The sequence below is a fragment of the Mus musculus genome, chromosome 19 (genome assembly GCF_000001635.26).
Source record: "Mus musculus strain C57BL/6J chromosome 19, GRCm38.p6 C57BL/6J".
Taxonomy (NCBI): domain Eukaryota; kingdom Metazoa; phylum Chordata; class Mammalia; order Rodentia; family Muridae; genus Mus; species Mus musculus.
In genome coordinates this window covers 42509980-42654158 of record NC_000085.6, presented here as the reverse complement: position 1 = coordinate 42654158, position 144179 = coordinate 42509980, and the positions used below count along the sequence as shown (strand labels likewise).

The 144179-nt window shown below is 43.7% G+C and overlaps 2 protein-coding genes and 1 long non-coding RNA gene across 5 annotated transcripts in view; 2 read left to right on the top strand and 1 right to left on the bottom strand.

The window, feature by feature from the left end:
• Nucleotides 1-41352: 41352 nt before the first annotated feature.
• Nucleotides 41353-61880, top strand: Loxl4 (lysyl oxidase-like 4). 2 transcript variants are annotated; one of them, NM_053083.3, is made up of 15 exons: nucleotides 41353-41441; nucleotides 45612-45907; nucleotides 46427-46605; nucleotides 47384-47589; nucleotides 48875-48913; nucleotides 49133-49352; nucleotides 49844-50027; nucleotides 50150-50304; nucleotides 50805-50972; nucleotides 51824-51986; nucleotides 54039-54282; nucleotides 55343-55458; nucleotides 56078-56214; nucleotides 56550-56661; nucleotides 58755-61880. In NM_053083.3, exons 2-15 carry the CDS (start codon nucleotides 45628-45630, stop codon nucleotides 58823-58825), a joined length of 2274 nt encoding a protein of 757 aa, NP_444313.3. In that variant the 5' UTR covers nucleotides 41353-41441; nucleotides 45612-45627; the 3' UTR covers nucleotides 58826-61880. The 2 variants fall into 2 exon arrangements, with proteins under 2 accessions (NP_444313.3, NP_001157783.1); NM_001164311.1 differs by having other exon boundaries at nucleotides 49841-50027.
• Nucleotides 61881-61884: 4 nt separating this feature from the next.
• R3hcc1l (R3H domain and coiled-coil containing 1 like) lies at nucleotides 61885-136179 on the bottom strand. Of its 2 annotated transcripts, NM_177464.4 has the most exons (7): nucleotides 135302-135354; nucleotides 89818-91607; nucleotides 77958-78133; nucleotides 72169-72239; nucleotides 71239-71334; nucleotides 70616-70756; nucleotides 61903-63554 (listed from the first exon to the last, which is right to left on the bottom strand). In NM_177464.4, the coding sequence occupies exons 2-7, from the start codon at nucleotides 91591-91593 to the stop codon at nucleotides 63487-63489; spliced, it is 2328 nt and encodes a 775-aa protein (NP_803415.1). In that variant the 5' UTR covers nucleotides 91594-91607; nucleotides 135302-135354; the 3' UTR covers nucleotides 61903-63486. The 2 variants fall into 2 exon arrangements, with proteins under 2 accessions (XP_006527245.1, NP_803415.1); XM_006527182.4 differs by lacking the exon at nucleotides 89818-91607 and having other exon boundaries at nucleotides 61885-63554; nucleotides 135302-136179.
• A 5782-nt stretch (nucleotides 136180-141961) lies between these two features.
• Gm41851 overlaps nucleotides 141962-144179 on the top strand; it is a 3079-nt gene continuing 861 nt past the window's right edge. Inside the window, exon 1 of the long non-coding RNA XR_877864.1 lies at nucleotides 141962-142051. This is a non-coding gene — a long non-coding RNA (predicted gene, 41851). The remainder of the gene's footprint in view (nucleotides 142052-144179) is intronic.

Below are 144179 nucleotides of genomic sequence, written 5' to 3'. Positions count from 1 at the left end.
CTGGGCTTAGTCTCCTTTCTAGACAGTGGGGTTGGGCAGCCCTACCCCAGTGGAACAAATACAAGAAAACAAGAGCAGCAACTGTCTCCTGGACCAGTTTTCCCACTCCCACAGTCTCCATCTTGAGGAATACCAGAGGCCACCCAGCCCGGAAGCTTCGACTCCTATTCTGTCTTCTGCCGCTGCATCACAAAGACCTGCTTGTTCGCTGGTGGAGATGAATCCCACACTGTCCAGCTTTCTCTGACTGCACATGCACATGGGGTCCTCCACCCTGTCTCCAGCTCCTGCCCTGAAGGCTGCAGCTGTCCGCCAGCTTCAGCTGAGGATTTAGTGAGTCCAGCTCTTCTGAGGCGTGACTGGGCAGGTCCTTCAAAATCCTATCTGTCCCATGACCCCGTGGTGGGAGGCTGCCCACCACCTTGTTATGTGTGTGTTTCTCTATCCAACTCCATCTTGAACATGGCCACTCTTCACAGGGGGGCTGGGGAGGTGGGTATTAGAACTGATTGAGACCCCAGGGACCTGCCTCCACCCCATGGAGATTTCTAGCTAAGCCTTGACAAAGATGGATGGTTAGCAAGTTGGCTAAGCTTCTGGGGGCGGGGGGCAAGAAGAGTCTGAGCCAGGTCCTTCACTTCAGCTAGATGCTACCCTGTGGGTCCATTCTCTATGACAGAGCTGGTGAGTGTATTTTCAGGACAGAGGGATTTGACTTCACAAAAGCCCTGAAGTGGGCTTCAACCCTTAGCGGAGTCTTTGATCCCTCTGAGTCAGTCTCAAAGGTCCTGCCCAGCCAGATGGATCTCAGCCTCTCTCCCTTGTTGTCACCTTGCAGATATTTATAGCCTTTTCATGTCCACTAGAGAGCGTAATGGGCTTTTTAGGCTAAACCAATTAAACTCTCTCCCGTAAGTCATGTCTCCTGCATGGCTTCGGTCGCCCTTCCCTGAACTTGTTCCATCTTCATTATCTCTGCTCCTTGTGGCAGGGAGGGCCTGGGAGTTCACATGCTGGCTAAGGGACGTCTGCCTTCCTTTCCAGCTGCCTGGTCCTTCTGACCATCAGAGCTCCCCCACCCCCTCACACCCCAACCCTGGGTTGTATAGACATAACCTAAGCCTGGGAAATGCAATTGACTAACCCAGGAAGCAGAATATACTCAAAAAGGGCTGATTGGTTTTTCCTCCTTTTGAAAATTATTTAGCTTTTTACCCCTCCAATATTATGCAAATAAGATTATGCCCTGCCAGCACACAGTCAAGTGTTTATAAAATACCCTAGGCTGGAGACAGGAAGCTGCAACCCACAAAGATAATCATATCTCAAATGTGTACCAGGCTCTGGTGGGCTACTGGGGACATTTCCCCACAGTGTGCTTGCACTCTGCAAGGGGCCCCATGCTTCAAGGCCATGACAATGGTTTCCATCTCTTTTGAAGTCAGGAGCGAAGAGGTTACCGCTTCAGACAAAAAGACATGCAGGTACAGGAGTGTGCAGCTGGCATCCCTACATACTTGCCCACGGTTGTGTGGAAGACCTGGTCAAGCTGGCAGTGAGACTCCTTGGTCTCTTGCCCACTGGCTCACGGCTCAGCTGAAGGAGAAACACCCGTGGATTTCACCAGCATGCAGTGTTAAAGTCTTCCTGCACTTAGTCATACTCAGTTTAATTTACATCTACTATGGACCATTGGCTTAAGACAAGAAACATAAGGAACACTGGCGCCGGATACAATATCAGGTTCACGAGGAACATAAAACACAGAATAATTCTAGATTTTTCCCCAGCACTCCATAACCCAGTGCTAAAAAGGGAAAATACAGAGGCAATTAGAGCCAATTTAGCTTTTTTGTTGTTGTTTATTAGGGATAAAGATGAGCTAGCCCCTAATGTTTTTAAGCCGTGCCGGCAAATGGCAGTTTCAAGCGTTTCTTTTAATCTCAACATTCAATAGAAGAAAATGCTTTACATTTTAAAAAAAGATGAGGTAATTTTTCAGAACACAAAACTTTCAATAGCTTTAAATCAGGTTTTGGAAGCAGAGTTCGTTTTTTTTTTTTAATGCTGTAACTTATAATTACAATCTGCATTTTAAAATACTTTTGTTCCTCAAATAAAACATATCAAATTAGATTTGTCAACAAATCACCTCTTTTCATAATTAACTTAGAGTAAAGTAAACAACATTTATCATACACTTAATGAGGAAAATGCCCAAATTCCTCTTCATACATTATAAATATAAGAAAGGATGAAAATAAACTTTATAATATACTTTTTAATAACACTCTGATATAAAATAAAATTATTGTATTAAAAACACTTTATATACAAAATTATTTTTAATTCATTAGCATTTCTTTAAAGCTTCCTGGCTTTAATCATTATAGGTCCCAGGGCATATTTACATTCTTTGGGGCCCCCTGCTTAGCTGAGGCTCAGTAGCCAACCTGGCCTAAAAGTTGCCAGTGAAAGTTCCTAGACTCTTGATAGTTCCTATTGTAACTCTGACAGTGCTCTGGCTAGTTGTGTGTCAATTTGCCACAAGCTAGAGTCATTTGAAAGGATGAATGCTCAATAGAGAGGATGCCTCTATAACATCTGACTGTAGGGCATGTCTTAATTAGTGATTGATGGGGGAGGACCTGGACCATTGTGAGTTGTGCCATCTCTGGGCTGGTGACCCTGGGTCCTATAAGAAAGCAGTCTGAGCAAGCCAAGATGAGCAAGTTGGTGGGCAGCACTCCTCTATAACCTCTGCATCAGCTCCTCCCTCCAGGTGCCTGTCCTGCTTGAGTTCCTATCCTGGCTTTCTTCAGTGATGGACTCTGAGGTGGAAGTGTAAGCCAAATGAGCCCTCTCCTCCCCAACTTGCTTTTGATTATGGTGTTACACCATAGCAATAGAAACCCTGACTAGGATAGACAGTGGTTGGCAACACTTGAAATGATAGCTATGCCATCCACTCATCTCTGTGAGCTGCTGCGGTGAGCACAGCTTTCTTGCTGACCTGTAATGGCCATGTTCATAGAGCAAGAAAGGAAACGATAGCTTTAAGCCACCGAGATTTGAGAGCTGTTTGTCACTGTGTCCTAACCAACGCTGTCCTGACTGATACAGTTCCAAAGCAGAATAACACATCAAGTTATCAGTTTACATCTAGGAATGGATCATCTCTTAACAGGGATAATGGGACGGGTTCTGAACCATTTGAGTTCTGAACCAGCCACTTACTGAGTGGCTGAGACAAGTCGCTTTACCTCTCTGAACTGGGTGGGCTTCCTACGTTTAAAAAAGATTTGTTTTATTTGTGTGTGTGTGTGTGTGTATACTCTTGTGCATGCATGTATATATGCATGCACCAATGTTCATGTGCATGTGCATGCACACGTGTGTGTGTGTGTGTGTGTGTGTGTGTGTGCAAACAAGGGTAGATGACCAAGGAGTCCAGAAGAGGGCATCAGAAGTCCTGGAGCTGGAGCTAAAGGCAGTTGTGATCGCCTTGATTTTGATGCTAAAAACCAAAATCTGGTCCTCTGCAAGAGCAACAAAAGCTCTTAACTGCTGTGCCATCCTTGTAGCCCTGCTTCATCTTTAAAACCACTATGCACATATACGCTCACTTTGACTCAATAATAGAATCATAAATAGTGGTGTGGTTTATGTGTAGACACTTTAAATAGAAGCAATTATAAGATCCTGGTAAACTTCTATCATTTCAAACTTCCCAGCATCTTTTTCCGTGTCTCTCTTTTAGCAACCCATTCTCTCCTTTCTACATATGTGTTACATGTGCCTCAGACAAAGGATAGTAACCAAGGGGTTGTTAGTCGGTCCCTTCCTACTCACAGGGGCTGGTCAAAGGTCTGGAGTGACCAAAACAGTGCCACCAGACAGTCTAGCTGAGGACAGTTCATGGGTAGTAGCCAGTGATGCAGGAAGCCTGGGTCTGGCAGTGCTCATAGGCCACTATGCACAGCAAAGTCTTCAGAGAAAGAGAATAGCATTTCAACAGAACAAGAAGAGCCTGAATGTGGGGTGATGGGGGAAGAAGAGGAGAAGGGGGAGACAAGAAGGGAATGATAGGGGAGAAGGGAGGAGGGGAGGAAGGTAAGATGGAAGGAGGGGAGGGCGGGAGGACGGGAGAACAGGAGGAGGGAAGGGGGAATTTCCTTGCCCAGCCCTTGAATGCTTCTCACCTCCTGAGCTGCTGGAGCCACCTTTTCATCCTCACTAGTTAAGCAGATTCAGTTGGAGTTTCTTTCATTTGCAAGGACATCTAGATGAGTCCAGACATGCTCAGAAATTCCACGGACACAGGAGCCCTGCCCTGACGTGACTGAAGCATCTCAGAAAGACAGGAGAAGCTGCAGCTTGCAGAGGGACCGACCATGCCTGGCCAGCTGAGGCAGGAGGTAGGTGGGAAGGCTCCTGGGGATGCAGCTGTTGAAGTAAAGCCATGAAGAAGGAGAACTCATCTTCAGCTGATGTCCATGTTTATTTTACCTTGTTGTCTTAGTCAGGGTTTCTATTCCTGCACAAACCTCAGGACCAAGAAACAAGTTGGGGAGGAAAGGGTTTATTCGGCTTACACTTCCATACTGCTGTTCATCACCAAGGAAGCCAGGACTGGAACTCAAGCAGGTCAGGAAGCAGGAGCTGATGCAGAGGCCATGGAGGGATGTTCTTTACTGGCTTGCCTCACCTGGCTTGCTCAGCCTGCTCTCTTATAGAACTAAGACTACCAGCCCTGAGATGGTCCCACCCACAAGGGGCCTTTCCCCCTTGATCACTAATTGAGAAAATGCCTTACAGTTGGATCTCATGGAGGCATTTCCTCAACTGAAGCTCCTTTCTCTGTGATAACTCCAGCTGTGTCAAGTTGACACAAAGCTAGCCAGTACAATTGACCCCTTGTCAACTTGACACACAAACACATCACTAGTAAGCCTCAACCCTTACAATCTTATTCATCCCCATTCTAAATAACTTTAAAAGTCCCACAGTCTTTACATATGCTTAAAATTTCAATCTCTTTAAAATATCCATCTCTTTTAAAATCCAAAGTCTTTTTACAATTAAAAGTCTCTTAACTGTGGGCTCCACTAAAACAGTTTCTTCCTTCAAGAGGGAAAATATCAGGGCACAGTCACAATCAAAAGCAAAAGTCAATCTCTAACCGTCCAATGTCTGGGATCCAACTCACGATCTTCTGGGCTCCTCCAAGGGCTTGGGTCACTTCTCCAGCCAGGCCCTTTGTAGCACATGTGTCATCCTCTAGGCTCCAGATGCCTGTACTCCACTGCTGCTGCTGCTCTTGGTGGTCATCTCATGGTACTGGCATCTCCAAAACACTGCATGACCCCTTCAGTCCTGGGCCATCAATTGCAACTGAGGCTGCACTTTCACCAATGGCCTTCCATGGCCTCTCACAGTGCCAATCCTCAGCTGTTCTGCTCAACTCCTTCATGCCTTCAAAACCAGTACCACCTGGGTGACTCTTACACATTACCAAGTCCAGCCACAGCACAAGGTACAACTTTGGCTATATCTGGAACACAGCCACTGTGCTCTCAGAAAACACCTCCCAGAAGATGTCACCTCAATGATGCTGGTCTCTTCTTAATCACCGCTAATTTCTTAGCTCCAGCTAACCAGCATCAATAGTCCCAGTAATGCAAAGTTTTTGCTTTAGTAGTTCTGGTATCTTGTTAATCACAGCTGATTCTTCAGCCCCAGCTAACCAGAACTACAGAATCTTCACAATCAAAACAGCAATGGCCCTGAAAAGAGTCTTTAATTTTCCCTCTGAAATTTCACAAACCAAACCTCCATCTTCTGCACTGTTCTCAACATTATCTTCCAAGCTCCTACACAACATCTGACAGAGCTCTTAACAACGAATGGATCTTCAAGCCCAAAGTTCCAAAGTCCTTCCACAGTCCTCCCCAGAACATGGTCAGGTTGTCACAGGAATACCCCACTCTGCTGGTACCAATTTGTCTTAGTCAGGGTTTCTATTCCTGCACAAACCTCAGGACCAAGAAACAAGTTGGGGAGGAAAGGGTTTATTCGGCTTACACTTCCATACTGCTGTTCATCACCAAGGAAGCCAGGACTGGAACTCAAGCAGGTCAGGAAGCAGGAGCTGATGCAGAGGCCATGGAGGGATGTTCTTTACTGGCTTGCCTCACCTGGCTTGCTCAGCCTGCTCTCTTATAGAACTAAGACTACCAGCCCTGAGATGGTCCCACCCACAAGGGGCCTTTCCCCCTTGATCACTAATTGAGAAAATGCCTTACAGTTGGATCTCATGGAGGCATTTCCTCAACTGAAGCTCCTTTCTCTGTGATAACTCCAGCTGTGTCAAGTTGACACAAAGCTAGCCAGTACACTTGTGAAGAATGAGCAAGAACAAACATATCCCTGGACGCTAAAGGTGGAAGGGATGTGATTCTGCCTGCTTGCCCAGGACAGAAGATTAAATTAATTTTAAGGAAGCATTTCAAAAGTTGCCAGAGAGATTTATTTTCTGCAGCCTTGCTGTTTACACACACACACACACACACCCCAGTCACATTCACACACTCACACATACACAACACACATTCACACGCACATACCATATGTGCTCTCTCTCACAGACACTCACATTCACCCTCAAAAATTCACTCACTCTCTCTCTTGCACATGCACACACACACACACACACACACACACACACACACACACACACACTTATACTCACATCACTAATAAAATGATAAAGCTGTGTTGATGTGCAGTTATGCAAGGCTGACCACAGGGTTCTTCCCAGCCTCGGAGAGCTGATGAAGCAAGGTATCCTGGGACAGTTAAGAGAAAGAAAGCACAGTTCCAGTGGGCAGTGTTTGGAGACAGAAGGTAGTGGCATCTCCTCAGAGACACATCCAAGCCTGGTATTCTTCCCTTAGGACGGTGGAGGAAAGAAACCATCCACATGGAGAACTGCTCTCAGAGCAGAAGGGGCAGTGTGTTCAGACTCTTGGAGGTAGAAGCCTGAAGGGAGAAGCATGTAGATAAAGAACCTGGTTGGGTAAGGCCAGAGAAATAGCCTAGGGCGTGGCAGCTTGGGATCATAAAGAACCTAAAAGGAGCTGGATTTAGTCTAAGGGTGTGGGAAGTCCTACAAAGGTCAGGAGATCCTTCTGGGTTCCATCTGCACCTGGAGCTGACCCTGTGCCACAGCGCTCCATTCCCATATTCCTCCCAGAGAGAACTGGTTTCCCAGGAGTACTGGCACACAGGCTTGCAGGAGGGACAAGCCACAGTCAGAGACAGCAAGACCAGCTAACACTAGAGATAACCAGATGACAAGAGGCAAGGGCAAGAACAAAAGGAACAGAAACCAAGGCTAATTGGCATCTTCAGAATCCAGTTCTCCCACCACAGCAAGCCCTGGATATCCCAACACGCCAGAAAAGCAAGACTCTGATTTAACATCACATCTCATGATGATGATAGAGGACTTTAAGTAGGACAAAAATAACCCCCTTAAGGAAATACAGGAGAACACAGATAAACAGGTACAAGCCCTTAAAGAGGAAACACAAAAATCCCTTATAGAATTACAGGAAAACACAACCAAACAGGTGAAGGAGCTGAACAAAACCATCCAGGATCTAAAGATGGAAATAGAAACAATAAAGAAATCACAAAGGGAGACAACCCTGGAGATAGAAAACTTAGGAAAGAGATCAGGAGTCATAGATGAAAACATCACCAACAGAGATACAAGAGATAGAAGAGAGAATCTCAGGGGCAGAAGATACCATAGAAAACACTGACTCAACAGTCAAAGAAAGTGCAAAATACAAAAAGCTCCTAACCCAAAACATCCAGGAAATCCAGGACACAATGAGAAGACCAAACCTACAGGTAATAGGTATAGAAGAGAGTGAAGATTCCCAACTTAAAGGGACAGTAAATATCTTCAACAAAATTATAGAAGAAAACCTTCCCTAACCAAAAGAAAGAGATGCCCATGAACATACAAGAAGCCTACAGAACTCCAAGTAGATTGGACCAGAAAAGAAATTCCTCCCAACATATTAGTCAAAACACCAAATGCAAAACACAAAGAAAGAATATTAAAAGCAGTAAAAGAAAAAGTTCAAGTAACATATAAAGGCAGACCTATCAGAATTACACCAGACTTCTCACCAAAGACTATGAAAGCCAGAAGATCCTGGGCAGATGTCATACAGACCCTAAGAGAATACAAATGCCAGCCCAGACTACTATACCCAGCAAAACTCTCAATTACAACAGATGGAGAAACCAAGATATTCCATGACAAAACCAAATTTACACAATATTTTTCCACAAATCCAGCCCTACAAAGGATAATAGATGGGAAATGCCAACACAAGGAGTGAAACTACACCCTAGAAAAAGCAAGAAAGTAATCCTCTTTCAACCAACCCAAAAGAAGATAGCCACACAAACATAAAAATAACATCAAAAATAACAAGAAGCAACAATCACTATTCCTTAATATCTCTTAACATCAATTGACTCAATTCCCCAATAAAAAGACATAGACTAACAGACTGGATATGTAAACAGGACCCAACATTTTGCTGCATACAGGAAACACACCTCAGTGTCAAAGACAGACACTACCACAGAGTAAAGGGCTGGAAAACAATTTTCCAAGCAAATGGTCCCAAAAAACAAGATGGAATAGCCATTCTAATATTGGGTAAAATCAACTTTCAACCAAAAGTTATCAAAAAGGATAAGGAAGGACACTTCATACTTATCAAAGGGAAAACCTACCAAGAATTCTGAACTTCTATGCTCTAAATGCAAGGGCACCCACATTCATAAAAGAAACTTTCCTAAAACTCAAAGCACACATTGAACCACACACAATAACAGTGGGAGACTTCAACACCCCACTCTCATCAATGGACAGATCATGAAAACACAAACTAAACAGAAATACCATAAAACTGAAAGAAGTTATGGACCAGATGGGTTTAACAGATATCTATAGAGCATTTCATCCTAAAACAAAAGAATATAACTTCTTCTCAGCACCTCATGGTACCTTCTCTAAAATGGACCATAAAATCGGTCACAAAACAGGTATTGACAGATACAAGAAGATTGAAATAATCCTATGCATACTCTCAGATCACTACAGACTAAGGCTGATCTTCAATAGCAACAAAAATAACAGAAATCCCACATACACATGAAAGCTGAGCAATGCCTTACTCAATGATAACTTGGTCAAGGAAAAAATAAAGAAATAAATTAAAGACTTTTTAGAATTTAATGAAAAGGAAGCCACAACATGCCCAAATTTATGGGACACAATGAAAGCAGTGCTAAAAGGAAAATTCGTAGTTCTGAGTGCCTCCAAAAAGAAACTGGAGGGAGCTAACACTAGCAGTTTCACAGCACACCTGAAAGTTCTAGAAAAAAAAAAGAAGCAAATACACCTAAGAGGAGTAGATGGTTAGAAAATAATCAAACTCAGGGCTGAAATCAACCAAGTAGAAACAAAAAGAACTACACAAAGAATCAACAAAACCAGGAGTTGGTTATTTAAGAAAATCAACAAGATAGATAAACCCTTAGCCAGACTAACCAGAGGTCACAGAGACAGTATCAAAACTCAAAGCAAAAGGCCACATGATCATTTCATTAGATGCCGAAAAAGCATTTGACAAAATTCAACATCCCTTCATGTTAAAAGTCTTAGAAAGATCAGGAATTCAAGGCCCATACCTAAACACAGTAAAAACAATATATAGCAGACCAGTAGCCAACATCAAACTAAATGGAAAGAAATGTGAAGCGATCCCACATAATCAGGGATTAGACAAGGCTGCCTTCTCTCTCCCTACCTACACAATATAGTACTCGAAGTTCAAGCTAGAGCAATTAGACAACAAAAGGAGGTCAAAGGGATACAAATTTGAAAGAAAGAAGTCAAACTATCACTATTGGCAGATGATATGATAGTATACTTAAGTGACCCCAAAAGTTCCACAAGAGAACTCCTAAAGCTGATAAACAACTTCAGCAAAGTGGCTAGATATATGCCTTTAATCGCAGCACTTGGGAGGCAGAGGCAGGCAAATCTCTGAGTCTACAGAGTGAGTTCCAGAACAGCCAGGGCTACACAGAGAAACCCTTTCTCAAAAACAAAAAACAAAACAAAACAAAACAAAAACTCAAAGCAGTGGCCTTCCTCTACTCAGAGGATAAAAGGGCTGAGAAAGAAGTTATGGAAACAACACCCTTCACAATAGTCACAAACAATATAAAATGTCTTGGTGTGACTCTAACCAAACAAGTGAAAGATCTGTATGACAAGAACTTCAGGTCTCTGAAGAAAGAAATTGAAGAAGCCAACAGAAAATGGAACGATCTCCCATGCTTATGGATTGGCAGGATTAATATAGTAAAAATGACCATCTTGCCGAAAGTAATTTACAAATTCAATGCAATCCCCATCAAAATTCCAACTCAATTCTTCATAGAGTTAGAAAGAGCAATTTCCAAATTCACTTGGAAAAACAAAAAACCCAGGATAGTGAAAACTATTCTCAATAATAAAAGAACCTCTGGTAGAATCACTATCCCTGACTTCAAGCTGTACTACAAAACAGTAGTGATAAAAACTGCATGGTATCAGTACAGTGACAGGCAGGTAGATCAATGGAATAGAATTGAAGACCCAGAAATGAACCCACACACCTATGGTCACTTGATCTTGGACAAAGGAGCTAAAACCATCCAGTAGAAAAAAGACATTTTCAACAAATGGTGCTGGCACAACTGGTGGTCAACATGTAGAAGAATGCAAATTGATCCATTCTTATCTCCCTGTACAAAACTCAAGTCCAAGTGGATCAAAGACCTTCACATAAAACCAGATACATTGAATCTAATAGAAGAGAAAGTGGGGAAAAGTCTAGAACACATGGGCACAGGGGGAAAGCTCCTGAACAGAACACCAGTGGCTTATGCTCTAAGATCAAGAATCGACAAATGGGACCTCATAAAATTGCAAAGCTTTTATAAGGCAAAGGACACTGTCAAAAGGACAAAACAGCAACCAACAGATTGAGAAAAGATCTTTACCAATACTACAGCTGTTAGAGGGCTATTATCCAATATATACAAAGAGCTCAAGAAGTTAAGACTCCAGAGAACCCAATAACCCTATTTAAAAATGAGGAACAGAGCTAAACAGAGAATTCTCAACTGAGGAAACTCAAATGGCCAAGAAGCACCTAAGCAAATGTTCAACATCCTTAGTCATTAGGAAAATGCAAATCAAAACAACCCTGAGATTCCACCTCACACCAGTCAGAATGGCTAAGATCAAAAACTCAGGTGACAGCAGATGCTCGTGAAGGGGAGCAGGAAGAGGAACACTCCTCCATTGCTGATGGGATTGCAAGCTGGTACAACCACTCTAGAAATCAGTTTGGTGGTTCCTCAGAAAATTGAACATAGTACTACCTGAGGACCCAGTTATACCACTCCTGGGCATATACCCAGGATACACCAACATGTAATAAGGACACATGCTCCACTATATTCATAGCAGCCATATTTATAATAGCCAGAAACTGGAAAGAACCCAGATGTCCCTCAACAGAGGAATGGATACAGAAAATGTGGTACATTTATTTACACAATGGAATACTACTCAGCTGTTAAAAACAATGACCTCATGAAATTCGCAGACAAATGGATGAAACTTGAAAATATCGTCCTAAGAGAAGTAACTCAGTCACAAAAGAACACACATTGTATGCACTCACTGATAAGTGGATATTAGCCCAAAAGTTTGGAATACCCAAGATACAATTCACAGACCATATGAAGCCCAAGAAGAAGGAAGACCAAATTGTGGATGCTTCAGTGCTTCTTAGAAGGGGGAACAAAGTTCTCACAGGAGCAAATATGAAGACAAAGTGTGGAGCAGAGACTGAAGGAAAGACCATCCATAGACTGCCTCACCTGGGGATCCATCCCATATACAGTCACCAAACCCAGATGCTATTGTGGATGCAGGGAAGTGCTTGCTGATGGAAGCCTGATATGGCTGTCTCCTGAGAGGCTCTTCCAGTGCCTGACAAATACAGAGTTAGATTCCGCTCATAGCCAACCATTGGACTGAATACAGGGTCCCAGATGCAGGAGTTGGAGAAGGGACTGAAGTAGCTGAGGGAGTTTGCAGCCCCATGGAGGGAGCAACAGTGTCAACTGGCCACCCCCAGAGCTCCTAGGGACTGGACCACCAACCAAAGAATACACATGGAAGGACCCATGGCACTGGCCGCATATGTGGCAGAGGATGGCCTTGTTGGATATCAGTGGGAGGAGAGGCCTTTGGGCCTGAGAGTGTTCGATGTTCCAGTGTAGGGGAATGCCAGGGAGGGAAGACAGGATTAGGTGGGTGGGTGGGTGGGTGGGTGGGGGAACACCTTCCTAGAAGCAGGGGGATGGGGGGGATAGGATAGGGGCTTTCCAAAGGGGAAACCTAGAAAGGAGAAAACATTTGAAATGTAAATAAAGAAAATATCCAATTAAAAAGATCAGGGGACCTCATTCTATCTGGGAGATCCTCTTAGAAACCCAGGATCTGCCCTAATGGTAGCTGGCCTTTTTCTGTGTCCTGGTGTCCAAGCTCCAGCCTACCTTTTCTATTTTCTCTGAGACAGAGCCTGTCCTGCATTCTTCATGTCTCCTGGGCTAAAGTGTCCTGTAGTGTGATTTATGGTCACCTAACTCAGAGTCATTCAAGGAGCTTGTGCAAGACTGGTCCCCAGCCCCTCCCCAGAGAGCATCATGGGCAGGCCTGGGGTTCTGACCTATAACAGACTTTGGATAGCTTTAAAATATCCTTCCGGTGTCACCGGCATCCCTCTCCGGGTCAACCACCTGCTTACTGAGCCACATATTTTGCACCTCTGGCAGACACTCAGACAAAGGCCACCTTCCCACTGCATCCCCAACTTCCCAGGCCCCTGACATTCATGGTATATGTGGTAGGCACGTAGTCCCATTTTCTCTTGTATTGCACATCTCAAGTACTGTAGATTGACCCAATGCACTGACGCCTACCACTGCTCTCTGTAGTGGGTTGGCCTGATGCTGCTTATAATCTAATGTTAAATACTAGTTCTTCAAGATGTGGTTGCCCCCGAAGAGCACACCATCCCATACTCAACTGATACCAAGTGAACCTTCTCCCCAATTTAACTGGTCAATAGAAGGCTAGAACCTGAGATTGGGCAGTGGAGGGAGAAAGGTGGGACTGGAGGCTCGAGAGGGGGTTGCATGTAGAGGGAGAGGGTGACAGTGGGGAGGGGGAGGAGGAAGGGGAGGAAGAGGAGTAGGGGGAGCAGGAGAGGGAGGAGGAGGGAAGAGGAGGGGGAGAAAGCAGTCATGAACCAGAATCACATGACCAGGAGAAACAGAAACTAACAAGGGCTTTATAGCTAGAAAGGAAGTTAGTCTAGCACTAGATCTGCCAACCTAGGCATATGACTTATAAATAAAATATCTGGATTTTGTGTCTTTTATACGGGCTTATTAGCATTATACATTCTTACAACAGTTCTCCGTACCAGTTCTCTTTGCTGGGAATCCCCCCCACCCCCACTCTGGCAGCATTGATTAAAAGCTCCCTAGAAGGTCTTCTGCCCAAACCACCTATGGCTAAGCACGTGGCTTAATGGTTGGAGCGACCCGAGCTAGGACCTGGCAAAGCTACAGACTAGCTGCCTGGCTTCAGGCAAGCTACTGTTGCAGCTCCTTCCTTCCTGGGAAGAGGAACGAAAGGTGTGTAATGCACTAAAATTCACACTGAAATCCGTACGTGATGGTCTCAGGAGCGGGGCTTTCAGAAGGTCAATGTGAAGGTCTTGTGAATGGAGGCCAATGTCACATTATAAAAGGGACCCCAGAGTGTGTGTATGTATTCTCTCTCTCTCTCTCTCTCTCTCTCTCTCTCTCTCTCTCTCTCTCTCTCTCTCTCTCTCTCTCTCCTTCCCTCTCCTTCTCCCTCTCCCTCTCCCTTCCCTCCCATATGTGAGAATGCAGTAGAGATCTATAGCTTGAGGAGTGCCTACCCCAGAACCTGACCATATAAGGCATTCTTGTCTTGAGCTTTTAGACCCCCAGACTGAGAGAAATGCCATTTCCATGTCGGCCACTCCACCCAGTCGTCAGTGTTTCGCTATGGAAGCCTGAACTAACGATAGCAGTACAGTTTGTATACTTGTGCTCTGGGAATTACGTGAATGAATAATGGTTAGTTCCTCATGTGAAGCTAGCTAGCTCTCAGCAGTGGATACCATGATCACGTGGTGATAAAGAACCCAGTTCCTGTTAGACCTGGCCAAGCGTGATTCACTTTACAACCAAGTTCCTGTTCTCCTCTAATGATGCCCTCCACCCCCATCCCACTGTGAGCCTCACATCCTTCCATGTCCCTTCTCTAGGTGGAACCTGTGGCTGAATTTTTAGGAAGTTATTAAACCCTCAGTCCTTCCTCCCATTTCTGCTGCTCCGACTCCAATCTATTTTTTATCAGCTTTGCACTGCCTGAGATGTTTGGCTTCGGGGAATGGTTTCTCCAGGGGATAGAGACAACACACACGACCTCAGAGCCTCTGTAAAATCAATTGCCTGAGTGCTTCTGCTGCTCTGGCACCTCTATGTGCTCCAGCTGGGAGAACAGCTGTCTGGAGCTGGGGCCACAGAGCTGGGCTGGGGCAGTGTTCCATTCCCAGATGGGAAAGGAATGCATTTTTTTTTCTTCCATCCAAGCTGCCTGGGGGTGGTCTGAGAGCTTTTGGCTTCAGCAACAAGGCCAAGGTGGACATAGACCCACCTGTGAGCCTTCCCCTTCCCAGGCTCCTACACTTTATGTTGGGAGGTGAACTGCCCAGACACATAGCTATCTGAGTCACTGCGGCCTTCTGTGACTTCTCTTCCAGCTTTCCCACTGATTAGCTGAGAGGAGGCAGTGTCTGGGTCCCCATAAAGCAGCCACAGATCCTGGCCTCTCAGTAACCTCCCTGGGGGACTCCTTGGCTGGCTGCGCGGTTGGGTCATCCGTTGCCCAGAGTCATGGCTGCACAGCTGGCTCGCCCAGTGCCCTCTGCAATTGCCTTGCTGACCCCAGCCCCACACTCCTACCTCCATCGATGTCTGCCTGCTTGTTTTTTTTTTTTTTTTTTAACAGGAAGAGCCAGAGGGGCAGGGCAGGGCTGCAGCTATTGAATGGCACTTCTGAAGAGCAGACTGTTAGTCCAGCGAGTCTGGAATGTCTAGAGGGATGAAATGGAACTACTGTTCCCAGGGGTGGACAGGGGGGTGGGGTAGATCTGGCCCCTGCCTGTTCAGCCCTGTGTATATTATGGGATCAGAGTTTTTAAACAACTTCAAATTCCAGATTCCAAAGCAAATGAGCTTCATTTTCATGCCTGCACTCTGACATCCATGTATGAAAAAGGTCCCCAAGCTTTATGACCATCGTGGTCCACAGAGGATCAACTGGGGGCCTACTCAGTCACATGACTATTTCAGAGAACCCAGCTACCCTGTCAACAGCTGTACTTTTACCCCAAATAAAAGACATTTTAGAAACGAGTTTAGACTCACGTTGCTAGATCCCAGCACAATAGACAGAATGTGACTCACTTAAGTGAGATGCAGAGATGTCCCTCAATCCACTCCGGCTGTTGAAACAATATTGTCAGATATTGATGTTACTAGTGTAAGACACGTGATTGCCAGAAACCTGTCCTAATTCATCTGTAAATAGGTTGTTACAGCAATGAAAGGGCCCTTTCTTCACAGCTTGTGTTGGGTGTCATTGGCCCAACCTTGTATGGTACCCTGGCCTAACAACCCTGTCACTTTCTGCCTCTCCTAAGATGAGGTCCCATTAAGAACTTTGATGTTCTTCTTCAATTCCTTCAGCTGCTGGTTCAGCCTGGAAGAGCTGGCCTCTGATGACTCATTTACTCTGCGAGCAGACTGATGGAGCTTCCACTGTCCTCCTCAGGCCCAGAAAATAGCTCTAACGTGCGGATGGGAGCCCAGACCAACCTCTGATTGGGAGAAAGGTTGCAGAGCTGCAACTGTTCCATCAGTATGGAATAGGGTGCAAGGGAGGGAGAGCATAAGGAATCAGGCCAGCGTGGGAACCATGAGGGCATCAAAGAAGCAGAGTACACAGGTAAGTACATTAAAAAACCATCAACACCCTGCCTCATGGTCTCTCCAAGCCCCAAAAGGAAAACCTCAGCTAACTTCTATTCCAGAGTGTAGACCCAGCATGTCACCATCCCACCTAGGCTAGGGACAAAACTGCCACACCCCAGGATGCTTCCTGCTGCGTGTCTCCAGATGGAGGGAGAAGAGGCAGGCTTTGGGTGTCTAAGGTTCTACCATCACCTTTCTTCTGGAGCAGAGAAGTTAATGCTGTTCACCATTTCTCTTGTCACCCCATCCTTCCCTCCATCTGGGCCCTGGCCCCATCCCTGATTCGGGACTCATTATCTGCCCACTGATATTCAGAATGATTTCATTAACGTCATCAAAACGCAGTCATGAAGAACTTATTAAGGAAGTCTGACCCAGCCAACACTACCCACAAATAAACAGCTGAGATATCAGGCAAAAGATCCATCTATATGTCAAAGAAAACCCCAAATGTACACGGTCAAGGAAATAATGTTGCTCTTGGTCGATGCAGAAGGTGCTGCCACAGACACTGCAGGAAAATTATGAATATCTATTTTGGGGAAACGTAGACTAAAAATAAACAGCTGCGGTAGAGGGCAGACTTTGACGACAGGGGAAAGGGGAAAGGCAAGAGCCGAGATGCCAGGCACACATTTCGCGGCTGAATTATCAAGGTTTATTTGTTCCCTCAACGGCTCGTAATTTTAACCTTTTATTATGCAAAGCAGTCAGTTTGGTTTTACATTGCCGAAGGAAGCTTGGCATGATTAACAGATCACATTTGCCCGTCTCTTCATCTATGAAAAGGTGGACTGGCTAGAAAGAGATTAAGTTATTTTCAACTCTCTGGCGCCCTAAGTCGTAAGAGTTGACGTAAATGAAGTGTAGAGTGGGTTAGGACGGAATGAGGGAGGTAGCCTAGGATATCCCCATAGATGAGTTATCTCTGTCCATATCAATGAATAGCCGTAAGCATCCTGAGGGTCCTGATGCAGACTGAGCCGCCAGGTAAGCTCCTGTGGATGGAACCAAGTGGGCTTGTGCTCGGTGGGAGCTCTCCAGGGTACTGGACAACCTCCTCTTGCAACTCTGACCCAGCAGACCCTCCGCCCTTGAGCTAGATTGGCTCTCCCCGTGCCAACTACATGCAATATTAACAGCCTGACAGGCTCTGCATTCTTCTCACTCTTACAGTACATGAAAAAAAATAGTGTGGCAGCATTGAAAGACAATAGATTTTTCAACTCGCGCCGATTAGAATTGGATCTCCACTCTGCTGTTTATTGTGTTGAGGGAGCTGTCTCTTTTCTTTGAACCTCAGCTCCTTTTTCTGAGATGAGATACTAACACCTGCCTCTTAGGGACGTAGAGATTTTAAAGTTGGCAAGCATAAAACACTTATCCATGTCTAGCATATATTTGATGTCCCAAACAAATGCCTAACATTAATATCCATGTTAGCATCGCTGCTATATCCAGGCAGCTCCTGTCATTGCCCAGGATAATGAGTCAGCACTCGATGGTTGCAAGTCACCAAAAATGAGTGTGGGCTTGTATGATGGTTAAATATGATTTTCCTCCTGGGGGAATAGTAAAATCAATGCCTTGATGTATCTATGAAGATGTTTCCAGAGGGGAATACCTATGCTGAACATGAGTTGTGTCACCCGATAGGCTGAGAAAGATCTATGATAAGCATGAGGATAGATCATCTTGGTGGAGGAAGCACAGTACCCAGGGCCTCCTTCATAGGGGTGCATTTTATTCACACAGAATCAGAGCCTGAACACTGCTCAGGATATTGGGGAATTCCAATGCAGACTGGCTCCAAATAGGAGTCATCATCCATGTTCTTCTGTTGAAGAAAATAGGCCCACGTGATTGACAATCCTGGTTTCTCCGGTGCTTTCTTTTAGCTGAGCACCCTACAGTTGATGTCCTCCTCCATTGCTCTCCACTTTAAGACAGGCTCTCTCACTAAGCCTGGAGTCCACAAGTTTGGCTAGATCAGCTGGCCAGCAGACCCCAGAGATCATTGTCCTCTGTCTCATCTCAGCACTGGAATTTGGGGTACACACCACCACTTCACTTGGCTTTTCACATTGGTCCTGGAAATCCAGACTTAGATAGGTCCTCACGCTTACATGGCAGAGACGCCTTCCTCGGCTCCTAGCTTCTCCTTTTCCAAATGTCACTTTCTTTTTTTATCCCACTGACACAAAATAAAAAGGTAATGATTTTCGTCAACATCGAAGTGAGGTTACAAACGCTGTTGGCTAACTCTGTGTGGGGCAGATATCATAAACATCACATTTGCCCAGAAGCCCCTGAAGGGGATGTGTGGGTCCAGAGCCACCAGCAGGGGAGGACAGCAGAGGGCCAATCTTCATTTTCCCACTCTCTTCCGGAGGCAGCCAGACCCCACAGGAGTCGCCCTTGAGCAAGAAAAGAGAATCAAAGGGCTGAACCCAGAATCTGAACCCACAAAACTCTTTCAGAACCAGATGTTCAGCTTCAAAGGGTTTGAAGGCATCTCCTCAGTCTCTGTGTGCTTCAGACCCCCGTCTGCATCCCTGCTCCCCACACCAGCATGAGGACAGCCTTGAAGCACCTCTGCTATCTGTGTAGGCACTGTGACTCCATCTGGCTGAGCATGGAAATCAATTAGAGAGTTAAACTCCTCAGTCACACACACACACACACACACACACACACACACACACACACACACACACACGGGGCTGTTGGGGAAGCTCAGTGGGGAGACAGACAGAAGTGTGGTGTTAAGAACCTTCCCAGGTGAGACTTTTAGTCTCGTTGGACTTTAAAGGCATTGAATCAAGGTAAAAAGGTCTCCTGCCGCAAACGGAAATTGTGATTCTCTAATGGTAGGGACAGAATCTAGATACGCTTTCTAAGAACAGCCTCTGCCTCTGCAGCTCAAAGGGAGGTGATGTCTCTCTTCTCCCCTGTCAAGCTTGCCAGAGAAAATGAAACACCTTAGGGAGTAACCAGGGCTGATCAATAGAACACTGTGTCTGGACGCCTATAGATGGGATGTTGCCTGATTCCCAGAAACCTTCAATAGAATGGTCCCTCCAAGCCTGTGGTTTGAGAACAAGATCTTAGTTAAAGGCTGCCAAGTCGATGTGAAGGAAGCTGGCCAGGTTGTATCCACATCAGAGATGATGATGGTGTTCAGTCATTTTCTTTTTATTCAGTCCAAGACCCCAGCCTATGGGATGGAGTTACCCACATTTAGGGTGGATTTTTTTTCCCCCATCAATTTACCCAGGCTATAAATTCTCTCACAGACAGGTGAGACAGAGATCAAAGTGGGAGAACTCAGAGGAAGCGAGGCTTAGCAGAGTTTAACTCTTTTAACTCAGTTGGCCTTCGGAGACCCAGCAACCGATTGGTTTCACTGTGCCCGTGAGAGGAGCCGGGAGTTCTCTGGAGACAGAGAACCCTGCTTTAGCCACAGCTCCTAATGACTGTGGGACTTTAGCTTCCTGTCCAACCTCTCTGTGACCATCAGTAAAAACATGGCAGCATGGGGACAATTGGTCCTTGGGCTCTTCCAGTCCTGACTTTCTGTTGCTGCTAAGAGGAGGAAGGGTCAACCTTGCTGCTGAGTGTGTTGGAAGCCCCTCGTTCCCTTTGGGGCCTGAGAAATTCCACTGTACCATAGGGGTCATCCCTAACTGGCTACAGGCAGAGAGATGGGCACAAAAGGGTAACCCTGGAGAAACTCTGAAATCGGGAATTTAGAGGGATGTCGCATGACCAAGGGGGTGTCTGTAAGCCCAAGGAGCCCTGAAGGCAGACAACTGTAACCCCTCTCTTCTAGTGATTTCTGTGTCCTACTACTTCTAAGAAGAAGAGGAATCCATAATTTTGCCCCTGATTCGGTTACAGGGCTGACCAGGATATCAGGATTCCTTGTTTTTGGGCTGGAATGGCCACAGCACAGTGTGGTGACTAGGTAAAGTGGCAGCCTCCTACTCCTTAGATGAATGAAAAACAGATGGGAAATTATAGCTTCCTTGTTCAGTCTGCTTGGCAGCCATGGGGTGTGTAGCAGCCAGTGTCTGGTCAGAAAAACAGAACCCACAGCCGTTACTTTAACAGAGAAAATTTAATCTAGTGAATTGGCTAACTAGTTATTGGATGACAAAAAGACAGATGATAGATAAATACATACATAGATACATAGATAAGTACATGGGTAGATACATAGATACTTAGGTAGCTACTTAGATGGATACATAGAGAGTACTGAGATTGGCTGAAAACAGCAGCTGCCAGCCCCAGGCAAAAGCACACAGAAAGGTGTTCTTAGAAGCTAGGAGCTAGGGCTGGGGAAAAGATGAGGCTTCTAGGGGAGGTGTGACTTTGCTTCGTACATCTGAAGGACGCAAGGAAGCTGAGTCTAGAACCATGTGTCAAACCCAGACACAGGAACTGGCTTTAACTACCGAGATAAACAACCATCCTTGGGTGAGAGATCTAGTAAAGAGCAAGGTCCAGCTCCCTCTTCTATCTTCTTGTCTCCTTCTTGCCTCCCACGGGCAGAACCTACCGAAAAGCAGCTGGCTAAGGGACATGCCTCAGAGTCTGGGCCACACCACAGCGTGGAGAACACACCTCTGGGCTTGGGCTGGGAGATGCTGCCAAGCATAACTCAATCACAGGGTCTGTGGCAGATAGGAGAGAATGAAGGAGACAGGAGCCTGCGATGTGAGAGCAGAGACTTGCTTTGATGAGGTGCTTTGAGGTCATAGAACGGCAAGGGCCCCTGGCAGCTGGGTTCAGGTGAGACTCATATGTGTTGTGGTACTGATCACTCAATGGATAACCGAATAATTCTGGGTTGAACAGTCCCAGCTAGACTGGAATCTCCAAAAAGACTGCCTCCAAGTCTTTCTCCAGGGGAAAGGTAGGCATCAAACTTGGACGAGACCCAAGATTATCCTTTCTGGGTCAAACCCTCTTGCCCTGCTGGAAGGAGGATAGACAAGTTTTTTGTCTGTCATGGAGATGACTGGAAACTGTAGAACAGGAGACATGCTTGCACGAAATGTAACCCTGGCCCACCTTCTCTGCGGAGGGTGGAGTCTTTGAAGTGCCAGGCTTCAGAAACACCACCAGGTGGGGGGATCCCTACTGGGTGATGGCTGGGTCACCTACTGGGTTTCAGGAAACTAAGATAGCCAGGCAGGAGGGATGAAGTAGAGGGTCCTCCTATTGGGACAGGAATTGGCCCCAAATATGCAGCCAGGGACACAGGATGTGCTCCAGGCTCAACCCCTACTAGTGTCCCCGGAGTCCCCACAGAACCGTGCCCGAACAGGCTAAAAGCTCTGGAGGCTGGCTGCACACAGGTTTGAGGTTTCTCTGAGTGAAATTGCAGCTGTGTTCCTGTTTTCTGTTTTCCTTGAACTCTGTCACACCCATGTCTACATGACACTCGGGCCTTTGAGCTCTGAGCATATTTTTGAAAAGGGAAAATCTGGGTCAGGCCATCACCCTCTGAGGCAGGTTTCAAAGGACTTTCCATTCCCCAAAGCCCTTCCCTTTGAACTTGGCCAAAAGCTTCCTCCTGGGCTGATATTTCTTCTTGGCATGATAGCCCAAAGGTGAAAAATGCAGGACAGCCTCCGAAGCAAGTGGGTGCGGTTGTTTTGAAGCCGGGTGAGTAATCCGGGGAAAAGTACTGGTTGCTGACACTGGTGGCCCCAGAGCCACCTGGGATGGCCCAGCTCTGCCCAACACCTAGCCCATCACTTCAAGCCATAAGAATGTATTCCAAGAATGTACACCCCGCCCCCCCAGCCCCCAGCTACAAATGGCTAGAGCCACCACCGAGTTCTTCCCCCTCTTCCTTCCTGATGCAACCTTGTGTCCCCGGAGTCATTACATAGCCTCAGACAGGCGCAGAGACTCTGCCAGCATCAGCTTCAGCTGGGAGCTTGCTACCCTGGGGTCCCTCTTCCCGGCATCCTTGCGTCATTCATGCATGCTTTCCTAAATTCCTGGCTAGTTTAGCTGACTCCAGCTAATTCCGCTTCCGGAGTCTTTCCTAGTAAAAAGGGTGGAGCGAGACTGCTCTTTGATAGATGACTGGGGTGGAAGCAGAGGGTGGTTTTCCTTTCTCTGGAATCCCAGGGAGTGGGCGGAGCTCCAAGTAACACTCAAGTGTGATTCACACCTCTGTCCCTAGAGCCAGCCAGCTGCTCCCCAGAATCCAGACCGCAGAGGGTCTTGATGCCTCCTGACCAGCTTCTGGGCACTCCAGGGAAAGCCTAGGAACTGGTGCTCCTTCAGACTGGGTGGGAGAAGGGGGTGGTCAAGAGGGAAGTCCGTTCTGAGGCCAAGGCACGGCAGAAAGTGGGGTCTGCAGCACCAGCCCCCTCCCTGGGATGCTTCCCTTCCTGGCGCTGTTAGGTCTGGTACATGCTAGCAACCACGTGTCTTTTCCTTCATGCTTTTTATCTTATTTGGAGCATACAGCTGGCTGAGGGTGTTGCTATTGCTGACCTGGGAGTGCTGGCTATCAAACCCAGGGTCTGAAGCATGTCAGGAAAGTGCTCTATTACTGAGCGACATGTCAAGCCCTGCTGTTATGTTGGTTGCCTTGGGATAACTGTATCTTTGGGTGTGTGTGTGCAGGGGGCTGGGGGGCTGACTGGGGTGGGGAGTGGCTTACTGATGGTTCATTTGTAGCAGCTTGAAGGCCTGCTATGTTAGGCAGATTCACACACAGTCCATTTCAGTCAGGTTACTAGCCAAACCTCCTGCTACCTTAGCAGTCACATCCAGAACCCCTGACCACTGCTAACGTGTTCTCTCCACTGTGGCTTTGCCTCTTCTAAAATGTTCTAGAAATGCAGCCAAGAGGTCTTTAGTGCTGAGGCTAGTTCCTGTGGCCACAAGGTGCCTCTGAGGGTCACCGGCCATCGCGTTTGATCCTTGTGTGGCTGAGCAGGGGCCACCATGTCCCACAGTTTTACTTATCTACTGAAAAACATTTGGGATGTTTTGAGGATTTTTGTTTGTTGATTTTTGAATCCAGCTGCTAAAAAAGCATTCAGGTATACATTTTTATGTAAATCTATTTTTATTCCCTTAGGGAAACACCCAGGAGTGAGTTGGACTATATGCAATATGTATATTTAACTTTGTAAAAAAATATAATTAAATTGTCTTCCCAAACTAGTTTTTGCCAGTTTGCACACTAAGAATGGGCATCTTTTCTTTTTGACCTTCACCTGAAAGTCAGGTCATCTCCCCTGCCAAGGCAGGGGCCAGAACTTAATGAACTGAGATAAAACCCAGGACTAAAGATGAGTTGAAGAAGCTAGGTGGCTTTAATCCTAGTGCTTGGGAGGCAGAGGCAGGTGGATCTCTGTGAATTTGAGGCCAGCATGGAACTCACTACAGAGTGAGTTCCAGGACAACCAAGGCTACACAGAGACCTTGTGGTGGGGGCAGGAGGGGTATTTGAAGTGATTGTGAGTCTGGTGAACCCCTGCTCATGGTGGGAGGAATTTCAACTGGTTCACAGCCGTTGTCCCAGTCAGGACTGCAGTGTGCCTGTGGGCAGGTTTCTCTGCTTCTCTGGCCCTCAAGCTTCTGCTCAGAATGAGCCCTGCAGGTTCAGCGAGGCCACAATTTGCGGTACTTCAATTGTTGCATAGCGAGCCTCTGAGCATCAGAATTAAGCTCTAAATAAAGGCTTAGGATTCAGGTGTGGTCACTTCCAGTCTATCCCAAGGACATGACATCCTCCAGAAACACAGAGGTGAAGATACGCATACTGGTTTGAAAATGCTTTGCTTTGAATGAAGTTCTCAGGCGTGTGCAGAGTATTCTCCGACCAGGAAGATCCAGTCCGGCAAGTAGCTCTCGACATCCTTCTAGCGTCTATCTGGCAAAAGAGGCTAGAAATGTGGGCATGTCCCTAAGGTCTCTCTAGTGCCTCTGATTCCTCATTCCCCCGGGTTTGGACTCACCCTCCACTGTCCCAGACTACAAAGATCTCCCAGAAAACATGAGGTTAGGGTTGGGGGGGGGTGCATGGATCCTCGCTGGGGAAAACCTTGTCACAGCAGAGCTATGACAGTGACAAGCTATTTAACTCTACCTGACCTTACTTTTCTCATCCTTAGGAAGATCTTGGAGTCCTCACAGATAAGGGCTAGCCTCAGGGCCAGTGAGACAGGGTAGCCTCAGGGCAGCCTGGCACATGCTCTGTTTTCAGGAAAAGTTGGGTTTCTTTCTGTATTGTTCCATTTTTCCCTTATCTTCAAAGAACATCAGATTCTAAACCTTCTCCCAGAGTTTATAGTATATAAAACAGTCCACTTCATCCATTCTAGAAATTTAGTTACACAAAATGAATTCACTAGCAACAAGGCCCTCTGTGTAGGGAAGGTCGGGTCTACCCACATTCTACCACCCAGCCAAAAATAACTTCAACATTAGTTTCACGGAGGGTAGAAGACCAGGGGATCTTATGCAAGAGTTGCTCTGGCCGGTCCAGGGTTCTGGCCTGGCCAAAGAGCAGGAAGAGACCTGCATGGTCCTCTCTAGCCGTATGTGTCACTCATACCTACTCTGTCCCACAAGGAATTGCTGAAGTCATGTCTTAAATCAAGAACTTTGCTTCTCAGCATTGCTTTGCTGACATCCAACCCTTTACCTGCATATCATCAATGTACCAACAGCCATAGCCAATATACCAACAGCCTTACCATCTGAAACAACAGCCACAGTCAGTGTAACAACAGCCACAGTCAATGTAACAACAGCCACAATCAGTGTAACAACAGCCATAGTTAGTGTAACAACAACCACACAATATGTAACAACTCTAGTCAATGTAACAATAGCTACAGTCAGTGTAACAACAGCTTCACATTTACCTCAGAAGATTCCTAGCCACAGCATAATAGAAATGGATTGTGCTAGAACAGCTCCTGCATCCTGCAGGCACTGAATAGTAAGTGTGTTTATGCCTAGATTAGTAGCAACCCAACAACAAATTTATCACGGTTACAACCAACAGCATCATAAAAACAAACACTGGATGTTTCTAAAATCACCGAGAACACTCAAGTTATGCTTCAAATCCTATAAAATGGGCATGAGTATACCAAACGTTTTATTAGATGAAAGGAGCCAATGGCCTATAGACAATATATGGCCAGTGATATAAAATACAACCAGGCCATAAATTTGAACTACAACCAAGATTTTAGCATTAATGAACACAAATTAAATATTTAGTTATTTCCGGTTTTCCCTGCTTGCTTGGAATTCAGAATGAATTAGGGGTGGGTGATAACGGTAGATCCGGCCTTTGGTAAAACTTCCCAGGGACACATGAAGGTCCTGGGAAGAACAGTTCTATCCCACTCACTGGACGGTTGTTAATATCTACCTCACAGGAGATTACATTCAGGGAAAGAGCTGTTCCACGCAGAGCTCCTGACCTGACACTTGGAACACTGCTGGTTCCATACAAATGGAAGGAAGGTCCCTGCCCCATGACCAACAAGACTGGCAGTGAGCAGGCTTTCTGCCAAGCCCAGGGAGGGAGGCAGTTTTGTGAAGGATTACAGAGGTGTTTCAAGGGTACTCTGGCATCCGCATCTGCACCATGTGATGCTGGCTACGGTGCCAAAGCCCAAGAGGCTTTCCTGTCGCCGCCCCTTGGTAATTCTGGTGTGCCCTGGAGTTGAGAATCCCTGAGAGTGTGTTTGAGTTTATTCTCCACTCATCCTCTCCTGTCCAGCCATCACCAGGGGCTACCATCTCCTGCAATGACAAAACCTAACGGTCTTCCTTAAACCCACTCTACAACAAAACTTAAAAAAAAAAAGACAATGTATTCATTTCAATTCTGTTACTTTTCTAAAATATCCTGACAAAAGGAAAGAGTAAAGCCCTTCAGATTGTCCTCTGACCTCTGCACACACACTGTGGTGTGTACATGCCCACACACACAAAAATGCAATAAATAAACAAATAAAAAATTCTAGGCAATTTCAGAGGATGACACAGATCTCCAGGGCCCAGGCTAGCAGGATAAGAACCCTGTTTTATTCCATAGATGATTACGTTAATATGCAGCAAGATTTCCTGGGAAACTAAACACAGTGAGCTACATCTGTAACCCCACGACTTGAGGTACAGAAGCTGGAAGCACCTGAGGTATCCAGACCAGCATAGTAAGGCCTTGGTTCAACCTAAAACAAACCAGCACCAGGAACTTGAAGAAATAAAGATGGCTGCGATTCTGATTCTACAAGTGAGGTTAGGACCGAGGCTTGTGCCTGTATGATGCACTTCCTGTTTGAAAGTCACGGCAGCTGTTTCCTTGTGCCTGGCCTCCAGCTCCTCCTCGGTTTCCCGAGTTGCCTGGCTATGCCCTTCTTGCCTCCCTCCATAGGTTCCTGGCCAGGCCTGAAGTCACTAGTACCCATCAGAATGATTGTGGGTAGATAAGGTGACTTGGTGTCCGTTTGGGGTCACCTCTCCTCAATTACCATCCTTGAAAATGTTCATAGCTGATCTCTAGACCATGTCTTCTGTCCTCTGATAGGTGTCTGGGGGCAACCAAGCCCATCCTTCCCCCATGGGAACAGCTGTATGCACCATTAACTCAACTGCTCCTTCTTGCTTAGGTTTGGGTTAGTAATGTCAGGCGTTGCCATTTGGTCCTGTCTCAAAAACAATTAGGATGAGAAAGAATCCTAAACAACCCACAGAAAGGTGTGCTTCAGCACAGAGCATTGGTATGCTGAGGAGACTCACAGTGGCAGTGGCTGCATCCCAGGAGGGTGCTTGGAGATTTTCAGAACCAGGAACTCTGTGATCAATACTAGGAGGCAGCCTGGACGGTTGTAATTGATTAAGTGAGGTGCTTAAATAGAATGATCACAGTCTAATTATCGCTCATCGCTGACTCAAGGTATCCTCTAAAGGTAAAGGGGTGGGGGTGGGGTGGCGGCGGGAGGAGCTTGATGGCTCAAGCCTGTAATGGCAGCACTGCAGGGGCTGAGGCAGGGGGATTGCTGCAAGTTTAAGGTCAGCTTAGGATACATAGTGAGTTCCAGGCCAGCCCTTCAGAATAAAGCCACCTGAGTGACCTGAGGCCACTTCGTTGGTAGATACCTGAATCAAACCCCTGTAGTTTTAGCCGAAGGGCAGGTAGGTCACCTGCACTTAGCCTGATCTCACAGTGTCCACCCTTTCCTCTGGCCTTCCAATAAATGTCTTGCTGTTAAAATTACATAAGGTTAGTGTTCATTGTTTCCAAATAACACAGGCTTCAGATCAATGTCACCCCCAAAGGTTCCCACTGGGAAGATCTGAGGAACGGTAGGTAAGGAGCCTTCACTTGTATCTTTTGGCAAAGCTAAGCCCTCTGACCTCCAGCCCTTTCTCCTCTGGGGCTGAGCAGAGACACTATGCAAGTCACAGCGATATTCGAGTGACTATTAAAATCTTAGGTTGTGGATAAGTTCCAGATGCACTGTAAGTGAGGCTCGGGAGATGAGTGACAGGCACATCATTGCTGTGATCTCCTGCAGCAGCCGCAGCCACAGCCGCAGCTGCAGCAGCAGGGTACTTGGTGATCTCTCTGCCACTTTTCATCTGAGTGTTTCAGGATTTGCCTATCGCTGCCAAGAGAATTCCCACAAAATAGGTGGGCAGTTTAAAGCAACAGACATTTATTCTTGCTCCCTTCCTTCTTATGCCAACCAGGACTATGGGGAAAAAAAGCTTCAATTAGCACAACCAAGGTAATCCCAGCCTAGGAATCTAATCTAGTCTAAAAATTCCCTTGGAGAGGCTGCAAAGCTGGTCTCCTAGGTGACTCCAGAACCCAACAAGTCCACCGAGCCATGGAATTTCCCCTGCCTCTTCAGATTGTGAAGACTGTAGGAGTTCCCTGGCTTGTGGCAGCACGTCTCCACTGTCTGGTTCTGTTTTCTCTTTGTGCCTGTAATCTCGGCTTCCCCCCTCCCCATCCCCTGTATTCTTTTTATAAAGACAGTAATCATGAAATGTAGGACCGACCCACTCTAAAAAGAGGAAGAGACTCTTCTCAAGAGCCTTAATAGAATCTTCAGAAGCCATTTTCCCAAATAAGGTCATTGTATTTGTGACTTTTCCATCTCTGTGATAAAATACCATGATGAAAGCAACTTAGAGAAGAAAGGGTTTGCTTTGGCTTGGGGTTACAGCATGCTGGATGTCCACCATGTCGGAGAAGGCAGGGATGGCTGTGAAAGACTCCAAAAGGAACCCCTCGCTCAGGCCTCAGGACAATAGCGGACACCCAAGAACTCACGACAGACCGAGCTTGTTGCAAACCACATGAGGCTTTATTTGGGGAAAGCCAGAGCTCTAGGGACGACTCATATCCCACGCAGGGGTAGAGGAGTCGACCTCGAGGGGAAAGAGGTCCCAGTTTTTATAGGCCCTCAGAGGGGAAAGGAGAAGGGGGAGAGTAGGGGATTTCCAGATCTAAACAATGTCTATTCTCAAGAAATGGGTATGGGAGGGGTACAAGGAAAGAGTCTAATGAAGGTGCAGCAATGGGCACACACCTGGTCAGAACATTGGCAGACACACAGGTTCAAGGAGTGGCCAGAGCATTGTGCACCTCTATTTTTCTAAATCAGTGAAGCTAGTTCTGCTAACACTGACATCTATCTTGCCAATTTCAGGGCTTCTGTGTCCTTTTACATTCTGCCAGGATCTTTCAGCTGCAGAAGCAGGGAGCTGCAAGAGCACACACATCCCCAGTTACACAAAAGAGAGAGTGTGAGCCCTACACATGCACACATGCATGGGCACACATATATATGTGCATACACACACAAACACATGCACATACACACACACACACACACACACACACGCATGCATGCATGTACAAACACACACATACACATGCACACACACAAACATACACACACACACACACACACACGCATGCACGTGCAAACACACACATACACATGCACACACACAAACATACACACACACACATGAGAACCAGGTGCAGGGTGGGGTTCTCATATAAAACCCTCACAGCTGGCTTCCAGTGACCCACGCCCCCAACCAGGCTCTCAGACCTAAGGGTTCCACCAAGTAGAAACCAGCTTTTTCAGATACATGAGCCCGTTTGGGGGGGGGTGCATTTTTTCATTCAATCCACAGTAATTAGTCTCCTTGACAAATTCTAGAAGATGGGGCTTGGGACCATCTTGGAATCCAACCCCCAACTCAAGGAGAACTAGATAACCCAAATAGACCCTAGATATGCTAAATCCAGTTAAAACTCTTCCAACAAAGTCAACCTCCAGCTCAGTGTGGGGAAAAAAAAATCAAACTTCCCTGGAAAACCTAACAGATATTTAAGGTAGCTAAGAACCCTTCACACAGTCTTCAGAACTGACAGGAGGAAGCATAAACTTCAGCTTCCAGGAAGACAACACGGAAACTTTTCTGTCACCCCACTGTAGTCCTGGAGGCAGGACTAAGAGAAGGCATGACTGAAAAAGTACCTGAAAAAAAAAAGTAGCGGAAATTTCCCAGATTTCCCAGTGTATAAACCTACAAAGACAAGAAAATGAATAAACCCAAACCAATCTGTATCAAGACAACCGCAGCCAAACTTACAAAAAAACAAGTGGCTATGAAACAGCAGGAAGAAGACTCCTTCAGTATGGGGACAACTAGACCCCGTTGTCAGGCTCCAGACACACAGGTCAGAAAGAATCGGCACACCTCAAGGAAGGAACTCTCGACCCGGAACTCTATACCCAGGAAGTCGTTTATTCTTATTTATCTACGTGTACCTGTCTATGAGAATATCAGCCATGTATGTACAGGTGCCCTTGGAGGCCAGAAAAAGACAGTGAACCTCACAGAGTTATTGGCTGTCATGGTCACCTGACAGGGGTGCTGGGAGCTCAACTCTGCAAGAGCATCAAATGCCCCTATTGGCTGAGGTTAACATGTCTCTGCAGCTCCCTACCAAGAAAGTCTCTTAAGACAAAGAGGACAATTGTCCAGTGAAAGGGGAAAAGTGAATCTGTGGTTGGGAGATTTTCCCTAAAAGATCAGCCAACAGAAGCTCTGCATACAGAATGGAAAAGATGAGAAGGAACGTCGCACGCTGAGGAAGAGCAAAGACCAACAGGAGAATGACAAGATGGCAAACCTCCATTGCCCTTTTGTTCTTGAGTTTTCTAAACTGTTTGGGGGTAAGACACAAATAGTATTATATACAGGCTGGTTTAAAACTATGTTATACGGCTAGAGAGATGGCTTCTTCCAGAGGTCCTGAGTTCAATCCCCAGCAACCACATGGTGGCTCACAACCACCTGTAATGTGCTCTGATGCCCTCTTCTGACCTGCAGGAGTGCTCATACACATACAATAAATACAAAAATCCATAAAATAATTTTAAAAAACCAAACTATGTTATAGTTGAGGAGGGGCAAAAGATGTAAAAGATTTCTAGTGATATTACCAGTTGACTATGATAAATATGAATATATAGTACTTAAAGAAATCCGTTTTACAGGGTATACAAAACAAAAATCATAGGTTAATCATGATAGAATTCTAAACAATGTTGAAGTAATTTACGAAGAGGCAAAAAATAGAGACAAGAACATATATCTGTCTCATTCATGTGCATACATGTGTGTGCGCACACACACACAGAGAGAGAGAGAGAACAAAATGAAATGGCAGACTTGAGTACTGATATGCCAGTAATTTCAGCAAATATAAATGTAAATACCAATTTAGGTGCGAAGTATATTATAAACATGACTCAACTATAACTGACTACAAGAAACTCACTTCAGATACAATGGCATAATCAGTTTAGCAGGCAGGGATAATGAAGGGTACATTATATAAACACTGGTCAGAAGAAAATCAGGCTAATGTGGCGGTACACACCTGTAATCCCAGGACTCTGAGGACAGAGGCAGGGGACGCATGTTCAAATTTCTTGAGCTATATAGTGAGATACAGTTTTAGGTGAATAGAGAGAGAAAGGAGAGGAGAAAAGGTGGAGGGAAGGAGACAGGTTTACTTATATTCATACCAGATAGTTTATTTTGGAGCAAAGATTATTAGCAGACATAACAAAGTCAGTTCTCCCAAAGGCATAGCCCTCCTAAACTTGTGTGCACAGAAGACATAGCCCTCCTAAACTTGTGTGCACAGAAGACATAGCTATCCTAAACTTGTGTGCACAGAAGGCATAGCCATCCTAAACTTGTGTGCACAGAAGATATAGCCATCCTAAACTTGTGTGCACAGAAGGCATAGCCCTCCTAAACTTGTGTGCACAGAAGACATAGCCCTCCTGAACTTGTGTGCATATAAATAGGAATACAAACTATGTGATGGCAAACTCCATGAACCTAAAAGAAGAAGATAGGACAGTCCAAGTACAGACAGAGACATCAACATCATATTTAACAAGCAATAGAATAACCAGACCAGGTGTTAGGAGATACAGAAGAATTCAAAACACTACCAGGCCTCAACTGATATTGAAAATGCCACCTGCCAATGACAGAATATACATTCTTTTTGGGTGTTCCTAGAAAATATGCCATTTACTATGCTCTGACCATAAAACAAGCCTCAATAAATTTGTAAATCAGAGGGTATATTATCTGACCATAATAGAATCAAACAGAGGTTAAATACAAAAAAGCATAAGTGAATTAGGCAAACACAGAAATGAAGGAACACATTTCTAAATAATCCAACACACACACACTGAACTAAATGACAATGAAAGTACAATTCATCAAAACTTGTGGGATGGGGTGGAAGAGGGCGGTTCAGTGGTTAACTTCCTACAGAGACCTGGGTTCAGTTCCCAGCCAGCTCAGAACCATGTAACTCAGTCCTGGGAAATCCAAGTCCACCCACAGGTACTGCATGCACACAATGCACAGACATACACACAGGCAAAATACCCATGCTCATAAATAAAAAAAAAATAGTTAAAAGAGAAAGAAACTCAACGATTCACAGACAACAGCTGACACAGAAAATCTAATATTACTAGGAGCTAAGCAGTTTCACAGGACACAAGGTTGATATGTAAAAAATTGATTGTGTTTTGTATACAAGCAATGACTAATCAGAATTTAAAAAGAACATTTACATCCTACTTATAATAATACCAAAATATGTCAGTGTTTAAATATATGTCTAATGAAACTTTATGGCATGTTGATTATTTATGCTAAAAACTACAAACCACTGATTAAAGAAATCAGGAAAGACCAAAACAAATGGAGAACTCTGCATCAGAAGGCACATTTTTTTTTCTTTTCTGAAATGTTGTCTCTCCTAAAATGGATCTCTAAATTCAGTGCAATATCAATTGAATTCCTATCAGCCCCTTTCGACGGAAATTCTAAAATAGGTACAGACACCCAGAGGAGCTACAATAAGCCGGGCAGTTTGGAAAGACAACCGCTTTGAAAGGCTCACCCTATGGATGTAAGGTGTGGTGTAAGCTACAGTGACCAACTGTGTGTCTGTGAAAAGCTGGGGTCAGTGCACGTGGTGCGTGGCAGTCCCGTGGGGAGGCATCTTCCTCACTTCTGAGGAAAGGAAGCACCACCCTGTGCCTGGAGAGGGGACGATGGATGGGACACTCCCTGAGAAGAGCATCCTCACAAAGACCCTCTGGTGGCTACCAGACTAATTCCCAAGGAGCTCCTTAGGTATGGGACATCACCTGAAGCTGAAGGAGCAAGGATCACCTGATAAGGGACAGGGACAAGGGCTGGAAGTGCTACCTGAGTGACAGAGACAAGAACCTGGGAAGTATAGTCCTTATACTCGTGGCTCTACCAGCATAGAGAGAGCCTTAGGTTTGATTTTCTTTGTCAGAGTCCCCAAGTTACTACTTGGACAATACGTGCTCAATAAATACCTGTCGGATGGGCAAGTAAATAAACGATCTCCTAGGCTGCTGGGATTCATGCTTTTTGTATGACCATAGGCATGCAATTCATGACTTAGCTGGCTCACACTGAAGGGAAGGAGCTGGGCCTTTGCCTCCTTGTGTTCCTGCAGTGCCTAGAAAAGTGTTCTCTTTGCAGAGATGATGGGCCTGTGCCCAGGAGTTAGTACAGGACAACACCCTGTCTTGAATGAGACGCATTCACCCATTACCTTTGATTTACTGATGCTTGCCAAAGGCATAGGCGTTGCATCAAGTTCCCATCACTCCACCTCACCACAGTGACAGTAAAGTCAAAGAGCCCTGGTGGGCAGGAGCTATGCTCATTAATTGGTGATGAAGAGAGGAAATGACTTCCCCTCCGAAGCACATTGCTGCTGCTATGCTGGTGGAATTCCTCTCCCCACCTTGTTTACTAGCACTCAAGGCTAAAAGGAGGTTCAGGTTAGCTGCATTTCCTCTGGATGCTGCAGTCCACACGTAGAGGTCAAGCCGTCCTAAGAAAAGTGGTTTGGGGGAAGTGGCAAGGAAATGAAGCTTTTCTGCTCCTTTCTGGGCAGTTTTCTTCTGTGAAAACATCTAACAACCCTATAGGTATTTAACTCTTCTTTGGCCAGTGGGGTATCTGGGATAGGACTAAGACTCAGAGTCCACTGTAAGTTATAAAGGCCAGGACCAACCCCAAGGGGAGGGAGAATGTTACATTACACATAAGCTCTTGGTCCTTCCAAAGGCTTCTGTGATTCCTGGTGGCCAACTGGTCTCTGGGAGATCTCAGATTTTATAGAGTCCAAAGTTTACAATGCCATTGATTCTTATGGTGTTGGAGAAACGCCGAATTTCCTGTCCCAAAGGAAGACTCTTCTACAACCTATATGTTGACCTGACCTCCTCCTATTCTTGGCCCAAGAGAGGTGGGAACCTATGAGGACAGTAATGAGCAATGTTCCCACGCACAAATGTTTCACAACAGGATGGACTTGAGGGTCATGGAAGTACTTGTAAGAACTCTTAAGACTCTGTAGACCCACCCACTGATCCATCCCATCAGAAAGAGATTTAGATGCTGTCTTACTTAGGGTTTTATTGCTGTGAAGGGACACCATGGTCGTGGCAACTTTTATAAAGGGAGCCATTCAATTGGGGCTGGCTTATAGTTCAGAGGTTTAATCCATTATCATCATGGCAGGAAGCATGGCAGCATGCAGAGAGACATGGTGCTGAAGAAGGAGCTGAGAGTTCTACATCTGGATCCACAGGCAGCAGGGAGAAAATGAATCACACTAGGCCTGGCTTGATGTCCTGAGACATCAAAACCCACCCCCAGTGCAGACTTCCTCCAACAATGTACACCTACTTCAACAAAGCCACACCTCACAATAGTGGCAATTCCTATGAGCCTATGGGGTCCTTTTCTTTTTCAAACTACCACAAATGCACTTGAGAATAACCTTGGATGTAGAATCCTGAGATTTTTCAGAGACTCAGGCCACCATACATGAAGGAGTCCTACCAGAATCCAGAGAACCAGAGTGGGCTAAATTCACCAGGCAAGTCTGAGATGCCAAGGAAAACGGCATCCACAAGTTTCTAGATTCTGTAAAATCAAACAGTTCCTAAGAGTGTGGATAGAGAAGGGGTTCTCCTGTGTCAAAAGGAATCATAATTATCTGGGGGGGGGGGCTTGACCAGTACCAGGTGCTGGGTCCCATCTGGAGTTTGTGATTCAGTTGATCTAAAGTGGAGCCTGTTAATTTCTAGCATGTTCTCAAGTGATGCTGATGGTCCAGCACTACTCTCAAAAAATTGTTGGATCACGATGTGGTGTCATGTATGCCCTCTGCCCTGTCTAATCATGCCCAGTGGATTGACTCTGGCCTCTGATGGGGCCTGTCTCCCATCCTTTCTTCCTCTGAGGTCCAGATTAGTTTTGATTGCCCTTTGATGCCAATGGACCCATAACCCCCCTGGCCCTTTATCGGGTATCTTGGCTCAATTCTTGCTTGATTCAGGAGTCTTCCTTGATCTCTGCTCTATCAGAGCTTTCCTCAACCCCTTGTCAAATCGTGTCACCAAAATTCCCACCAGCGTACCTCCTATCAGAATTCCAGAAATCCTGCTGGTTTCTGGAAGCATAATATGAGCTGTTACTTAAAAATAAACCCTTCAGAATCTGTCAGTTCTAATCTCAAACAATTGCTGGGCATGGTGATTTATGCCTTTAATCCCAGCACGTGTGAGGCAGAGGCAGGTGGATCTTTGTGAGTTCAAGGCCAGCCTGGTCTATATAGTGAGTCCCAGGACAGCTAAGACTTTAGTTTCATGTGCCTCAGTCCTCAATTAATGATTCTCCCCAGAGGGGCTGTGATGAGATAAAATCCAAATGCAGGGGAGCCATCTTACAGCCACTAAAGTCCCAAGGCTATCCCACTAAGGCCTGATAATCTCACCTGCCAAAAGAGACTAGAGGAAGAATCGCTGTTACTATTCTTGTTGCTATGAAAGACCCAGGAAAACAACATGGCATAAGAAATGTCTTTTAATTTAACTTGTCTGGTGTCATGTGAGAAAAAAAGGGTCTCAATTACTGGCGGGTATAAAAGGGCAGTGCAGGCATGGTGAGGTCAGGAAGGGGCCTCAGGGGTTTCTAGGCTCTGGTCCTGTCTTCGTTCAGTCTCGTATCCCCACAGAATGTATGGCTTTAATATAACTGAGCAGAAGTATGCCCGGGCACAGTGCTGTGCCTACGCTTAGCTGCTGAGACAGAGAATCGAAGGGTTGCTGGTGGTCGTGAATCAGGGGTCAGAGTAGGCGATGTCTCTGAAGGAGCTGGAGATGTCTTGGAGAGGAGTTTCAGGAGGGTCTGTGGCTAAGAGGGAGAGGAGAGAGATGGGGTAGGGTGATCTAGAGGGGAGGGAGAGAGAGACGGAGAGGGAGAGCAGAGAAGTTGATGGTGACTTCAACCTTCCTCAGGTGAGGAGGAGTCAAGTATGAGAAGCGGGGGGGGGGGGGGGGGTAGTTGGAGTTGGGGAGGGAGAGCATGCTTCCTGGTACAGGGGCAGGGAAGGGAATCTGGGGAAGAAATGAGCATTGTTGTCGGAAACAAGTAGCAATGAGTAAAGGTCTAAACGTTTATGGGAAATCAGGGCATCCCTCTGGGAACCTGGATGCAGAGCCAGAAACGCATCTGGATCCTGCCTTTAGCAGGTCACTGCTTAGAATACTCCTCACTGTCCCTCCACCCCAACCCAGCCCAGCCCAAGGTATGAATGTGTGGAGTTTAGCTCTAGTCAGGACTTAGAAAGATCCAGGTCCCTCAAGTCTGAGCCCCCGCCCCCTCAGAATGCTGTGCCCCTCCCCCATGCTGAGGATGTTGGCTTTGGGACTGGAGACTCAATGTCTGTCCCTGTTGTGCATCCTGGGTTCCTTCTTCTTCTTCTTCTTCTTCTTCTTCTTCTTCTTCTTCTTCTTCTTCTTCTTCTTCTTCTTCTTCTAATTCTTCTTCTAATTCTTCTAATTCTTCTTCTTCTTCTTCTTCTTCTTCTTCTTCTTCTTCTTCTTCTTCTTCTTCTTCTTCTTCTTCTTCTAATTCTTCTTCTTCTTCTAATTCTTCTTCTAATTCTTCTAATTCTTCTTCTTCTTCTTCTTCTTCTTCTCCTCCTCCTCCTCCTCCTCCTCCTCCTCCTCCTCCTCCTTTCTCCTCTTCTCGGCCCTCCCTGGGTGGGGGGGTTGTCCTCTTCCCCTCTGTAACCCCGAAGCTGAAGCTGAGTGACTCTGTCCCTCCGAGGTGTGCATTGAGCATGTCACAGCTGTGTGCTGAGATCTACACTGCTTAGGGAGCCGTGACAGCCCAAGGCCCCCTGTAGTGGGGCTGGAGAAAGGATAGAAAGAGACTGGGTATACAGGGAGCGGGGGCTATAGGAGGAGGTTCTATAGTAGCGTGCTCCCCAGAACTGTAAAGAATGGAAAGTTCTGAACTCCAACCTGGTAGGTTTTCTTAAAGGTATGCGTGTGCACATCAGGGCTGGAAGATAGAGCATGTTTATTTAGCAATAAATTAGACTGATGTATATAACTTGTGAACACTTAGGCATATGTATGGAGTGAGGCCCCTCTGATTCTTACCTTAGGTCCCTGTGGATGTTGGGGTACTCCAGGCTAACTTCAAACCTTAGTAATTGAGCATCTTCCTTAGTTTTCCCAAAGGAGGGAGGTGTTGAAGCAAATGTCTTCTGTCTTGCCCATGATTTCTTTTCTTGCAGCCAGCACATCCCTTCTCGCTCCCCAGAAATTCTCTCCTGGGTTATCTATCCATCCTCCCTGCTGGGTTTTTTTTCTTCATGGCACCAACCCAACCTCCTCTGAAAAGTCCCCCAGCCTCCATAGCAAAGCTGGCTAATGTCTCTCACTAAGGGAAAAGCCCAGCTTGCTGGTTTGTGTCCCATCCATCCCACTTCTCACAACCATGGTCCACCTTCCTCACAGCTACATGCATCCTTGACCCATGGTCTGTGATTTTTTTTTTTTTTTTTACCCAGCACCTATTACTTTGGAAGCATTCATGCAAGAAGCTCTAATGGAGGAACCTGTGGCACAGATAGAACCCGAGTTTAGCCAGGGTCAGAAAAGCAAGGACGATGACATCAAGGAGCTCTGAGCACAGTTGGTAGGAAAAGCCACCATAGATCCTTATCCAGCTGCATGAAAGGAGCTATGGAAGGAAGACAAGGTTTGACAGCACTTCCGGAAGGTCAGTCTGTGTGAGGTATAAGCAAGTCGGGGACAGCCAAGAGGGGTATATTAGTCAGGGTTTCTATTCCTGCACAAACATCATGACCAAGAAGCAAGTTGGGGAGGAAAGGGTTTATTCAGCTTACACTTTCACATTGCTGTTCATCACTGAAAGAAGTCAGGACTGGAACTCAAGTAGGTCAGGGAGCAGGAGCTGATGCAGAGGCCATGGAGGGATGTTCTTTACTGGCTTGCTTCCCCTGGCTTGTTCAGCCTGCTCTCTTATAGAACAAAGACTCCCAGCCCAGAGATGGCCCCACCCACAAGGGGACCTCCCCCCTTGATCACTAATTGAGAAAATGCCTTACAGCTGGATCTCATGGAGGCATTTCCCCAACTGAAGCTCCTTTCTGTGTGATAACTCCAGCCTGTGTCAAGTTGACACAAAACTAGCCAGTACAAGGGGAAAGGGTTTCTAGGTTGTTACCATAAGCACACTGGTGAGGCACTGGTTGTCAGTGGAGCATGGATGCCAAGGAGGATCTAAGATGCAAAGGGGATGGACAGATGTTGTAGGAAGTGCCTTGGCTGGGTCAGATGACTTCCGGGAGCCACAGGGCTTGGTCAGAGCTGGAATCGAAGGTCCCAGGCATGTGCAAGACACCGCAGCCTCCAACACACTGGAAGGTTTTTTTCTCTTTTCCCTAATCATCTATGTATTAGTTACTTCTCCTTTGCTGTGACAGAAGCAGCCAAAGGAAGAGTTACTTTGTACCTTCAGCAGGGGGTGGGGGTGTGATGGGGTGGGGTGGGGGAGGGGGGAGCAGCCCATTGAGGCAGAGAAGATGAGGCTGCGGGAGCACGGTCACGTTTCCTTCACAGGCAGGAAGCAGAGCAATGGTGCCAAAGCACAGCTCACTTTCTCCTGATTGTGTCCAGGACCTCGGTCCATGGAGCAGAGCCACCCACAGCTAGTGTAGCTCTTCAAGTAACTCAATCTAGAAACTCTTTTATAGACACGCCAGAGGTTAGTGTTGGTGTCCCCAGCCTCTGTCACGTTGACCTCAGCACTCACCATCTTTTCACGTTTCCCACCTAGGCTATTTACTGGCACCATATTGCAGACATGAGGCACTGCTTAGGTGAAGTCTGGCTCTGCCTCTCCCCTCACCCTCTCCGCCCTGTGTTTCTGCTTCAGTTCACCGCTGACTGCCCTCTGTAGATGACAGCTATGTGGCTTTGACCATGTTGTATAACCCCTCTCTGCCCCATTTTATGGTCAGTTATTAAAATTGTGAAAGAGTTTTCAGTGAGGGCTGAAGGAAATGGAACCCAAAACAATAGTTTCCTGACACCCTACTCCCCCCCAGCCCCCTCACTCCCCCACCCCACCCCCACTCCACTCCCCACCCCCGTTACAGTGATCCTGGCAAGGACTTGCTTTTCCCGGCTGGTTGGTTGTATGTATCCACTACTCTATAAACTCACAGAGAGAAGGACAGGACCACAGGTGGCTTGCCTGTGTCTTCCTGGGACCAGTCTGGGGACCTGTGACTTCTAGACCATATATTCCAAATGTGAGTAGTTACTGAGTACTGCTGTAGGACTTGTAATATACTCAGGATAAACAAAGTCAAAGAGCTGCCAGGGCAAGGCAGACACTGTCTTGCCCATGAAGCGTATGGTAGAGGGTCACAGACCTTGGGCTGAGGTCCTGTGAGGCCAGGGAGTCAGGCAGGAGGAAGCTGCAGACCTAGTTAAATCCTGTCTCAGGCAGTGAAGATGAACTGAGTTCTCCCTTTGACCCTCACAAATTAGCACTTAAGAACAAGGGGAAATCCCACTGGAATTAAGCTTAGGCCTAATACCCTCACTTTTCAAGGAAGACCCTCACCTGCTGTCCACCGTTGCCTCTGGCCAGTCTTGCAAGGTAAGGACTTCCGGCCAACATCAATTCATTCATTGGGTTCCAAGGTATTTTTAGCTCTGGGCAGCCAGGCCTGGTGGGTGACTGGCAGCAGGCGGAGCCTCCCATGTTGCTCCTGGCTCTGCATTAGAGGTGGCTGGGCAGAGGGTGGAGGCCCCGTGCATACCTGGTATCCTGGTCCACAGCTGCCTCATTGTCCCTAGGGGAGGAGCCGGGTTTCTGCCTCTGCCACTGACCTGAGGCTGGGAGCATTCTTTCCTGTTGATTCATCCTAGGGAATGTTTTGGGCCCAGGTCGGGTGGGGCAGGGCCACTGGGGGGACATCTTAGACATGAGCAGCTAGGGGTGGACCCAGGTCTCTGGCAACATGGTCAAGGTGACCTGGCTGTCACATGCCATCTTGGCCCTCATTACCTCTGCCTTGAGGTCACCTTTATTTGCACATCTTCCCTCTTCAGACTTGGGTACCCCCCTGCCAGCGTCTAGCACTTTAGCCCTTTTTCTAGCACATAGGAGAAAAATCAACAGAGGGTCCTGAATGAAGAAACCGTTAGCTGTCAATCTGAGGCAAGGTGGGGGACGCGCCGCTCACTGCTCTGAGACTAGAGAGGATACTGGAAACAGTCTGCTCATTTCACACGTGAGGTTCTGAAGGAGCTGAAGACTGGAAGCCCGAGGCCTGGAGCCTGGTTGCTTCTTCAGCTGGGGGACTCCCCTCCGCAGGCCTTCCTTCATTTGTTGTGTTCCACAGCCTCTCATTCCCCTCTGTCCTCCACTGCCCTCATCCCCTGAACCTGGCAAGGACCAGGGACATCCTGGCTAAGTACCGGAAGTCTTAAGTTCTCTGCTGCGAGGTTTATGACTCTGGGAAGCAAATCCTGTCTCCTGGGACTGAACTTCATAATGAGCAGAGCTTTGCTCTCAAGCCGCCTTCAGTAAACCTTGGGGACCAGGTCACAGAGAGACTGTTACTTAAGCTGCATCACCCAACCACTGAACGGGGCCCTCACCCCAAAAGAACGCCTGCATTGCCCTGCAGAAGCAGCCCACGGGATCCAGACCTAAGACTGTGGGGCGCTCAGTTCTATAAGGTTAATGGGACACAGCTCCGATCGCCCATTAGACAGAGGAGAAAACCGTGCCTGCAGAGGCACTCGCAGACCGGATCCTTGCCACCCGACGCTGTCCCCCGCCATGCGTCTCCGGGACTCCGTCACCCCCCACGCTCCCCGCAGCGCCTGGGACTTCCCAACTTGGCCCAGTCCCGAGCTGCGCGCCTGGCTGGTGGCCGGCCGGGCGGGGCTGCCCGTGCACACAGGCGCGCCCGGGGCGGGGCCTGCGACCTCCCCCGGGGAAGGCCCGGACTTGGGGCGGGAGGCTGGCGGATAAAAAGCCCCCAGGGCGCCCCGGGAGGCCCGTTAGCGCTGCTCTGCCGTGGCGCCCAGCCCAGCCCCGACCTCCAGATCCTGCCGGTGAGCTCCTGCCTGTTGCGATCTCCTGTCTGCCTCTTGCTGTCTGTCTTGTCCTTTCTTCTGTTTCTCGCGGGTGGGCAGGCCTCTAGAAGCTCAGAGGAATGGGGGGATCCCATGGATAAGTCAGCCCAGTGGGTGGGTCACAACCTGCTTCCCCACTGGACAAGTGCCCATCATGTTAGGGGAGTTGGTTCAAGGCTACATGAGTGGAGAGAGCTCTGGCAAGCAGGAGTCTGGGTGTTAGGTTTGTGAATACACTGTGTGTGAACACACTGTGTGTAACCATTTCTCACCCTGAAAGAATGCTGGGGACGGAGTAAAATAGAACTAGATGTCTCTCCTGTGACTCGGGGCACTAAGAGCTGGAGCAGAGCTGGGCTCCCCTCTACATAGAGCTGACTGCTGGAGATGATGTGAAAGAGGGTTTGGAGGCAGAGGGCTTCAAACCCCACCTTCCCCAGCCCTATATAGGTGGGAGCCTATTTGTAGGCTCTGCTCTAACCACAGGAACGATGCCATAAGGGTACAGGGCCTAGACCAAGGCCCAGAGAGTCACAGAAAAAGGACTAGGAGTGACCCACAGCTAGCCTCTCAGGATAGCCGCCCCCCCCCCCCAAACCTCTAGGAATCCTGGGCAATCATCCTCTCGCAGCCTTCCCTCCTGGCCAGGGCAGGTGCCTGTGTCTTCAGACTTCACTCCAGTGCCCTTGCACTTCAGCCTGAGTCATATAGCCAGTGACAAGGTAGAGTTCCATTCACCCTCCCTCTCTCTCCCTCATCCAACATCGATCAATCAATGAGAGCCCAGACTGTAGCCAGGTGGCCTGTTTGAATTCTGGCCAGTCCAGCTATTTCATTTCCTGGGGCCCCGACCTTTCCATCTGTGAAATGGAGAGGCCTATTCAAACAGGGTCCTAGAGGCATTCTTATCCTGTGGCCCCCTCACCCATTCCCTTCTCCCTGGGGAAGAGAAAGGGCACCTTCTTTCTCCAAGACCCAGTTCTCAGCCCAGTCCTCCTGTACTCAGTCCAGTGGGAACAAATAGGAAGGTAGGATACTGGGAGGCCTTTCTGGAGGGAGCAGCATTTGAGCTGGGTGTTGACATGTGTGTAGGAGTTTAACAATGGGCCCTGGGAGATGAAGGCTCTGTCTTGGGAATGACAATGAGGAGACGAGCTTGGTGTGAGTAACAGTTCTGGGAACCTGGAGTGGGCAGGAAGTATGGAGGCTCTCCAGGGCCTGCATCCTGGTGGCTTGAAAGGAAGGGCACTGCCCTAGCTTACAGGCACAGGTCTTGCAGCAGAAGCCCACCCCTGCCTCTAGGCAAGGAGCCTGAAGGCCTGTGGCTTCTGAGGAGACCTCCAACAGTGGGAACTTGAGCCACAGTCACAAAGCAGAACAGCCTAGCCTATCAGAGACCCCCAACAGCATGTTAACACCCTAGGGCCATTTCACATGTGTGCAAATTGAGAGGCCAAGAGAGGAAACCTGGACTCTTGACATGGTCACTGATGGTAGTTCCCTGACCCATAGCAGGAGCAGTATAGGGTCATCTCTCAGCTCAGACCTAGTGACCCACTCCCCACCCCCTCAGAAGAGCACAGAGGAGAAAGGGGACATGGAAAGAGAACACTCTGGTGACAATCATCTTGGATCCCCCAGGACCCTGAGTGTGGAGTGACACCAGTCGGGGTTGTCATCTGGGAGAAAGTGCAGCAGAGCCAATGGGAAGAGTTGGCCTAGTCTCTGTGTGTCAGATGGGGTGGAGGTGGGGTCTGGCCTCATAGCGTAGGTGGAAGGGACAGGGATGAGTCTAGGGACCCATGGTTGGACAGTGGTGACAAATGGTTCTACCAAGCTGCCGTGGTGATATTGATGGTTCATTTCTGCATAGAGACTGGCATGTCCCTATTGATTTGGTAGGTATAGATGTCACCTCCATTTGACAGAGACAGACACTGAGGTACAAATTTGTTTCCCATTACCTAGGCGAGTGAGGAAGTGGAATTTGAACCCAGGCAGTCTGACTCTGCTGGAAAACCCTCCCACACGGCGAGCCCCATGCCGGGGCACCTCCCACACAGGCAAGCACAAATGGTTCAGAGTGCCACATTCACATTTGGCATCATTCTGGGCACTGCAGTGCAACAGGAAGTCCTCACTCTCATGGAGCCTCATTCCCCAAGGCTATCTGGTATACCTCCATTCCTTTCCATCCAGCCTTGCACTGACCAAGGCCATGGGGTTAGAGACAGCACTAGGTCCAGGGAGAATAAGGAGCGACTCATACCTGGATACCAACCTTGGGGAATGGAGAGGCAGAGCCTGAGACTTTCTCTACTTTGGCTGATGATGAGATGTGTCCTTCTCCATGAGTAGGGTTGCCAGGTAGCCAAGTTCAACTTTCCATCTTCCTGCCTCGACCTCCCAAGTGCCAGGATTATGTGCAGAGGCCTCCATTCCTGGCTGACCTGTTACTAAAAAGCATTCTCACTTCTCTGTCCATGTATAGTGAGGGTAAGGAGTAGTGTTTAATGTCTCTAGATGCCTCAACACCTAATCTAACTGATAAAATCTCCAAGAGGCCAGCTGCACTGGCTCATCCTGTAATCTTGGAAGTTGGGAGGCAGAGGCAGGAGGGTCCCAAACTCAAAGCAAGCTCTAGCTCTATAACAAGATCCTATTTATTTATTTATTTATTTATTTATTTATTTATTTAAAGACACAGGTGCTGGCAAGATGTCAGTCTTCTCTATCCACTCCTAGGGTGACCTTCAGAGCCAGGGTAGAGGATCAGCAGCAGTGGGCAGCCTCAGGGGTCTCTAGTAGCTCTGTTCAGACATGGTTCATCTCTATGCCCTGCCCTGCCTGCCAGTCCCAGGACTAACGTCGATAAAGTGCTAAGGGCTCCAGCTTGCCCTGCCCGGTCCCCCTACTGTATGTGTCCCTGCCTGAACCTGCTCAGAGTTTCTCATCCTGATAAGATGAAGAGAAGATGCTTTGCGGGGTACACAAGCTCCTCCACCATCTGTGACCTGCCTGCCCCCCTTCCCTTTCACATCTCCAGCAGAAATGGGAGATGGGTACCTCCTGCTCGGCTCCTGCATACACTCTTTTTCTCTTCTCCTTTTAACCACCCTTTCCTCTCTAGCTGAAATAGCCCCTTTTCAGCCCCAGAGAACTCTTATTCATCCAACAAGACCCAGGCTAAGTGGTCCTTTCTCTCCTTCCTTCCTTCCTTCCTTCCTTCCTTCCTTCCTTCCTTCCTTCCTTCCTTCCTTCCATCTATTCTCTTCTCTCTCTTCTCTTCTCTTCTCTTCTCTTCTCTTCTCTTCTCTTCTCTTCTCTTCTCTTCTCTTCTCTTCTCTTCTCTTCTCTTCTCTCCTCTCCTCTCCTCTCCTCTCCTCTCCTCTCCTCTCCTCTCCTCTACTCTCTTCTCCTCTCTCTCTCTTTCTCTCTCTCTCTCTCACTCGCTCTCTCTCACTTTTTCTTTCTTTCTTTCTTTGGTTAGCTGGTTTTTGAGACAGGGTCTCACATGGCCCAGGCTGCTCTTGAACTCACTATGTAATGGAGGCTGACCTTGGACACTTGATCTTCCTGCTTCTATCTCCCAAGTATTGGGATTGTATGTGGGAGCCACCACACCCAGCTTATACATCCCTTCTTTAAAAGCCTCCGCCAACCCTACATCTCCGTGTGAAGGGAAGGTGAGGAGTATATTTAATATCTTCACTTAAGTGTCCGTAGTACACCTGACTTAACAAATGGACCAAAGTGAAGTCCCTCCCAAAACTATTGTAACCAATGCATGAACTACACAGCTACAAATCTGGGCTATGACTGGAAGAACATGCCATCCAAGCTGGGGAAGACAGCACATGATATTTGGCTCAACCTCACCTTGGACATAAGAGACTTGGCCAGGCCACACAGCAATAGTGAAAGACCCTGTTGCTCTGCATAGTCCTTCCCACCCCAGCATTTATACACCCCCTTTACTTGGGGTGCTGGAACAGCAGAAGCCAGACAGTGGTGTTATGGCTAGGCAGATGTTTCTAATCTGATGGTACTCCTGGAGGATCCAGGGACTGAATTTGGTTAGTAGGTCTCTCTCCCTCCTGCCTACTCTCCTTGAGTGGAAGTGGTGATCACCGTTCGTTCCTTCCCCAGGCGCTCTGAAATCACCATGATGTGGCCCCAACCACCCACCTTCTCCCTGTTCCTGCTACTGCTGCTAAGCCAAGCCCCTTCCAGCAGGCCACAGTCATCAGGCACCAAGAAGCTCAGGCTTGTGGGGCCAACGGACAGACCAGAGGAGGGCCGCTTGGAGGTGCTGCACCAGGGCCAGTGGGGCACGGTGTGTGATGATGACTTCGCTCTCCAGGAGGCTACTGTGGCCTGCCGACAGCTGGGCTTTGAGTCAGCCTTGACCTGGGCACACAGTGCCAAGTATGGTCAAGGAGAGGGTGAGTGGCCATGACACACTGTCTCACAAGATGCAAGGACATGGGAGCCAGCTTCTTTCTCATAGGACTGGGCTTGATGAGGCTCCAATAGAACTTTCTAGAAGCCTACCCAACCTTTCATGACCAGGTGAAATGGCCTCTTGGAGGCACTTCCTGGGTTTAGCTGCAAATGACCTCTGCTCTGACCTTCCCATTCTCGCTTGGAATGAGATCACCAGCACCACTAAAGTCTAACTTCTCTTAGCATAGTGATTTGCACACAGTAGGTACTTAGGAAGTAACTGATGGACAGAACGGTAGACTGATGGACTAGTGATCGGTCAATAGATCTACCAGAAATGGTTTCTGTGGACCCAACACCAAGAGGAAGCAGTGGGCAGGGGTATGGCCACTAAGACCCCAGAGAACCAACTCCCTTTCCCTTGCTCCTCAGTGCTTGACAGTGTAATGTCCCACCAGAGAGAAAGCAGCCTCTCTCGCTCTCTCCTCACCCTTGACTTCATCTTCCTCCCTCAACAGGTCCCATCTGGCTGGACAATGTTCGTTGTTTGGGCACCGAGAAGACCCTAGATCAGTGTGGCTCTAACGGCTGGGGTGTCAGTGACTGCAGACACTCAGAAGATGTTGGGGTGGTATGTCACCCACGGCGCCAGCACGGATATCACTCTGAGAAGGTCTCCAATGCCCTCGGGCCTCAGGTGAGGCAGCTGTCTAGGTCCCGTCCTGAGCTGAGGGCTGGATGGGGCAGAAAGCCTCCTGCAGAGTGAACCTGGAGGAAGGAGAAGCCATTCGTGCAGAGCCAGTCAGGGGACCAGACACTAGGCCTGGTGGGACCTGAGAAACTGCTCCCTGTGAAGGAGGCAGACGTGGGACTAAGGGGCTGCTTCAGCCGCAGGCTTGGCCACAATTGCTGCCTCTTCCTAGCGCAAACAACCCCAAGCTAAAAACAGCTCAAGCCAAACAACAGCAATGGGCAGGGCAGGGAGCTGGCTCCCACCCTGTGCTCGCCAGGCAGCCTCTGCCTGAGGACAGCTGGCCCTGGCACACTGGATCTGCAATGGGCCACCTTGGGGGGCTCCCCAGACTGGTTCAAGTCACCCAGGGATAGGGGTGGTGGGTCTTGAGGAACCAAGGAAACAGGAGTTGGTCCCAAGCAACTATTCTTGTGCATTTCAGTTCTTTCCAGAGTGGTACAAAGAAGACCCCTCCATGCCCAGCAAACACCTTCATCCTCCAAGGACTCTAGTCCTGTTCTCAGTTTGATAGATCCAAGGAGGGAAAGGGTCTAGACAAACCAAGACTTCAACTTCCATTTTCCCTATAGCCTTCAGCAAATGCCCCCTGCTCTCTGGGGCTGAGAATGAGAGGCAGGAAGATGATTCTAAGCCTGGCTTTCTCAGGAAAATCTGCAGTGGACTCCAGGAGTCCCAGGACCCAAGGACATGGCCTACGGTGAGGTGATTCTATGCCTTGCAGGGCCGGCGGCTAGAAGAGGTACGGCTGAAACCCATCCTCGCCAGTGCCAAAAGGCACAGCCCAGTGACTGAGGGGGCTGTGGAAGTACGGTACGACGGCCACTGGAGGCAGGTGTGTGACCAGGGCTGGACCATGAACAACAGCAGGGTTGTATGCGGGATGCTGGGCTTTCCCAGTCAGACATCTGTCAACAGCCACTACTACAGGTAGGTGGGGCAGGACTGCCAAGTTGGACCAACTTATGTGTCTGTGAGTACCTGTGCGTGGGTGCATGCGTGGTTGCGAATGTGTAGGATGTAAACCTTAAAGAGTTGCTCGTGTTTCTGTGTGTGTGTGTCGTGCGCAAGCACATGCACGCACTCTATAAATGCGCATGCGCAGTGTTGAATGGCTCGGTGAGATTCTGGAGGGACGCATTTCCATTTCATTGCTTTCATTGTATCCCACCGTCAGTTCTTTCTATTGGGTTGGCAAGTGTGATGTTTACTTTCTGGCCACTTCCAGATGATTCTCAGGACCTTGTAGTTCCTACAGTGTGGCCCATCCGGGGCAAGAAGTAGCCAAATCAAGGAGTAGCCCTGGGCCTTGGTTGGGGTACATGGCCCTCAACCACCCTCTGCTACAACTCAGTGCTGTCCAGGGAACTCCTGCTCTGACCCAAGCTGGACTATAATTGGGTCGTATGCAAGCTAGACCTGGGTGGGGAGTTTGGGTAAAGGAGACATAAAAATACTCTCAGAAATGTGACCAAACTGTCACAGAAGATCCCACCAGCTCCATAAACAACCACCACAACCCCAGTTCCACCAGCTGTGTCAGAGACAGCCTCAAACATTTCTCAAGACATCTCAAGGCACCTCTAACTCCTCTAGCCTGCCCCACCCCTACTGGGTTGCCACGTGTCTGTCTTCTAGGCAGTTAAGTCCCTTGCCTCTGGCCTAGAGGACTGCGATTCTGAATAAAGGGCAGGCATGTGACACTATCTGTGGGGATGAGGGGGACATGATCACCTGGCTCCTCAATACCTAGTAATTGCAAGTCAGACCCTGCTGATTTACCTCCCTTCAGTAGGACAGTCCTGGTTACAGCCTGGGTGGCAGCCTCCCCCCTCCCAATAAAGCCCCCGACTTCCAGGTGACCTTTCCCAAGTCTCTCCTCCCAGGTAACCCCTAAAGGACCCTGTCATCTGGATTTAGGGGCTCGGGGGAAGGCAAGAATGAGTTACTAACTCCATGGCAACCCCAGTGCAGTGGAGACTGTAGGGTGAGCTGAGGGAGCTTGCTTGCCTTCTCTGTAAAGTGGAAGAGCAGCCATCCCTATCTGTGGGGTGGACATCCCATCAGGCTCCTAAACATCTTGGTATTGAAGTAAGAGCTGAGAAAACATCTATAAGCTATGAAGTCTGCTATGAACTTCGGAACTGAGGAACCAAGGTGGGAGGGCAAGGAGAGTTCTTGCACCCCTTCACCCTATCTGTTTTCTCTGTCACAGAAAAGTCTGGAATCTGAAGATGAAGGATCCCAAGTCTAGGTGAGGAGTGGTATGTTAGCAGGCAAAGGGGTATGACATGAAGCGCTCCCCTCCTCCCATGAAGTGCTCCCCCTCCTCCCATGCAGTGCTCCCCCTCCTCCCACGAAGTGCTCCCCCCTCCTCTTATCCCTTTCCCCCTTTTCTTTTCCTCCCCCCTTTCTCCTCTGAGCTCCCTCATCCCCACTCAAACGCTCCTCCATCCATATTTTCTTGTTCCAGGCTCAACAGCCTGACAAAAAAGAATTCCTTCTGGATTCACCGGGTTGACTGTCTGGGGACAGAGCCCCACTTGGCCAAGTGCCAGGTACAGGTGGCTCCAGGAAGGGGCAAGCTTCGGCCAGCCTGTCCAGGCGGCATGCACGCTGTGGTCAGCTGTGTGGCAGGGCCCCACTTCCGCCGACAGAAGCCAAAGCCGACGCGCAAGGAGTCCCATGCAGAGGTCAGCCCCCAGGGTCCTGACCAATCTGCAGGTGCAGATCCCGCCCAGCAGTGCCCTGCTCAGTGGGGTAGAGGAGAGAGGAGCCATAAGGGGGGGGAGGAGCTGGACTCCTTGGGAAGTTTTTTTTTTTTTAAAGGAGGTCATTTATCATCCTCCCATAGATGGAAAGTTGACATTATTTGCCATGGATAGAAGGCAACCGTGAAAAGAGTAATTAAATTGTAGCTGCAACCCACTGAGGGTGAAGGCACTGAACCCAAGCCTGGTCTTTTTAAAAAGTAGGTGAGAGCGCTAGTGAGCCCCGCTGCCAACACGCACACGCACACGCACACGCACACTCACACTCACACCAGTGAAGAAGCAGAGGTTTAGAGTTAGTTGTGGGAAGCCAAAGACAGAATTGGAACCTAGGCTTTGCCTCTGGCCGGTGAAGCTTACAGGAGCCCCTCCCTGAGGTCCACCCCTGAAGCCGGTTCTCTCCCCTTCAGCAGGAGCTGAAAGTGCGCCTGCGCTCTGGGGCTCAGGTGGGTGAGGGCCGTGTGGAAGTGCTCATGAACCGCCAGTGGGGCACAGTCTGTGACCACAGGTGGAACCTCATCTCAGCCAGCGTCGTGTGTCGCCAGCTTGGCTTTGGCTCTGCCCGGGAGGCCCTTTTTGGGGCCCAGTTGGGTCAAGGTGAGCAAAGAGGTTTGGGGTGTCTAAGAGGGCCCGGATGTACCACGAGTTCCCTCCTCAGGGAGAGGAAGTCGCAGCTGTGGTTTACAGAGGAGCCTCACCCAGTACACTCTTCCCTGCAGGGCTAGGACCCATCCACCTGAGTGAGGTGCGCTGCCGGGGGTATGAGCGGACCCTGGGTGACTGCCTTGCCCTGGAAGGGTCCCAGAATGGTTGTCAACATGCAAACGACGCTGCTGTCAGGTGCAACATCCCAGACATGGGCTTCCAGAACAAGGTGGGTTTAGGCCTGAATGCCCTCAGGCAGGGGCCTGGGGTGGCCTAACTGCTCCCTAGATGGCAGAGGGACGTGGGACTTCACTGGTATACACACTGGCCTCACACACCCAGGAACTGAGAAAAGCTGAGAAAGAAGGTGCAAGCCAAAGACTACCAACAAACAGTACTGGGGAGTGGTTCTGGGGATGGTGGGCAAGTTGCTGGCGTTTTGGAAAATGGTGCTAACTCTCTCATGGGATGACAGTAGACAAGGTGGCAGACAAAAATGCCCTTGGCAAACTGAGTCACCACTGATAGTGGGAGACGCTAGGTAGGTAGGTAGGAGGGCAAGGTCCAGGGCAGAAGCCCCTGCCACAGACAGATTTTTCTAGCAAGCAGAGCCATCACACACTAGCTAATGATCTAAACTCACGTTATAGAAGACAGAGGCCGACTGTCGGGCGGGTCTCCCAGCTTGCAACCCTGGCTTCTCTCCTTACTGGTCTCTGACTATTGCAGGTGCGCTTGGCTGGTGGGCGCAACTCCGAAGAGGGAGTGGTGGAGGTGCAGGTGGAGGTGAATGGGGTCCCACGATGGGGGACTGTATGCAGTGACCACTGGGGGCTCACCGAAGCCATGGTGACCTGTCGGCAACTTGGTCTGGGATTTGCCAACTTTGCTCTCAAGGTAGGTCTCAGGTTGGCTCCATTCCTACAGCCACAGCCTCCTGGGCAGGCGGGACTAGAACCCCTCTGCCAGAGCTGCTGGCCACCCATTCATTCATTCCTTCGGCACTTATTCACAAGTGAAGCTATAGGTTGTCACCAACTGGGTGACAAAAGCACAGCTGAGGGAAGGCTGCTGAGATGGCCTGGTATATAGTTTCATCTGAAGGAACCAGGAATTGAGGCTAACTAGACGGAGGAAGAAGAAACAGCTCATGTAAAGGCTCGTGGCCGGCAGACGTTTGACTCAGTGGAGGAGATGTGGGGCCAGGGGGTTGCAGTGTGCTCTCCAGGAAGAGGGCTGCAAAGTCCAAGGGTAAAAGAGGGAGGAGGCCGGGGCAGAATCGCTATCTGTGGGCTCCCAGCCTGTTGGACTGTGCAAGGGCAGACGTCACTCGAGAGGCCCAGACTCTGCCCTGGTTGGGATGTGAGGAGCAGCTGGGAATGGGGGAGGAGGAGGGACACATTACCTGATGTGGGAATGAGGGGTCAGGTTTGTCCCACTCAAACAGCAGAGCTGCCTTCTTAGACATGGATGGACAGTGCCATAGGTCACTGGGGCAGTAGGGAATTGGGGCAGTAGGGAATTGGGGCAGTAGGGCATTGGGGCAGTTGGGCATTGCCCCAATTACATAGAAATCCTTAATGTCAGAGGGGTTCAAATGTGATAGGGCTGCCCACTAGGTAGGGCTCTCCTCAGTGAAGATTTTAAGGCCTGTGCTGGACTGGTTGGAGGGATGGTAGGATGGAGGCATCAGAACGACTTTGTACTGTGCTACCTCTCAGCTCTGATGGGACATACTGTCTCCCCAGGACACCTGGTACTGGCAGGGGACACCAGAGGCCAAAGAAGTGGTGATGAGTGGAGTTCGCTGCTCAGGCACAGAAATGGCCCTGCAGCAGTGTCAGAGACATGGGCCCGTGCACTGTTCCCACGGCCCAGGGCGCTTCTCGGCTGGCGTTGCCTGTATGAACAGTGAGTGAAGGATGGGTGGGTGGCAGGGTCAGGGAGCAGACACAGGGAGCGCTCCAGTTTTCCAGCTGGGAGGCTGAGCTGTCTGTCACTCCCTCATGGAGTTACTGTGAGAACTGAGAAAAGCACAAGAAACTGGAAGAAGGCCTTGCAACTTGATTGTGAACTCTTTTTAAAAAGAGTGCACAGAATAGAAAACATGGCAGGCGATCTACGACATTTAGGAAGGGTAATGTTTTTTCTCAGAACTGTGGGTGTGCTGAGTTACAACATAGAATGAATTTATCGTCTGTGGGGAATACTTTGAAATATGCTGTGGAGGATACACAGATGTGTGGCACACCAGAGCCTAAGGCCAAGCTGTGGGTTCCCGTCCAAGCCGTGGAGTTTACCCAAAAGACTTGAGGACATGGCTGGTTTGTGGCAAGAGATTGCCCCACAGACCCAGATTCTCAGGGTGGCAGCATCTGTTTGACATTGACCAGCAAGGCCTGAGCCAAGGTAATTACATCCAGTCCAAAGGCTGCAGGCTGGCACCAACCCCAGAGGCCACTTGACCTTCTTCCCAGCCACTCTCCAACCTATCAGGGAGCCCTCTGTATAGCACACCCAGAGGAGAGCCCTGGACCCACCCTTCTTAACCTCCCCTGAAGAGGGACAGGATGCTGGTGGTGCCCTCTGCAACCAGGCCTCACATGCTGGTTGCTTGGCAACCTTGGACTTTAACCACTTCCAGTGCAGCTGACATAATGAGCACATTTGTGCCAACAGCCAGCCACCTTTCTCTTGACTTTCCTTACCTTTCTTGTTTCCCCCTCACTCTCTCTGCAAGCTCTCCTTGCCTTTAGGAGCTCAGGTCTGACACTGGCCATATCCTGGCTCTCTCCATCAGAAGCCACAGGAATCTCAAGTGCAGGTTGACAGGCATTGTGTGTTGTAGTGCACTCCAAACCCAGTGAAACAAGCCAGTGGTCCTATCAATCACTCTCATCGGCACACATACCTGGCAGCATACCTAACCCCAAATACCTGTGAGAAAGGCCCCTTTTCTCTTCTGAGGTTATGTGGCAACAGCAATGGATCGCCACGTACTGGTACTGATGCTTGAAGAACAGTGATGGGAGAGGCTTCAGAAGAGAGACCATTAAAGGAGAAGAAAGGGGCTGGGCTGACAGTGAGACTTAGGCACACTGGATTTAAAAACAAAATGTTGTTGTGTGTATGTGTGTACCTTTTTGGGAGTCAGGTCTCTCCTTCCACTTGGAAGACAAGAGTTGAACTCAGGTCCACAGGTTTGCATAGCATGCACTTTTCCTGGCTGGTCCACCTTGCTGTCCTCAGGTTGGACTTCTACATTGCAGAGGTGCACTGGAGATAGCCTGGATGTCCGAGGAATGAGTGCATGGGAGACTATGGAAGTGAGTAGCTAGGATGGACCATCCAGAGGGAGCAAGGCACAGAGCTCAGTGGACTGAACAACACAGTGAGGGGCAGGCTCCACAACCGACTCCTTCCATTTTCCCCTCCTGTCCTCTCCCTCCAGCCCAAAAGACGCTCAGAGACTGAGGCCCAGGGAAAGGCAGAGGCTTGGCTGAAATAACCAAGTTAGATATTAGCAAAGCCTTTGAGAGGTTTTTTTCCCCACTAAGCTACACAAAGGCCCTTTGTAAGATGAAAAGCATTTTATGAAAGAAATATAGCTTATATCCACTTCCTGTTTACTGAAGGCTAGACAATGCTCTAAGCATATTACAGATACTGCTTATTAATATAGCCAATATTATTCCCACCTTGTAGATGACAAGATATGAGGCACAAAAACATTATGCAGTTACAGCGCTGGGACAGTGAGCCTCAGCCAAGAATGAATGCTGGCTCCAAACTTAACCATGACAACAGGCTGCCTCCCAGGTCCTTGTTACTGGACTCACACCTTTCCACTCGGTTGCCCTTCTTGCATTCTTTCAGTAGTCTGGGGGGTGAGGCCGTGCTTATGCTGGATAACAGGCACTGCCTTTCTCACCCCTGCTCCCCACCTCATCCCCTGTCCCCCAGGTGCTCCAGACCTCGTGATGAACGCCCAGCTGGTACAAGAGACGGCGTACTTGGAGGATCGTCCACTCAGCATGCTGTACTGTGCTCACGAGGAAAACTGCCTTTCCAAGTCCGCTGATCACATGGACTGGCCCTACGGGTACCGGCGCTTGCTGCGCTTCTCCTCACAGATCTACAACCTTGGCCGGGCCGACTTCCGTCCCAAGGCTGGACGCCACAGCTGGATTTGGCACCAGTGCCACAGGTTGGTACCAGCTTATACTTGGCTCTAGAGGGTTAGGGACTAAACAGTTTGGTTTCCTCTGGCCTCAGGCAAAATCCTGGTTAAGTCTGACTTTCTAGGCACTTGGCTGGGCCTGCCCCAGGAGACAAGAGGATCCCTGAAGCACCTACCTGTGCCCTACAATGTATATCCATCTCCAATCTTTGGCTATACCCTTGTGGATGGTGCTTATGGGGCCAGTTGTGCTTGATTGCCAGTGTTGGTCTCTGCTAGCATGGTATTACATATTTTTCCTATACTGGACTTAGGCAGCCCCTGTCAAGTCGTGGGGACTCCAGAAGTGTGGAGACACAAAACAGGATGCTTGCGCAGCAGAGAAGGTTGGCAGGTTCCTGCAGTGACAAGGCGAAGCAGGGAATGGCAGGGAACCGACTGGTATGGAAGGAGACAATGAGCATCCTTTCTTGTAAGGAACCCGCAGACCAGAAAGGAGAGGCAATGCCTGTGACGGAGGAAGAGTGGAAGGGGAAATGTCTTATTTTCTTTCAGGACATAGATGTGCAACAGGGAAAGCTGAGAGGAATGGGCAGCGATTTGAGGACTTGGCCTTGCCTGAGTTAATAAGCACCTTTTCCTGTAGCATGCACAGAGCTGTCATTACCACTGGATTGGAAAATATGGTAGCAATTTGGTCCCAGGCTGATGCAGCACAATAAACTCTCTCCCTAGCTTCTTCACTACTTAGGCCACCTCTGGGCCAGTGCGTCCCCGCCCACCTCTGTCTTGGATCCTACAGCCCAGGTCCCAGCCTTCTGAAGGCCACCAGGGGCAGTTTGTACCTCTTCTATCTGAATTAAGATTCCAAGTAGAGGGGATGGCTGTGCCTTGCTGCCTGGCAGGGATGACAGCAAAGAAGTCTGTGACCATGCTCATCTTGGACTTAGGAGGAAGGGCGGGCACTGCCCTGTTATTACAGCTTTCCCCTGTGGGTAATGATGGGCCTCACTCAGCCTCCCCTGCTACCGTCTCCTGATGACCCACTCCTATTGCTGTAGGGCTAACAGCTCTCCTCCTTCCTCAGGCACTACCACAGCATCGAAGTCTTCACTCATTATGACCTGCTCACGCTCAATGGCTCCAAGGTGGCCGAGGGACACAAGGCCAGCTTCTGTCTAGAAGATACAAACTGCCCCTCAGGTTCGTGGGTTTCTATTTATGTAGCCTCCTGGTGTACTTTGAATGGATTTCTCAAGTACCTTTGGGTCTAAGCTCCTCTCTCCCCTGTCCAATAGCCCTAGGCTCTTGAATATTCTAGCCTGGCAATACGAAATGTCAATTTCTGGCTTCCAAAACAGTGGAAAGTCCTTATTTCCTCTCAATTCCCACTAGTTTGTATCACCTTAAAGGCTTAGCACTTTGAGCAACTCTTGGAGGGCAAGGAATGTGTTTCCTACATGTACCCCACAGTCTGACCCTACGTGATGTATCCAGATGAAAACCAGGCCTGCCAAGGGCTGGTAGACAGAATTAGTTCAGAAAGGCTAGAATCCTCGCTCACGGTTCTCAGGCCAACAGGAACTTTTACTGGAGCATCCAAAGTAGCAGTCTTTGTCATGAATGTTGTTTGCCCATGCTAAATTCAGCTAGCAGGAATTCTGTACTCAGGCAAGTTTTAACTGAACCCATGGACTGGGCAGAAGTACAGAGCTGGTCCAGCCAGTTTGAGGATTAACTAATGAAGCCGGTGAGCAACCACAAAATGCCTGGGCACATGTGCCTTCTCGGTGCAATGGTAACTGTGTACTGTCCTTTTCAGGAGTGCAGCGGCGCTATGCATGTGCCAACTTTGGGGAACAGGGAGTGGCTGTAGGCTGCTGGGACACCTACCGGCATGACATCGATTGCCAGTGGGTGGATATCACAGATGTGGGTCCAGGGGACTATATCTTCCAGGTAAGGATGACTCCAGCAGTTACAGAAGCTCTGGGTATCAGAGAAAGGTGGTTCCCCGTGGGATCCAACAGATCTGTTCCTTTTAGGAGCTGTGTTGTAGGGGAAGAGCCCAAAGGGGACCCCAAGGCCCTGGGTTTGAGTCCTGATTCAGTGGACACTGGGTAATTCTTAATCTTCATCTGTACATCTGTGAAGAGGGACGCTGATGTCTACCACCTGGGGGTGACTAAGGATCAGCAAATCAGGGCATAGAAAGACCACTTTGCAGAATACCAGGTAAGATGTAAAGTCCCTCAGAAACCACAGCCCCCGCTTTGATGTCCCCTTCACTGCAGGTGGTTGTGAACCCCACAAACGATGTTGCAGAGTCCGATTTCTCCAATAACATGATACGGTGCCGCTGCAAGTATGATGGACAGCGAGTCTGGTTGCACAACTGCCACACAGGTAATGCAGCCACGGCGACGCCAGCCTTGTATAGCTGCCGGGTCTGGAAAACGTTAAGAGGTACACCTGGACGTGCCTTGTGTGTCACAGATGGTGTATACAGACAGCTATGGTAGGATGACATTGGTCATCAACCTCACCACCTAGCAACTATATTCCTTCATGGATGACTGACTAGTTTCCAGTCTCAGATTCCTTCCTGTCCTCCCAAGCCACATCAAGATGTTTTTCTTGCCTAGGTATGGTAGTGCAAGTCTTTAATCCTGGCACTTGGGGAGAGACAGGCACATCTTTTGAGTCCAGGACAGCCAGAGCTATGTAGAGGAACCGTGTCTCAAAACACACACTTTCCTGTCCATTTCCTGTAGTTTTCCTGAACTGCCTTCTTTCCAGGAGAAAGTTCTCCTTGATCTCTGCTGTTACCTCCAGCTACAAATAGCAGCAGAGAGGACTGTAGTTTCAGACAGGGACAGGAAGGAGGTAGCTGCTTTTTAAACAGAACCCCTCCATCTCACAGTTGAACGGTGCCTAGACTTGCTAAGGTCTATGTATTTAAGGCAGGGCTGTCTTGTCAGTGTGTTTGAAGACCTACACAACTGTACTGATCACAGTATCACACAGTGGGATACAGGCCGTCGTGCTGTAGAGGGTGGACAGGCATAGAATCAGAAAGCCCTACCTTGGGGAGTACCCCTAAGGGTACAAAGCAAATGGGGAGCAAGCAGACAGAGTACATGAGATATCTGAGGCAGTGGTATTTGAGCAGGGCTTTGAAAGAGACGAAGACGCAGAAGTGAAGACAAAAATTATTCTGTGGCTGCCTTCTAACTGCCACCACTCTCCAACCTAAGACAGTGGGGAAATCTCAACCCAAAGGCTCATCTTTTCTTTCTTCTCTTCCTTCCTTTCTTTCTCCTTTTTTTTTTTTAAAGATTTTTTAATGGTGTGTGCACGTGAAGGTATGTGCACAAGTGTCCATGGAACCGAGAGGGACTGCAGTCCCAGGCCACTGTAAGCCCCACAGTGTGGGTGCTGGGAACCAAACTCAGGCCCTTAAGAGCAGTCCACACTCAACAGCTCAGCCATCCCTCCAGCCTCAAGGTTTTAATTACAATGTTCTGTTCTTTGAAACAGGTATGTGTAGTTCAGCTGGCCTTCAACTTGGGCAGTCTTCTGCCTCAGCCTCTGTGATCAGAGCTTACTGAGTACAGGCGTGTGCCAGTATGTCTGGGTAGTTTCCTTTTGTGAACATGGACTGTGAGCTTCTAGATCGCTGACGTGCTCCCCAGGGGGGCTGTGCTGGAACAGAAAAGCACTCCCTGGTCTCCATCTCTCAAACAGGGACAGTGACAAAATTTCAGTCACGATGTCTTTATATTTCGTCTGTGGTACTAGGCTCACGCACTCAGGACCTTCCATGGGCTGGGCAGGCACCCTATCACCGAGCTATACCCCTAACCTCATTTGTTTTAAAAATAAACTCCGCCAGCAAATGGGAGAGAAAGAAGGAGCATTAAAGTTTCACATCTGGGTAACTTGAGTAGACTTTGCTGACACAGAACGAAACGAGAATGTGAGAGGAATTGGGACTGTGCACATAGAGATGACAGAGCCTCTCTAACCAGACTGCTAGGGACCCACAAAGACAGTGCTAGAGTCCTATACATGGTACGACTCACTGCAGTGCGCCTGAAGTTAGCTATGTGACAAGAGCTCCTTAGAGGACCAGGAAACAAGTGACACTGAGCCCAGGGGGAAAGGAATGGGAAACTACTGTCCCTGTAAGCTTGCAGGGAGGGGAGCCAGGAGACAGTGAGCTCGAGAGCTCGCTGTCATGGCGGAGGCTGAGATGAAGCTGCTTGGACCTACAGTCACAGACAACCCCTGTCACTGCAGAGCCTCCTTCTGCTGTTGACTTACCAGGTGGAAACCAGGGGACAAGCCAGGTAGAGTGGCCACACAGAAAGAACATGGGGAGGGAACAAACGAGAACCAGTATAGCCTTTCCACACAACAGACGGTGTGCCTGGCTACCCTGATGGAAGGGCGCTGTGGTGGCTTTGTCCACTCAACTCTTCTGCTTTGGCCCACAGGAGATTCCTACCGAGCCAATGCAGAGCTCTCCCTGGAGCAGGAACAGCGACTCAGGAACAACTTGATCTGAAGCCATTACTGCACTCCCAGCTCTGCTCACACACCAGATACCTCAGCTGACTGGAGCCATGCCCTTCACAAAGCCCTGACTCACAGGACAAGGGGCTAGTGACAAGGAGCACCAAGAAGCTGCTCAGGAGGCCTTTCGGTGGCCAGATCATCACCCGGGATGGCAGTTCTCTCAGGATGGCTCTGGGCCAGCTCAACCTTCTCTTCCTTCAGGAGACTCGATCTTCTTTACAACTTGATGCACAGTTCCCAGTTTCAGGAGCTCTAAGTTCCTCAGGGATGAACTGTGACCAAGGCCCCCTCTAAGTGGTGCTTTGCAAATGTCTTGGAGGACCAAAGGACAGACGACCCGAGAACACAAGCTGTGGATGGAGTCGTTTTCTCTGCTATACGCTCCACGCAAAAGGACCATGTCAAAGTCACACCTGGCAGAGACGCTGGTGAACACAGTCCCTCAGCTTACCCTCACTTAGAACTCGCATCTCAGGCTCTGAAGCCTCTCCTTGCATCTTTACCTTCATTCGGTCACACATGGTGTTTCCAATATCCCTGAACCCTCAGGCCTCCTCCATTTCCTGATGGGTCAACACCTCGATTATTGGGGCTGGGGAGCAAGTTTCACAGAATGACGAGACAGGGCCTTTCCTGCAGAGTAGTCAGAAAGCAAGACGAAGGCTGAGGTCACATGAATTCAGCCTCGGAGGACCTCTGCCCAGGGAGGTGCCATATCTGGCAGGCAGGCCAGTCTCTTAGAATCACCCACATTGTAGGGTTAGCCTAAATTTCAGATTTAACCAAAGCCACTTCACCTTAAACTTTTGCAATTGAGAAGAAATTGGTCAGCCAAGCTCCTCTGCAGGAACACCAAGACAGGTCTAGTAGAGTTAGGAACAGAAGACGGAGTTAACAAGAAGTGAGAAGGAAACCTGGGAGAGGCCACCATCCAGTGAGGCGGCTGTGCTCTGTTCTTGCTCAGGTGGTATAAGACCTGGAGTCTTCCAGGGCATGCCTGGACCTTTTCTCCACTGACATACACACAGATGATCCTTCTAGGTCTTATAATGCCAACAAAGGTTGCTCACTATGGGCTGCCACAAAGGCCAGACCAGCTGAGCTTCTGCAGCTTCCACTGCACTACACTCTGCCCTCTTCCCTCCAGAGCTGGATGACGCTCGGAACACAATCCTTGGCACAGCCCACCCTAGTACATTTCTTGGGTCTCACACTAACCTGCTTCACCGTTACGCTGCCCAAGGTCAACAGTGAATCTTGGGTCAGGAAGGCTGAGAGGTGAAGGGGAGGAATGAGAAGGTGTGACCCAGACTTTAGACTTTTATAACAGAGGCTACAAAATAAAAAAATAGATGCTCGCAGACAGAACTGATTTTACAGCATTCTCCTCCCCACAGTACAAGAGCTACCCTGATAGTCAAAAGACATGTTTTGGGATACCTTCTGTGAACAAAAAGTACCTTTTTCTGTCTCCTCCATTCCGTCATCTCCTTCATCTGGCACAGGAAGCCTGTTTTGGTGTAACAGTTTAGGTAAACAAGGGAAGGACTGATTTCCTGTTGGATCCAGCAAACAGTGATATGATCCTCACACATGAAGCTAATGTTCTGCACAAGAATGTGCGCAGCTAGCTAGGGTGGGGTGGCAAGTGATGACTGGACTTGGGCAGGGAGGTTACCCTCACCTTCTTGTTGGATCTAGTTTCCAAGAGACCAGCAAAAGCAGGCCAGGCAGACAACCAACAGCACGCTCTCAGCTTTCCGGCCCACATCACACGAGTGGTAGGTGCAGCCAGTTCTAATTCCTGGAAAAAGCTATACAAGGGCTGTGCTGTTAAACTTCTGAGTTGAAAGGGAAAGACACGGGCAGCTTGGTGGCTGGCATGACTTATAACTAGATGAGGAATGTTAACAGAATACTAACCGCCAAATTCCAGACAGAACCAAAAACCTCAGAAGACTTTCACCCTGGCACACCTTGACTTCACGTGTGCTCCAGAGAAGGGCTAGGAAGCTCTCCTCAGAAGTTACGCTAATAGACTTTTAGACTATGAAGAGAAAACTAGAATCCACAGGGACTGTAGCTTTCTACTAGAAATTCTACATAACCCTGAGATTTAGACGTTTACCATATACAAAACATATATGTAGAGTGTACATGAGAGGTCATCCCCCACAGCTAACTTTTCTTTCAGAGCAGCCACAGCACTCAAACAGCTCTCCTTATCTTGGAGAGTTCTGTTCTCTGAGAGCAGCAGCCGCACTGTGTTCTCCCATTAGCTCCTCTTATAAACCAAGGATTTATCCTGCATGGACAAGCTTGAGCCGTGGCTGGGACTTCTTACTACTAATACACAGCATCCCCGACTACTGGAATAATGTAAGCAAAAAGCATATTTTCAATGGAAGTAAAAACAGCCCTGTCCCAAAACTTTCAAATGCTGACTTTAAAAAACTGTTCTCCGAGACTGATGGGAGTTATCCTGAGAGTTAAACGTAGCTGATTATCAGACATAAGATGGGTTGCTTCTTTAAAAACTGGGTAATAAACATTAGCAATGCCTATAGAGAAGGACTCTAAGCAGCTAACAAGAAGTCCTTTCACAGACATGTTTGTCCTTTCTCAAGGTCATCCAGCCTGAGGGTGTAGCTCAGTGGTGAGTGCTGTCTGGTACATGTATGGCCATGGTCTGGTATCTAACTTGGGGTAGGGTGTGAAAACATGGCAAGTGTGTGCCTTCAAAGTGTCTCTCGGTATAAAGCCATGCTGGGGGGCTGGATCAGTTAACTGCTCAGCAGTTAGGAGCCTGGTTCTTCCAGAGGACCCAGGTACAATTCCCAACATCCATGTGGTGGCTCAGAACCAACTGTAATTCTAGTCCCGGGAGATCTACACACACTTATGGCCTCCACAGTTACCAGGAATTCAGACATACATAAAATTAATAACAGAAAAATTAATAAGGTAACATGTAATATATAAAAATAAATATTATATTTATATTATTATATTAATAATAAATAACATAAAAATAATAAAAGGCAGTACTGGAGTCCTTGGTATTTTCTTTCATTGTATTCACTGCTCAAACAGAGCAGAGCGAGCAGAGTGAACACAGCTGAAGACTTGAGCAGAAACAGAGGACCAAGAAAACAATGCTTTCCCACATATGGAAGGTGGCACTGTACAGAGCCTCTGGAAAGGCAAGCCTGGAGTGAAGAAACAATGCTGAAGAACTGTGACAGAGCTCCAGCCGGGACTAGCAAGAGGGGCAGGTCAGGACTCAGAGCCAAGGCCAGGGTCATCGAGGGATATTTGAAGAGCCCCATTCTACCACGTTCTAGACAAAGCTAATAATCCATCATTGTCACGGGAATAAAAGCAACTTCTGCCCCAGTTGAAAACACAATGTGACACCGGTTCCTGCCACTTCAGCACCTTAGAGACCAGCACTACCGTCTCCTCAGCACAGAACGACTTTCCAAAACCACCAAGAAGGCCGCTGTGAGACAGAAAAGGCTGAGCTGGTGGCTCTAAGCTGTCCGGCGGCTCGGCCCATCACTGTACTGCATGGTCTGGGCCTGCTTGCCAAGCCCCTCTGGCACAGGCTAAGATCGTACCAAGAACACACTGGGAGCCAGACGTTTCCTGCAGGGTGTCAGATTTGACGGCTATGGAAAAACAACGCAAGAGGTTGGAGGGAAGATGCATGAGGAGACGAGGGCAAGAGAAGCTGCCACACAGAACTGCCACGACGGCACTTAGGGATCTACTCTAGGGCAGAGAAGACAGAGAGCACTATACTCACTGGGCTGATAAAAGTTAGTACCTGTCTAAACCAGGCACACCATCAGAGACTTGAAGACTAGAGAACTCATTTACAGGTTTTTCTGTTTTCTTCTTCTGATGTTGGCTTTTGGATGGGGGTTAAGATTTATAAACACCATAATGATTTATGTTATAAAATAGCCTTTAATTTTTCCCTCTCACAAGATATCACTGATTAAACTGGAGCGGCACTCAGTTCCCTAGGGCTGGTCCTTGTGAGGAAGGAAGGTAGCAGACCCGGCTGCTGTGCAGGCCCAAGTACCAGGCCCCAAGCTTAGTACACACTCAGGAACAAACACCCACGATGCGCTGCGGTTCAGGGGCTCTGGAGTTCTGGGCCAGCAGTGTAGTCTCTGTACGGGCTGAGTGCACCAGGCACTCCTGTCTGTGAGCTGTTTCCTCTCCCTGTCTTACTGCTGCCCCTCATCCTGCAGTTCTCAACTCTGAGAAGTACTAAGGAGCGCCCTGCCCTGCCACGGACCTCCGACTCCTATCACTGCAGGCTTGAATCCTGTTTTGCTTTACATTTGCTTCAGACTTCCTGGAGGCCTGACCCACATGAAGATGACCTGCTCCACCCAGGACGCTTAGAAGCCACTTCCATTTTCCTTCCCACATGACAGTTCCTTTTAACGTCTCTGTCACAGTGGACAGGTCTGAATTCAAGAGTGAGGACTGGACCCTCGTTCTCCAAGTCGTCTGTTTTGTTCATGTTTTCTTTAACATGCTCATCTGCATGTGCACAGCTCTGGAAAGATCCTCTTGTCTCAAGAATATCAACCACTTCCCAATCATGGATTCATTCCTTTCAGGAACTGATATTCAAACCACAGACTGGTCTCTGCCTTCCCAGATGTCTTCCCGTTGCTTGGCTTCCAACCGTTTTCTCTCTGTAAATAAAGGCCAATGTTAATCATATGATTATAGATTTCACACAGCCACTAAGTCTCCTTTAATCAAATTACAAGACAAAGATTATTCACGAGACAGGGGGATTCCCTGATCACCTTTCACCTGATCCCAGAGGTTAACATTTTTTTAGCTTTCCAAGTGCTTTAAAGAATTGATACTACTCTTGGTTTTGTTTTCTTTCTTTTTTTTTCCCCTTTCTCTCTCTACCTTTCCTCCTTTTCTTTTCTGTCATGCTTAGGATGAAACTCAGGGCTCCACACGTTAAACACAAACCAAACCAAAAGTGTTCTAGAGCAGCGGTTCTCAACCTTCCTACGTTGCGACCCTTTGATACAGTTCATCATGTTGTGGTGACCCCAACCATAAAATTATATGTGTGCTACTTCATAACTATAATTTCGCTACTGTTATAAATTGCAATGCAAATACCCGTGTTTTCCAATGGTCTTGGGTGACCCCTGTGAAAAGGATCAACCCATAGCTTGAAAACCACTGTTCTAGAGACTATTCCAGAAAGAAAAAATAATCACCAGATAAAATGGAGGAAAAGGAGTGATTAATTTTTAAGACAAAAAAATATAAATTGTATAATACATCTTAAATTATTTTTAATATAGAAACTTCATTTTTCATTTTCATTTGCCAGTACATATATACTAGCTGAGAGCAGCAGACCATGCTTGTAAGCCCAGCTACCTAAAAAACTAATGCAGGAGGACCACTTTAGCAAAGGAGCTCACAGTGTCTAGGTAACTGAGCTCTGAGGTACACCTAGGTGTACTGGTAGGTGTCTCCAATATAACATATACAACTTTGTGCTCCAAATAGTTTCTTTTATGCACAATACCAGTTCTAACTTTATAGCTGACAGCCATTCACCTTAATACCAGAAATACATATTATAAGCCTTAAATGATTCTTTTTAAGAGTTCTTATTCCAGACTGACAATGTCTACAAAAGAGTCTTCAAGTCATGAACCAGGTAGATTACAGAAATCAAGGTGAGTTTTAACACTTGCTATCTCAACCTATCTTCCAAATCATGAACATCACTTAAAAAAAAATCTCTAAACTACACTTGACTGTACTGTTAAGGGGAAGGAAGTTGGCTGGGAATGTGAGAGAGAAATTCCTTGCTATTTGGGCACCATCTTGTGGCATCATCTGAATATAGCAACAAAATTACACAAGGCAAAAAAATGAGGATCAACAAATTATAAACTGAAGGCTGATTAACACTACGCCCAAGAAAGAATTCAACTGCAAAGCAGGCAGGCTTGGGTTGGCTGAGGTTCTCCATGAGCAATGCCAAGGATAAACTTATCCAAACTTTGCCAGGACTTCCTAGGAAAGTAGCATGGTTCTGAGTTAGGGAAGACGTAAATGCAAAGCAGCCATGGATGAAAAAAACTGGTTGTGAATTCCAAGGAAAAACAAAGGAATCAGGAAAATTATTTACTAGAACTCAAATTGTTCATTAAGATAGGAAACAAATCAGAAAAATTATCCCTAAACAATAGAAAAATATGACCGCCCTATAATTCACAAGTCCAAAATCAAAAGTTCTGAAAATAGTTTTTATTGTAAAGTTTGTGTCAAAATTCATTTTTGTTAGCAAACCTAACCCGACATGAGGCTTCTACTGTTCACTTCATGTGACTTGTTACATACTTTGCCCAAGGAACATGAGTGCTAATGTGTTTGCTTTTGGTGTTATAAAACATATAATACAGACACTGTGCCATCTTTGTAAAGTCACAATTTTGAAATATGTCTAGTGTTCAATGCTTGCTAACAAAAGTCCCCTAACTTCTAAGTCTCACCTGAGCATGTATATGTGTGCATGTGTGCATGTGTGTGTCAATTCTGGTGGTAAAACATGGAAACAAAGAAGCACACAGAAACAGTGAAACTATAAAGCATATGAAACACAGAGAATACAGGTCAAAGGGGCCTTTCAAGTGCTCCCCTCTGGGACAGGGGACCTGCATGACTCGCTAAGGCTCAATTATCAGGAAGAAATGAGGCCAAAACCCAGTTCTTATTTTTAAGTAGCATACTTCCCATGATCCTGGCATCTGAAAATATCAAAAGAAAAGGAAAAGCATGTGAAAAAATTAACTGAAAGAAACACGTCCCTTTATCAAAAGAAGGCATTACATGACTGGCTGCATGAAAAAGGCTGTCATTAGCATGGCCTCCATTTAGCGTAAAGTGAAGGACACAAACAGCCCAGGCAGCAGTAGGAGAAGGGAGTAGGAGAGACTGGAACAGTAGAAGGGAATGGCTAGCCTGGAGCATTTCCATAAACTGTCCTGAAGACGCCCACTCCAGTGTGAAAGCACAGATAGAAATGCCCACTGAGCGAGCCGCTGAAGTCAGAGAAGAGAGGTGCTGAGGCCTGAGAAGGGAACGCCCCATCAGGCTTTATTTGACAAGAAAAGGGAAGGAAAGAGAAGGGCTGCAAATTAAAGACTTTCAAAATTTACTTGGGCACTTAAAAAATGATCACAAAACCCACTTGTCGCCACCTACAGAGTAATAATCAGCAAGCTTTGTGCAGAACAAGCCTGGGCAAATCTAATTGCCTTCCTTTATTCCCTGGCAGACTTGGGAGATCAAGAGAAGGGAGCAGTATAAGCAAACTCTTAATTGTGGCAAGGCTTCAGACAAAGTTTATCAAGTATTTATATAATCATCAGTGTTCCAGGAGAATGTAATCCAGAGCTCATCAGGCCCCAGCTAACTGGCAGATGATCTGCAGTATGTTAAGTGCAAGGAACCACGGGCTGTTTATTTTAGCAACACTTGAAGTGGTCAGTTAGTCCTAGTGTTGACATTTTTGTCTCTGAACCAAAAGAAAGAAAGAAAGAAAGAAAGAAAGAAAGAAAGAAAGAAAGAATATTACATCTCTGTAAAAATTTTTTCACATACTTATATGGTTAGAAATGAAGTGAATTTCAGATTAATAGGCAGGAAAAACATGAAAATACCCTGAAAATCTGACTATGGTCAGTAATACAGTGCTGCAGAACGATGGAATGTGCAAAAAGGTTTCCCAGAGTTAGCTACCATGGGTAAATCTGTTTTACTACAAAAGAGCAAGTATTGTTCAGAGATGACTCTAAGTTTGCTGTGATTTAATTAATCAAACTAAATAATTAAATTATTTACTTCCTCTGCTTTAGACCTATGAACCAAATGCTGGCCTTTTAGAACCAGCCAATTAATCATCTACTCCTAAGAATGAAGTGAAATTATGAAATAAAATTATAGTAGACTTTGAAGATGAGAGAGCAGCTTATTCTGAGAAGCAGTGACATACATTTCTAATTTTAGTCAGCAATCAAATATTTGGAATGGAGAACACAGGAAGATGTCCCAGATACTCCTGTGCTGAGCCCTTTACTTATGCGGTTTCATCATTCAGCATGAAGCAGTGGTTGAAACACCTGATTAACTACAATCCAAAGCACTCAGGGATGATCTATCTCCCACGTCCACTCTCAGCACAGCTCTGATCTGTTGCGTGCTCTCCTGGGCCAAAGGACGCTCTACTCATGCTCAAGAACAATGTACTGAAGGTTTTCACCTCTTGACGCACACACTGCGATTTGCTTTAAGTGGCCTGGCACTTCCTTCTCCTCAACTTTTTCAGCTTTAGTGATCTCCCTTAAAGGACTGAGGTATAAGCTGTTCCACTATAATGTCAGGAGAATCCAAGTAGGATAGAAAATTCTATCAGAGAAACTCAAATGATTAGGTGTGTTCAACTCTTTTAGGGGCAGGGCAATGAAAGTCCAGAGTAAAATACTAACATTTATGAAGAAAACCCAAAGTAATCAGTATCGTTCATGTACAGAGACAACAAGCACGTCTATCTTTTCTGTCCTTAACTCCCTGGCAGTCAGCAGAATTCTTCATGGAGGACAAAGAAGGGTTAGATTATTATATATAAATGAAAGGACCTATAACAGAATAGCATACAGTACAGACAATGAGCACATGTTAGGTCCGTGCTGACGCTGATCAACTGGCAATGGGTATGTCAGTACCCGCGCCAAGGGAGAATGCCATGACCGATCAGGTCCATCTGTTTCGTGTACTGGAAGAGCAGCAATACATAATATACTCTTGTCAATGCTCATGCCATATTACAACACAGAAAACAGAACCATATCTTAAGATTGTAAAAGCACCTTTTCAAGATTAAATTATGTTGTACTCAAAAACCCTCCCCGTGGTTAGGTAGAGCAAGCATTACTAGTTGGGAAGAGGACAGAAAGAGTGGTAAGACCTCAAAGCCACACAGCTAGTTAAGTGGCAACAGTTCTACTACAGCCCAGGGTTCTTTCTTGATTTAGTGATCTACCTTTGGTCTTTACAGAAAGAGCTGAGGGTAAAGAACGATGTTCAGATGTTCTGGGTTCCTACTAAGGAAAAAAGGAAGGAGAAACAGGTTTAAACTATCATCCAGATTTATAGCAAACCAAAGAAATTTTCTGTCAGTTAAAGCTGCTAGCCAATCTTTGGTATCTATAACTAAAAAGAAGCCTATTATAGTGCATTGTCTGGGGACGTCAAAAATTTATTTATAAAAGTAATATTTACCCCAAGGGGGAAATGGCAATTTTTCCCCCAAACCTTTCAAAAGGGTAGAAAAAAATGAGTTTTAATTAGAAAAGCCTATATTCAAATCCCCTTTCTCATTTCCTAGGTGGTAACCTCTGTTCCTTAATTTCATGGGGTCAGCTTAAGACATGGGGCCAGTGTCTTGCATCTGAGGTATGAAGCCAACACCATCAGAATTTCTACTTGGGAGTCTCCATCGACAACCCTTTTATCCACGTCTTACACTACAAAGCATCAGATAACAGCTCAGTGACCGAGACCTGCCTTGCACTGGCCCTGCATCTAACCCTAACATCACACACAGAGAAAGGGAGAGTGAGGAGTGGGAGAGCGGGAGGAGCCATTGCTTAAAGAATCTAAAAGTAATCCCTGGTTTGAGCTTTGCTTAGTGCATACAGTCACTACTGGACTCTAGGCTTTAAGAGGAACAAAACACATTAAGTAAGAACCTAGACTCCATACAGCTCCATGAGGTTGCTTAATTCAAAAGGATGCTAGTAAAAGAAACTGCCCATCTCCATTTTCTCAGACACAGAAGAGCTGTGCTGCAGAATGACAGAACGGCCTTCTGTGATCCACGCAGCCAACCCATTTGGTCTCTTAATTACAACCCAGAGCCTCTTAAGCTCCAGTTACCAGAGGAGCTGAGAAGCTGCGGCAGAATGGTTACAAGTTGAAGTTCAGGAGAGGCAACACCGTGAGAGCATCAGCTAAGATAAACAAACAAACTATGAAATATTTTTCATTTTAAAAAGCAACAGAGAAGTTAGCACGGTGGCCCAGCACCCCAGAATCTGATATAGGCCTGCCGTAAGTTCAAAGGCAACCTAGGCTACACAGTAAGTTCTAAACCATTCAGGACAACAAAGTGAACGGTTTCAAAAACAAACAAAAGTCACTCAGTCAACAGTCTCACTTTGAAACTGCACCACGGAAATGTGCTTTGGACAGTAAAGCGTTTAAACAAATACATCCAGAGAAGCAGCATGATGGTGGGCCTGCCGAGAACGAGAGAGCACACAGACGATCTTATCCCAGCAAAGCGACAGCCTCGGTATTTGTAGAGATACAGGGGATTTACGCTCACACGGAAGGCGTGGCGTCCAGCAAAGGGAGCCAGTTCCTCAGTAGATACCTCTCCCATTACCTTCCCTCATCCTTTTTTGTTTTCTTTTGTTTAGTGCTGGAACTGAACCCAAGGCCTTAGGGCATGCTAAGCAAAAGCTTGACAACTGAGCTGCATCCCCAGGCTCCTCCCCCCCCTCCCCCTCTGAGATAGGTAACTGTAGCTACATCCAAGAGCCGCTTTCTTAAGACATAACCAATGTAAGGGTTAGGAATACTACACATCCTTTGATCCAGCTCTGTTGTTTGCCATCTACAAAAGCAAAGGCAATCCTTTCTCTCTTCTATCCTCTATAAGCAACCTTTGGATAAACAATGCACTAGAAAACAGAATTGCCTCATTATCATCATTAAGGTAAATTAGCTGGGTTCCCTCCTGAAACTCTAACCCCTGCCATGATGCTCTCACTCACTGGTTATCTGGCCGGTGCAGCTTAGAGTCCGAAAGCCGCCTGCTATCACCAAAGCATAGTGGACAGAAGTATTAATGGCCTTGTTAGACTGGCAATAAACAAGCAGTTTGAAACTTCAGTTGGTTTAAAGGAAAAATGAAGTCACTTTTTGGTAAGTGGAATTTTCAGAATTGTTTTCACTGATTCTATTCATCTTGGGTAAAGGCAAAGAACTTGTCTAAAGCTTGACAGCTGTTAAAAAAATACTTCTGTGTCAAGCCTGAGTCCAAGTCTTTACCTAGAATTAAAAAACCAATAAAGAGAAGATATTTTCTAAGCTTAACACCAAACTATAAAAAAAGTCTTGCTTATGGATCTGTGGAAATATTTTCTGAGAACTCGTGGGTTTTAGAGAATCATCAGAAGTCAGGTGAATCTACTTGATTGTGTTAAGAAGACAAAATTCTTCTTATAGTTATTATCATCAATATCAGTTGCTGTCTCTGCCTTAACTTGCCTTCTACCAAAAAAGATCTCAGCTATCTGACTACACCACAACACTGTCAGCGTGGTCATGGAGCGATAAAGCACAGTAAACAAGGCCTGGGAGACTGAAGTCTTCAGAGGGAAAATTTTCTTTTCTTTTTTCTTTTTTTAGTTTGAAACAAACTGTAGAAAAGCCAGGAAAGAGTTGCGAAAGCAGAGCCTACCTCTCAGTAACAGTAAATTTACTAGACGCCTTGTGCACACAGGAGTGAAAACACCATCGATTCATCTGAGAGGCTTCTTGAAGATGGAAACAACAAGATGGAAGGCACATTATTCTTTTCTGACACGTGCCTCATAGTGAAGCCCTTGTGGACCAGACCAAAGACCACCAGTCAGCTCACCTCGGGCTTCCTGCAGTTTCCTGAGCTCTGCTTCCCGTTCAGTTTTGCTCTGTTTGCTTCGAACCCCAAGGGCACTGATGACTAGCCTTCTGGCTAAGGCTGCTGAAGTCTCAGGTCGTTCCTTTGCTGGCTGGAGAAACTCTGAGGGGAAAAAAAGGAGAAAGAGGCAGTGAGAAAGAGAAACCACTACAGCTCCAAGTGATTTAACTCAGTAATTAACATACAAAACAGACTAACAAGGGCAGTATCAGCAGTAATTAATACAGCCCTGATAGATGATGATCCAAGGAAATTAGTACGGCGAAGCACAAACAAGCCGGGCTGTATTATCTGCATTAACACAATTTCTTACAGCAAGTCTATCAAACAACTCCATCAGGTGAACTAGGCGGGGATGCCATCAGAACCTGGCTACTGTACTGCCTGTCTTTGGCCAGTTCGAGCGGCTGCTCAAAGGGCTCACTTCCAACATGCTCTTTTCCTTTCTGTCCTTAAAATCACATCAATACAAGTATTGACATAGAAACGCAATGTCTACAGAACTCTGGATCGTGAGAAACTGCTGGAACCAGTAGCAACGTCAGCATTAATAAGGAACAACAGCAGAGAGGTTACAGGCTCACCAGCACACGCTCTAGCTTTGGCCTTGGCTGCTCTTGTGGCCTGTGACAAGGGCCGGATCTTCACCATGGTATGTTTAGTACCCAGGGCATCGCGAGCTGCAGGAAGAGCAGAGGTAAGGAAGGAAAGTGGCGCACACGAGGATTTGGGGCTATGTCTTACAAAGCATTTGTTCACACAAGTTATGTGTCGTGGCAAGAAAAAAAATCATAAAATATAGAAAATCTGTAAACAGCAAGTAGGATAATAATTGCTTTAGAACAAGGATCAAACCAAATGCAGCAACTGGGCTTTCTGTTTCTGTAAATAAATGTAAATAAAACTGTATGAAACAGAGCCATGCTCATTTGCACACTGTGGCTACTTTCTTGCTACAAAAATCCAGTTAGGTAAGTACAGAAGCTTTTTGCTCCACAAAGTCAAAAATATTTTATCCAGTCCATGCAAATTAATGCTCTAAAGATGGTTCAGACAGGAGGTCAATCTCTGACTGCTGTGGATCCTCTGCCTAAGCTCTATCCTGAGTCCAGGGTATGTCTGTGAATAAAAGACCAACCATATATTCAGAGAGTAGCTATTACAGTAGAATTATATAGAATTCTACTTCTAATTCATTTTTTCTGAAGGAAAAAAATAAATAGTGTAAAATTTAGTCTCACTTTGGTCTTTATCATGTCTGACATTTAAGTGTGCAAATGGCCAGGGAGGAAGTGCCTACCTTTCCAAATACCAAATGCTGGATTAAAGAGAAGAGGGAGAGAACGTGTGGGTACAGGCCACAGTCCTCAAAAGCCAGTGTTTGTTCTAATACAGACACTAATACAGGTACTGGCTGAGCAAAGTTCTTGGCTGGACTAGAAGGGAAATGAAAACAAGTAGCAAGAGCAACTAAACACAAGGGCCTGGACGTCCTGAGAGTCACCGGACAATACCTGTGATTGGGCTGGCGAAAACTCCTAAGGCATGTGTGTCATCTACCCACTTAATATCAAATCCTTTCTTTCTGCAACAAAAGAAAACAACTTTTACATTTCTTAACATTTATTTTATGAAATGTCTTTAAAATAATTTTACAAAGCATTTCATAAGGAATGGGGATAGTGACATCAAAACAGCTTGACACACGGAAGCCACTAAAATTTAAAAGCAATACCGTCATTAGGAATTACCCGGGAGCATTATCTAGATGCCAACTAATTATTCCTCACAAACTGACTGGCTGGAGAGGTACAGTAGTTAATGTACTATTTTCAAGAGATGTCCTTATGAGCAGCAAGTGAGAAGGGATGGAAAAGGAAGCCAGAAGAGGTATAGAAGAATACAGGAAGTCAGAGGGGGTCATCTGGACCTGATGCAAATGTAAACTGTGTGTGTATGTGTGTGTGTGGGGGGGGGGTAGGGGTGGGAACACTACATTGTTAGAGATGTAATTCAAATTGTAATAAAAAATTAACTCTAATAATGAAAATTACAACTGTACTTACTAATGCTTACTATTCTTTCTTATTGAAGAAAGAAAATAAGGTGTGTGTCAGGGGTAATAGAAATAACTGTAGCTAGCCAAAAAAACAAACAAACAAACAAACAAAAAAAAAAAACCCAAAAAAACCCAAGAAGAAGGAAATCACATAAAAGAAATCATAATAAACATTAATATTAGAAAAATAGCCTTTTAGTTTAGAACAGAGCTACACAGTGAGCACAAAGAATGTCAGAATGACAACACACACATACATACACACACACACACACACACACACACGTGCAAACATACTTAAATTCCCTTAATACATGAATAGATTTTATTTTAATTAAATCTACTCCTTCCCTCCCCCTGACTCCTAGTATTAGAAGGAATGCTCTATCAATTTAGCAACCTGACAGTAGTAGGTTCTCCCCTGGGGTCTCTGACCTCTCCAGCCACAGGTCGTCCTTAGCCATATTTACACTAGCAGGCATGAGCCCTTCCTGCTGGGCAGACCTTACAGCTATCAGACAGCTGCTGGTTACCAACACTCCCCTAATGCACGTGCACTACTCCTGCTCCAGTGGAGGGATCTGACTGCGGGAGTCACTGCAGTTCACAGGCTCACAACTTGGGGAGATTGCTGGTCCTTCTCCCCTGGCAGCCTGAGCTAGCCATCGGGGAGGAAAATGGAAATAAGATTGCAATGACAGGCCAAGAATATGATAGTCAGCACTAAGAAGGCAACTCTTAAAGGAACAGTGCTCATTATTTTTATTATTAATAGCAATAGCATTTAACTCAGATATTAGTCTACACTTCTACATCATAATCTTATAAGTCATTATTAAAAACTCCTAAAATCTCTTTCCCTATTCAACACTTTCCTTGATAGGAAAATAGAGGAAACTTGGAAGATGACTTCTAGAACTTAGTAAGCTGGACGGTACTATAAAATGACCTCAGGGTGAAGACTTAAAGTTCAACAGTCAGAGTCTCTGCTGCAGAGAGTTTAGAAAAGTTGCGGAAAGACTCATAGCTAAAAGTCTCATCTTAGCCCCTGAGGCTTCACTGTCCTTTAAACGATTTTATGATATGGCTTTGGAGTTTATAGAAACCCTCTCACAGATACTGTTAGAAGGAGACAAAGCAAAGAGAAGCAAACGACTCAAAGAATGACTGCTCCTTAACCTGATACAGTGGTGAGTGCCTGAGTAAAACCCAGTGCTGGAGAAGAGAAGACAGGAAGATTCTGAGTGCCTGGCCAGCCTGGGCTGCAAACTAAGAAACTTTCTCAAAAACAAAAGCAGCAGCAAACCTCAATAATCACTGAGGAAATTCTAGACATAAACAAAATGCCCCCTATTTTATTAATGACAGTCTAACTTCATCAATGATAATCTAAGGTAGCTCAAATCTGAGACTTCATCTTATTGACTGCTCTTAAACATCTATTAGGTATTGAACAGCATCTGACATTGGATCTTAAAAAAAATCCTGAATGAATGACTTGCCGACACTACACATTTACAGAAAGGTTTACAGCACAGATTAAATATATTCCTCAATCTATTCAACTCTGCTTTCTTTCAGTTGTCTTCCCTAACTTGAGTTTAACTGATGAAACAAGTAAATAACTGCTAGTTAACATCAGCTATTCTAGCACTTTCCTTAAAATATTCTGCTGGGCAGTGGTGGCCCACGCCTTTGATCCCAGCACTTGGGAGGCAGAGGCAGGTGGATCTCTGTGAGTTCAAGGCCAGCCTGCTCTACTGGTCCACAGCCTGAGTTCCAGGACAGCCACAGCTGTTACACAGAGAAAGTTTGTCTCAACAAACAAACAAATAAACAAAAATGTGGGGTTTTTTTCCCCCTCAAGAATAAGACACAGGCCAGATGTGGTGGTAAACCCCAGAAGTTCTTAAAACTGAAGCAGAAGATCAAGAGTTCAAGGCCAGGCTGGGCTACCTAAATCCTGTCTTAAAACAAAAAACAGCCATTTTTATAAAGGTTTATTTTTCTCAACCACACTCATTTGTTTACATCCTGTCTATGGCTGTCACACTGAGACAGCACAGCTACCTGAAATATGAACTCTCTCGTCCTTTACCAGAAAGATTTAGGAGCCATGCTCTGAAACAGAATCTTACAAACTCAATGTAAAGTTGGGATCTGGCTGAGCATGTCTATAATCTTGGCACCTGGGATATAAATAAACTGAATTTTAAATTTAAATTTGTAGCATCAAATAGATTTGATTCATTTTTAATAGCAGGATTGAAATATTAAAGTATACCCCTTCTTGATATTGACTTTCTTCTTGGCCCTGAAAATCTTTTTCTTAATAATTTCTGAACTACCTTTCTGTTCCTGAGTCTATTTTTTATTATAAGTTATATATAATATGTATACTTCTGATTCCTTTATCTTCTCCTAAAATGTACCACTTAAACACACACCAAGAGTTAGCATAATTGTTCTGAAGAGCACTCGTAACAGACCGGAACTCTTTACTCCCTGTAACCATACAAAACTGAATGAATTATGAGTGCAGAGAGGAACTGAGATGAGCCAGGGGTGGTAGCTAAGCTTATAATCCCAGCACTCTAAAGGGTGAATCAGGGAAGAATTCAAGGCCAGCTGGGATGACGTGGCAACCCTATCAAAACAAAACAAAACACCAGCAAAAAAATTAGTTGAATGATTTGGAAGACTAAATAAGTCACTTTAGAAACAAACAATAAAATAAAATAAAATAAAATAAATAATTAAAAAAAACAGCCCTCGGGACTATTCACCCAAAAAAAATCTGAAGACATGCTAAATTTTCTCGTCTTTCTTTAAAGATTTGAAGCTATAAATTATAGGCGAGGTAGTATGAAGGTGACTTCCAAGAACTGTCTAATCAATACACCAATGGCTAAAAAGTCAGGGGCAGCTGGACACCACAGTAAGAACCTGGTACAAGTACACAGATATTTATATGTGTCAAAATAAAATGGTTGTGACATATAATAATTAAACAAGATTACACTCCCCGTTTGACATTTTCTGAGTGGCCAAAAACCCTTAAATCAACAATTTAATCTGAAAACTCCTAAACTGTTAGCATCCTTGGGAAATGCCCAGAGGTTTTAAGAAAAGTCCCTCTTTTTCATCAGCCTTAATACCCATAAATCCCAAGAAAAACATCAACTTACAGTACAAATATAGCTTAATTGCCCAAAAATGAAGACACCATGAGCAAGTACTGACAAAAACTGAAGTTACCAGAAACAAACTACAATTAAAGGGGCTTTAGACAATAGAATTAGCAGAGACTATAGAAGGGCTATGCTCAATGTACTTAAGAAATTTTTTTAAAAAAGCAAACTGAAGACATACGGAGAAAAAGGCTGTAAAAATGACCAAGCAGACTTTAAAACTATATCTTTTGAAAAATTCAAGGTAAAAATCATAGAACAAACTTTGGAAATACAATAGAAATAGTTAACAATGACTAAGCACAGCTTGGAAGAGATAACGTGAACTAGAATCCCAAACTGAATGTCTCAGGGAAAAAAAGATGAGATATACAAAAGAGAGGTGACAAGAAAGTTAAACGAGAAAACCTAACTCACACCAAATTTGTATCTTGGAGGAGAAGAGAGACTGGGTCTGAGACAACATTGAAGAGAAAATGTCTAAGGCCTTTAATCAATAAAAGAATTACTGATTTAATAATCAGACATAATCTCAATCAGGGAAAGTTTGAAAAAAATCCACAAAGTACACATTTTTAGCAAAAATATCAATATTGAACTCAAAAAGAAAAATTTATAAGCATCTAGAAAAGAGATTATGATCAGAAGTGACATGGAGACTGTCAGCTAACCTCTCACCCAAAAGAAAGTCATAGCCATTAAGAGGATCTTCATGTTTCTCAGAGAAAAATAATTGCCAATCTAGAATTATTAATATATACACAATACAAATCTTTTCAAGAATAACTAGGGTGCAGATCAGTGGTAGGACATTACCTAGCATACATAAAACCATTACTAATCCTTTGTACAGTTAAAAAGCAGTTGTAATAAGAATGAAACTGATATAAAACTATTAAAAAAACACAACACCTGCTGGGCAGTGGTGGCGCACGCCTTTAATTCCAGCACTTGGGAGGCAGAGGCAGGCAGATTTCTAAGTTTGAGGCCAGCCTGGTCTACAAAGTGAGTTCTAGGACAGCCAGGGCTACACAGAGAAACCCTGTCTCGAAAAAAAATCACCAAAAAAAAAAAAAAAAAAAAAAAAAAACAAAAAAACAAACCAAACCACAAAAGAAATCAATCAAACAAACAAAAACCAAAAAAAAAAAAAAAACCCAAAACCAAAACCAAAAAACCATAACACCTAGCCAGACAGTTGAACCACATGTACTCTGGAGGCAAAGGCAGGTGGATCTCTGTGAGTTCAAGGCCAGCCTGGTCAACAGATCAAGTTCCAGGATAGCCAGGGCTCTGTTATACAGAAAAACACTGTCTCAAAACAAAACAAAACAAAAAAACAGAGAGAGAGAAAGAAGAAGAAGAAGGAGGAGGAGGAGGAGGAGAAGAAGAAGAAGGAGGAGGAGGAGGAGGAGAGAGAGAGAGAGAAGAGAGGGGGAGGGAGGGAGGGAGGGAGGGAGGGAGAGAGAGGAGGAGGAAGAGGAGAAGAAGAAATAACAGGAGTTTGTTACCAGCAAAACATAAGAAAACAGTATATAAGTTAGGTGTAAGATAGATGGAATTAAAAAGACCTTGCAGTATTTAGAAAAGGGGGGGGAGGCATTTTTATAATTTCTAGAGTAACCATCAAAGAACAGAAACAGATTACACTTAAGAAATGAAATGTGCAAAATGTCAACCTGTAAGTCAAGAAAAAAAGAGGAAAAAGCTAGAAGTATACACTGGAGAGATGACAGGCAAATATAAAAAACAAAGGTGTGGATATAAGGTCAAATACACCAATAATTACAATAAATATAAATGGACTAAATGTACCACCAAGATAGACTTAGAGTCATCACCAACAGTGGTCTTTGTAAACGTTACAACAGGATCTATAAAGGCTACCGTTTAAAAAAACTGTGGTCTGAAATACAGGTTTTATAATTGATCTGAACAACACACAAACCTAGTGCTAACTGAAATAAATGACTAAAGAATGTTTTTTTAATTATTAAGATGACTTTCTCTCACATTATCTAACATTGGGAACCACCTACAAATAAACACTTACTGGTAACTGCAGAAAATCCGCAAAAGGTCTTCTGTACGAAATTCTTGAGGAAAATCATAAATTTCAATGACATGTGGGAATTCACATTCACTGAGGTCAATATCAGGAAGTTCATGGCTGTAATAATCAAATCTAGGCTCCTGGATGCTTTTTCTGTTCTTCACATTCCCAGATAACTAGGGAGGAAAAAACATAGTAAAATGCCTGCTAATGGAGAATCAAGACATCATAAAAATACCCTTTCATGTATAAACAATCCTGCTCTGTCTCCAGGTTCCAATTCCTTAACTTTCCGCATTATGTCTGTACTCGTGGTGTTTTTTAATATAATACTGGTCAGATCTACTGATTTATAATCATACATGTGGAATGTTGGAAAAGGTGTTAAAATCTCATTAAATAAGCAAGGCATAAAGCTTAGCTTGTATCTATCAATTAGCAAGTGAGAAAGTAGACTGATGAGGGTGGTGTGGACATAGCTATGTGATACAACACTTGTCCAGCATATGTAAGGCCCTGGAGTGTGGAGTACAGGGATGGCTGGAGGAAGAAAGGAAGGATGGATGAAGGGTTAGTATAATGAGTTACAAATGGCACAACCTGGAAACTCAATTTCCAACAACAGCGGAAGAGATAAATTAACACTTGCTTTAACTGGGCTCACTGATAAGGCTCGTGGCTCACCTCATGATTTCTTTTCTAGAAGTGAACAAAAACAAAGTTCTAAGAGTGAAAAGCTTTTAATTTTACTATGTATTAAAAGGTGAGGAGAAAGCTTACAAAGGAATTTGTTAAGACAAACATAAGTAGCATAAGCAGTTACACTCAAGGCTCCTTGTAGAGGAGCTACCTAAGGCTACAAAAGAGTAATAAAGAACTGCTATCTCACTAAAAAGGAAACTCAAAAACCCCTTAAAGCGATTAACTGCCCACCCTGTACGCAACAGAAAAAGGAAAGATGAAAAGCCCTGGCACCGTGGTGCCAGCAGGTCTTGGAGGGACCTGAGACCAAAAGTGCAGTGAGGCCCTTCAAGCACTCCTCTTCATTTTATGTCCCTCACTGATGTCATCATCAACATCGTCATCATCACTATCATCACCAGAAGGAAGACGGAGAGAGGATTTATAATGTCAAAAATACAGCTCCTCTCCTTGGAGAAGTACAAAACAGAGTTAATCAAACTATTGGGAGGGAGGATAAGGGAAGGTAATTTAGATACTAGTCTTGTGCCTCTGTATTTTCTCCACTAAATTCTCTTTTACATCTAAAAACATGGGAATAATAATACCTCCACCTCATACACAGACATATAAAGATGTGGTAGATGCTTGGCATACACGAGTATTTAAAAAAAAAAAAAGAGCCTGCCTTTACAGGGCAGGCACCATGTTAGCTCCAATCTGTATAAAACACAGAGCAAGAAGAGACTATTCTTGCAACTGCACCAAGAAGAAAGGCCAACTGAGTCAGAAAATCAGAGTTTTTCTTGGGTGTTCAAGAAATCTAAGTTTGTCAGACAACCAAGTGGTCTCCAATACATAGGCACATAGACAGCTTTCCTTTCTCCATTCAGACCATGACAGGAACTGATCACAAGGGGACAAGAAGATATTGGATGGTGTAACTTCCAGCGCTCAGAGTCCCACAGACCACAGAGTTCCGTGGTCATTTAGAAGCCAAGCCTTATGCCAGAGGCACACTGTGATCACCAAAGCCTGAGATCAGCAAGTCTTGAGTACTATAGAAATCACTTCAGAACTTGGGACTTTTGGTTCATTGAGAATGTGAGGATCAGCTTGTTAGTTAAATTTCTGCAGAAATAGGCGTCTGGGTCTCATCGGCAGCCATGTTATTCAATTTGGAAAGTTATCTTAATATTGTTTTCCAACAGATGAAGATTGGATATATTTCTATTTTTATTTTATTGACTATTTATTTTGTGTGTCCGTGTACATATATAAATGTAAGCTTGTGAGGAGGTATCGATGACAACCTTGTTAATTAATAGCTGGCTCCTTCCTTTCACCATATTGGCCCTAGGGACAAACTTAGGTCCTGGGGCCTGTCGCAGGCACCTTATTCAAAGAGTCACCTGAATGGTCTCATTTTAAGTTTTAAAGTACTAGTTTGATATTTCTTTTGGTAAACTTATTCCTAAATATTTTCTTTTTGATGCCACTATAATATAATTGCTTTCTTCATTTCATTTTTTGATTGCTGGCATTGACATTTTTATTTACTTTGCAAAAGGGAAACAAAGCAAAGCACTGTGTATCTGTCCATTAGAAATGAGGGTTAAATAAGGCACTGTGAGAAGTAAAAAGCAGGCTATAAAATATCTTTGCAAACAGAAACCCTGTGAACTGATTATCAAGAAAAAGGCAGGATAGTCTGGCAAGAAAAATTGACTAAAATTCTTTGTTCTATCCTAGTAGGTAAAATTGAATTCATACACTTACACGTCAATTACTGAACACTCTGGCTTCTGAAACTGATTACAAGCATAGTGTACTAATGGCAAAACCCCATGTAATGGTTAAAATTGATTTTCAACATGAAAGAATCTAGAATTGACGGGTGACAAGGTTGTGGGCACACTCGTGAAAATTATCATACTCTGGTAAGTGAGAGGAGAGAAAGCACCGGAGCACGGCAGAGCACGGACTGAGTGACAAGGAGAGTGAGATGGCTGTACCACTCCCTCCCCACCCTCTCCTCCCAGGCTGCAGATGCAATGTGACCAACCAGCTGTTAAAATGGACTGTAACCTGGAATTGTGAGCTAAAACGAATGCTTCTTGAAGCTGCACTATCAAGAGTGTGTCACTGTAGCACAATGTCAAGACAAGTAACGAATACAGCGCGTAATTCTCATTCAACTTCATGAACCAACCACAGATACAGTTTATGAGGTTCACACTGATGAGGCTTTCCATTATCATCAGGAATTACTGACTTTCTTTAAGAATGCCTCCTTTTCTCACACTACGGTTATTATTTAGAGCCATATATATTTCTATTCATAATACACACACACACACATACACACACACACACACACACACACACACACGTGCGCCCTGCAAAGAATTTGAGAGCTGGGGGAAAACCATATATGGGGCATAAAAGAGAGAAATGCCCAGAAAATCGAAGTGTATATAGACGGAAGGACCAAAGCGAGACTGTGAAGGTGGCCCACTAACATAGAGGGACCAAGGTTAGACACAGCAATATAGAGGTTTAAGGAACAGCTGTGAGGAGTGAGGGACAGATACTCATTCTGATGATACTCATTCTGATGAGATACCTATCTTTGAGGCAGACTTAGACTAATATTAGTAGCTGATGTCACATGAGGCTATGGAGCACCTGAAATATGGCTAGCTCATATAAGATGAACTTTAAGTATAAAGTATGTATCAAGTTTCAAAGATTTAACACAAAAACAGAATGTAAAATATATCTTATTCATGATTTCTTACACTAGTCACATATTGAAATGGTGTTTTGGACATATTATATTAAAATACATAAATTATACTGCTTATTTTTATTTTTTTCTAACATGACTAGTAGAAAATTCAAAGTTACTGCCAGGTATAGTGGCACAAGCTTTTAATCCTCAAACTCTAGAGGCAGGTGAATCTCTGTCAGTTTGAGACCAGCCTGGTCTACATACCAAGTTCCAGGACAGCCAGGGCTATAGTGATACTGCCTCAGGGAAGGAGGGGAGGAGGGAACAAGTGAGGGAGGAAAATTCAAAGTTATACACATGGTTCATATTTCTATTGTAGACAACTAATCTTAAGTGTTACAGGCTCTGGGGCAATATTTCTTAAAGTCAATATGAAATATTTATATTGTGAGACTTGCATTTTTATAGTTAACAAACAAATGTTTGATGAAAAAAAAATGAGGTTTATAATTTGATCCATTTTGATGCATCTATAGTAGACCAAAGGAAAGCTTGCAAATGACTAAGAGCAAATAATTTAAAAAATGATCACGGGTATATGTGACGTATGTATAGGTTGTATGTTCCAGAGTACGTATGTGGAGGTCAGAGGACAACTCTGTAGAATCCACTCTCTTCTCCAACCTTTACCCTGTGGATCAGACTCAGGCAGGCTGCCAAGCTTACATGAGAAGCGCCTTTACTGACTGAGGGACCAGCCACAAACATTTGAAGACTTTTATCAGTGGTCTTTCTTGCTGCTTAGAAAGCCTAAGTGAAACCAAAATATTCTGTCATTTATTTAATTTGCTTCCACAAACTATTCAACTAGTAAACATCTTCAAAGTATGGGCCTGAAGATTCTTATTGTCCTAGTTGTCTGGTCAGTTACAAAATATAGACTGACTTACTGTGGCATAATTATCCAAATCTATTTACAGAAGATATTTAAAAAATAAAGGATAGTGGGAAGTTAAAAAAATCTGCATACTCTTTAATTCTTCATTGTTTAGGATACAAAAGGAAAATAAAAAGATTTGATTTATTCTCTATAATAAACATTAAAACATGCTGCATTATTTTGGAAGAGTTATCTACAGCTTTGTCAGATGAGCTGCTATTATTGTCCTGAATTCTGTGTGTAGACAGAGAATTATGTCACAGCGAGACTAAAAGGATGTCCCTATGGTTACAAATCAGATTACTGACAAAGTCTGAATCATAATTCCAGTCACTCGCTGCTAATCTAGCTTTCCATCCAGTAAGATATTAAAACAGCCTTACAGTAAATGGAACCAGAAGCAGCGCCTGCATCAGTGTTCAGAGCAACACTCTTTCTGATTAAGGATTTATGGATACAAGCTGTTGTAGGCGGGAAAAGGAGAATATCAATGGCTAAGTTGGAAAGATAACAGAGCTGATGATTTCTTTGCACTCCTGTGTTCTAATAGGCTACAGATTTTCCAAAGAACACTGCTCACGGTTAAGCCGAATAACAGCCTCCTGAAGATGTTCACAGCCAGCTTCGGGAACTGGTAAACCCCACAGCATGTGAATTAAGGAACTAAGTAGCAGACAAAGATGTGTGAATCAGCTGACCTTAAAACAGTAAGATTACCTTGGTGGGTCCAGTGCAGTAATAAGCATCTTTAAAAGCTGAAGACCTCAGAGATGGGGGTGGGGGACGGGAGCTCTGCAGATAGAAAGGGGGCTGTAACAAGGAATGCAGAGCAGCCTCTGGTAACTGAAAAGGGTATTTAAAAATAAAGTCACCTCCCTTACAGATTCCATAAAAGATCACAGCCTTGTCAATATCCTGATCTAGTCCAGAGGCACCATCTTGGGACTTCTGAGCTCTAGAACTGTAAGACAGTTAATCTGTGTTGTAAGCCACTGAGTTTCTAGCCACTTACTATGGCAGCAGCATACTATACACTAAATATCGAGCATACTTTTCTTACTTCACCTCAGATCACCCTATTAGATTACGCCACATCCCAACCAGAGTCACGCTCAGCAGGCCCACACAGTGCACTTTCCCCCTACTATTCTAAGTACTGATTTGCAAGTAACTTTGTATCTGGCCCCTTGCATACCTCTCCATGGACCTACTCAAATACTGCCGTAAATACTCCATGGGCCACTTGTACTGTTTTATGTGCATCTAACAGCACTACCCTCCATCTGCATTTTCATAGTATTCACTGTATAGCATCTTGTACCACAGCCAGACCTCTCTTCCTCTAATCTTATCCTGACTCCCCCAAACCATCCATTAGGCCTCCACATGTTTGGATGATCATTTATTGACTCTGGTACCAGAGAACAAATGGAAGCTCTCGTACCCACCTATAAATTCAATACAAGAATCACTTAAAAGACAGGTGAACATAGCAGGCTGGCCTTGGCATTCTTGGAAAGCTGTTATTACAGATATACTAAGAGTCTAAACACACAGTGGGCTGCATCTACAGTTAATAAGAAAACTGGAAAGTCTCTCCTCTTCACCATATGCTTGTAAGACCAGATGAGGAGAGCCCACTGATAAAGCAGAACGGTAAAAGCAACGACTGGGATAGAAAAGCTAAGTCAGGACAGGAATGCTAAAGGTCTCAAACTAGTCCTGGGAGCTTAACTCAAGTACTGCAATAATAGTCACTGACAACAGCTATACAAGAAATCTAAAACTTGCAAAGACAACAGAATTGACATCCATTGTCATTTTTCTTCTGAATTTCTCTAGAACCCAAAACAATTTTTTTCTTTATGCTACTCCGAGTTATCTAGAGTCTTATACCATATCCAAGGCTGGTCTATCACAACACGAGTTCTCTTGTTTCTGCTTTTGAGGGTACTACCCTTGCCCATCTATCCCTCTCAGCAACAAAGCAACAAACATGTACACCGGAAATTGGACATCAGACTCAGACCCACTGCTTTAAGAAGAAAGCTCATTTTAATCCAGGCGAGCAGTATAATAGCTATTTAGTTTTATGTTTTATCTGGGTCCCAGAATCCCTGGCATCACTTTGGTTTTTCCTTAATCATCTCAGCCTCTGGGCAATCTATACAAAGATCTGTATATGACTACTCATTAGCACTCTCATTCCCGGTCTCATGCAAATCTCCATCTTCCCACACTTCAGAGTTGCCACAACAAAACACAATCCTACATTTGAATATAGTTACACTATCCAATACCATTTCAGCAGTCTGGCCTATAGCTAGTCACTTAGCAACAGAATAACTCACCAGTGTTTTTGATATAAATTATAAAATTAAGTAAAACCCAAGTGTATGCAAAATCAAATGTTCCTAAAAGTATACTTTGTCTTTAACCAGATTTCCACATAAATGGATCTTTAATTTTAGAGATGTTGCTGCTGTCTGTTTATTTCTGACAAGGGCAAAGAAGTTGATTTTTTGCCAACCCTCGCCTCTCCCCCTGCCAGTGTCCTTGAACACACAATGAACTGAATGGAACAAACACTGTGAGTCAGGTCACTATCACATCTCCATCTGCCCCAACCACAGCTCACATAAGCATCATACAGAGTTTGCTGAACAAAGTAAACTCAAGCACAGAACTGAGAACACCAGGAATCTGATGCTTCAGAAAAGAATCTCAAATGAGAAAGTCGCCCTTATGCTGACAATACAGACTCAGAGCTGTTTTCTTTTCTTCAGTTTTGAATCAGATCAGAATGTGTTAATGGCTTGTACATCACTCAGGAATTCTAAAAACATTCAAAATGGAGTTTTTTTTTTTTTAATTTTAGGAATGACCTGGTTTACAACAACAGCAATGGAAAGGGATATACTTAATGCTCCTGCTTTTTTTGTGTGAACCAGGGATCTCTAGTCACCAGGACTAACGGGCTGAACAAGGCAGATGATTCAACCAAGTGAACCTTTGGATGGCTGCAGTGATCATGGTAGAACACACAATTGGAAGATGTCTCTACAAATTCCCACTCAGGCAGTCAATAACCTATCAGCTCAGAAAGTTTTATAAAAATACAAATTACAAAATCTGTTAAGATGAGCTAGGACTGTGAGGATAGAAACAGTAATAAAGACATGGAAAGTGTATACTTTATCCGTAACAGAAGAAGTTAGGGACTCAGGACAATATGGAAAAGGAACTGTCACTGTCTCCCTAGCTCTATGGCCTCCCCAAAATGAGACTGTTATTAACCCTGGGCGGTCTCATCATTTTAGTCAGTGCCATTCATTAGCAATCAAATAATATCACTACAGCTCGCGTGTGGCTGCTGCAGTCACTGATTTCTTTTTTTTTTCTGGCCCCGCTCCAGCCATATTTTTATTTCATATATGTGACTTCAGACACAGCAGAAGATGGCATTGGATGCCCATTACGGATTGTTGTGAGCCTCCACGTGGTTGCTGGGACTTGAACTCAGGACCTCTGGAAGAGCAGTCAGTGCTCTTAACCGCTGAGCCATCTCTCCAGCTCCATTGATTTAAATTAATCACCCATCAGATTGCTATTGTGGTTATATGATCATATAATTATATATTTTCTCTCTCAATAAAATATAATTTTAGAACATAGCACAATGCCTTTAATATAGTAGTAAAAATAACATCTTGCTATTTGCAATTTATAGTGTCAAACTCCAAGCGTTCAATATTTGCTATTCAATACCATCCACTTAAAACCATGGTCTCTGGAAGCTACGTTATAAAGGGCTTTCCTCCCCTCATATTTCATACATGTTCTAAGTGTCTGAACTGTATGTTTTTATACGTTTTTTTCTTTCTAACTTGGGTTCTTTTTTTTTTTTTGCAGAAGACTCTAAGAGGGAGACAGAGGACGTTAGGATGCCAGTTAGTGTACTGAGTGGAGATGGATGCAGCTCCCTTACTTTGGTGCCCAATTCTAATGGCTATGAAACGGCAGTGGCTTTCTGTAACAAAAAGACTAAAACTGCAGACTACCTACCTATTTATTTCTATGCAAAAACTCAAAAGACTACATATTGCCAATGAAGGTACCCAAGGGAAATAGCCATTAAGAACAACAGTGCTGTTCTGTTGGTACCTCATTTACTCTAACCATAAGTCTGATGGCCATAACAGGAGGTGGCAGGGGCTATGCAAGTTCTGTTTGTTGATATTTTCCTGGGAAACAGTTCATTTCTAGAGAGAAAACAGGACACATGCCAACATTCTCTGCTTTACTGGTTACTTGTTTAAATTACTAGGTGGGCGCCCATATCCTGGCTTTAAAAAAAATGAAATGCAATGGCCAAGTGATGGTGGCGCATGCCTTTAATTAAAGCACTTGGGAGGCAGAGGCAGTCAGATCTCTGAGTCTGAGGTCATCCTGGTCTACAGAGTGAATTCCAGAATAGCCAGGGCTACAGAGCAAAACCCTGCCTTGAAGAAAAACAAACAAATATAGTAAAATAAAAAATAAAAATAGAAGATGAAATGTGATCTTTGACAATGCATTAAGGGTTGCAGTTCTGGACCTCAATGACTCATGACTTAACTATGTTCAAGTTTCCTCTGACCAGTCTTAGAGGTTCAAATGTCATTTATTAATCAAAGGGTGGCATAGTCTACTTCACAGCCTATCTTCTTCTTACCTATTAGAAACATTAGATATGCTTTTATGTCTAGGCTTTGTCAACAAATAAATAGGCCAACTTGGAAAAAAGCCAAAGTCTTCTGTTGGAAAACTTTCAAGATAGATAAGCACTCTAGTCCTGCATTTAATAAAGTATGTTTGTGTAATATAAATAATAAACTGAGATATTAGACTTGTGGCATCCTTCAAAAAACCAGAAGAGAGTTGAGTTTCCTGTACGCACAGCCTATCTGATTCCTTCTCTGTTCATCCGCCCTCATCCTTACCACAGCCCCACTCTTCCATAAGTCCTGCTAAAGGCTGCAAGCAACACTGTCTTCAGGTCAAAGCACAGCATGTTCTTGGCATCCCCAGCATTTAGTCAGCCAGTAGTTTCTGACTATGTGACCATGCTTCTCAAAACACTCAGCTGTTGCCTAAATGCTTCTGTACCTAGATGGGAAAGATCCAGTTGCATGCATGGATCCCCTCTTCCAAAATACAAATGAAACTGAAATTCCCCAGAATCTGAATACTGACAATGATGTTTTCAAGGTTGGTAGAGGCCAACCTGAAAGAGACAGCACTTGAATTCTAACCGCTCATGCCCATCCTTCCAGTTACTAAGCACTGTCATGTGTGCACAGCTGCCTTCTGCAAGGAGTTACTTTCTCTCCCAGTCTCAAGTCAGCCTTTTGTCAGCTCCTGTCTAACAGTTTCCTCCTCAGACTAAGATCCTTTCCCAATGATCTCAACTGTAATAAGTCATCTCCATTCATCTCACTCTATCTACTCTATTTCCTAGCCTGTGAGGGGTCGCTAACTCCTGCTTGGTAAGGATTTTATAACTACCACTAAGGGAGTTCCCAGTCACATTCTGACAGACATTTAAGCAAATACTGTAAAACTTTACATGTTTCAGAATCACTTGAAAAAGTTAACAGGTAAGTTGTTGGGCTAAAGAAAATGCAATTCTAAGAGGTTCTCAGATGATATGTAACCTGCTCGCCCAAACACCATACTCTAGGAACCACTTACTGCCTTTGTGAATCTGATTAAGGAAGGCTATGAGTAAATGCACTGCACATATGCAATTCTGATATAAATTCAAAAGGATCATGGGTGTTCACTCACAACTACTGTCCCTTCTGTATTTCATTCTAAGGAATGTGTAAGATGTTTCCTGACTTGATCTCAGGAAGCACTCACTACAGTAATAGGGAAACTGTGTAAGCACCTAAGAATGAAGGAGTGGTTCATAGTGGCAAGTCGGTTCTGTCCAACATGCTGTCCTCTTTAGTCTTGGGGGTCTCTTTCATAGTTGGGTGGTATTTTTCTATACACCTCATTTAAACAAACAAGAAACTCATCATTATCATTTTAAAAATGACTCAAACAAAACCGTTCAGGTGAAGACATTGTCTGCTAGGAAGAACATAAATATAAATAACCGCTTCAGACAGGACTGAAACCCTGATGTCAGACTTAAGAATAACCACCTAGATCATAAACAAACCATTTCTCGGGCTGGAGAGATGGCTCTGCTGTAGGTCCTGAGTTCAAATCCCAGCAACCACATGGTGGCTCACAACCATCTGTAATGGGATCTGATGCTCTCTCTGGTGTGTCTGAAGACAGCTACAGTGTACCTACATTTAATGAATAAATAAATCTTTAAAAACAAAAAACCTGGGGCTGGTGAGATGGCTCAGTGGGTAAGAGCACCCGACTGCTCTTCCGAAGGTCCGGAGTTCAAATCCCAGCAACCACATGGTGGCTCACAACCATCTGTAACAAGATCTGATGCCCTCTTCTGGAGTGTCTGAAGACAGCTACAATGTACTTACATATAATAAATAAATAAATCTTAAAAAAAAAAACAAAAAAAAAACAAAACAAAAACAAAAAAACAAAAAACCACACAACATAAAAACATTAGCCAGGCGTGCTGGTACACGCCTTTAATCCCAGCACTTGGAAGGCAGAGGCAGGCAGATTTCTGAGTTTGAGGCTAGCCTGGTCTACAGAGTGAGTTCTAGGACAGCCAAGGCTACACAGAGAAACCCTGTCTCGAAAAAAAAAAAAAATCCTCCAGTCTAGACCAAGGCTGTATGAACCCACAATAAGAAATGAAAGAGAAAGTGGTTCTCTATTTAAAAACAGTGGTCCTAATTTGTAATAAAGAATTTAAACAGCAGAGAGAATAAATGTTAAAATATGCCTTCAAGTCACACATTCTGTATTTATGAACTCTGACTAGTCAGCGCATCATTATTCACTTATAGTTCCTTACAGACTCAAGTCATTTAGTCAACTTAAGTCAGTATCAACTCTTTAAAAAATAGCCATATTCATTCATTTCCTTCTCTACTTCCTTCTACAGTTTTCAACAATATTCCAAAATTCACTAAAAAATAAGAACAAACAATTAAGTTATAAATTACTTCCTTCCCCCAAATGGCTAATGTAAAAATATGTTGTCAACACAGAAAAATATTTCAAGGTTCCTGGTCTGTATTTCCTCAACGAGCAGCCAGAATCCATTAAATTCATATTTAATCTATTCAATGTAACACCTCTTAGGACTTAGCAATTACAGATACAGCAGGATTATATATATTTTAACTTTTCCATATCTATCAGTCTTTTCTCAATGTGTAATCCTATCAGGCTATTACCATTAATAAGAACTCTTAAATTTAATATGAGAAAATGAATGAATATATACACTGTCGATCAGAAATACTTTCAAATCTAGACTCCCTAATTTATAAATAGTCTAAATATCAAGTAATTTCAAGAGAGCATACCTCTAGTAGAAGACGTGGATCTACACAATCACCATCATCATTAAACATAGATTCCCAGCTTTCCTCCACAGCACTACTTCCTTGTATGTGAGAAGTGTCTGTTGTTTTTAGATCTACAGATGTTTCCACAGATGAATCAGAAAATGATATGCCACACACTACACTCTCTGAGTAATCTTCCTCTTTTGTTTTAAACTCTTCAGCAGTTTTTAGGTCGTGCAAGGCCTCTGTCATCTCCTCAGTGGTATCCAGATCACTGCCCAAGGCACTCTCCAAAAGTACGTCTGATGCATCTGACATACTCAGTTCAGAGTCCAGACAAGTGGCAATATTACTATCAGCAGTCTTCTTTATGGGTAAAGAGGAAGCACCATCTGACACACTTTCTATCAACTTTCCTGTTGACTCTGTAAAACCAGATGCAATACTCTCAGCATAAATATCTGAGCAAGCACTTAGGCTGCTAATGTTTTCAGAGTCGTTCTCACTCTTAGCTCTATCAAGTGGAGCTACATCTGCACTCATTTCTATATAATCTGAGAAATTTCTCATGTTGCCACTACTCTCACCAGATTCTCCAACTGCACCTGTACAAGAGCTGCCTTCAGTTACAGGGTCACAAGCTGTACCTGCAATGTCCACCATACAAGCCTTGCTGGTACTGTCACATACATTCCTAAATCCATCATCTGTGTCTATTTCATGCACGAGGACCGCTGTATCAGAAGGTTCAGACTTTACACATAACTCATCAGCAGAGCTGTCACTCTCACATTCTCTAGTCACTGCTGGATCAATAGTGCCATTTGTGCTCTCTAATTTGCTGACTACCGCCATTTTAAGAGAAACGTTATCCACAGTCTCAAGAATGGAATCTACACCTTTTTGACCCAAGACAGACTCTGTACTGTTGACTGTACCCTCACTCTCAACTTCAAAGTCTACAAAAGTTGAATCAACATCTTCATCTGGACCTCCAGGAACAGAAACCACAGAGATGTCCCCAGGACTGTGCTTTGACATCCCATCTGGTGTTTCCAGACTGGATGGTGCAGTTTCAGAATCAGAACTTAGTGTTACTGGCATAGCCATACCATCTGGTTTCAGCAGAGTGGTAACAACTTGAGGAAATTGGGAGACTAGCTCTGGAACTTTGGCCTCAGTTACAATGCTGCTTTCCAAATTTCTATTTACAAAAGTTTCCCCACTGAAATCACAGAGTTCCACATTCTGGAATGGTCTGCTTGGAACCTGAGCAGCACTGACTTCTGAGGAAGACTGAGATGGAGACACCCGCCAGTGTCCTGTCGCTCCCGCAGTCTGAACTTCCCAACAGTCCATGTCCTTTGGTTTAAAAAGTCTTTGTAAAGGTATACTAGATACAATCCCAGCGTCGGGAGCTCTGTGTTGATGTTCTTGGGATGAGGCTTCTGTGGATTCTTCAGCTCCTTTCTTAGAACAAGCCTTCTCTTTATTCTGTTTTTGTGGGCACCTGTCTTTCCTTAGTTGTGATGCAGATCTCTTTCCTTCCCTACAGTCAACATCCTTCCTATCAGAATGGCCTGCACCTCGTCTCTGGGACTCGGGTTTACTTGCAGAGATCTTCTGGGGAAGACAACCTTCTTTTTGATCTTTTGGCACAAAGGCAGGAGGCCCATGGCCTTCCTCCTGGTCACTTGACTTGAGGAGAGCTGTTCCCCTTCGAGCTTTAGGTACATAGAGTGCCATGTCAGGCCTTTTGGTTCGAACTCTACATCTCTCTGCTTCTTGCTGCATGGCACCACTTCAATCTGAAAGAAAATGAAAGGGTTAATAATAAAAGACAAAAAAATTCCAAGAATGAAGTTTTTAAGTATTTTAATCTGTTCTTTTGTTTGTTTGTTTGTCAGCAATCATTGACTTAAAAAAACTTGACATAAAATACTTAATCCATTCAGGCATGTCAATCAGGAAAATAAATTCCCAAAACTCATGAGAGATACATCTGGGCCTCTCTTCTTCTATGAAATGTTTTATTAGTTTTTATTTAGTTGTGTGTGTGTGTACACATACATGCATGTGTGTGCTTATGCATATAAGCCACTGTGCCATGTGGAGATCAGAGGACACTTGGACAGGAATTAGTTCTCTCCTGTATCACATGACTCCTGGGACTGAAGCGCAGACTGCCAAGCTTGGCTGCTGGCACCTTTACTTGCTGAGCCACCTAGCCAAACTCCCTCTGCTATTTTGAACTCTTAATATCTAGCCTAATACACAAATTTTCTACTATTCTGTTTGTGGAAAAATATGATTTTAAAAAATTTATTAAATTATTTGTGTGTATATCTGTGTGTACACACATGAACATCACAGTGTGCATGTGGAGGTCAGAGTTGGTTCTTTCCTTCTATGATGTGGGTTCTGGGGACCGAATTCAGGCTGTCAGTCTTGGCAAAAAGCACCTTTGCCGCCACTTTGCTGGTCTAAGAATATGATTTTAATAGTAAGCCAGATTTCAAAAAGGTTTAAGTTTTCTCTTGAAGGGATGAAATTAACAGTGTGTCTCAATTTCAATAGATAAAGCACCTTCTGGTTAGACAAGGGCAGATGTGGATCAAGGTACGGAAATAATAATGAGTAAACATGAATGTAAAAAGAGGGGACTGAGAGGACAGTATGGACTTTCATCCCCACAGCCTTTCAAATTTAACATACTTTATATGACAGCCAGATACATACAATAAGCAAAAGAGTGCGAAAAACAAAAGTCCAGCTGACATAAACTGATGAGATTGATAAAGATCAAAACTGATCAAATTATAACTCATCATGTCTAGAGTCTGAAGTGAAACACTAAGGGCAACATGAAGGCAGCAGACAATAAATAAAACTGTTCGAGGAAAAACAAAAAAACAAACAAGCAAAACTAATACAACATTTACTTCTGTAAAATCTACCCAAAGAGGTATCTGAAGGTTTCTATTTCAGCCACAAGGTCAAGAAAATGTGATAAAGTTTTAAAAAGCCACATGTTCTTAGCATGGCGATAGGTGGGGAAATGCCATACTGTGTGTGACTAGTAGAACTAACTGAAGGATGTTTCTTATCCAAAGGGGTTTAAACAAAGCATCATAGCTGACTTATGGCACCTGCCAATCTCTGTACAGTAAATATTTTTATTTTTACTGTGGATAATTTCAAGCTACCAATATGATATCACTGGATACAGATTTGGGGGAAATTTGTAAAGGCATATACTAGTCTTTCAACCTGGGACCAGCTGCTCTACAGAAAAGAAAACATTTTTCTTCCCCATTCTGTGTGTCTAAGTTTCTCCAGAATCAATTGACAGAAATTAAAGGAAGCAACAGTTTTAACTCAATGTAAGAAAAAAAACAAAGTAAAGCAAAACAAAACTCCACATTTCCAGCTTTTTTTTTCAATGCTATTATCAGGTAACAACCACGTTTCCAATAAAAACTAAATACATCTAGATGACTGACATACACTAGAAAAAGCAATTCTATTTCTAACAAATGTTTAAGCATCTTTTTAAATCATATTACTATCTTTAATCTGTAACTAGACAATTAACCTCCCCAAATTATATACTTTAAAATTGTATGCTGTGGGGGTTTCCAAAGCAATCCCCTTTCCTTAATGATCATATATCATAATACTGTTTTAAAAATCAGAATAGCAACATAATAAACTTATATTGTCTATTTCCTACCCAAACGCTAAATTCAATTGGGCCATAACAAGCAGTGTGTTGGTAAATTACCAACAAGCCCAACAAGTGTATGTCAGAATGTTGTTGTTTATATCAATGATGTCCACAGTAAGTGACTCCTTTGCTCAAGTGGATAACAACTTTGAATAATGGAAGAGTGTATCTTCATTTTTTAAGCTATTCACAAATAGTAGCTAAAAACATGACACATTTACATTAGTAGTATTTTCATCGTTGTTAGTCTAGCCAATCAATAAGTAATCAAGCCCTGATTTATGGCACCTGCCAATCTCTGTACAGTAAATATTTTTATTTTTACTGTGGATAATTTCAAGCTACCAATATGATATCACTGGATACAGATTTGGGGGAATTTGTAAAGGCATATACTAGTCTTTCAACTACAGAGATGTGACATCCACAGTACAGATCATAATGAAAGTCATTAAGTAGTTGTTACCTTTTAGAAATTCAATGGATTTAATAGTAACCCTATGTGCCATATTTCATAGCAATGGCTATTTCAGAACACAAAAATCCTAAAATTCCAATGTTCAGCTCGTGGGCACCTAGACGCTACCCCAACACAGAACTCACTGAGGTTATTGCAGAGTGAGTTACAGGCCAAACCAGGAGTATCATCATCTCGTGGGCTTTCAAGTCTCTGTCAATTTACTATAAAGCGTTCTCAAATTTTCATGAACTTCTTTTGGAACTGTAGGCATGACAGTCCTTTAACAATGGAAGTATGAGGACCTGCCATATACAATTTAGTATCTTGGATTAAAAACTTCCCGCCCTGGTTCCTAGGGAGATGACCCAGACAGTGAAGTACTACTTGGCATAACAACACGAGGATCTGAGTTCAAACTGAAGCACCGTGAGAATGAAGAAAAAAGCTCTGTCTTGTGGCCTGCAACCTCAGGGACAGGGAAGCAGACAGAAGGAGCCCAGCCAGTCTAGCAAAACAACAAGCTCAAGGTAAAGTGAGACCCTGTGTGAAATGTAAAGAGGAGAGCCGTTGACACCTGAGGTCCACCACACACAAGCCCACACCTGTACACACTAACTTCTCATGCAGAAATCACAGCATCTGGTTTCTTCACTCAGCTCTTACCCATACAGCTTAACTTATTTAAAAAAAAAAACTTTTTTTAATGTTGAAAGGGCTCTTACTAACTTACTTAAAGAAAAGAATTAGTTGTTCTGCATTTTGCAGTTTATTTATTCCAGAAAGACTATCAATATGCAATTCTATTCAAAATTACATTTTCTCACCCGGATAAGAAGTCAGACTATTTCAGAATACAAAAATCCTAAAATTCCATAGACAGCAGCCAATTACTAAAATATATCTTTGAAACAATTCAGGCTAAATCAGTTTCTCTGTACCTTCTGTGCCTTGGGACTACACTTAGTTTAGCACCTTTCCAACTGCCTCTACTGTTTTAAAGTGTTGGGGGGTGGGGGGAAGAGTCTCAAATGTTTATTTCAGGTTGGCCTATATAGCCTAGACTGGCCTCGAACTTGAAATCCTGCCTCAACCTCTCAAGTACTGGAATTACAAGCATGTGCCACCATGTCTTCTTGTGTCAACTAGAGGTAAGTTACACTAGTTAGAAACAGCACAGCGGTGTTCACTATCCTTTACAGCTAATTCACCTGCTGTCAGCCGCCACCATCTCTCCACAAGTGCTTCATCACTCACAGTCATACACGGCCCTTCTCCTTTCCTACTTCCCTCCCTCCCCAGGCCTGGGTTTTCCCCCTGAACCATTTGAGACCATTTAGCTAAATTTGATGGTTTTAATCTGATCCAATTTTTAAGAGCCACTCCTGTCACAGCACTTATCTGAAAAAAAAAAAAAAAAAAAAACCCAAACAAACAAAAATGTATCTTAGCTAAGATTTCCTAAGTTAAAAAAAAAAAAAAATCACAGCTGCTGCGGTTGGTCAATACAGAAAATTTCCACCTGAAAAAAAATCCAAAAATCAAATAAAAGATTATTACCTTATCTAATACTCCATTTGTAAAAGAAAAAAAGGGCATGTGTCCCAAAGTTATATGATCCCTTCACTAGACACAACATGTATCCTTGCTCTGCTCCTTTCTAGAAAACCCCAGAACTGAGATGCAACAATGAACACAATCAGGTGTCTTTCTGTTTCTTTTCTTTCTTTCTTTGTTTTTTGTTTTTTGTTTTTTGTTTTTTTAAACCATGTCAAATTTCTTTGAAAAGGAAGCAAGGCACAATTAATTCTCTTGTTAATAAACAAAAATATGAGGTTGAGTGAAGAAACATTCTTAATTAAAGTGTTTTGGCAGTAGATTTATTTCAGTCCACACCATTTGGGATTCATTTTACAACAGTGGTGGTACTTCAAAACACTGGAAAAATAAGAACATTCTCTGCCTATTTACTTGGCTTGCCTTTTCTGTATATTCAAGTGAAATTTGTCTATGGGCTATCAAGGTTACTGTATAACATAGGTTAAAATGTGTTATTTACTAGCTGGGTTTAGTGTTCCTAGAAAATTTGGTAAACCTCATTCGTAGCTGTCAGGGAATAATTTTGAGTAGAAATATTTAAAATAATTCTTTTTGTTGTTGTTGTTCTTTTTTTTTATTGGGTATTTATTTCATTTACATTTCCAATGCTATCCCAAAAGTCCCCCACACACTCCCCCACCCACCCACTCCCACTTCTTGGCCCTGGTGTTCCCCTGTACTGGGGCATATAAAGTTTGCATGACTGATGGGCCTCTCTTTCCACTGATGGCCAACTAGGCCATCTTCTGATACATATGCAGCTAGAGTCAAGAGCTCCGGGGTACTGTGTGGGAAGCCATATGTGCCGTTGCAGAGTGGCACTGACTACTGCTGGCCACCACACATAAGTTTGGACAAACAACCAATGTGTACATATGCAGTAAAGTTTTTTGCAAAGACACTGCCTGGCCCAGGCATGATAATGAGGTTCTGTAAGGTACTGAGAGTATAACCAATCAGATGTGAGACATGCAAATGAGGTATGATAATGAGGTTCTGTAAGGTACTGAGAGTATAACCAATCAGATGTGAGACATGCAAATGAGGTATGATAATGAGGTTCTGTAAGGTACTGAGAGTATAACCAATCAGATGTGAGATATGCAAATGAGGTATGATAATGAGGTTCTGTAAGGTACTGAGAGAGAGTAGCCAATCAGATGAGGAACATGCAAATAAGGCTTAGTGCATAACCAATCCGGGTGTGAGACACGCCCCTCCTAGGCCTATAAAAGCAGCACCAGTTCTGGGCTCGAGGTCTTTTTGCCTCTACAATCAAGCTCTCCCAATAAACGTGTGCAGAAGGATCCTGTTGCAGCGTCGTTCTTCCTGGCCAGTCGAGCGCACGCAAGAGTACTGGTTAGTTCATATTGTTGATCCACCTATAGGATTGCAGATCCCTTCAGCTCCTTGGGTACTTTCTCTAGCTCCTCCATTGGGGGCCCTGTGATCCATCCAATAGCTGACTGTGAGCATCCACTTCTGTGTTTGCTAGGCCCCGGCATAGTCTCACAAGAGACAGCTATATCTGAGTCCTTTCAGCAAAATCTTGCTAGTGTAAAAATAATTCTTTTTTAATGGCAAAGTTCTGTTTGAGTCTCTCTTCTTGATTCTGTTTGGCAAATAGATTATGCTTAGTGGTATTGGAATGGAGATTAGGGCCACACCCGTGATAGGTAAGCACTTTATCACTGACTGTACAATGACTAAAACATCCAAAATAAAAATGAATACATTTACGGTATAGTACCTGTGTTGCATCCTCTAATTTCTCTGTAGCCTCTGCTCTGAATACATAACATGCACACTCTGCACCAAATACACCGCCATGCCATACGCTACTACTGCAAGTTATAAGGTCTTCTGTCCTCATAGGGGCAATGCCTTAAGTGCAGAAAACAAAAGTTTTAACTTTCCTATTTTCATTCTTCAATATGTACCAAATTATGGTATCTTTGTATTATGTTAGAATGTCTTTATTAAAAATGGTATTTGAGTACTTTGATGTCATTTTAAAAAAATCACTCAATGAATTTTCTCTTGGGAATCATAAAAGAATTTCCAACAATTTCTGAAAACCTAAAACATACTTGTTATTTAGTACTGTGTGTTTATGTGAAGCGACAGTGTCAGCCCTGATGGGGTTCAGCACTGATGTCGTGGTCCCTATAGGGACAGGCTTACAGGTTTGAATTCTTAGTCACCAGGGAGTGGTGCTATCTGAAAGGATTAGGTGTGGCTTTGTTGGAGGAAGAGTGTGTGTGTGTGTGTGTGTGGGGGGGGGGGGGGCGGAATGGGGGATTGGGGTGGAGGTAGGGGGATGGGGAGTGGGGGGCAGGAGTTGGGGTTTCAAAAGCCCAATTCAGTCCCATGGTCTCTCCTCCTGCTGCCTGTGGATCCAGATGTAGAACTCTGAGCTACATGTTTGCCTGCATGCTGCCAAACTCCCTGCCGTGATAACAATGGACTGTAAACCTCTGAACCAGTAAGCAAGCTCCCAATTATAAGCTTTCTTTTGTAAGAGCTGCCTTGGTCACAGTGCTTCTTCACAGCAATAGAACAGTAACTAAGACACCTGACAGTGATAAAATAAAATAATAAATTTTGAGCAACACTGAAGATGCACATCTCCTGGAATATCCAATTTCCAGCCAAGATTTAATTACTGGAAAGATCTTTAAGCTTCTATCTATTTATTTCCTGTTGTATGGGAGGAGGCACTTGTTTGCTCCAGTGCCCACTTGCAGGAACTGATTCTCTCCCACCCTGAGGGTCTCAAGGATTGAATGTGAGACATCAAGCTTGGTTGCAGTCACCTTTACTTGCTGAGCCCAACCTCTCAGAGTCAGAAGATTTTAACTCTTTATGGAAAAATAAATAAGCATATTTATATTTGTATGCAAATTTGTTTTGCCTTTAATGAATGGTAGAATGAGATGTATACTGAAGAATTTTTTAAAAAGAATTTCTTTATAATTCACTACTACTAAGTGTGTGCTGGTTTGAATATGATTGGCCTGTGACAAGGGGTACTATTAGGCAGTGTGGCCTTGTTAGAGGAAGTATGGCCTTGTTAGCAAAGTGTGTTACTGTGGAGGTGGGGTTTTGAGGTCTTACATATAAACTTAACTCTGTCCAGTTGACAAAGTCTCCTCTGGCTGCCTTCAGATCAAGATGTAGAACTCTCAGCTTCTAATTCATGTCTCCCTGGATGCTGCCATGCTTCCTGCCATGATAATAGACTGAAACTGTAAGCCAGCCCCAATTAAATGTTTTCTTTTATAAGAGTTGCCTTGGTCCTGGTGTCTCTTCACAGCTAGAAAACCCTGGGACAATGTGTATGCATATTTTATATACATATTGTGGTGGTTTGAATGAGAAATGTCCCACATAGGCTCACAAACTGAACACATGGTCCCCAGTGAGTGGTACTATTTGAGGTTATGGAGCCTTTAGGAGGTGCAGCCATGCTATAGGAGGTATATCACGGGGGCAGGCTTTGATGGTTATAGTGTCTCCCTATTTCCAGCCTGCTCTCCCTGTTTCCAGTTGAGATATAATCTTTCAGCTTGCTGTGCCAGTCACCTGCTGCCATGCCTCCCCCACCATTGTGAACTCTCTCCTAGAGAACCAAAATAAACTCTTCCATAAGTCCCTTTTAGTCATGGTTTCTTATCACAGCAACAAAAAGTAACTAATATATGTATATGACCAGAGTTACAAAAACTTTCTCAGGCCAAAGAGTTTACAAAGTAGAAAAAGTTTAAGGAATTCTGTACCAGTCTACTCTACCTGAGAAATGCTAGGACAACAGAAGACCACACAAAAGGTGCTAGCAGACTACTACATACTTTGACCTTGCCCAGAAAACATCACACCGTCCTTTATTTTCCTTTCCTTTGTTTGGTACTGAAGATGGAGTCCAGGGCCGTGTGCACGCTAACATGTGCCCTATTGGTGAGATTCACTTAAACACCTCATTCCTTAACTGAGAACCAGCACAGCCCTAATTATAACCTAAAATGCACTAAATAAGAATAAAAGAAATGTTTCCATTTCTGTAGACTGTTCTTGACAATTTTGTAAAATTAATAGTAGCAAGGGGGCTGGGAGCATAGCTTAGTTGGTAGAATATTTGTTTGGCATGCATGAGGTCTTGGGTTCTATTCCAAGCATTTACGTTAACCAGGTGTGGTAGTTTAGCCTGTAATCTCTGCACTTGAGAAGTACAGTAGGGGGCTCAGCAGAAGGTCACCCTTGCTTGCATAGTGCGTGTCCAACCTGGGATACATGAAACTTTGTTTTTGTTTTGTTTTGTTTTTTAAAGAAAAAGAAATGTTAGTGTCCACTTTTAATAGGCCATCTTTTAAAAATATTTCCAGGTACTCTTCTTTCAGCTAGCAATAATTTTTCATGAATGTGTATTTCTAAGGAGAATTATCTGCACTGTTACATATGAAAGAGCAGGAAATGAAAGAGAAAAAGGATGTCAAAGGACTACTATTTTATACTACATGCTTCACATTATTTAAATTTGTTACAGCAAGCATGCAGTATTTTGTGATTAAAAACAAAATCACTGGAATTCAAAGACTCTTTTAATAAAATACGATAGTACAAAAACCTGGCATACGAGAACCATAGGCAATGAACATTTATAAACAGATCTTCACTGGACAAAACTACTGTAGGTAAGAAAATGATGAATGGAGAAAAGAGGGATGCTTTAATATACTTGACAGTACAATAAAGCAAGCAGCACATAAATTACTTGATGCTGGGAAGATAGTAGCCAGTGCTACATAATGCTGAGCAACCTCCTTTGGTTTGAGAATAATCTAGGACGGCTCTGACCACCGTGAGTACACAAAGCACCTGAACATCGGAAGTGTGGGCAGTCCGACCTGAGAGGTAACCCTGTAGGGTTTCCAAGGCTTGGGACATGCATGTGTGCACACACACAATTAAAATGTCTCATTATTTTTATGATGACTCAATAGAGATGATGACTGCTTCGGATATACTAGCTTATATAAAATATTAATTTCATGTTTATTCTTATACTTTTTAAAGGAGCTGTTGAACTTAAAAATCATTTCTGTGGTTCACACCCCTGCCCCATGTCATGCTTCTAATGGAACAGCACTGTTCCAAGATGCTTCCACAGTGCTAAAGTCATGAGCCAGCTTTTCCTCTTTGTACTGTCTACTTCAGCAATATGGAAACACAAGCAACCTAATCTGTACATTCACAATTATTTTTAAAGTGCTAAATACAAAAATCTACTCGTGTTTCATAAATCTCAAAGTCAGACACGTTGTACAACGTTATGCCCTTGAAGTAAAACTGATCACCAACACATTTAGGAACACTGCTTTCCATTTCTCCTAAAAACAGAGCTTTTTAAAAACTTATGTTTGAAACCATGGAAGGCCCTAAATTTAGAACTGTTTCTTTGCTCATTCAGAAAGGAATACCCCTGGCTTTACAATACTTTCTAGTATTCTTTATTGCTTTTAGTCAACTTATAAACTGGCAGAACTAGAAATGTCAAGGCCCTTCATTTCAGCAGTGTGTATTTCATTTGTAAAGAACTGACTGGAAGAATCTTAAAAATATAGTCAGTATATGTACAAAATGAGATGTCAGATACAAAATACAGCAGCTAATCAACAGGCTTCCGGGCTCTAAGATTATTATGCACTTAAAGTTTTCACTATTCTCCCCACAAGTAATCATTGCTCCTTGTTCCTTGGTTTCAGTCAAATGGTATTATTCAGCAGTCCAGACACAACTCTAGAAGTCACTGACCTTGTCATTTTCACAGATTTGCATATAAAGTCTTGTGTAATTTAGCCCCATAGTTACCTACCCCCAAACCTCCTATCTTCTACTCTAGCTACTCCTAACTTCAGGTTTCATTTACTATAGTTTTGGAACTTCTAGATGTACCAGAACGGTGGTTCTCAGCCTGTGGGTCATAACACCTTTGTGGAGGAAGGGAGGGATAACCTGTATATCAGATATTTACATTATGATTCATAACAGCAAAATTATGTTATGAAATAGCAACAAAGTAAATTTTATGGTTGAGGGTCACCGCAACATGCACAGCATTAGGAAGGTTGAGACCCACTATGCTAGAAACAGCCCACTTGTCTTCCACCACCTCCATGGTTTAAAATATACTGTTTTCTCCTCAGCCAGATATGTACTCACCCTCATTCCTCAACTCCTAGCTGAAAACAGTCACCTCTTTTATAAGGTCATCACTGACTATAACTGACAGAGCAAGGTCCTCTGCATAGGTGGCCAAACATGTGCCTTTATTAAAACAATTGTTTGCCTCTTCAACATAGGGCTACTGACTTCTCTTTTTTCTTTTTTCTTTTATTCTTTTCTTTTTCTTTTTGCCTTTGAATCTACAATGTCATGCAATCTACTTGGTACTAAATAAATAATTAAACTTAAGTAAGTTTTGAATTGAATAGAAACCTTTCAATGGGTGGTGCTCTCCTCTACACCACAACTGAGATTTGGGACCCATTCATTTACTCATTCCACAAGCATCTAGGGAATACTTACTATATACTAACTATCATCTTAAGCACTAGAAACAATAATGAATACAAGCCCCCAACCTCATGAAACAAACATTCAATGGTGAAAATGGTAAATATGTAAACATATATCACTGATGTATGAGCGAGAAATATCACATAATAAAATTAATTAAGGATGGTGTATATGGCTATTTCAGAAGAAAAAACTATGATAAATAGGAAGACCACTCCAAACAGTCAACACCTTAACTCATACTAAAACTGAGTCAATATGGCATACAAATTAAATTGTGGGGGGAAAGGTCCAAGAAAGAATAACAAATGCAAAAGACCTAAGGCACAACCTCTGCCCAAAGAAATAGGGGGTACAGGCTAGGCGTGAGCTTTGGGTCTTACTTTCAATGTGTTCAGAAATTACTGGACACCATCTGACTGGGCTTTGCTAAACATTTTTCTAACATACATGAGTACAAGAGGGTAATCGCAGGAAAGTAACCTGTTACTAATTATTACAGCATGCCTAGACACAGAGGAACTCATAAAAAAACATAAAACATAAAAAAAAACCAAAACAGATTAATGACAGATTTTGAAATGTTTTGAAATGTCAAAAGAAAAAAACAAAACAAAACTAACCAAACAAACAAACAAAAAACTAGGAAAACAAAACAAAACAACAAAACCCAACCCAAGGGATAAAAGATCGCCACAATTTTTTTTCTACTAGATTTGGCAGATAAAGGTTGTTTATTGGTGTGGGAGGGTAAATACCTTACTGGAAAGGGTTGGAATGTGCCCTGAGGTAAGACTGTGCAGTGGATAGGGACAAATAGAATGCAAACAAGGGTGAGATGGTTAACCCCAAAAAGGGTATGAATGGGCTTTGGATCCTTAAACATAAAGTTAGCAATGTTGAGATTAAAAATTCTAACACTATCTGCTTCATCTTATCTGAGTTAGAAATAAAAGAGAAATGCTATAAAGAATACAATACTCTATACTGTTCAATTAGCCAACAAGTGACAATTAAAATTTCACTATTTGCACGTAACATTTACATATTCAAAATCTTGTTTAAAAAAAAAAAAAAAAAGCCAGGCAGTGGTGGCGCAGGCCTTTAATCCCAGTACTAGGGAGGCAGAGGCAGTCGAATTTCTGAGTTCAAAGCCAGCCTGGTCTACAAAGTGAGTTCCAGGACAGCCAGGGCTACAGAGAAACCCTGTCTAGAAAAACCAACCAAAAAGAAAAAAAAAAAGAAAAAAAATCTTGTAAAAAAAGTTTTCTTGCCTTAACAAAATTTCAAGATTAAAGTCTATAAAAACTCAGTTCTGTCATTTGAGTCTAATCAATTTTCAAAAGCAGATTTATAAATTCCCTATTCTTTGGTCAGTCTGACTCTTTGGAGTACTGGGTGATCATTAACAGTCAACATAAAGCTTTCATTCAGTGCTCAGAATCTGATGATCACCTCGGACTTCAAACATCTTATACTTGGTTACTAAAGGCTGTTACCTGAAGAATAAGGCTTCATGTAGAGGGAATGAGGTTTTAACAACAATAAAACCACAACAGCAACAACAACAACAAAACAAAAACATAACAAAACAAACAAAAACCCCAGATAGCTCTAAGTTCTGTAAAAGAAGGTAAATCAAGTTTAAGAAAAATTTAGAAGCAACAAAAATAAGAGCCATACATGAACCCTGGGAAAACAGGGTTCCTTCTAAAGTGTACAAGACAAGTGTATCCAGTCTCTTTAATACACTGCTCAGTCTTGAGTAATAGGAAATAAAAGGGATATAAATAAGAAATAAATCGCATTAACCCTATTTGCAGATGACAAGATTCTATATTTACTTAATTATTTATCATACATATGTATGTGCACGCGTATACTCATTTTATGGCACAAAGGACAATACAAGGAGTCAGTTCTTTCCTTCCACAATGTGGGATCTAAAAACTGACCTCAAGTCATCCTATTAGCAACAAGCACCTCAATCTGCTGAGCAGTCTCAGGGACCACATGGTGTTAACCTTAGACAAACAAGAGGGGACCCTAAAGACTCCACCATTAAACTCTTCGAAATTGACAAACACCTTTAGCAAAGCAATAGAATAATAATAAAAAAAATCAACATGCAAAAATCTGTATTTCTAATAATGAGCTTGCTGAAAAAGAAATCTGAGGATAAATCTGATAGCAAAAACAAAACAAACAAACAAAACTGGAAAAAAATCTAACCCAAGGGATTAAAAAAAATCTTCACAATGAAAACTTTCAGAGACTGGAAAAATTTGTTGGCACTGGAAGATGGAAAGACCTCCTATGTTCATGGACTGTATTCTGTCCAAATCAATCTACAAGATTCAAATGTAATTTCAATCAGAATCCCAATAATATTCTTAAAATCATAAAACCCATATGGAAGAACAAAAGGATTCAAACAGCCAAAGCAATTCTAAAAAACAAAACAAAACAAACAAACAAACAAACAAAAAACCCAGCAGGGCTAGAGACAGGACAGTATTTGACCTCAAATTACATTACAGAGCCACAGGAACAAGCATCATCAGGCAGGTACAAACACAAAACAGACATGTAGACCAACCCAAGAGAGGACCTATTTATAAACCCACATGGCTACTGCCATACAGAAGTACAGACTGGAAGAAAGCCTATTCAACAAATTGTGCTGGAAAACTGAATTTCTAGTGTCCTTTGGGTATACACCCAAGAGAAGTACAGATGGATCACAGGTGATTTTAGTTTTAGGGTTTTTTTGAGAGCGTTTATTCTCATTCCATAGTAGTTGCACAAGTTTATGGGCCCAACAGCATTGTATAAATGTTCCTCTCTCCCAAATCCTCACCAGCATTTGTTTCATTGTTCTCTGGATAAAACCAGATTCTCTTATCTCCAGTTTCATAAATAAATAAATAAATAAATAAATAAATATTTAAAACCACCAATAAAAAATGATCAGGGACCTTTCAGTGTTAAGACCCAAAATATGAGAAAATACTTCAAGATACAGAAAAAGCAAAGGCTTTTTGAAAAAGACTCGAAGAAATGCAAGTTTCTGTACAGCAAAGGAAACCACTAAAGTGAAGAAACAATCTGTAGAATGGAGGGAAGAATCTTTGTCAATTCTACAGCAGCTATCTGGAATATAAACAGCTGCAAAAATTAAACACCAAAAATAGACCATCCAATCACTGAATGAGACAACAGACTGAATACAGATCTCAAAAAGAAAAGAAGAAGAAAGAAAGAAAGAAAGAAAGAAAGAAAGAAAGAAAGAAAGAAAGGAAGAAAGGAAGAAAGGAAGAAAGGAAGAAAGGAAGAAAGGAAGAAAGGAAGAAAGGAAGAAAGGAAGAAAGGAAGAAAGGAAGAAAGGAAGAAAGGAAGAAAGGAAAGGAAGAAAAGAGAAGAGAAGAGAAGAGAAGAGAAGAGAAGAGAAGAGAAGAGAAGAGAAGAGAAGAGAAATACAATGGCCAATAAATACATGAAAATGTGTTCCACATCCTTAGCCATCAGGGAAATGCAAATTAAATCTGCCCTGAGATTCCCTCTCACCTCAGTTATAGTAACCAAAACCAAACCGAATCAAATCCCACCCAACCACAAAACTGGTGAGACTGGGAATCGTTATACATGGCTGGGAGAGGTAAGTGTGCAGCCACTAAGGAAATCATGATAGAGGCTTTGGATAAAACTAATGGGAGAACTACCATGTGACCTGGGGTATCACTATATACGCAATGGAAACTAAGTCACCAGACCACAGAGACCTGCACATCTACGTTTACTGTTGCACTACTCACAGTAGTTAGGAAATGGAACCAGTCCAGCTGTCTAGCAAAAGATGAAGAAATAAGAAAGTGTTGAACCTACAGAATAAGAATTGTATTTTCAGCAGTAGAAAAATAAAAGGAACTAGAAATCATTGTATTAAGTGAATAAACCAGATATAGAAAGACAAAACACTACATGGCTCTCCTCATATGCGGAACAGTTGTGTATGTGTGTAGGGGGCAGGCCATGAAACTGGACCAGGTATCACAGAAGAGCAAGGAGAGATGCTGGAGGAGTAGAGGAGGCGTGGGTAGCGGAAACATGTGACATGAGAGCTATATGAGGACTATCCTAGAGGTGGAAGGGAACCAGCTCCCATATGACAGGGAGACGAATTGGAAAAACAGGTAACAACATATGTACTCATTACTTTGTATGCTAACTTACAAAATTAATTTAAAAGAAAATTCAAAGAATTCAAAAAAAGAGAAAAATATAACAGTATAAAGCTAACAAAAAAATAAGATCTACACTATTTTGGTAAAATATTAGTTTTATCTCCCACGGCTCTATCTAGACCCCTTGTACATTTTACTTTTTAATTATTTTGTGGGTGGGTGCAGTGCGCAGATGCTATGGTACAAGTGAAGAGGTCAGAGGACCACTTGCAGTAGTTAATTCTATCCTTCAAATATGGGGATCGCCGGTGCTGACCAGGTCTAACTTAATGACAGGTGTCCTTATCAGCTAAGCCATCTTACCAGCCCCAATCTTTTACATGTCTTGAATGACAGATCACTAGCAGAACTGTTTACACTCACTGAACAATTAGTCCCGTTTACCCTGTCTGCAGCCCTGGCAAGTATTCTCCATTTGCTTCTCTGTATCTGATTTAGGTGCCTCATGTAAGTAAAATCATGTGTGTGCCATTGGGAGGACCTGCCTCCTCTTTAAGAGGAGTTTAAGAGTTCCACTATTACACACATTTTCTTTGTTCATTCAGCTACTGAAGAAGGTTGCGATCACATCTTTGTTACTGTGAATTATGCTGCAATGCTAGAATATGGTAATTCTAGGTTTTAGTATTCTGGAGGACTTTCATGCTATTTTCCATTGCAATTGTACCATTTTACAAATCTCACCAACAATGTGGAAAGGTCCAGATTTCCCCACATCTGTTCTAGATTTGGTCCTACAGTAGCTATCTTAATAGGTGTGAGACAGTATATCACCGTAGCATTTCCTGTTGATCATCTTTCACACATGTTTTATGGACACTTAGGCATCGACTTTGGCCTGTTGCTCATATTTTAATCAGGCTATTTGTGAATGAGTTACTAGGATTCCTTATACACTCTGGACAGTAACACCTCTAACATACACTATGACTATATATTCTCCCATTCTGCAGCTGTTTTCATTCAACTGTTTCTTCACTATGCAGACGTTTCAAAGTTTAATGGAATTTATAAAATACCCTTAATAAGACACTCTTTGCTATATTTTTTTAAAACTTACTTTGTTTAGTATCTTTATTTCCTTTTCCTTTCTTTTCCTTCCTTTTCTTTTTTTTTTTTGGGGGGGGGCGTGCTTTTCAAGACAGGATTTCTCTGTGTATCCTTTGGTGTCCTAGAACTTTGCTCTATAGAATAAGCTGGCCTCAAATTCACAGAGATCTGCATGCCTCTGTCTACAGTGTGCTGGGATTAAAGGTGTGTGATACCATCACCAGTCTTGTTTAGCTTTTTAAAATTTAAAAATTCTTAGCCATAGTAGGGAGTAATGGCACACACCTTTAAGCCCAGGACTAGGGAGGCACAGGCAGGTGGATCCCCTGAGTTGGAGACCAGCCCAATTTACAGAGCAAGTTCCAAGATGGCGACGATTACACAGAGAATCCCTATCTCAAAAAAAAAAAACAAAAAAACAAAAAAACAAAAAAAAACCTAAACTAGAAGTTCTTTTATTCATTAAAGTTGATTTCAACTCATGTCAGTTTGAAAAATTTTCGAACAACACATTCATATCGGAAACTTAACACTACAGGAACAGATAGAAAATATCTCTATTTCAAAAGGCTTGAAAGTCTAGTTACAGAACAATAGAAGGGAAAATAATGTTTAAAAAAAATACTGTAGCACCCAATCAAAAAGAAACCTTACTCAGCAAAATAAAGACAAAATCAGAAATATATATTCAATCTTTCCATACCTGGAAAGTCCTCCGCTCCAGTGTCAGGCACAAACACTATGTGTGCAAATAAAAATAAAGACACACAAGAGCTTCACTCTCTAATACACTTGCCCCAGACACAAGGAAGGGACTGCTCTGTTATACACTACTATAAAAACCACAACTGATTCTGCTACAGCTTTTTAAAGGCATACTCAGTAAATGCTTGAAAACACCAAGTAATTCCTATATCCATTAGAAGGTTCATTTTTCACTTCTATTCAAACCAGACTGTGTGTGTGTGTGTGTGTGTGTGTGTGTGTGTGTGTGCTCGCGCGCGCGTATTACCACTTAACTGAACATAAAACAATAATCTGTAAATTTGAAGTGTATGTGAGGAAATTACTTCAATGTTTCTCCTTAACACTGAACTTTAACTGGACGGAGGGGAAACAGGTCAGGCAGACAAGACAAGCTTTAAAATCCTTCCTCAAAGAAAAAATTAGGCTCACAATCAAGAAAAAGGATGAGACATTAAACAGCTATATTCACACTGCCAATCTGGGCCACATATAAGACAACACCTATCCACTGTGAATGACCCACATACAGGACACCTACATTTCCATCTCCAAGTACATGGCTTTGGTGTCATTCTCTTTCCCACCTATCATTTTTTCACTATCCTTCGGCATTTTTACTCTCTCAGTCTATTGGACAATGAAAATCCAAATGCCTCCAAATTATATACAAAAGTAAAAAACAAAAACAAGAACAAAAAAACAACCCAAAACTTCTAAATAAGGATCTGGGGCACCTCCCATGGCGAGGTATATGATCTTCACATGAACTTTATTTTGCAGACTTCTCTGATCTTATTGTTCACCTGATGGCCTTGGTTGTTCTCAGGATAGCATGATCCCACTTAATCCTCTTTAAAACTCTACTATTATTATTCAGTTTTTCCTATGCCATTATTCTGAAACCATAAAAGTGAGACATCAAGAGATGTTATACACCTAAGGCCAAAGAACCAGAATAGGGCAAAAGATTAACTTGACTGTTCTCACAGATTCCTTGTGGAGTTTTTAGAATCATCCTTTTCTTTTTTTGAGACAAGTGCTTGCCATGTATCCCAAAGTAGCCTGGAGCCCACTACATAGCCATGGCCTCAAACTTGGAATCTTCCTGCCTCTACTTCCCAAGTGCTGGGATTACAGTGTGTGCCTCCACTTTAATGTCTTCTTTATAACTTCTTGTTATTGGTTTTTTAATTGTTATTTACTTTACATCCCAACCACAGCTTCCCCTCCCTCCTCTTCTCTCAGTCCCTCCTCCTCACCGCCCCCCTCACCCCACCTCTCCTCAGAAAAGGGAAGGCCTCCCACAGATATCAACCAGCCTTAGGATATCAAACTGCAGTAAGACGAGGAGCATCTTCAACTGTGATTAGACAAGGCAGCCCAGTTAGGGGAAAGGGACCTAAAAGCAGGGAATGTAGTCAGAGACAGCTCCCACTTTAAGAGTCCCACAAGAAGACCCCGTATTTGGTTGATTTTTGATACAGGCTCTCATGTATTTATGTAGCCCAAGCTAGCCTCACTCTTCCCTTATTCTTCTGACAGGGATTACAGGTGGGTGCCACTGGGTGCCATCACACCCGCTCCACTTTAATGTCTGACAACGCTCTGGAAAAGAGCACTAAGAATAACTGTTTCAGTTAGCTAATGCCTAGAACATCGAGCTCCTACCTCACTCCCTTTCATATCTCCAGCATGGTGTGTGTGATAATCAGTAAAAAGGAAAACACTTTAATGACAAGTCCTTTGTCATTACGCTATTTTTTTTTTGACAACTCATGTACATATGACATGCGTTAATTATTTACAGAAGCTAAAATCACAAGTAAGGTGATAGTGGTGACAAAATTAAACCAGATGCACATTTAAGCCCCAACCCACAAGGGTTCATTCTTAAAAAACACAACCTCATGACATTATCAATAAAGTAATAGTCTGCATTTTTAAAGTACTACCCACTTTTGCATTGAAGTATTAAATAGACTCACTGCAATTAAGTAAGATAAGAGTAAGGCTGTGACGGTTTCTAAGATTACAAGGTTTTGTTCAGGTCAGTAAGATCACACTGTGGCTAAAGATGCTCGCCACAGTTCTGATGGTCCCAGAAGCTACACAGTAGAAAGAGAGGATGACAAATGCACGCATGCACATGTGATAAGTAAATGAATAAATAAGTGTAAAGAACTCAACGACGGTTGCCTCCTGGAAACTCTATGTAATTTGTAATGCACCAAAGATATCCCAAGTGAAGTACCTACCCTCTCACTGAGCCATGAAAACAGCTCCTTCACAAACATGTAACTTTATGATTACAAATGAGGAGGTCACGCATCTCTAAGAAGCTTAAGGGTCAGAACTGACACCCTCTCAGGTTTGTAACTGCTTGTTGACTATCCAACTCCAATTTGAGGCCCCCTGACTCTGAGACTCTCCAGCTTTAACAAGCCCTGCACATACCTTCCTACCTCGGCCACTGCTATCTAACTCATGAGGGTAACTGTAGCAAAGGAAGCTAGAAAGAATATCCTCATTTGTAAACAAATAAAAAGCAATAAATAATATATCAACCAATTTTTTTCCTGAATTTTTAAGTGTTTCAGAAGTTGCTGGTTTCAAGAAAACACGTGCTTCTACACATCACAAAGCTATTAATCCAAAGTCTAAGGACAAACACATGCCTCAGATCTGAAGAAAGGTTCTTCAAAGGACTGGTGGAACATGAAATATAAACTGGATACTAGAATAGTCAGCAACAACTCAGCTCCAGATCAAATATGGGTTACCATAAGATCAATACAGAACTCTTAGTAGCCACAGAAACAAAGGAACTTCTTACATACAGCATCTTCTCCATAGACCCCAATGGAGATACAAGGAAAAGGACTTCAGACAAGTAAAAGACGTATTTGGAAGGAGAACAGCTCCAAGACTCCCCTATATCCCTTTCCAGAACGGCCTAAGTGTCTGAAGAAAAAGACAGCAAGAGCTTCTACCCAACAGGCCCAGGCCTAGATCCTTAGTATCCAGGTAAAAGGAAACAAACCTCTACCTCTGAAGACTAGGGGCAAGCAGCATCACCGAAAAGTCTCATACCTGAGACCCAAGGGGGAACTCAGACACTTATAAAAACTTGAGATTCAACACGGGAAATAGCTTACATGGTTACAAAGCCTCAAAACCAACTACTTAGGAGAAGAGTTAGCATGTGGAGAAATATCCTCTATGAAATACAAGTTAAAAGGGCAGACCTAAAGCTGAATGTAGACCAGACATTAAGAAAACCCTCTAGTAAGACTGGAGAAATAGCTCACTAAGAGAATGCTTGCTTGTCTAGTGTGTGTAGGGGCCCTAGGTTCAACATCTACCTCCACACAACACTCTCCCTCTTAGTGATTCACTATATCCTACAAGATATACCTGGCGATAAAGTTCCTCCATGGCTTGGTATCAATCTATTATTTTAATCATGATACTACCACTCTCAGATAAGAATCATCCAGTCTAGGTAGGATGACATTATAGCCTCCTTCTAACTTCTGAAATGCTCTACTTGAACTGTATCAGCTTAAATAGCCCTAGTCCCTACTCATGTAAAAGATGTATCACAAAATCAACCTTATCCTCTATCAATATAAAGACAGCTGAGTCACATTTCTGTGAACTCATATGCACTCAGCATTTATGGCAAGCATGTCATGTACCTAAGATCCCAGTCAGTCTGTCTGTCTGTCTGTCTCTGTCTCTCTTTCTCTCTCTCCCTCCCTCCCTCCCTCCCTCCCTCCCTCTCTCTCTCTCTCCCCCCCCCCCTCGGAGGGTGAATTACATTTATGCTGGCTTGGCAGTTAGGAGCATGTATTATTCTTTCCTAATGCTCACATCAGATAGATCACAACTGCCTATATGTCCAGCTGCTAGGGGATCTCTGAACACAACCCCCTGACACAATGTACACATATGGAGGGAGGGAGGGAAGGAGGAAGGGCAAACCAGACAAACCTACAAGTTCCTTCAAGGTAGATATTGTCCCTAATATGTTCCTTGTAAACCCATGAACATAGAACTAAATAAACACTCAGAGAAAAAGAATGCATGTACAAGCTAACTTTAAATTCCTTTAACAACTTCCTGGAAAAGTTTGCTTTTATATTTTTAGAAATGAGACAAGGAGTATTAGACTGTGCTTTCTGAAGTCTACAGCTGTATCACACTCATCTTCCACAGCTGAAAATAGGGCCTAGCACATGGAAAACACTAAGTATTTCAGTACTTAGTTAATTTCATTTTTCATAGCCATAAGGTAAGAAATGGAACCCTGGAGTTCTACGCCAGTCAAACTGTATTGTACCTAAAATAATTTCCTAAATTGTATTTGTTCATATATTTTCTCTGAATAAACTAGAAGCATCATGAATGCAAAACCTGGACTATCTTTTTTTAAATTTTACTGTTTGTATATATGTGTGTGCCCATGCATGGTGCTATGTAGGCACACATTCAACAGTGTACATATGGAGGTGAAAGGACAACCCTGTGGAGTCACATCTCTCCCGCCACCTTTATATGGGTTCTAGAGATTGTACTCAAGTCATCGGGCTTCTGTAACACCTGGCTTTACCTAAGGAGCCATCTAACCACCTAGCCCTTTGCCCTTTTTGGAGCCTGTAAAACAACTATCCCTATGTATCTATGTATGTATGTATGTATGTATGTATGTATGTATGTACATGCATAGTAGGCAGCTAACGCTCCCTCAGAATTTTAAGGTAACGTGCAAGCAGCTCACATACACTTAGCTACCCCATGTAAAAACATGCTCTTCCTACCAATAAGATTTATTTTTCATCATCTTTGGCACAAATTCTAAAATGCTATCTGCCAGGTCTCATGCCCAATAAATATGCATCCCCAAGCAACTATGGAGATAGATAGCTCATGGGGAGGGGGCACTCTTTGGTCAGGTCCCAGTGCTGGCCTGTGGTTAGGGGAAAGAGAGTGGGGGGAGGGGTGTGGTCCTGTGATTAATCACTGCCCACTCTGCTTAGGGGTATTTATCACAGCCCACTGTCAGGTAAATCACTGGAAAAACACCTCTTCAGTAATTAATGTGAAGTGACGGATGGACAGCCCCTGGGCCCATTAATCAGGGACATCAGCAGCCTACTGAGAGTATGAATGTCAGGATGCATAAACTGCCGGTGGATCAATAAGCCCAGGAATTCATCCAAGGCTCTCATTTCCTAGGCATCTCCGGTACATTAGGTTCCCTCAACCCCTCCCTCAATCTGAAGTGAAAATCAAGGCTTCAGAACAAAGCGCAGGAGCTGAGGTCTGAGTGACCACTGCAATAATATGGCCAAGGAAGCTGGCCATGACTAGGAGCATTACCAGGCTGGCAACAAGCACACAAAATACCATACACTCATCAGGAGGCTCTCTCAGAAGGCATGGCACACGGGAAACACAGTAACGAGGAAGACATAGTTGGATTTCAGTTATCAAAACCTCATTACCCATTTTAGGTATCATCCAGTCTCTTGCTAATAATGTTACCCATTTCCCTGTCCATATTTTCTTCCTTTCATTTAAGAACCACTAATATAGGGAGAAAAAATTCAATTTTTACTACTTAAGAATCTGGGTAAAATTTTAATTTAATAATAAAAAAACTTTCATGAAATAAAATTATTAAATTATTTAAATTTAATTTAATCTCATCCCTCATTACTGTGATGAACACAGAAAAAGTTCCTATAGTGTTAAGCAAAAATATTCTCCATGAAAAACATTCACTTAACTGCAACATTGTCTGGAGCTAAGAGAACAACAGTCTCATCATCTCAAATTTAGCCAAATTCTGTATGGGAAGGAAGGTTGAGCAAGGGCCTCAAACTGACTCTGTTCTAGGCTGGCAGTGACGGGAAGTAGACTGCCCTTACAGCTACATCCCGCCAAACCCCAGTGCTGTGCTTTGTGGTCAGACTCAGGCCAGAGCTACAATTGTTGGTTAGAAAGTGTCTCAGAGTTACGGCTGCCTGTTCCGCTAAATCTCATTTCATCCTACTGATGGATGGATGGACAGATGGCTGCTTGGTGAAAGCAGCATTATCAGCCAGCTTCTATGGAGCCTCTGAATGATGGATAGCCCTCTTTCTACTTTCTCCAAACCACCATCGATCCAAGCCATATTTCAGCGGTCAGAAGCCCAGTAATATTAAGACACACAATCAGGTTAAGTTACTTGCAGTATAAACCTCTAGAACAGAAATCTTAACACCTCCTGTCATGAACTAGGCTAAAAAAATGTTACAGTTTGATTCTTTCTAGCTGCTAACAATGAATTCCAACAGCTCAAAGCCCAAAGGAAACAGCTGGGCTCTATTCCTAGCAGTACTTGAAAAGCTGGCTTGCCTGCCAAATTTTTACTAGCCAGTTCATTCCTGGGAAATGAACTCGCAGCAGTGGTGAGCATATCTGTGAATATGTGTTTCCAATGGAGTGTGAAGCTATTAGAACCATCAAACCACCAAACCACCTAGAGTTTGTCAGTGGTACCATCAATAACCCCAAATGTGTGGAGCCTTGAATCTAACAGTAGACCATCATCAAGAAAACTTATTAAAATCAGGGCAGATTAAAATCCTGTCCTATACAGAATTTTAAAGCATTGTATGTACCTAGTCTGCTTTAACAGCCTCTATTCCCTTACTTGTCTATCAAATTGCTAAATCCTAACCCTTGCCTGCTTTCACAAGCACATTTCTGTACCCATGTTTTGCTGCTTCCTAAACACCCATCTGATTGACTGGATTCCACGCCTACCTTTGATCTTTCCATGCTACCCTTAGCCCTCCAGCAACTTAAGAGTCACATAACTGATTCATCTCAAAATTATTCCCACTTTTATGGCTAGAAAAAATAGAATGTGACATCAGCTTTGTGATATGAAATCCTAGAACTCGGGCTGGAGAGATGGCTCAGCAGTTAAGAGCACTGATTGCTCTTTTGAAGGTCCTGAGTTCAAATCCCAGCAACCACATGGTGGCTCACAACCATCCGTAATGAGATCTGATGCCCTCTTCGGGTACGTCTGAAGACAGCTACAGTGCGCTTAGATATAATAATAAAATAAAATCTTAAAAAAAAAAATCTAGAACTCACAAACTCTCTTTCTCCTTTTACTCTTTCCCAAATGATTTCCTCTAAATGATGTACTATCAACTGCCCCTGTTCCCCACTCAGGATGGCCTGGCTCCTCCTAGTCTTTCAATGTTGACTGAACCATGGCCACCTTGAACCTCTGCTCAGACAATTTATCTTTTTGTGGAGTAAAAAGATGTCTCGCTAGAGTGTCTTTCTGTCTTTAGTGCTTAGGCCTTAATTATCAACAGATGTTTTTAGCAAGATAACATACTATATTTAAAATGTGTGCCTTTGCTATAATGTTCTAACTTAAGAATAGTACTGCCTTTCACATAAATATTAAAGAATTTCCACAAAATCTTACACAACTAAAAAGGATCAAATAGGTTAAAAATAAACATCCTAATTTTTCAAATAAAGATACTGAAGTTCCAAAGATTTTGTTCTGTTTTGTTTTTTTGAGACAAGGTCTCACTATATAGCTCTGGCTAGTCTGGAACTCACTATCTACATATCAGTTGGTCTCAAACTCAGAGATCCGCCTGCCTCTGCCCCTGTTTCATGAGTAGAACTAAAGGCACACACTACCATCTTCAGCTCAGATCCAAGGTTTTAATGGCCATGGCCACATAAATATGAATAGCAATACGAGGCTGGAACCTCGTCACAAATACTGTGTTCCCTCTGCTCTGCTTCTCAGGACATCCGCACAAGAGGGTGGGTCATAGGTTAGGCTGAGCAGGTGACTGGTGACTACTGCACTTCCCATGCAAGATGTGCACTGGTCATTAACTATCTTAGGAAATAAAAATCAGATAAAGCCCGGACAACCTCCACTCTATTTGTCCTAGTTAGATTGAGAAAATTGAAGAGAAAACAAGCAGAAACTGTAGAATAGAGAGCAAGAAGTCCTATAAATCACCCAAAATGGACAAGGATATGATAGGTACAATGTGTCCCTCTGACTTCCATGAATGACACACATTCTGGTCAGAAACAAAGTCACAAGATGACTGACTGTACTGGACTTCCCCCTCTGGTGGCCAGAATTTGTCACTATTGCATCTCCTGAGTTTCCAACCTACCTTTCTCCCCTCTCCCTCTCAAAAATCAGGTTAAATAATTTCATCATTTTAAAGACAAGAGAGTTATCTCAGACTTACAACTATTTGAGTGGAAAGTCAGTCCAAATTCATATCACCTATCATCTAAACTAACAATTTTATCACCCAGTTTTCTACCAAGCGTATGCTCAAGATATATGCTCAGCAAAATTTAATCAGGAAGTTAATTGTGCTGCAAAAATAATCACATAATGCACATCAAATCCAAATATATTATCCATGCTAATGCTCATCTTCATCAGTGTGAATGGCCAGCATAGCCTTCCTATCTGATTCCCACAGAAACGTGCCTCAACGCTAGGCAGGAACTCCACCACTGTTCTACCAAGGAGGAAAAAACTCTTTGAAGAATTCCCAAAATGGGTTCATCAATCAAAAGAAAAAAGAAAAGAAAAGAAAAGAAAAGAAAAGAAAAGAAAAAGCTTGTGTTAAATGAGTAGTAAGCAATGGCAATTCTCTGAACTATATAATCCATAAGTTCATAGAAAGGTTATTTTATATGCACTAGACAAGTACATTTTATAATAATCCATTTTTACAGTCCTTTGTACAGCTATCTTAAACCAATATGAAGATCCTGATCTTTCATTTAGGAAAGTCTCTGTAGAATTTCCAATTTGGTTAAGAAAGTATTTAGTCAACGCCTAAGAAAATGATGACTTGGTTTTTTAATCCGCTGCTGTGAGCCATGTCTAATTATGTCTTCTGTTCCATTAAGGTTCAAGCCTACAAACAGAAGTGAAGCAGTGGTGGGGCAGCATCAATAAAGGTAGCAGAGGAAAGAAAGAAAAAGGAACCATCGGCTACTAAAAGTGTCACATTAAATGTCACAGGGACTGTGTTAAATTGTGTGTGTGTGTGTGTGTGTGTGTTTACACGTGTATGTAAAAAAAAAAAAGCTCATCTGCTACCAGCATCTAACACTGAAATTAATGGCTTAGTATACTAAAATCATCGCACTGACTGGAGAAAACCATGATGGAGTAACTGTGAGGCGTGACCAAAGGCAAGTGTTCTGAGGTAGAAACTTGAAATAGTAATTTGGGACTAAAGAGCCTAGAAAGGCGAGCTTTGAGGTAGGAGTTTTAAGACTCTTGGCAAGAATGTTGTTGTGTCAGATGTTATTTGGTGAAAAGCTGAACCACGTGATGCTCCTTCACATGAACTCTGCTTTCCCTATCCTGAAGAAGAGCTTCCCTTGGCATGGAATGGCAGAGGACAGGGGGACAGAAAGTTTGTTATGGAAACAGGCAAGCATGCAGTCAGGTTCATCTACACCACAGTATAAGTTGCTTTTCTCAATGCTGTAACAACAGTTCCTGACAAAAGCAACGTAAAGAAAGAGTTCATTTTGGCCAACAGCTTGAGGAGTGAAGTTTGGCAGGGAAGGTATGCAAACAAGAGCAAGAGGCTGCTGGTCACACGGAGGCTACAGTCAGGAAGCAGAGAGATGAATTCTGGTGCTCGGCTGGCTTCCTCCTGCTCCTTGTTTCTGAGTCTGAGACACGGCTTACTAAGGAGCTATGCGCTTTCAGAGTGAGCCTTCCCTCCTCTGTCAAACCTTCCTGGAAATCAAACATACAGAGGACAGTCTTCTAGGTGACGCCAAAGTCACAATGATGATTAACTAGCACAACCAGGATCTACAAAATATGGCAAAATACTCAAGTTCAAATCTGGACCATATACTGCTTTTTAAATAAAGATTTAATGGGACATGGCCAAAATAAACAAATAAAATCCATTTGCTCGCAACTACAATAAAAAATGACTCAAGCTCTCCTAGCTTTTAACCGTTGGTTAGGATGTCAGAGTCCACACACTTAACTTCTGCATTAGGCTACATGATAGTTAGCAAAATACATTAATATACTAATTCCATAAATATTCACAATTTGATTAAACTCCATAAATGCAAAGCAACCAAAGACAATTTAAAACTGCCTCAGTAAAATGAGAAAACCACCAGGATAAAAACGAAAGAGCATGCATGCTTTTTCATGGCGTGTCTATTTCCAATAACCTTCTAGACTTAAAGTGCCCACAATAGCTAACTATTGTCTGAAACGTCCTCACTCATCTTGTGTCACCCTCAAAGCCATATGGTGAAGAACCTCACCAGGTATCAGGACAGGGACTTCCTCTCTTCTATTTGCCATCAGAATAATGTCTGTTCTTTTTCCCTCCAACTCCACTATGTATTTGAAAGCATTCAGACACATATATAAACAGAGGAATAATGACCAGTAAAACTGATAACAGTTTTTTGTATTAGGGGAAGCTTCAAATTAGAATATAGAATATTCTTCATTGTTGAATTTTAGAATTCAAGAAATGAAACCAAACATGATACAACTATAATCTTAGCAGTTAATACATAATTCCAATAGAACCTTGGGTCTTAAACTATAGCATGAAAAGGTTTTCCTTGCAATATAGCATAATCAATGTCCCAAACATTTTACACTCCACTAGCTATAGTCACCACGCATGAGCACCAACTGATTTCACACTTTACAGGCGGGGAAACAGGCTGAAACATAGTCTCTTTCACACTCCACTGACATGGCAACCCCATGGCTCACCAACTTAACTCTTCCAAACTTAACCTTAGCTCCATCGCTGACCATCTATCTCTACAGCAATCAGAGCAAAGGTTTGTGGAACTGAACAAGAGCAACAGAAGAGCTAGGAAAGCAGACTCTTCTGTCCCTGCCTCGCATGTACACTTGGCAGCAGAGAGCAAGCAGAGAAGAGATAAAAAAACTAAAAGGCTCTTTTTCTTTTCCTACACATCTGGATGTTAGTCTGTGTGTCTAAAGTTACTTAAGGATCTCTTCCCTGGGTCTGTGCTAAGTTAAAATGGTCTCCTATTGCTGACAATAAAAGCACTCAAATGGATAACGCTTTGGGCAGTCTCAGCCTCACATGCATTATAGCTTTCCCCTCTTTAGAACGCACTAAAAGTTAATTTTTAAAGTTGAGGCCACTAAACTTAAAGCCACATATTGAGGCCACATATTGTCTCTATGTATTATCTCTTTGTCCCCAACCACAAACCTAAGTGGTATCTATCATTATCTCAGCTTCATAGATGAGAAACCAGAAACTTTAGTTCCTTAAGATCAGAGCTTCCACATGTTGACTCAGTGTGCCAGACCCTGCATTTAACTACTATGCTTGACCAGAACACGAATGTTCTAAAAACTATAATAGAGTAAAAAACAGAACAGAGAATAGTTTAATAAACACCAACAAAAAATGAGTAGCTGTAAGTAAAGGAGGTGGAGCCTACATGATATATATAGCTACACCTGTTAGCTGCCGCGCCCTGAAACTACACCAGCGTGAATCAAAGACAGCTATGCCTGGAGCCAGAGAGAATGGAAAAGCAAGTTCCTCTTTGAGCAGGCAAAGAAGACATGAAGTTAATAAATAAGAACTTCTCTCCCATGCAGTTTTCAAGTTTACTAATTAAGAGCTTCAGGCATAACAATTACCTTAGAATATAAAAACATCTTCACAGCAATGTTTTAAGGATCAAAAAGCTTACATAGAGGGCTACAGAGGCTTTCAAAGAAAAACAATCTACTGAACAAACATTGCTCAAATACTTAGAGCACATTCTAATCTATTATTCTTATGAATCAAAAAGAAAGATAAATGTTAAAGAGATAAAAGCTAATAATAGGCAGTGGCATTTCCTCACCAGCAATTAAGTGTATTGCTGGTGTAAGAGTATTAAGTGTACACAGGGTAGTGAGATCCATGCTGGGCGGTGGAGACTATAAAGCAGTACAGCACGTCACAACACAGAGTGAGACATGAAAAGAAATGGAGCCTCCCCCAGTAGATGTCTCTAATTAGATGGAGCAAGTGAAATAAGTTGTTTGAGTAGAGTACATATAATTGCCAATAAAGGCAAGGCAATAAATAACAGAAATCCAAAGTAAGGAGACATTTTAAGGCCCTGACACACCTAAAGAAAATGTCATGAACTGTGTGGTACACAGGAAGGCCTTTAGAAAGTGTTATTCAAAAAGAATTTAGAAGAGACATTCCAAACAGAAAGCAAAACAAAATAAAGCAGCAACAACAAAACAAACAAACAAACAACAACAAACTACCACTACCACCACCAACAACAACAAAACCAAGTGAAGAGGTAGGTCAGGAAGGACCACAGACATGGTGGCTTATGCAGCGGCCAGACCTGGCAGTACCAAGAAGCTACTGTGAACAGACTCTTGGGGAACAACCTTCCAAGGTCAGACCTCTTTGTGCCCTCTCAAGACTGAAAAACACTTCTGTGGGCACCAATCAAGCCTACAAGGACTTATCCTCCTACCAATTACTTCCCAAAGGCCTGATCTCCAAAACACCATCATGTTGAGATTTACACTCCAACTTGTGTTGAACAACACATGCTGAACAACATGGTGGGAGGGAAGCACATTCATCCCGTAACACTAGACTAGGTAAACCAAAGGTGTGCTGTGGGAAAGTTGGGGAGACTCTCAGTCTAAGACTTGACAATGGGCTTCCAACACCAGGGATCAGGCATTCAAAAGGAGCAGGAGAGAATCCAGTCTGGGACCTACAGATAATCTGAGCAGTGATATTACTGGTGCACGGAGGTCACCACTCCTCTCTTCATTACATCTGTCCTTCTATTACTAACCCTTCTTTTTAAATACATATCACTGGTGTTAAGACAGGATACGCGACCTCAAAACTCACTCATATTTCTCTCCTGCTTATTTAATCTAATGATATGAATGACAAAGCAGTCACACACATAGCCTAAAACAAGGACCAGATTCCAAAGTAAAGGCCCCCGAGTCTAATTCCATATTGAGAGCAGGTCATAAAAGAACAGAACTGTAACTTTGTAGTTAGTGTTCCTCTGTAACCTAGAGTTCATTCTTTGATATCTAACACTACTATAGTGAGCCATGTATTCCTGAAACAATACCAGCTAGTGGTATATAAGTTTGTGAATCAAATTAATTCAACCAATCAACAGATACACCGGTATATGTTAAAGGCCAGGCTATGTGGGATCCAGTTATGTTAAGGGGTTTTACCACCACTGCAACAATTCCTAGAGAGGAATCCCTAAGCTCTCATCTCCATTATACTGATATTTACTGTTTTATTTTCTGATCCTGATATAAAGTGATATATCTGGTCTCTTTGAAAATTTAAATTCTGGAGCTGGAAAGATGACTCAGCGTTTGAGAACACTGGCTGTTCTTCCAGAGGACCAGGGTTCAATTCCCAGAACCCAGAAAGTTGTGCCTAGTGCCAACAGAGACCAGAAGAGGGTGCTGGATCCCTGGAATTGAAGTTACAGAGTTATAAACCACCATGTAGTTGCTGGGAATTGAACTTGGGTCCTCTGTAAGAGCAGCCAGTGCTCTTAACTGCTAGGCCATCTCTCCAGCTCCCTGAGCCTTAAAGTTCTGATGACATGACAAAATACAATAATGACACCTATGAAAGGAATCAGTCCCACCCCCACAAAGCCTATTTTTATTTTTTGTCTCCCTGCTTACAACAGAACTTAACTACTAGAACAACTTTCATTCAAACTGCCCACAAAGCCTAGGAGTTGCTCTGTTCTGCCCTCATTTCTTACCCTCCCATCTCCTCTTTAGCTTACATATAACCATTTATTCTCTTGTCCACCTTCCCTGATGACTGCTCAACAATTCAGAGCCTGTCACAGATTGTCAGTACTGCATTTGGGGACTTCAGAAGTACTCTTGTGGGACAGAACAGTGTGTTAGTACAGCATTTTCCCGGACACAATGTCACTCTTTATAGCCAGGAGTAAATTAGTTTCTTCTTAAAAAAAAAAAATTACACCTAATAAGACGGGTACAAGGAGATTTTAAATAACCAATTTTCAAACATCCTTTGGTTTGCTCTAAGATCTAAGCTGTCTCTGTCGTGTGCATGTATCTATTCACTAAGCCACACATGTCTAGAAATACCTGAAAAGCAGCTTTCTGATGCCAACAAAAGCAAAACCTCCGTCAAGGGGGAGGGGGCTTTTTTATCTTTTTTCCCTGTGTCTATGGCTCCTCATCTTTCCTCCGTCAAGGGGGAGGGGGCTTTTTTATCTTTTTTCCCTGTGTCTATGGCTCCTCATCTTTGTATTCTATTTGAGCCCACTTTGTTTAAATTCAGGTCTTGACATCAGCATTTATTTCTGATTATGTCTCACTGTGCAAAAACCATTTAAAGGAAACTTCTGAGATGTGTATTGTAGTGCACACCTGTAATTGCAGCTGTTAGAAGATTGAGGCTGGACAATCAAAAGGCCAGTCTGGGCTACAAAGACAGTTCCAGGCATGCTTGAGCTACATAGAGACACACAGGGAAAAAAAAAAAAAAAGGGAAGGAAGAAAGGAAGGAAGGAAAAAGAAAAGAAAAGAAAAGAAAAGAAAGGAAAAGAAAAGAAAAACCCTATCAGTATCATGTTGTTACAGTTCCATCCACGTTCTGTCGTGTGCTTCAGCAACATAAGTAAATTATCCTCTGACAGTTGCTGTGACCAACCCTGATTCCCACTAAAGCTCTACCCTACATATCAGCTTCCAAATTGTTCCTGGCTATAAGAGAAGCTGACAAGACCATCAGGAAGTGAGAGGGAAACCCTCACAAAATAGCAGTTCATATCAATATATACTAGTCTTCTCTGAAAAAAAGGTTAATTGAAAATAAGTACCTAAAAGGTAATATTAAAATTAAAATTAGATGCCTAATTATTTTCATCTCCAAGTTCTTTAATAACATTATCCATTATACTTTACTGAGGATTTAAATGGCCATCTATTCTTCTTGAGTGAGTTAATTAAGCCCCTATAATAACACTGCATCTTTGCTGTTCTCTATATGAATTATAGCAAAGCTAAAGCTTGATAAGTGTACTAACTCTCAGTTGTTACCTCAGAAAAAGACCCAGTCAAGAAAAGCTGATAATCCAACTCTGAAAACTATGCCCACACTCCACAACACTACCAACACTGTAAGCAGAAAAAAAAAGGGCCTAAGTCTTTTAAGAAACTTATTTCATCTCCTGAGTTACCGTTATACCACAAATAAGTAATCATATATGGAATAAGTCTATAAAGTATGCTCATATATTAAGCAACTTACCACTTTTATTTTTTAAATTAAAAAACAGTACAAAACAAAACAAAAATTCTCCAAGCCGTGGTACCTTTAGTCCCAGCACTCCAGAGGCAGAGGCAGTCAGATCTGTGAGTTCGAGGCCAGTCTGGTCTACAGAGCAAGTTCTAGGAGAGTCAGAGCTAGCTGCACAGAGAAACCCTGTCTCAAAAAAAAAAAAAAAACAAAACCCTAGATAAGCAGGCAGGCAGGCAGGCAAACAGATAAAAATAAAACCTAGTAATAAAGTTTAACAAATGAAATTATGTAATAGGGAAATGTTTTTTAAATTTCAGAACTGGAGCCAGGAAAATGTCTCGGTCAATAAAGTCCTTAGCACACAAACACGAGGACCTGAGGCCAGCCAGGCGCATGGCTGGGAAGGCAGACAGAGGAGGATCCTAGAGCTCACTGGCCGGCCGGCCGGCCTCGCCACATCAGTGAGTTCCGAGTTACTGCATCTCAGAAGATCAGCAAATAGAGAGCAAATAGAGAAGACACAACTGACTCCTGCCCTCTGCATGCTGTATACACAAACCTATGTACCCTTGCTTCACATACACACACACACACACACACACAGAGATACACACACACACACACACACACACACACACACACATATCCAAAAATAAATGATAAAATTTTCAAATGTAATAAGGTGGCATGTGAAAAGCTGTGAGGGGAAAACTGATCTTTTTAAAGAAAATATATTCAGTCAGGTCTGCAAAAAAGGATTATTAGGTCCACACAATATTTGTAACAACAACAAAGTATCACTTGGAGCATGGATCCAAATTAAAAACTAAAATCATACAGATGCTTCAAACAAAATGTAAGTAAATTCCTTTCCACTATGTAAGAAAAGATTTTCCTATTTCAAAACAAGATTCAAATGAAACAAACGACTAAGAAACTGGACTACACAAAAGCCTGAACACTGACACCAAACACTTCAAATAACAGACAAACGAACTAGAAGAAAACAGGGAAGCAGAGCATGGTGGCTCACTGACTTCCATGAGTTCCAAGACTGCCTGGGCTAGAGTGCAACCTTGTCTCCCACCCACCGCCCCTACCCCAGGAGAAAACAAACCTGCCAAAAAGCTAAACTATATTGAGACCTCAGCTAGACAAAGTTTTAGGAATACAACAAAATCCTCTAAGGGAGAGCAGGAGGAGAAACTAACACATTTCCAGGGAGAACTGAAATGTGTACAGTGCCTTCAGAAAGGAAGTTTGCAATGTCTAAGAAAACTATATGGAATCTGGTCACCTCTCAATTGTGGAATCAAAAGAATGCTCCCAACTCCGTTACACTTACTATTTCCTACTTGATTTATAATAAAGATGGATGGCTTCTGAGACTTTTTCCAATTAACCTACTAACTCAAAAATCAAGGGAGGCACATTTTTCCTCTTCTACAGTAGCGCTCCTTCTGCAAGCCACCATATTGTTACTAATACTTTTCCTTTCACTTACGTGTAGTGGTATCTCACATAAGAATATTCTAGTCTTGTGTCTACATACATAAATGTGTGTGGTATATACATGTTCACAGTTATGCAATTGGACATCATGCTCACATCTACATGTAGAAGTCAGAGATCAACATTTGGTGTCATTCTCAGTCACTCTTCTTTTGAAATAGGGTCTCTCACTGATCCAGAATCTCACCAATACGCTGAGGCTAGTTGGTCAGAAAGATCTAGCTGACCCCCAATTCCAGGAATGGAATTACAGGCACATGCCACCATGTTGGCTTCTTATATGGGTACTGGGGGTCCAAACTCAGATCCTCACTTTACAGGTCTGAGCAATCCTATCAAGTCCCAGAATATCTAATCTAATAAGTAAATTCAGTCTGTGGGAAAAGTGGGCAGAATGTATAAAACATATGTAATTTTGCTTCTTCCCCCCAAATCCTACTAAAATAGTAACAGACATAAGACCCAAATCTACAAAGAAAGAGAATAGCAAGAAGGAAAAAAAAAAAAAAAGCAACACATTTTTTGAAGCTAGAACATAGAAAGGTATATAGAGGATTAGCAATTTTTTAAAAAAAGATTGTGTGCCTGATCAGGTATTCTATGTAATTTATGATGGTCCTATCCTTTTGACAAGTACAAGAAGCCATAAGAAGAAAACATGAATAGAAAACAGGATACCCAACATGAGAGAGAGTAAAAGAATGCCAGTAAATGAGGCTTCCAGAATAATTGTGCACCTAGAGTCAAAAGCCCCCAATCCAGACCAAAAGCTAGGTAACAATAGGTACATTACTTAAAGACTGCCATTCTCCCACTCTTGACTACAGTGCCATCTTTTTAATCAGACACTACTAGAGGACATGTTCCACCTAAGCAAGAGGGTAAATGAAGAATGAGGAAGATATGAGTTCTGACAAGACTGGAAATCAAACCCAGGAGAGAAGTCTACAGATTACAACTAAGGGAAATCATTCTAGGGAAGGAACTGTGCAGTAGGCCCACAGATCCATCACTCATACAGCAGGACAATGGAAGTCTGTAGAAAGGAGCTTCAGAATGGAAGGGAAGATAGGTGAGAGAGGAGGAAGAAAGGGAGGGGAGAAGGGTAATTGGAACCGAAAGATTACATGACCTTGAGGAAGACCACACTGAGGCCATTTAAGGCACTATCAGGGAATAAAATTCACACAGGCATAATGTCAATGCAACACCATTTAATTTAACCAAATGTCAAAACATAACTACGCTGGGAGGCTAAAAAGGGAGCACAGTGGGTGTGGCTGTTTAAGAGCAAAACTGGACTTAGAGGAGGTTGTAAGCCACCTGCTGTGGGAGCTAGGAATCTAACTTGTATACCTGGGAGGAGAAGCAAGTATTCTTAACCACTAAGTCACCTCAGGTCTCCTATTTGACTCTTTAAATTATGTCTACAAACTATATTCCTATTAAATATGAAAAAAAAATTAGAAAATTAATTCAAATAAGCAAAAGCCAAACAGCAATATATACTCTGATATTAAATAATTCATCATTCAAAAATATATAAATAAAATATTTTCAATCGAAAAAAACAGAGAAAAGCCTTTAGACATAGTTCTCTCTTTTGTTAGATCTTTATATTTCTAATACTGACAAACAAAAATGTACAAAATATGAAAATTTTAAAAATCAAAAAAAAATAACTTAAAGCAAATAATTACCATTAGCAAAGACAGACAGGATTCAGCAATTGTAACACTAGGAGGGTTGTAGGTCTGACCTTACTTACAAATTCATTAATGATCAGGAAGCAGTGCAAATAACACATTTAATTAAATTTGCTCATTTATCTATTTTGGGAAGTACGATTAACAGCAGTGAGAGAGAGAGGTAATATAAAAAGACAGAGATGGATTAAAAACATTGGCTGAAAACCAACTAAATCAGAGCATGGTGGAAGACTATATAGAGCTAGAGGCTTAAAACAACAAGAGTGCTATGAGAGGGTTGTTTAACATCTATTTGTTTCCAAACTTCCAAATAAAGCAACTGCAGTCAACATTAATGTTGGCTAGAAATATATAGATACACACTTATATCCAGGCTCAAAAACGGATCACACTCTAAAAACAATGCACAGTTGAGTATCCGTAATGTAATCTGGGAACCAGAAGTGTTATATTGCAGAGAAGTCTGGATTTCAGATTCGGACTTTCACTCTAAAGGTGTTTAGCTTGGACTGTTGGTGCAGCCTGGTAAGAGCTAGTTTTCAGATAATCTCACTGTTTGTCTTCATTTGAGGACACTGAGGATTCAAAACCATCTACAGTTCCCAACCTTCCCAGCGTCATGTGGTCTGTGACCTAGTTTTATGAGTGGCTTATAAGCAGGAGTAGTCTGTATCCCTCAAGAAGCATCCTTTAGGGGAGAGATGACTCCCTTCCTGCCTCCTCTCTGCCGGGAGAAATGTGGACGAAAGAGCTGGAGCTGCAGGGCTCTGGGCCTAGAATGACTTTGAACCTGATGGTTACCCTCCCACGTCAGTGCTGGAAACAAATCTTGCATTCCTAAAGTAACATTGTAAAAGAGCAGCATCCAGACACAGTGGAGCACCACCCCAGAGCATGAAGCTTTCTGGTATCTTAACAGTAAGAGGAAGAACTTTCAGCCATTACATCTCTCTTACTTGGCTGCAACCAAATCCAGTCCTAATTAAGATAATTTCTACATGGATAATCAATCATATAGAATGCACTCCATCAGTTCCTCTGCAGCTTCCTTTCCTGCCCCCACCTACTTCCTTACTATGCTTTCCGATTATTATATCTTCAGTCTTTTCTGCTCCTTTCTCATGAAGCTCAACATTCCTTTATAAACCTACATCTGATTTTTTTTTTTTTGAGCTACTTTTGGTAAAATACAGCTAACATTTACTGCACTCTTCATATTTGCCAAGTATTACTCTAAATCTAAAAGCTGATCCCCAATACAACCTCATCAGGTAGGGAGCATTAGTTCCAGCTCTATCTTAAAGTCAGAGGAAGCTGAAACCCAACAAGTAACTCATGTAGGATATGTAGTAATACACAAAAAAGACCCACTCTCTTAACAAATGCATGCTCGGAACACCCGGATCCAAGGTGCTAACCCAGCCTAGAACCTTTTGAAATGTTTTCAGCAGTCACGATAATTGCTCAAATTCCTTCTCCAGTAGTAAAGTTCATGACACTGCAGATTAATTTTAAGAAACTAGCAAACATTACTTATAATGAAGTAGGTAAACAAGAAGGGTGGTCAGGCAAGCTCCTCTAGAGCCAAGGGCTGCAATCAGCAGGTGACCAGATTAGTTTTCTTGTACAGCTCTACTGCCCCAAGAATCAGTTCCAAAGACCAACGCCAGTAATTTATATTTGCTAGGATAAATGCATGGCCTCAAAAACAGATTACAAGGCAGCACCCATTAAGATTAATGCATTTTTTAAATGACCACATGAATTATATACTTAAAAGTTAACAAATTAGAAAAAATCATTATCTTCCAGACCTATCTGAGAGTCTTCCCAGTGCCATTATTATGTCACAGTATACCTGATATGTCAAGCTCACAAATTCGTATTCTGACTCTTCAAGTCCTCAGCCTCCATCATCTTACCGCTATTGCTCGACACCTCCTTTCTAGTCTACAGTAACACCACTACCACTGAGACACTCTCCAGTCACCAAGAAAACAACCTTTCTCAAATACTATTTTGATTCTCAACAGAGATTTTGTCATCTATGGGATTATATTCAATTAATATTTGGATAATTTATACTTAAAGATATCAAGAGCTGCAGATGCAGCTAAGTGGTAGAATGCTTGCCTAGATGCACAAGGCCTAAGGTTTGATACCTAGCACAACAAAAATATTAACAGCAAAAAATTTAAGAACTATTAATAACAAATAGCTACATTATATTACACTAAGTTCTGCTGCCAACTGAATGCAAGGCAAACATAAAACAAAAACAAAAACCTTTCATTTTCAGGGCTGGGGATAAAGGCAAAGTACAGAGCGAGCACTTGCCCAGTAATTTCAAGGCCTTGGGTTCACACCCAAAACAACAACAAAACTTCTCATTTTCAGATAGGTTCCAATTGAGGAACTACAAATAGAAAATCATAAAGACCTAAAAAACTGAGGGAAAAAAAAAACCTATAACCTGAAAAGTTAGGTTATAGGTTGATTTTATTATTTCCTGATTGGACGAATTTTCTACATTAAGTATATCTTATCACTTACAAATAAGACTGTTATTTTAATATGATGTGAGTCTAGGGCCAAGTACAGAAAATGATCAACTTAAGGTAAAAAGAAACACTGGCCAGGGATGGTGGCTTATGCCTGTAATATCAGCAACTTGGAAGGCTGAAGCAGGATGGAAACTAAATATGAGTTTGGCGATAGCCTGGTAGGTTATGATTGCGGGGCTCAAATGTGACTTCAGTCCTGCCTCCTTAATTAGGACAGTTGGGCTGGAGATGGTTCAGTAGATAAGAGTACTTGCTACATAGCCATGACTTGAGTTCAGATCCCCAACACCCATGTAAGTGCCTGTGTGTGGCCCTACACTATAACCCCTGCATTAATTTGTTGGCCAGCCAGTTAGATGAAAAATGACATTTTAGGTTCAGTGAGAAACTCAGTCTCAAAGGAATAAGGTGGAATGTAATAAATTAGCAAGACACATGACCTACGCCTCTGGATTGCCAAGTGCACACACATGCACTTGAGAAAGGAAAGGGTAAAAGGGAGAGAGGAAAAGAAGAAAAAGGGAAAGAAAACAAGCTGGATCATAGCTGAGTAGTAGATCATTTGTTTACCACGGACAAAATGGCTGGTATATATTAGTAAGTTTTGGAATACCATGCCACACAACAAAAGCATAAGGAAAAAATCTTCACTGGGTCAGTGGCTTCACATTAAATACACTCCCCCCCACCCCCCAAACCAAGTTTTTCCCAATTTTAAGGATGTCCAAAGCACCAAAGTACAGTTGGGAAGACCTGGTTAAACAAGGCAATCTCTATTCAGAAGGTTTAACAATTCATTCCTAACATATTCTAAATACCTATTACACATGAGACGCTTGCTAGATGCCTAAGACACAAAGATGAATAACATATGATCTGAATCTAGCAATAAGAGTAGGTATATAAATAGTTTATGGAAGCATTAAAATAGACATATAAAGATAGTTACCACCAATGGTTAATTTATAGTACAATTTTGGTCTTACAAACACTTCTTTATTCTTTAAGAAAAACAACTTAAGTGAGGAACTTTGGCTTAGAGAGGAAAATAGTAGGAAAAAGTTTAAAAACATGACTAGTACGGGCCTTGTTGTGCTGTTTAGATCTTGAGATTAGGAATGTTTTGTGGTTTTATCTTCTCAAGTTGTCTGCACTAAGTTTTCTGCAATAAACATGAGTTAGTATTTTTAGGTAAAAATATCTTTGAAAATAGGTTTCAATTTTTAAAAATGTATTTATTTACACTGTAAAAAGCCAAGTAGGTAGTCAAAAAGACTGTAATAGAAACATTTGGTGGTTCTATGTTGAACATACAAAGTCTAGTTACCATTTACGGGAAATAGTGATATAATGACGGCGGGAACATGTAACTTTACTACCCTGCTTTTCCCTCCTTTCCTGGCAAAATACAAATGCAAGGTCTCAAGGAACAGGTACAAGCAGACTCAGTAAGCTCTCTATCTCCTGAGAGTTGCCCTCACTCACTCATTCCCTGCCCTGTAGCTCACTGCCTCCCTCCCCACCTCTGTGTTACCCACCTCCTAAGAGGCTGGGCTAAGTGTCCTACCTGCCTGTGTCTGACACTTCTCTGAAGGACTCACTCTGCCAACTGTGTATCTTTGTCAGATTCTCTTCTCTTCCCTGTGGTAACCAACTCTATTTCAAGACATCCTTTTTTGTTTTGTTTTTCCTTTCATTTTTAAAGTAGAATTAGTAACATTTTGTCCATTTTACAGTTATGAATACAGAAACAGACTACTGATAGAACGCTGACAGGATTTAAATTGAAGTACTCCCCTTCTTTCTCTTGTGAAACTTCATGGCAAACAACTCAAACCAGCTCAACTCTAAGCCAGTATGAACACACGTTTAGATTCCTTAAGAAACAAACTTGTTATTAATGAATACTACACACTTTTTGCCTGCATCTTCAACTCCGCATCAAGTTTAATGTTACGAGAGGTCAAACTTGATCATCCCAGAAACAAAAATTCGTACCATCACATACAGTTAATCTACTTGCTTGAAAACCTCACAATACTATACCAGAACTTGCTGACTCCAATATTGCTTCTTTTCTCCCCAGCCCCCCATATTGCTTCTTTATGTTTGTTTTTATCCCCAATCTTAATTGGCCATGTTTGATATAAAAAGAGAGATAAAGAGAGGGGCAACAAATATTAGTAAAGTGTAGTGAGTCTGAAAAATGGTCAACTACAGAGAAAGCTAACATGATATAGTGAAAAAGCACACCACAGACTACAGGAAAGTGGTGTATAGCTTATTCAGAGAACACTCAGCAAATGCAGGCTTGCTGCCACTGAACACCACCCTATAACTTTTCTCCTATCTAATGCTCTGACAACTAAATTTCTCTGTAATTCAATAAGCTCTTAGGAGTTACCCAAGCTTCATCCATCCTGCTGGCCTCATTCATGTTTTCCCACAAGCTAAGAGCACTTGTTCTGGTGAACGGCACACAAGTTAGGTCCTCTTTCAATGCACAAATAGCCTACTCTTTGTTCCTATGGGTAGGAAATCTACCGTAAATATAACTCAACAATAAAAAGAAATGTTTAAATCATACAGCTCAGGTAAGTGGTTGATGCAATAGGTTGCCAGTTTTATATATTATATGAGTGTTAGCCTCATAAATTTTTAATTAAAAAATCTATACTTTTACTCTTGGCACTAATTCATTTACTTATATCTAATGAGTTGCATGGATGCCAAATAAAAAAATATGTCAGATGTCTGTGAGTACTTAGCATGAAGTTAATGAGTACAGGTCACAGCTTCAAACTCCATGTGGACTAATTAGCTTTGCAATGTTTCAGGCTCCACGGTCACAGTCAACTACCTTAACCTTGGGTAACAAAGAAACACACTGATCATATCAAACATTAAAGAGATTAAGAGAATGAATATTATCACCACAATCTGTCAGAAAATAACAAAAACTAAAAATACTAATACCAGCAACTCTATTTTCCACTAAGCTTGACAAGTATATGCCCTGCTCTAATAATGTGGCTTTTCAGCTATGCGGGCTTCACAGATGATGTGCCATGACGCAAAAGCCTAAACTAAGGCTACTCCCTGCAGACACTGGAACTCCAAGGCTTAGGGTATTTCCACAGAACAGTATGGCCTCTCCTAATTGTGCCATATAGCATAAGATAATCAATAAAACGTTCTTATTCAGCAGCCATTGCTAACTGAGCATCTACTAGGTATACAGCAAAGAATGAGATCTACCCTCCAAAGTCCTTTTAAGTAAAAAGGAGTCAAAAAGCAAGTGCTTGAAACAAAGGAGACAACACAATATGCAAAATGATTTTAATGTACATGACTTTCTATTGTCATAGCTGTGTGTGTATATGTATATACATATATATATACATATACACACACATATACACATATACAAATGTGTATATGTGTATGTATATACATATATATTTGTGCAAAGAAACCATGCTGAAGCATAACTAAAGGTAAGAACAAATCTGAAAAAGCAGAAGGCACAACATGAAAGAAAAATAATAATTGCTTTTTGGCCTTTTGGCTAAGATCATGTGTAAAAAAAAATAAAGGAAATGTTTCCTTAGCATCCAAATTCGCAGATATCTGGCAGTCAGTGAGACACCTGAAGAAAATAAAAATAGTATTTCAATTCTTAACCTAAGATTTTGCCCTGGCCCCCAAGCCATTTATGTCTGTAAAGCTTCTCTCTTTGCTTTCTCTAACCTTGCTCCTTACAGATACACACAGAGCCAGGATATCTGCAGAGGTGGTCATTCATTCAGTTTCCACCATCAAGCCTCCCAGACTCCTTTAAGCTAAAACGTTTGTTTTGTTTTTGTTTCACACCGTCTCACCAGGTAGCTCTGGCTGACCTGAAACTGATATGCAGACCAGGCTGACCTTGAAATCACAGAGAGCCATTTGCCTCTGACTTAATAGGATTCAAGGCATGAACTGCCATGCCCAACTCAAGCTAAAACTTTACAAACAGCCTAACTTAAAAACTGTATGTGTGCTGGGTGGTGGCCCATGCTTTTAATCCTAGCACCCAGGAGGCAAATCTCTTGTGAGTGTAAAGCTGGCATGATCTACAGAGTGGTTTCCAGGACAGCCAGGACTATACAGAGAAACCATGTCTCAAAAATGAAAAACAACAACAACAACAAAAAAAAAAAAACCCTATACATGTATGCATATATGGGGGGGGGGAATAGAGACACAAAAATTGTCCTATAGAATTCTATTCTTGTCAATATCTGAGTCATAGTTAATTGTCCTGCTAGGAGCTACACTACATAGTGAAATACACTCAAGTACAGGTTACAAACAAAAGACCAGTCCAATTTAAACTGACAAGATAAAAAAATAAAAAAAAAAAGAAAGAAAGAAAAAGAAAAGCAATCTCTAGAAAAGTATTTACTTAAGAGCATACCCAATAACCACGTCAGAGCAGCACTATGGGAAACCTAGGCAACCCTAAGAGTGAAAAAGAGTAATTTTTTTTTTTTTAAAGAGGAGCTCTTCCTGGCCTGGAATTCACTACCCAGACTAGGCTACCAAAATCTCCGAGACCAGCCAGCCTCCGACTCTGGTACTGGGATTAAAGGCTGCTGTTGCTTGTTATTGTTGTTGTGGTTACTACTAGGGAGAGAATTCAGAGCCTTATGCAATCTTACCAATGAACTACAGACACCTCAACCCTGCGCTAAATAGCTCAGGCAGCTATTATTACATGAGTAAGTAGTGCCTGCAACCCACAAACCCTAGACACTGGTGGTTCAGCACCAAGCTTCGGGAGCTCTAAGTCTTAGGGGATGCTTGTCATGTGTAGTGCTTCCAAGAGCGGAAACCGAGCAACAGGGGCAGCTGGCTGTGTGTCGCATGCTGATGGGCCTCGAAGTTTGACACCGATTCCACAGGTGGTCAAGCCCTAATGTCACCTCTCCGCTTGAAACCTTGCTTTAACACTTGTAGGTTTCATCGCAGTTTCTAAAGACACCATTAACTCCGGTCTTCATAAAGACATGACCGTTGATTTTAAAATCCAACTGACCTGGACCACACAAGAGAGGGTACAGGAACTTTATTTTAAATGTTTTCTAGCACAAACGTCTCACACATAGATCATAACACTGAAAAGCATAGTACAAAAGACCCTGCACCCCCTCTTTTTTTTTCCAGACAGAGAAACCAAGGTGGTGGTAATAGGACTACAAAAGACCACAGGTCCATCAAGTGGCCAACCCATCATCCTCTCAGGATTCAGACTCTATAAACCCCGTACTCTTTCCCTCACAACTCAGATGCGACGAAAAAAAAGTTTGTAAGACAACTTTCGATAAAGTGGGTTGGAAGTTTTCTGAGGACCGCCCGAGAAGAGCAGGAAGAACATCCTACTTTACAAACTGTTCCCGGCCAGCCCATAGCCCGGGGGTCCTAGCAGCGGAGCAGAAGTGCCACTGCCCGGGAATCGCCCGCGGCCCCGGGCTGTCCCGAAGCCACCTCGGTGGTCCACAGCTCCGCAGCCCAGAGGGGTCCTAAGACCCCGCTCGCTACCTGGTGACTGGAGACGATTTCTACCAGAAAGAAGCATTAGGGCAGAGGCCCAAGGCAGGCCTCCGGCCCCTTAGAAAACAGAAGAGACCGGAGGGTGGCCCTCCCGCCCCGGGGCTCCAACAGGTCGAAGGGCGGAAGCTTCCCAATAACCTCCGCCCCAGGCGGGGGCCTGCCCCGCGCGTCACCGGAGGAAAAGAAAACCAGCGTTAACACACAGGAGGAAAGAGGGTCCTCTCCCGAGCCGGAGGAAAGACGCGAGGGCAACCAGCACCAGCTCAGGGAGAGAAAGAATCGGGTTCAAGGGTTCGTGGTTACCGGGACGCTGTCGCTCTCCGCTTCCGCTGCCACCATGAAGCGCCTGCTCTTCCGCTCGCCGCTGGGGTGCGCGCCAGGCCTTGGCTCCGCCCACGCCGCGGGACCTCCTGGGAGTTGTAGTCTTCGCGAGCCCCTGTCGCGTCGCGTGGGGGGCGGGGCCGGCAAATGGAGAGGGCGGGAGGGCGTTGACGCTCCTCTATCTCCTGTATCGTCCATCCTCCATCTCAACCCTCAGCTGTGAAAGCGCTCAAATCTTCTCACGTCCTGCTCAATCATAACCGTGTCTCTTTCCTCGTCCACGGGCGAGTTTCTTCGAGCGTAATCTGCACTTAGCGTCTCTACTTCCTTCCTTGTGTGTGCTGAGTTCTACACTGCAGCTTCTGCCCCCCGCAGAAAATGTCCTTGTTGCAGCCAGTGTCCTTGTCGCCAAACCCACTGCAAGTATTTTCAGGCTGTCTAACTTAAGCATTAGTCATTGAAGCTCTTGGACATTATCATTTATTTTCTATGACACTATCCAGCTTTGCCTTCCTCATTCCATGCCGTTCGACTCGGTCTCTTCCTGTAATTCTCCCCCCCCCCCCCGAACTCACCTCTTGAATATTGTTCTCTGCAATTCTTAGAATAAGGAAGGGGAGCGTCCAGCCCGGCCCCTTTTTTTGCTTTAGCTTATCGTACTCCCAACTTCTAGACGACCCTATCTCATTCCTATCTTGCAGACTTGTCAAAAAATGGCTTGAACGCTTTGGTGGCGCGAATGGTATAGCCCTGTGATTGGCAAACAGGTGAAGTGCCCAGGATTCGATCTCGGAACTATACAAGAAAAAAAGAAATATTTGAAAAGTTCATACTGTGTCTCTCCTCTCTGTTCACTGCCTTCCCATCTATCTCCAATGCCTCTTCATCTACATTTGAATGCTAACCAAACCCTGTAGAGGCTCTCTCTCTAGCATTTGAGTCTGTTCTTTATTTCCACTGCCAGATACTTAATTCCCACTTGCTTAGTTTCTTAGCTGATTACTGTTCTCCTTACTGATCTCAGTACGGCTGTGGGGTCCTTACTGCCAAAGGCCGAGTTGTGTAAATAACAAATTTAATCAAGTCGTGTTTGTGTTAAAACCCTGTAAAGACACCATTCGATTGAGTTTGAGAGAAGGAATGAAGGTGAACACCTTGGAGCTTTTACAAAATAGTAGTTCCCAATCCACTACTCTCCTTCCCATCCCTTACCAGATCTGATTATGGGATAGGTTAGATGTGAGCCTTCCTAAAAAGTTTCCCCCTCGGGTGAGCTGACCACTCAGCAAAATGGTTGTATATTATTGCTTACAATGGGCCAGTGCTGGGGCCGAAAATAATGAGCAGACCAGTGCCTACCCCTGTGGATTTATGGTCCCTTAAGAAGAGACAGATACTAGTCAAATGGTTCCATAGCAAAAAACAAAAGCAGCAACAACAAAAAAAAATCGTCATCAGCTGAGCTAGGAATTGTGGGAGTAAAGTAACCTGTCCTTCTCTCTACTTCCTGCCATAGCCTAAGCTGGGGATCAAAGCATGGTCCTCGGTCTGAGTAGACCAGGGAGAGCCAAACTGTCAAATACTTGGATTGAATCATATGCCAATGCCCAGGTAGGCCTGGTAGGGAAACCAGGAACCGCTAAATGTGGGATGCTGGGAAGCAGAGCTATGTTAACTAGTTTAGCAGAATGGGCCTGAGCCAGCAGACCACAGATCTTGCAAGGCACAAATCAAGTTTGCTTCATTCATCAGGCCTTTGTTGAATATCTGCTGCCCCGTGGTTTGTTTTCCTGGCCACTGGCAAAAGATACTATGTGTGCCATAAAAATCAACAAATGATAAAACATGGTGTTCCCCACCTGCCACCTGCCAGCTCACCTAGCACGCCACGGCATCTGTTGCGGTATCCACCCCTACATCATGTCGTCACAAAACTGCTCTCAAATGAATTTCCTTTATCAACTTGATCTAACAAGTAGCCATATTTAGTGCTGTATATCGGAGACTTAGCAGAGGCACTCACGAAGAGTTAAGAAGCAAGGTCATAACTGTTTTGGCTTTTAACAAATCAGCAGCTATGTTAGAAGGTAAGGAATTCTGTACATTCAAAATAAGTTAGGCTGCTGTACAATAGAATATATTGGAAATGAATGGTGGTGGGCTACTTTAGCCAGGTGGCCCAGGGGAGGCTTCCTTGAAGAGCTGACTGTCCACTTAGCACTGAAGGATGAGCAGGCGCTGGCTAAACGGGAGACGAAAACAGCGTTCCAGCCGAAAGATCAGAATAACCGAAGAGCTAGGCTATTTAAAGGACAAGATGCCTTTTCTTCAGTGGAGGAAATGTGGGCGATCATAAGAACCCTGGATTAAATTATAGCCTCCAAAGGGTTTAAATGGGGCAATAGTACCTGATTCACATTTTAATACAAACACTCCGGCTTTTGTCTGAAGGTCAGGAACAGAGGTAGGAGTCCTTGTTTCCCAAAGTGCAGGCAGTGGGGTGGAGAAAGCCCGGTGAGCTTGACAAGACTTGTAAACACATTAGATATAGCCGAAGATGGTCTGGAGGAAGGATAGAAACACGTAGTAGGCACCTATATCCATCTCCACATCTTATACGGTAGTAGGTGCCTATATCCATCGCCACATCTCCAGCCCCTGAAATTGGGCCTGTCACAGAGCACGCATTCAGTAGCTGTGTTGAATTAATCTGTACATTCTGTATGCTGAACTCCATGCTCCACTCCTGGCAAGTTGCTTAATCCAGGGTCTCTACCAACCCATATTAATAATTGTGCAAAATAGAGGAGCACAGGACCTGCTTCCTTTGGATGGACACAACTCATCACCAGAGGACAGACTGATACAGCGATACTGTAGTATGGCCACATCCTACCCCCAACTTGCTCCGTCAGCGGACACCCTTCAGTAGCGCACAGTCTGTACAGCCATGTATGACTGGGCTAGCTTAGCATCCCTGGGAGGCAGCTTTGTGGCACCAAGCCCAGTATTCATGGGGAGAATTTGAGGTCCAGGGGAAGGAAGCTGCTCGGCTGGGGTCACCGGAGCTGCTGCTGTGACCGAGACTCAAACCTTTGCTGTGGAAATCCCTGTGGGCTCTTTAGCCTTGGAGCCACATTGTCTCTTCCAAATCACTCAGCCCATCGATAAAAAGCTAAATCCAAAATGGTGTCTCCACTTCCTGCAGTTTCTCATCTGTCTGTTACTATTGTTGGAGCCTTCCGCATTTACATAGTATCCAATATGTGTTCTGTGCCTTACAAAATACAATAAAGGAACATGAAACCCGAAGACCTTCCTTTTTTTAAAACGGAGTAAATGGCGAATGGCTGGTTTAAAGGGCCCTTAGCGCGGAATGAAGATGAGCTGTGGCATATTGGTTTAAGATGACACTGTAAGCAATACTAAAAAATAATAAGAGCTCCTATGCAAGGTGCCTTCCCTTCCCATCCCCAGCCAGAAGAAAGAGAGGCTATTGGAACAGCTGGCTTCATAAATGTAAATCAGGGAGAAGGTCACAGAGTGGAGGTTCCAAGGACGTGAGGAAGAAAAAGGATCATCCTGAATGCAGAAAATCCCTCTTTAATGCATACGAACATTTACAGTTAGCCAGTGTGCCTGGACCGTGCCAAACCCTTTACACACAGATCAGATCAGAACTTGAGCCATAGTATCATATAGGACCTATATGTACTATCATTTCCCATTGGAGAAAACTGAGGCACAGAAAGAAAGTTTATAATATGCCCGGGGCCGTGGAGCTGATAAACAAGCCTGAGATTTGAATTAAGACCACCTGGCTCCAGAGTCAACTCCTACACTACCCTTCTTTACTTCATTCCTCCACGGTTCCTAGTGCCAGGTCCCCTGTTTTCAGTGAGTGACCCTTTGGAGTCCTGAGATAGCTAATAGAGGTTGGAGGATTCTCTTAGGAGATGGGTTATCTCCAGCCTCGTTTCCAAACAGACGGTCCTGATGAGACAGGAGTGTGAGGTCATAGGCAGACATAGGTTGTAGAGGAGACAAGTTCCAATCCTACTGGGGAACATTTTACAGCGTTCTCCAAAAACAATACCATAATTATCCATATGGCATAGAAGGTGGAAGAGGAAATGCTATCAGGATAGAGGGTCTAAGTAAGCCTTCCCCTGGAAGTGTAACTCTGATTGGTACCTCCTGGTGTGAGAAATCCTTTCTTTTGTGGATTTCAGCCTACAAACACAGAGAATCCCAGTTTCCCTGGGCTTTGGGGATGCCGAACCCTTCCCTCCTGACTAGTACCTGTAAATACTACTATTAAAACATCGTGGTAGAAGCCATCACCTGTAGAGGCCTTATGACCCTAGGAGGGCAGGCCATAGACAGCTCTCATTCGGTTCACTTTGATAAGGATGGTGACTCCAGACCCCAAAGCTTAACAGGAGCCCAGCGGACTCTCCGGCTCTAACTGAAGCCACCACTAAGAAAGCTTGGCATCAACCACTCACTGCCTGTGAGGTCACAGCGTGTGACATATTTTCGACATGCCACCACACATGCCCATCCTTCTCTGTTTTCACCAAGGCAGTTAGTTCTCTCCACTCCCTGGTCTTGAGGTGTGTGTGGATCAACTGTGCCCTCACTGAACCTCACTGAACAAGATGGCCCCTGAGAGCCGTAACTGATCATCAGTATGAACATGTTGCTTCATCTCTGCCCCATATTTGACACCATCAAGACCTAACTGACTATGTGCACCAAGCTCTCCTGCTCCCTCACGCTGCTGTGCTGTCAGAGGCCTCTGGCACTTAGCTGTTATATCTGTGCTGAACATTCAGCAGGAATGAAAGGCAAAATACTAAATACAAGGGAACAAGATTGAGACCGGGATCCTTAAGAGCACCTTAGTTGAGTCTCTAACACTCAATTTCAAGATGGAGACCCGCCAAGACCGCATGCCACACTGGGTAATTGTGAACACTGAGTTACACAATGGATGGTAAATTGTTTGCTAAACTATAAAGAACTAACAAGGAACTGAAGGGACATATGTGAGTAGGGAACAAAATGGGTTTTAAATTGCAATAGGAGAGCCAATGGGATGGCTCGGTGGGTGGGTGGGGGCTTGCTGCCAAGCCTGACAACCTGAGTTTGATCCCCGAACCCCACATGGCAGATAGAAGGAAAGAGCCACTTCCCATAAGCTATCCTCAGATCTTCACACAGGTGCCATATAATAGCGCGCGCACACACACACACACACACACACACACACACACACACAAACACTAAAGTGATTCCCAAAACAATATAGGTTATCTGTGTAACCCTTGGCTGGCTCTCAGGGACTTAGGGCGGGTCCTTATTGCTGAAGAAACCACACACTTAGGGCATAGGGCTTGGATGACTTGAGTTGACCTGACCTGAAAGCCTCCTTCCTGCAGTCTAGATTTCATGGTTCCAGAAAATAGCATGCAGGCTGCCATGGGAGGGGAGCAATTGAACAGTCTTATCCAAGCTGCAACACCTATGAACCAGAACAGTTGCCAGCACGGCAAGATACAGAACAAGATGCAAGGACGGACAGATGTCGGTGGCAACCAACACTTGTCTAATTGGGTGGACCTAAGGCCCACTGAGCAGGAGGAGAACCGTGCTTAGTACTGGAAACCTGGTTTCCCAGGGGCAGGTGAGGTCATAGGCCTTAGAGAAGAAGCTACTACCACCACTTAGCTAGATTTACATTCTAAATCTTATCCTTATACCCAGAGATAAGTGTAGCTTTCATCCCTCAGCAAGGAAGCTTCTCTTTACGGCAAATGGAGACCAGCACAGGAAACCACAACTGGACATAACTCAGCCCTTCACCAGCTGCAGCACCTATGAGCCATGACAATTAGCAGCATGCATAATTGTCCATGTGACAATACTCAGAAAGGCCCCCAAACTGCCACTCATGTGTTGGTGACAACCAAGAGCTGTCTAACTTGGACTTAGAGCCCACTCAGCCAGAGAGAACACAGAGAACAATGGATCATGTGACTCCCAGCCCCAACAGAGACATCTACACCACAGCTCCTGCATCCATGGCTCAGGGAACACTGCTGAAGAGGAAGTAGGAAGATTTTAAAAGCCCAATTACCAGGAAGCCTGCTGTAAAGCAACCTCTCCTAGAAATGGCTGCACAAGCAAGACTGAGGCAATAGCAGTGTCAATGGATGTGTTAACATGGAATGGGAAAATTTCCCAGAATCCACCTCTAGACAAAGAACCACAGCAGCTAGTGAGAGGGTGAGAGAGGGTGAGAGTTAGCCTCTCTCAGGGGGAATTCCCTTACTGGTAAACCAATGCAGCGTGGTAGGCCTTGAAACCATATACACACACAAACAACAAAAACAGACTCAAAAGGTGTATTTCTATATATTTGTGTAGACCTGTGTGTGTGTGTGTGTGTGTGAGAGAGAGAGAGAGAGAGAGAGAGCTTGTGAGGGACTGGGAGAAGTCTGAGGGAGAGAAAGTGGAAGGGGCTGGAGACAGGAACGAGAAGGGGGAAGTGATATAATTCTATTTCAATTAAAAACATTAAAAATGTAAAAGAATTAAATTACAATACTGATTATTTTCCCCCTAGGAGAGAAGTGGAGACAGAGCAACTCTTCTTCGTGGTTTCGTCTCAAGATACAGTGCAGCTCAGCTCCAGGCCCTTTCAATGGCCCCAGAGCACTCTGAAAGGTACCACTGCTCTCAAGGGCTCCTGGGGTCAGTACCCTGTATCGAGTGGGGACTTGTCAAATATCTGTTAGAAAATTATCCCTTTTAGTCTACAAAGCACCAAAGTGAAAATCTTACTATGCTTATCCCAAACCATGACATTTTCATGGATATCCCTAGAAATTTTGACCCAACTTCTCTTTCTTCAGGACTTTGGGGGAATCGCGAGTTGACCTAGTAAATGCAAGAAAGTGAGAGGCACAGAATTTCCTGGTCTCCAAACCTGCCTACTACTCCCCCTCTCACCTCCGCCTCCTCTTTCCACATGCTGGTCTTTCCTTCCTCGACCTACATCAGCATGTGACTCTGGTCACCTTTACAAAATGTCTGTAACCTCTCTGAGCTAACAGTCATTCGTGCCTCCCTTTGTCCCTGTTCAAGAGCTCTCACAACACCTGTGCTCTGCCCAGTAGAGTGAATGTCATCATTAAACACAGTGCATGGCACACAGGCCCCTACTTAGTTATTTAACTAACGCTGCATAAACCAATCCTCTCTCTGCACTTTTTGTTTGTTTGTTTGTTTGTTTGTTTTGTTTTGTTTGTTTTTCGAGACAGGGTTTCTCTGTATAGCTCTCCCTGGCTGTCCTGGAACTCACTTTGTAGACTAGGCTGGTCTCGAACTCAGAAATCTGCCTGCCTCTGCCTCCTGAGTGCTGGGATTAAAGGTTTGCGCCACCACTGCCCAGCTCTCTCTCTGCACTTTTAGTGAGACTTTGGAATGGAAAGCAACATCATCATCAACAACCACAACACCACCTCAGAGGAAGCCGGGCACCCAACAACTTTAATTTGCACACTCATTCTTCACAAACACACTCTAATCCCTTCACCTGCAGAAATAATTGTGCAAGGCATATGATGACTTGCCCAGGATTAGACAGAACTTCACAAAGAGTAATTCCACCGGACCTTATCCATATACTTCCATCTGATTCGGCTCTAAATAGTTGAGCCCTTGGAAGCTGTATAGCTTGGATTTAAACCTCGCTTTGTTAATTACCGGCTGGGGAACTTTAACCTAGTTACTTAATCTTTCTGTGCCTCCGTTCTCTGATACACAGACTAAGCGTGATATTACAGAGGACAGATAAGGGTTGAGAGAATTCAATGGCACAGTCTATGTAAAGTGCCTGGGTCCATAAATGATAGCTGGTTTGTAAGCAGTTCAATCTTAAAGATGACAAATCCATTCTATTTAAACCTTCTGAGGGCTGGCTTTGTTCCAGGACATCCTAGAGAGGGAGGGATGTGTCGTGGCCACTCTAGAGTTCTGTCTGGAGACACAGACAACTGGTGTCATCGACCTTTGGTGCTAATCTGGACCCATCACTCACCAGCCCTGGCCCCATCCTAAGAAGCTTATCTTCCTGAAGTCTTACTCCCCAGCAGAGCTAGCAGTACTGAGCTGCCTCGCAAGGGGGTGCCGAAAAGATCAATTCACCTTAGCAAAGTGCTTTGGAAATGTAACATGCTAAATATTAATGGGTCTCTCCGAGTGTCGGGAAATGTGCAATCTGAACTCTGCTCAGGGCGAACTGAAGGCAGGAGAGCAATTCTGGGCAGCCCGATTGCCACATCCTCGTTCTAACTGGGAGGTGGTGCTGCGGGAGGAGGAGTGAGGGCAGCAAGCCTGAGGGAGGGGCCTGCCAGGCTTGCTGTGAGGTGACAGTTTTGGAAGGCAGGCAGGCTCTGAGGAGGAAGTACAAACAATTCAGGAGCAGACCCAACCTGGAGGGAGGTGTGGGGGAAAACCAGAAAACCCCCTGGGTTTCTTGATGGAAGGCAAATGTGAGCTTGCCCTGTCTATTTTCCACCTCTCATTTTCAGAGAGGAGAGTGAGGCTCTGTTAGCCATGAGAGTCCCCCCCCCCTGCTCGAGACCTCCCGACTCCACAAGTAGGACAATCAGAAGATACTAAGCTTAGCCAGGACTTACAGTTCTCAGTGTGGTCAAGCATTAGGGAATCTCTGCTCAGGCATCGCTGAACAGCTCGAGAAGAAGGTACCCTGTTGTAGGATAGTGATCGACCGTCAGCTCCTCAAAGAAAACACACAGCTAGTTTGAGCCGGCAGCCCCTCTTCCATAAC

Bases quoted from the DNA above. Each gene is read 5' to 3' on its own strand.
- Loxl4 (NM_001164311.1), top strand. From the start codon at position 45,628: ATGATGTGGCCCCAACCACCCACCTTCTCCCTGTTCCTGCTACTGCTG. The intron at 46,606-47,383 runs GTGAGGCAGCTG...TATGCCTTGCAG, and splicing joins CCAATGCCCTCGGGCCTCAG to GGCCGGCGGCTAGAAGAGGT. The intron at 56,662-58,754 runs GTAATGCAGCCA...TTTGGCCCACAG, and splicing joins GTTGCACAACTGCCACACAG to GAGATTCCTACCGAGCCAAT.
- R3hcc1l (NM_177464.4), bottom strand. From the start codon at position 91,593: ATGCAGCAAGAAGCAGAGAGATGTAGAGTTCGAACCAAAAGGCCTGAC. The intron at 78,134-89,817 runs GTATGCTCTCTT...TTTCCTCCCTAG, and splicing joins ATCCACGTCTTCTACTAGAG to TTATCTGGGAATGTGAAGAA. The intron at 70,757-71,238 runs GTGAGCCTGTAA...TTTTCCCCTCAG, and splicing joins CAAAGCTAGAGCGTGTGCTG to AGTTTCTCCAGCCAGCAAAG.